The sequence below is a fragment of the Mesoplodon densirostris genome, chromosome X (genome assembly GCF_025265405.1).
Source record: "Mesoplodon densirostris isolate mMesDen1 chromosome X, mMesDen1 primary haplotype, whole genome shotgun sequence".
Classification (NCBI taxonomy): Eukaryota; Metazoa; Chordata; class Mammalia; order Artiodactyla; family Ziphiidae; genus Mesoplodon; species Mesoplodon densirostris.
In genome coordinates, this window is record NC_082681.1 from 5098127 (window position 1) to 5242305 (window position 144179).

The window sequence follows — 144179 nt, forward strand, 5'->3', positions numbered from 1 at the left end:
TTCCTCCCTTTGGTGCTTGAGATTGGTTTTTCCATAAATGTGTTAGGAGTTCATGATTTCCTGGTCACCCTCACCATGTCAGTGCTTCCCAGTGGTCTACCCCAGGCCTCCTGTCCTGCCTATATATACCCCTCTCCAGGACAATGAAGGGCCAGACCCTTAGCCTTTGTTTGGTCAGCAAGGCTTTCCCCCAGCCAATGGTAGCACTGGAAGGCTTAGATATCACAAACCACCATCCTAACACATCCATGCAGAAGGGGAGATGCTGGCAAGGTCAAAACGCTCTGGTGGGAGAAGGGTCATTTTTAGCACCCCTAAATTGCCCTCCAAACTGACCTGTCACCCTCCTCATCTTCTCATGCCAAGTCTGGTGGGTCACATGGAAGGGAGAGGGTGTCTACTCCAAACCTCACCCCAGAACTACCCTATTCAGTGGTACACTCTGTTTCCTCTTACCCTTCACCATTACCAAGTTTTTTTTTTTTTTTTTTATGTCTTACCTTCAATCCATCCATGGCAATGTGGCCATATTTAAGTCTGTGGAGATGTGAATAATCTCATTTCCTTCCTACAAAGACCATTCACTTCTTGGCTACTACCAAAGAACTTTTTCATCCTACCTCCTTTTTCCAGTGTCCACATAACTCAGTTTTCTGTTTTCCAGTCTGAAATCACTACCTTCAGTCTACCAAGTCTTCAGTGAATAAACTTTCTCTGCTGGGTATTCTGGTTTTGTTTCAAATGCGGGGGTTCTTGCTCATCTCAGTAGGTGTACTACCCAGGCTTAGAACAGTGTAGGGAGGACGACACTGATACATACACTCTGCAAGTTGTGCTGGGTGTTTGCATGCAAAAAACTACAACTTAAAAGTGATGAATGCACGCAGGAAGGGGCTTGGCTTAACCAGAGGAATGTGTTACTTACGTTAAAAAGGTCTTCTCAACATGTATCATCACACACACAAGACACTTTTATTATTTTATTTTACTGCTGGCACTGATAGCATTGTAACTCTTTTCCTTCTCCTGAGGCCTTCTGGAGAAATAGACCTTACCTTCCTGGAGGGACACTGGTGGAATTATTTTTTTATGAACAGCTGTAACAAGCTTCCAGCTTCTTGGTGGAGACACTTTGTGATCAATTTCAGTCCATTTACTTCCCTAGGTAGAGGGTCTCTCATTTGAGTTTTGCCCTATAGGAAAGGAATGATGGAGTTAGCCATAGGTCAGAGTGGCTATATTAATATCAGAAAAAGGAGATTTCAGAGGAAAGAATATTATCAAAGCTAAAGATGCCATTTCATAACAATAAAGCTGTCAATTAATCAAGAGAAGAAAAAAAATCCTTAACATTTTACTCCTAGTAGCAGAGCTTCAAACTACATGAAAGAGAAACTGATAGAAGTGCAAGGAGAAACAGACAAGTCCACAATCATAGAGATTTCAATACCCTTCTTTTAATAAGTGAAAAAACAAGTAGACAGAAAATCAGTAAATAAATAGAAAATATGAACTACACTATCAATTAAATTAATCTAATTGACATTTACAGAATAATCCCAATACCATGAGAATTCACATTCCTTTCAAGTGCACATGGGATATTTACCAAGATAGATATAATATTCTGGTCATAAAGCAACTCTCAATAAATTTAGAAGGATTCAAGTCATGCAAAGTTTATTCTCTGACCACAGTGGAATTAAATTTGAAGTCAATAAGAAAAACAAGTCTGGAAAATCCCCAAATATTTGGAAACTAAATAATGCACTCCTAAAACAACTCCTGGGTCAAAGAAGAAATTAAAGGGAAATTAGAATATAATTTAAACAGAACAAAAATGAAAACACAACATAATAGAAGTTATGTGATGCCACTGAAGCAGTACGTACAGGGAAATTTATATTGCTAAATGCCTATATTTGAAAAGAAGAAATGCCTCAAATCAATGACCTTAGCTTCTCTCTTAATAACCTATAAAAAGGCAAACACATTAAACCCAAAAAAGTAGATGAAAGAAAATAATAAAGGCCAAATAATATCAATAAAATAGAAAATAAAAAATAGAAAAACAATAGAAAAAATCAATGAGACCAAAAGGGGATTCCTTGAGAACACTGATAAAATTTATAAGCCTAGCCAGACGAATGAGAACAAAAGCAGAAAAGAGACAAAAAAACTGATATCAGTAACAAGAAAGGTGACATGACAACAGATTCTACAGATAAAACTTTTTAAAAAATATCAATAGTATGAACAATGTATGCCGATAAATGTGACAACTTAAATGAAACAGACAAATTTTCTGAAAGACACAAACTACCAAAGCTCACTCAAGAAGAAATACTTTTCAACCACACCTGAGTTTATGTTAAGGAGGTGACTCTTAGTGGGCCCTTAGATAGTTTTAGGAAGGAGGCTGGTTGCCAGAGGAACCAGCTATGTGGTTAGGGGGTTGGAACTTTTATCCCCACCCTCTACCTTTGGAGAGGGGTGAGTGGGCTAAAGACTGAGTAAATGAGTAAATCACCAATGACCAATGATTTAATCAATCATGTCTATGTAATGGAACCTCCATAAAAACCCCTAAACAAAGCAGTTTGGGGAGCTTCCAGGTTGGCAAACACATCAAGGTTCTCGGAGGGTGGCACACCTGGAAAGGGCATGGAGGCTCCATGCCCCTTCCCCCATACCTTGCCCTATGCATCTCTTCCTTTTGGCCCTTTCTTTGGCTCTCTTTGATGTACCCTTTATAATAAACCAGTAATACTAAGTAAAAGAAAGAGGAGGAGGAAGAGGGGAAGAACGAAAAGAGGAGGAAAAGGAGAAGAAATACATAACCAAAATAGCCCTTTATATATTAATAAAATTTGAACTTGTAGTTAAAAAATATACAAGGGTGAAAATTTCAGGCCCAGATGGATTCACTGGTGAATTAAACCAAATATTTAAAGAAGAATTAGCACCAATTCTTCACAAATGCTTGCAAAAAGTAGAAGAGGAGAGAACACTTCCAAACTCATTCTCTGAGGCCAATATTACCCTGAAACCAAAGCCAAAGACATCACAGGAAAATAAAACTACATACCAACAGCCCTTTTGAATATAGGCACAAAAATCCACAACAAAATACAAGCAAACCCAGTCCAGTAGCTATAAAAAGGATTATACCCCATGACCATGTGCAATTTATCCCAGGAATTCAACACTGGTTTAACATCCAAAAATCAATCAATGTAATGTACCATATTAATTGATTAAAATTTTTAAAATGCATGATCATCTCAACAGACACAGAAAAAGCATTTGACAAAATCCAAAACTCTTTCATTATAAAAACACTCAACAAACTAGGAATAGAAGGAAAGTTCCTCAACCTGATAAAAGCAATGTACAATAAAACAACACAGCTAACATCATAATTAAGTGGAAAAGACTGAATGCTTTTTCCCTAAGATCAGGAACAAGATAAGAATACCCATTCTCACCACTTATGTTCAACATGGAAATTAGGCAAGAAAAAATAATGAAAGGCATCCATATTGGAAAGGAAAAAGTAAAATTACTTTTATTAACAGATGACATGCTACTAAAACTAATAAATTAGTTTAGCAACATTGTAGATTACAAGATCAATATACAAAAATCAATTTTATTTCCATATGGTATCAATGATCAATCAGATATTGAAATAAAAATGTTTACAATAGCAACTAAAAATAAGATAAACTAAGAGAAAATTTTAGCAAAATACGTGAAGGACCTGTGCACTGAAAATTATAAAATGTTATCGAGATGATTAAAGAAGGCTTAAATAAATGAAAACATAGAGCTCCTGTTCATTGGTCAGAAGACTCAATTTGTTAAGATGTCAGGTTTTTCCAAATTGGTCTACAGATTCACAACAATCCTAATCAATAACCCATCAGGTTTTTTGTAGAAGTTGACAATATAATTTTTAAATTCCAATGAAAAGATAAAAGACTAAATCAACTTTAGAAAAAAACAGGGCAAATAGTGACTGATTTTGACATTGTAAAGCTACAATAATCAAAGCAATGTGGTTTTGGCATAAAAGTAGAAAAATGGATCAATGGAACAGAAGTGGAGAGTCCAGAAATAAACCCACACATATATAAACAACTGATTTTTGACAAAAGTGCAAAGGCAATTCAGTAGAGCAAGTACAGTCTTATCAACTAGTGGTGCTGGAAAAATTGAATATCAATATGTAAAAATAAACCATCTGATCATCCATACTTCCCATCATACTCAGACATTAACTTAAAATGGATTATAGACCTAAATGTAAAAGCTAAAACTATAAAACTTCTGTAAGAAACTATAGGAGAAAACAGTTGTGACCTCAGGTTGGGCAAAGATTTTTTTAGATATGACACTGAAGTACGATCCATAAAAGAATGTATTGATAAACTGGATTTTATCAAAGTTAAATAAAAACTTCTACTCTTTGAAAGTGATAAGGGAATTAAAAGACAAGCAGCAGACAGGAAGAGAATATTTGAAAACCATATATGTGATAGAGAACTTGTATCCAAATATATAAAGAATCCTCACAACTCAATAACAAGAAAGCAAACAGCCCAATTTTTAAAATTGGGCAAAAGTTTTCAACAGACACTTCATCATAGAAGATATATGAATGGTTAATAAGCACACATATAAAGATGCTAAAAATAATTGGTCATTGGGGAAATGCATATGAAAACCAAAATGACATACAACTACATAGTCATTAGAATGGCTAAAATCAAAAGGCTGATCATACTATGTGTTGGCCAGGATGTGGAGGAACAGGAACGCTCATACAAAACTGTTGGAAATGTAAAGGGCAGAACATTGGAGAACAGTTTGGCAATTTCTTAGAAAGTTAAAAACATGCATCTACAATATGATTTAGCCACTTCATTCCTAGGTATTTATCAAAGAGAAATGAAGCAAATGTTCAGGTAAGGACTTGTACACAAACATTCATAGCAACTTTATTTGTAATAGCCCTAAACTGAAAACTGTACAGATGTCCATCAACAGATGATTGGATAAACAAATTGTAGTAGAGTCAGAGAATCAGCATATAATACTATTGAGCAATAAAAAGAATAAACTATTGATATACTCCATGTGGATGAATCTCAAAATAATTATGCTAAGTGACAGAAGCCAGACCAAAAATTGTACATATTCAATGGTTCCATTTACATAGTACTCCTGAAAATGCAAACTAATCTATAGAGAGAGAAATCAGGTAATGGTTACCTGGGAACTGGGGGTGGGTAAGGGTAGGAGTGAGGGATTACCAAGGGGCACAAGGAAGATGTGGGGGTCTTGGGTAGATTCACTATCTTTCTTTGTTTTTTGGGGTTTTTTTGCGGCACGCGGGCCTCTCGCTGTCGTGGCCTCTCCCGTTGCGGAGCACAGGCTCTGGACGTGCAGGCTAAGCAGCCATGGCTCACGGGCCCAGCCGCTCCGTGGCACGTGGGATCTTCCCAGAGCCGGGCACGAACCCGTGTCCCCTGCATTGGCAGGCGGATTCTCAACCACTGCGCCACCAGGGAAGCTCCACTATCTTTCTTTTGATCGTGGTTTCTTGGATGTATACACATGTCAAAACTAATTAAATCGCACACTTTAAACATGTGTAGTTTACTGTATGTGAATTGTACCTCAACAAAACTATTAATGATATAATCACCATGATAATAATAAATGGTAACACTTACTCAAAATAGATCCCTCCTTCTGAGTCTGACCCTAAACTTAGGGCTGTGGATCCAGGTGGGATTTGTCTTACTGGCCAGCCTGATAGTGGTGATAAGAAAAAAAAGTTCCCTTTACTGAGTACTTTTTTTCCAGCACAGTGCTAGGTGCTTTCCATAGGTATTATCTCACTTAAGTCTCACAGCAAACTTATGAGGGGATTTAGGAAGGTAAGTGGCTCGCCTAAGATCAGATTTGAAGGAGTGAAGAGCATCAGTGTAACTCCAAAGCCCATGTTCTTTACCACGCCACAAAGGGCCTCCAGCTCTAGCCAATGCTAACAGTGTCCTCAGCATATAAACATTAGCTAAAGAGGTCTCATAGGCCAATGACTCACTTGGCAGGGCCTAGAGCAGAAAATTCAATAAAGGGACAAGTTTGGGGCATCATTTTAACTAGTGTTCACTTCATAATCACACTGGAAAAATGAAGCCACTTTTGGGACTTCCCTGGTGGTCCAGTGGTTAAAAGTCCATGCTTCCACTGCAGGGGGCATGGGTTTAATCCCTGGTCAGGGAACTAACATCCTGGATGCTGTGTGGCATGGCCAAAAATTTAAAAATTAAAAAAAAAACTTTTTAAAGGATAACTTTAAAAAAAGAAGAAAAATGAAGGCACTTTTGCTTTAGAGTGTCATAATTTTGAGAATCTCACCAATTACACTGACGTACAGAAACATCTAAAATAAAGCTATTTGGGTTCTGAATTAGATGCATTATTTTTTCACTAGTGGCTGATGAATATTTCTAAAAATATTTCCTTCCTCCAAATCCTGCCTTAATTCCCTAAAACTCACAAAAGAAATTCCAAAGCTCAACATTCATGATAAACCCAGGCTATGAACCCAGAGTTATTTCTTACTAATATTTCATACTTCATGAACACTTTATAGTTTTCTAAACTCTTCCTTATAATTATATATTTATAATTCTCACAAAAGAATAGGAATTAGAATCACCATTTAGCCTCTTCATACGGACTAGAAAGTCTACGGTCAAAAAAGACTTATAATAAAAAGTGTTGAGGAGGATGTGGAGAATGTGAACCTCCATACATTAGGGGTGGGAATGTAAAACGGTGCAGCCACTTTGGAAAACAGCTCGTCAGTTCCTCAAAAAGTTAAACATCTCATCATTCTCAATGGTGAAAACCTGAAACCATTTCCGCTAAGGTCAGAAACAAGACAAGGTTGCCCACTCTCACCACTATTATTCAACATAGTTTTGGAAGTTTTAGCCACAGCAGTCAAAGAAAAAGAAATAAAAGGAATCCAAATCAGAAAAGAAGAAATAAAGCTGTCACTGTTTGCAGATGACATGATACTATACATAGAGAATCCTAAAGATGTTACCAGAAGACTACTAGAGCTAATCAATGAATTTGGTAAAGTAGCAGGATACAAAATTAATGCACAGAAATCTCTTGCATTCCTATACACTAATGATGAAAAATCTGAAAGAGAAATTAAGGAAACACTCCCATTTACCAGTGCAACAAAAAGAATAAAATACCTAGGAATAAACCTACCCAAGGAGACAAAAGACCTGTATGCAGAAAACTCTAAGACACTGATGAAAGAAATTAAAGGAGTGAACTACTTATACATGTTACAACCTCAAAAACATTATGCTAAGTAAAAGAAGCTAGACACAGAAAGTCACATACTGAATGATTTCATTTGTATGAAATGTTCAGAATGGGCAAATCCATAAAGACAGAAAATAGGTGAGTGATTGCCAAGGGCTGCAGGGAGTTGGGGAATGGGCAGTAACAGCTAATAGGTATGGGTTTCCTTTTGGGTTCATGAAAATATCCTAAAATTGATTGTATTGATGGTTTCAAAACTGTGACTATACTATCAATACTGAATCACACATTTCAAAAGGGTAGATTTTATGGTATGTGAATTATGTCTCAATTTTTAAAATGAATCTCCATTTAGCAGATGAGGAAACTGGGGTTAAGAGAAGTTAACTGTCTCGGGCTTCCCTGGTGGCACAGTGGTTAAGAATCCACCTGCCAGTGCAGGGGACACAGGTTCGATCCCTGGTCCAGGAAGATCCCACATGCCATGGAGCAACTAAGCCCGTGCACCATAACTACTGAGCCTGCACTCTAGAGCCCACGAGCCACAACTACTGAGCCCGTGTGCCACAGCTACTGAGCCTGCGTGCCACAACAACCAAAGCCCGCGTGCCTAGAGCCCGTGCTCCGCAACAAGAGAAGCCACTGCAATGAGAAGCCCGCGCACCACAACGAAGAGTAGCCCCCGTTTGCTGCAACTAGAGAAAGCCCACGCACAGCAATGAAGACCCAACACAGCCAAAAATAAATAAATAAATAAATAAATAAAAAGTTTTTTAAAAAGGAGAGGTTAACTGTCTTGCCCAGATTTCCTGCCTCCAGCTTTGTGAACTATTCTGAACCTCAAAGTGTTCAGAGAAAACTTGGGTTAAATTCTCCTTTCCACCTATTATTTAATATATATTTAAATATATATATATATGTATAACTGAATCATTGTGCTGTACACCTGAAACTAATACAACATTGTAAATCAACTATAGTTCAATAAAAAAAAGAAATGCATTTACCAAGGAGTGCTTAAACATGAACTGATCAAGGCGAGAACAGGTGCATACATTTAAGAAATCATATAAACTCTTCACGTTATAAATCATGTTTTTGTGGCCCATGTGTTATTAATTACTTTTTCTACCTATACATGAAAGATGAATAACTGAAAAACAGCAGCAGATCATCTACCATATCTTAGTGTGAGTTTATTGTTAGACTACCACTGTTTTTGGTGAGAATATTTAATAAAAAAGGTTACATTTATGTAACCATCATTATGAAAACACTTTAATGTAAATAATATATCATATTGTATAAAATAATGAAAATATGGTATCTTTATCCTTATTCAGATTATACTACTTGAATATAATGTATTTGGATTACATTAATTGCTTCACTGAGCCTTCAAATAGTAATGTCTATCATTTTTAACTAGTTGGTGGAAGAAAATGTGTTTTTTGACCTATATTTATTTATGCCTCCCTCTTATCTTTCATCTTTATGTAAACTTTTTTTTTGGCCTTGCCGCGTGGTTTGCAGGATCTTAGTTCCCCGACCAGGGATGGAACCTGGGCCCTTGTCAGTGAAAGCAGCGTCCTAACCACTGGACCACCAGGGAATTCCCAAGAAAATGTTTTATGAAGAATGCTTTTGCAATTTGTTTAAAACTTCTAATAAGATAGCACCCCGAATGTTATTTCTGTCATTTATATGATAGTTTATACAAAGAATTTATAGAAGTGTAGTATTTGATATTGGGAGGAGCTTAGTAGAAATAAAATATCTCAACTGGTCTGTTTCCTTTCATTAGACAATATTATGTAATCTTTTATATTGTTCATTTTCCTTTGGCAGCCAGGAACCAAAAAGTCACATGCATGGAATGATTAATGGTAATAATTATTTTATCTTGGCTCTAAGACAATTACTGTATTTGGTTTTCTAAAATTTAAATTCTCTTAATTATCCAAGCAGTACATGTACAAAATACCCTGTTAATATTTTTTAAATCATAGATAGAAGTAAAGATTCTCCTTAAAGCTTACACTAATCCCAGATGGTGACCAAAGTTATCTCTTTAGTTATTGTTCCAGAATTTACCTCTTGGTGCATTTGTACTATACTTTAGATTCTGAAATATGAAATCAAATATTTTAAATGCCAACGAGTGCTTCCAAATTGCCTTCAGAGTGACTACAATTTATCCATCTATTCATTAATTCATCAAAAATTTCTATAAATAATTTTTTTAAAAAAGAAATTGAGGCTCAGAAAACTTAAGAGACTTGTTCAAGGTCACACATTAGTAAGAGGTAAAGAACCTAGATTTGAGTCTAGGTCTGAGTCTAGGCTCACTGCCAATGTCATTGCATTACGCCTCTTCTTCTCCTCATCTCTCTGCTGCCTCCACACATAAAATGCCGTTCCCTCTCTTATATGCATCCAGAGCATATGCACCCTTTCCCTAAGAACTGTTTCTGTTTCCCAACTGTAACTGGAGGACCAGATACCAGTGGCATGGTAGAGGCACGAGATAATTAGATGTTCTAATTTTTCTAAGAAATCAGCTGGATTTATTTTGACATTCCAATTCATATCTTGAAAGAAAAGGGAGAAAACAGTTTTGCTAGTATAGGATGCACTTCCGAAATGAGAACTCTTAAAACATACTGTTTTTCTGAAGAGCAAATTGCTGCCCCCATTTAAAGGACTGCCCTGGCTCCCCACCTGTTTCACAGCAGCCCTAAGGAGAGTCTGATGCAGGAAGTCCGCAGTTTTTCAAAAGCTGCCCAGCAGATTCTAAGCTGTGGTTTGGGTCACATTTCACTAAGACCCCTAGTGCAAGGGAGCAGGGTGACGCCTTTCCTGAACCCGACTTGTAGAAGTTAGCTCGTCACTCCTTTGAATCCCCTTCCATGCCTCCCCAAATGATGCAGTTCTACTACCATATGTAGGACACAGCTGAGTATTTTTCCACATCGTGCTCACCTTTCTCCACAAGGCCCTCGAGGGCAGAGCCTGTACCTCGCTTGACTTTGTATCCCTTCCTGTGGCTGACCCAATGCCCAGCACATAGTAGGTCTTTATCACATTTGTGATTGCACACTGAATTTTAGATCAAACAAAAAAGAAATCAGATCTTTTTCAGCTTAAAATTCTTATCACTTTAAAATGATCAATTTTACTTTGCAAAGTTCATGGAGACAATGGTATTGGAACAGGGAGGGAAAGGAGGAACTTTGCTCTGACATTGCCTACCTGAGGGTTGACTGCCTTAGAATGGGAGGTGGTTGGCAGCAGAGTCACCATGTGGGGCTCATGAATCTGTGGGTATCTGGGGAGCTGGTGAGGCATTTTGCCCCTGACACCTGAAGGCCAGCACAAGAGGAAAAGGCAGGCAGACAAAGGCTGGTCCTGAAAGGTGAGGGAGAGACCAGCAGCCAGACCAACTAGCAGCTGAGCATGCTGAGATCCTGACCTGACGTTGCTCCTTTTCCTGAGTAACAGGTTGGGTCCCAGCATCTGGGAAGCAGTATCTTCAACTGGGAGTAGAGGAAGACTGTTCTCCAGGCAGAATAGAATTCAGCACTGTCACTGAGACCCCTGACTCTTCACCCATATACCACTGCATTTAATCGTCATGGCAACACTGGAACTGAGGTGTTATTATCCCTATTTTACTGGCACTCAAACAGGTGAAACAACCTGTCCATGGTTCACCCAAAGGTCTGTCTGGCTGCAAAGCACAGGCCCATTTGTTCCCCTACACCTCAGTAGAGGCTGCCTGAACATTTGCTGGGGATGTTGGAGAAAAGATTCAGTCATCACATGGAAGGTGGCTGTAGATAATCTCCCAGGTAATCCAAACCAGAGTGTCTGTGTCTTTAAAAGGGCAAAAAGGTGAGAAGATCAGCTGATGGAGATGCTCAAATGCCAAGGATGGTGAGAGTTAGAAATCAAAGTGATGAACACCAAGGACTTACAGCAGCTCTTGACTAAAACAGAGACCTATGTAACCTCTTCATTCCAAGAATGGTTTTGAGTAGTCATATATTTTATTTTAAAATTTTCTATTGAAATATAATTGATTTATAACATGTTAGTTTCCAGTGTACAGCCGTGATTCATTTATATATATATATACACACATATATGTATATATATACACACACATATATGTATATATATACATATATACACACATATATATGTATATATATACATATATACATTCTTTTTCAGATTCTTTTCCCTTATAGGTTATTACAAAATATTAAGTATAGTTCCCCATGGTATACAGTAGGTCCTTGTTGGCTATCTATTTTATATATAGTAATGTGTATATGACTATACTACCCAAGGCAATCTACAGATTTAATGCAATCCCTATCAAACTACCAATGGCATTCTTCACAGGATTAGAACAAAAAATTTTACAATTTGTATGGAAACACAAAAGACCCCGAATAGCCAAAGCAATCTTGAGAAAGAAAAATGGAGCTGGAGGAATCAGGCTCCCTGATTTCAGACTATACTACACAGCTACAGTAATCAAGACAGTATGGTACTGGCACAAAAACAGAAATAGAGATCAATGGAACAGGATAGAAAGCCCAGAAATAAACCCACACACCTATGGTCATATATTTTAAATGCACGTCTTTTTTACCTGAGACATGTTTCTGAAGACGAGGGTTTAGTGTGCATTTCTGTTAAATTGGATTCGATTTTAAATGTTATGGGAGACTATATTATTGAAAAGAGCTTACAGCAACTCATTGTGAGAAGGCTCTTTCCATAACTGATACACACAAGAAATATTAATTGTGCACCTACTAAGCACCAGGTACTACCCTAGGCACTGGAGGACACAGAAGTGAAGAGGACAGACATGAATGGATCTGGCGTTCCTTACAGAATCAAACCACGTGCATGTTCCTTCAGTGGGTAGGTTCTCTCAGAGTGTATCGTACAAGCCCTCTTGAGGGGTTTCTTGGGACTTGCCATTTCATAGGTGTGTTCCACTTTCCAGAATCTTGCCCTTTGCTCAGTATACCTGGGGTTCACAGAGCCAGCCTGCCTTTTAAGGCTGACATAGTGGCAGACCACTGAAAACACACAAGGTGCCTGGTATCTGGCTAATGATACAAATATTTGTTGAATTCAAGGAAAAAAGCAATAACACCAATAGTAGTATCGCTTTGCATTCACATTTTTCAAAGTCAAAATAAGTCAAGATGGTTTGAGCCTCAGATTGTACCAAGAACAGAAGAAAAGTAATTCTTTTTTTTTTTTTTTTTTTTGGTCACACCGCACGGCTTGAGGATCTTAGTTCCCTGACCAGAGATCAAACCCAGGCCCCTGGCAGTAGAAGCCCAGAATCCTAACCACTGGACCACTAGGGAATTCCCAAATTTGTAAAGTAGGTTTTAAAGTTCAAAACAGAATGATGCTCAAATAAGGTTCTGACATAAAAGTAGATAATATTTTGGATTTTGTTTAATAAAAAGAATAATCAGACCACTACTTCACTAAGTAATTTCAGTTGTACTGACAAAAATAACTATCACTGATTTCTGAAGTGGCTGGTATCAACTTTCTGAGTGTTTCTGTATCAGACACTAAGTTTCCTTATCATGAATATCTCTTTTAAAATGGAGAAGGTGGAAAATATTCCTTCATTTTCTTTAATAATTTTATTAACTGTTCTTCAAAGAATAGCATTGATTAAAAAAAAGATATTAGGGGGAAGCCCAGCTAAAAGTTCAAACTGCAAAATTGTAACTCCAAAGAAAATATTCATCATCACCAGTGTCGATATAATTCCAGGAAATAAAAAAAATTTCATTGCTTATTTTTGCAGTCAAAATTTCTCATATTGTCAGTGTAAACTTGACTACTTTACAGAGCAGTGACCAGGTTTAAAAAAAAAATCATTTCATCTCCACCTCCCTTCTTGAAGCAGATGAGAATGCCCCTGATATTCTATAAATATAGTAGTGCAAATGGTTAGGGAGAGAGATGGAGAAGTACGTCTTTGAACAGCAAGGCTAACTCATCAGACATGAGATTTCTGTTTCTGCAGGCCATGTATACTGAGATTCCCGCTCAACACCCTCAGTCCCTCTGAAGGAAACTGTCTCTAGACAGGCAATCAGTGAAGAGAAACAAAATGGGCCCTTCCAGTTGAATACACCCAGTAGGCCCAGTACGTGAAGTCAAAATATCTGGATAAAAGATAGATAATTTCCTCTGACAGCTGGATGATTTGTCCATGGGCCCAAACCAGGATCTTGTTCCTAGTCCCACTGAGCAGGCCACTCTTGGCTGGGTCCCAACACATGAGAGTGTCACATGTTATGTCAAGGCCCACAAATGGATCTCTGTAGGCATCCATGGCTGGGGTAGTGCACACATATTGGTGTAATGGCCAGGTGCTGAGTGCTAGCAACCCAATTTCCCAGTATGCTTTGATGCCTGCAGTTTCTGGACCCTTCCCTGCCACAAATGAAGAAGTTAAGCTAAGGGACTGTGCTTTAAATACAATACTTTCAGTGAGGTTTCTCCACAGTAACAAATGCAAGGGAGGAAATTGACAGAAGTTTGACATTTTCTTGATTGACTTTAACACTCATCACAATGATGAGAAGGTTAATGCATCCAGAGAGATGAAACGCCAAAGACATTTAAAATATATTGACACCATGTCAGTCTTTTAAGTTGTTACCATACTTAAAAACTATAGGGTGTGGTTGCAAATGGACTAAATAATGAACAGTAGCATAAAACAGCAGGAGAACTGCAACTTAACGAACTCTGCTTCATTGCCTAAGGTTCATTGATAGAAAATACCAGCATAATTCAATTATCTGTAGACGTGGAAACCAAGGCCCCGGGAGGAGAAGGGACTTGCCCAAGTTGGTAGCAGAGACAAGACTGGAACCCAGACATTCCTGGGTGTTAAGCCAGTGCCTTGTAAGCCCTGTTGCATCCATAAGTCAGCAAGGTACACCTTTTCTTATTAAGGGTGCACGAATTCTAGCACATGGCTCATCAGAATTTATAGAGCCATCAATGTCTGCACTAAAAAGCTCAGCTAGATTTCCTTTTTAATGAAAGGATTAAAGATACCATTTGAGAGAACATGGTTTATTTGCAATATCTCCTCCTGTTAAGCTTGACTTAGTGTTTAAACAGAGAGATCTAATCTCATACAAATCTCAACAGTAAATATTCAGGTTTCAAATCAGACAAGGTATGAATTCTACCTCCATATTTGTGTTCCTCTCTCTAACTGACAACGCAGCCGTTTGCTGCCATTTATACAGGGAATTGTGTGTCTCACCTGTAATCAGATGAACTCTTTGAATTAAATACAGCTCAGTTCCCTTCTGCTTTGAAGTTTTCTTTAAACAATCAGAATCTACAAGTTTCTTAAATTCAAGCAGACATTCATTTTTGTTTGCCGAAGTGTTATTTTTTTCTGATTTCTATGTGGAGGTAGAAGAAATCTATAGAGTTTTGAAGTCTTAATTATAACTGAGTTTATATATTGCAATTCTAAACACTTAAAGACAATGCTAGATATTTGCATGTTGAGTGGCATACACTCAAAACTTGTCTGATTTCCCAGGGGCTAATGCAGAGGGCAGAATTTCAATCATTTGCTCATCCTGACTTCTGGCTTTTCACGTCAGCAAACACTTCCTGATTGTGCATTCTGAACAGGGCTCTGTGGCATACCCAGAGATGAGATGGAGAGGAGAGGGTGGAGGAAGGAGAAAGGTGAAGAGGTACAGGGATGACTAAGCCCTGTATTTATCCTCCCATCACTTGTAGTGTAGAAGGAGTATTAAGACAGGGACATATGTATCACTCAGGAGGGTCAATGGAGGGAGGAAATGTTCCAGGGCAGAGTTTCAGGAAGGCCTCCAAGAGGAGAGGGGATGGAAACTTGGCTTTAAAGAATGGGAGAATTTCAACAGGCATACCTGGGAGGGCTGGGAACAAGAGAGTATTTCAGGTGGAGGGAAGAGCAAGAGCAAAGGTACAGAGGTGGGAAAGGGCAGATGAGACTGGGGACTGAATGGAAACAAGCGCATAAACTTTGATTGACTGTGTTGGTAGAGCTCACGAATGCAGCAAAGCCATATGGCTGGCTAATTAGAGGCAGTCGTTTCAATGCTCTTGTGGCATTAAGATAAGCTACAGGCAGCTCACAGTCCAAGGCTTATTTTTGTGACTGTAATCCATCTAATGGCAATGGCTTATGGACTACTGTCTAGCCAGGCCCCACTGGAAGTTTCTATCAAAGCTAATAATGAGAACTGGGAGCTCCAAGGACCTGGGACAGATGTAGAGCCTTCCTCTGTGTCTGACAAGGTACCATAATTCTTGTGTTTGCTTGGAACTTTGTAAATTCAAGACAGAGCAGGGGAGTGGAGGCCAAGGCAGGCTGTTTCTTTTTGGTGGGTCCTATAAGTGCTCTGAGGGAATCCTCAAGCAGCAAGCCTCTGAAATAACATTGACTGATTTCAGAACGTGCAAAGATAGAATCTGTAAGTCTGAGGCTGTGAGCTGTAATTCTCTACAGCTGCTCTCTAAACAAAAACCCACAGATGCAAACTGGAGCAAACAATTTAGAAAAATCAAGAAAAGTCTGTTTGTACAAATAGGCAAATTTTAAAAATACCTTCCAGAAATTTCCATTTTCCATTCGCATTGGGACACAGCTCAAACCTGCCCTCTGAAGCATATGAAACACAGCTACAATCCCTGTAGCAGGAAAGAAAAGACCCAAGAAACATTCATCATACCTATACTGCCAAATGCTTTGCGTGAATGCTTTAATCCACATGCTCTTGCCTTACTAAGACCATCAGAATCTATGATGATCATACATTGTGCATTTTACAGTAGTGGCCACAACTGGTCACCCCTTTCGGGCACTAGCACTTAGAATCAAAATAAAGGGTCTTCACTACTTTATAAGAGACCAAGGCACATAAACTTGATGCACAAAAGGTGATTGCTTTTCCCTACTACAAACACTGTCTCATCACGTTCATTGATTCATTTATTTTCATTCAACTAATATGTGTTCTACCCCAGCAATTTGAAGAATGGGTTACATAATATTTTAACTTAGATTTATTAAAGTATAATTTACATACAATAAAATTCACCCTTTTTAGTATATAGTTCTATGAGATTTGCCAAACACGTAGAGTTAGTATAACTATCACTACAATCAAGATATAGAACATTTCCAGTACCCCTAAAACTTCTCTTGTGCCCCTGAGTAGTCAACTCTTTCTGACATTTCCAGTTCTTGACAAATGTTGATCTTTTTTCTGTGCCTTTAGTTTTGCTTCTTGCACAATGTTATATAAATATAATTTTAGAGTACGTAGCCATTTGAGTCTGGCTTCTTTCACTTAGGTTAATGCATCTGAGATTCATCAATGTGGTTGTGTGTATCCCTAATTTATTCCTTTTCATTGCTGTATAGTATGCCATTGCATGGATGTACCACAGTGTGTTTATCCTTTCATCTGTTGAAGGCCATCTGAGTTGTCTGCAGTTTTGAAAGTTATGAATAAAACCTTTACAAACAATCACATACAGGGCTTTGTGTGAACATAAGATATCTCAAACTCAACATTTGAAAAACTAAATTATTGATATTTTTCTCCAACCTGCCCACCCATAGCCTTCCCTGTCTCATTTGATGGCAATTCTATCCTTCCAATTGGTCATGCCAAAAGCATCTGCATCAAACTTGTCACTTCTTTCATGCTACAGCAATCTGGCAGCAAATTCTGATGACTCTACCTTCAGAATATATTCAGAATCCCACCAGTTTTTACTACCTCCACTGCTACCACCCTGGTTCAATCCACCCTTATCTCATATCTAGATTACTGCCTTAGCATTCTAAATGGTCTTCCTGCTTTGCCCCTTGATCCCTACAGTGTATTCTCAATACAACAGCCAAAGAAATCCTTCTAACGTGTTAAGTCATATCACGTCACTCCTTTGCTCCCCATTTCACTCAAAGGGAAAATTCCAAGTCCTTACAAATGTCCGGTAAGGCCCTGTACTATCAGGTCCCTTTTCTTGTTACCTGTTGGATTTTCTTCTGCCACTCACCTTGCTCTCTCTGTTTCAGCCATACTGGTCTCCTTACTGTTCCTCAAACATGTGTCTCATTCCTGCCTCAGGGCCTTTGCATTGACGGTTCCCTTTTCTAGAATGCTGTTTCCCCAGAATTTCATAAGGTTAATTTCCTCACCTTGTTCAAGTCTTTGGTTAAATATCACTTTCTCAATGAGGCCTATTCAAACCACCTTCTAATATAGCATCCTGCCCCAACCTCACCATGCCCCCCCACATATACATTGTACTTTCAATCCACCTTACCCTGTTCTACTTTTTCATTTTCATAAACATTTATTATAACCTTCCAATATACTATCATAAAATTCATATATGGATCATGTTTACCATCTGTCTTTTCCTGCTTACATGTAAGTTCCATGAGGGAAGAAACGTTGCTTTATTCACTGATGTATTTCAATCACCTAGCACACTGCCTGGAATAAAATTGGCACTCAACAAATATTTGCTGAACGCCTGAAAGAACAATACTCTGTGTGCAGTTTCCTAATACTCAGTTCCAAGCTGGTCTTTATAAAGGTCTTCATGAGCTATAGCAGCCTGAGTGTCATGTGAAGAGGAACTGTAAATTTGGAGAGTCGGGGAAATGCACTGCCAAGAATCCACTGCTGCCAAGCCTCTAAGGGAACATCAGAGAGGTCTCTGAGTGTCATAGTGCCAGGCCCTGGGACATTTGGCTGATCTACATCGAAGTCTGGCCTCCATGGACTGCAACATCAAATGTGTTCCAAGTAGTCATTGTAAAAGAGGAAAACCACTCAGTATGTACAGTGCCTCCAAGGGGACAAAGGAAATAGCACACTGAGCCAGTGATCCCAGAACTCAAAAGTAACCAGATAACCATTTGGGTTGGGCTAATCCCTCTGATATCCTAGTTAAGATGGCAAAAATATGAGGGGATTTTCACCATACTGAATGAACCCTCCTGACCATCTGCCAGTTAATATAAAAGTGTTCTTCTCAAGAAAAAATTGACTCGTGCTTTCTGGTAAATTCTAGGATATTCTTGAAATTGTCTGCTGACCCAAAAGCACAGATGAACACATAGTCCATTAGTATTGGTTGAGTGAACAAATGAAACTCTGGGGTCATGGAATTTAGTATATGAAGTAGAAATAGCATTGGATTTAGGGAAACAAAGTCTGAATTTGAGTCCAAATACTCCTATTTATTAGCCTTATGATACCACATCTTTGAGACTCAGTTTCCTCACCTGTAAAATAGCACAATGTTCTTTCCCTGACTACCACACAGAGGAGGAATAAATGAGAAAATGGATATGAGAGTTATTTGTAAATTGTGAAGCATGGAACACGTGTGTTGTTATGCATTATAGAGCTGAAGAGTCATCTAAAGCAATCCTCTTGTTAAATAGAGAGATCCTGAGTTCTCATAGAGGGGGCAGATGCATGATCAAGGTCACACAATGAGGCAACGGTATGGCAGACTCTAGAAACCAGGCCTCTTGACTCACAACCCAGTTCACTTTTCATTACACCACAACTGTTTTGTGTTTCCCTGAAAATAAGGAGGGATGCTGAGAGTCGGAGGAGACCAAAGCACCTACAGTCAGCTAGGACAGAGTATAAAAGAAGAAAAACCTGCACAGAGAGAAAATTAAGGACATTCACAGAGGATCCCTCTCAAGGATTTGGCAGAGTACTAATCAGCACTTGTATATGAGAAAATTGGCCAAGGCTAGAGAAAGAACTTTCCTCCAAATTCAGGGAATCTATGCTTGGACTTCTCATAGAGCTGGGAATAGAGCCAGTTCCCACCAGCCACACTGGAAATCTCATGATTCACAGGGCATAGTATAGAGTATTCGGAAGCCTCTTGCCTCTGTGGTAGGAAATAACTAAGTATAGAACAGATGCTGCTGTTTCCTCCTAAAGCTTTAAAGAAAATAAGAAAAGATAAAACTATTCCAAGTAACCTAATTGCAAAGCAGAAAAAAAAGTTAAAGAAGAATGTAAAAATATCCAACACAAGCAACAAAATACAGGCAAACTGAATCCAGCAACATATACATATACAATGATCAAGTGGGATTTATCCCAGGAATACAAAGTTGGTTCAACATCTGAAAATCAATTAATGTAATGTAATATCAATAGAATAAAAAACAAAAATCACATGATAATCTCTATAGATGTAGAAAAACATTTGACAAGATCCAACACCCTTTCATGATAAAAACTCAACAAACTAGGAATAGAAAGGAAATTCTTCAACCTGATAGAGGGCATCTACAAAAAACCCATAGCTGACAAGACAAGACACAGACTGAGATAAAATCTTTTTTTTTTTTTTTTTTTTTTTTTTTGTGGTACGTGGGCCTCTCACTGTTGTGGCCTCTCCCGTTGCGGAGCACAGGCTCCGGATGCGCAGGCTCAGCAGCCATGGCACACGGGCCCAGCCGCTCCGCAGCACGTGGGATCTTCCCAGACCAGGGCACGAACCCGTGTCCCCTGCATCGGCAGGCGGACTCTCAACCACTGCGCCACCAGGGAAGCCCCTGGGAGAAAATCTTTACAAATGAAATATCTGATAAAGAACTGTTATCCAAGATATACCAAAAACGCTTAAAACTCAGCAATAAGAAAACAAAAGACCCAATTAAAAAATGCACCAAAGACCTTAACAGATACCATACCAAAGATATACAGATGGCAAATAAGCATATGAAAAGATGCTCCACATCATATGTCATTAGGGAGTTACAAATTAAAACAACAATGAGATACTGCTACACACATATTAGAGAGGTCAAGGTTCAAAACGCTGACACCACCAAATGCTGGCAAGGATATGGAGCAACAGGAACTCTCATTTGTTGTTGGTGGGAATGCAAAATGGTACAGTCACTTTGGAAGACAGTTTGGCAGTTTCTTACAAAACTAAACATACTCTTAACATACAATCCAGCAATTGCACTCCTTAATATTTATCTAAAGGAGTTAAAAACTTATGGCCACATAAAAACCTGCACATGGATGTTTATAGCAGCTTTATGCATAATTGCCAAAACATGGAAGCAACCCAGATGCCCTTCAGTTGATGAATGGATAAACAAAGAGTAGTACATTCAAATAGTGGTACAATGGAATATTATTCAGTGCTAAAAAGAAATGAGCTATCAAGCTATGAAAAGACATGGAGGAAACTTCAATGTATATTGCTAAGTGAAAGAAGCCAATTTGAAAAAACCCACATATTGGAAAAGGCAAAACAGTGGAGACAGTTAAAGGGTTAGAGGTTGCCAGAGATTCATGGGGGAGGGAGGAAGGAATTAATAGGTGGAGCACAGGGGGGTTTTAGGGCAGTGAAACTATTCTGTGTGATACTGTAATGGTGAATACAAATCATTACACATTTCCCAAAACTCATAGAATGTACAACACAAAGAGTGAACCTTAATGTAAACTCTGGCCTTTAACTAATAATAATGTTTCAATATTGTCTCATCAATCCTAACAAATGTACCATACTAATGCAAGATGCTAATAATAGACAAAACTTTATGGAGTGGGTGTTAGGGCACATATGGGAACTCTCTGTACTTTCCACTCAGTTTTTCAATAAACCTAAATCTCCCTAAAAAATAAAGTCTATTAAGTTAAAAATATAATTTATAGTGTCAAAAAATAAGAAAACTCTTAGCAATAAACCTAACAAATTATGTGCAAGCCCTTTATGGAGAAAACTGTTAAATTTTTTTGAAAATTCTTTTAAAATACATAAATAAATGGAGAAACATATAGTGATCTTGGATAGGAAGATTCAATATTTTTAAAATATCAATTATCTCCCAAATGGATCTATATATTACATGCAGTACCAATATAATTCCCAAGGTTGTGTGTGTGTGTAATTCAAAAAGCTAACTCTAAAATTTATGCTGAAAAACAAAGGCCCAAACATAGAGTCGAGAAATAAATGCACATGCACACAGTATCCTAATAGATGACAGAAAGAATTGCAAATCATTGAGGAGGATGGACTACAAATACAAATGGCTCTGAGAGAACAGTTTAACTATACACAAAAAAAAAGAAAAGAAAAGAAAAGAAAAGAAACGTCAGCATCACACCATATGAAAATCACTTAGAATTCTATTAAAGACTTAAATGTAAAATACAAAACTATAAAATATTCAGAAGATCGTACAAGCGTACAACTTTAGGATCTTGGGTTAGAGAAACAAGCACAAACCAATAAGGAAAATGATCAACTCAACTACATTAAAATTAAGAACTTCTGTTCATTAAAAGAACCCCTAAGGAAAGTAACAAAGACAAGCTACATGCTGGAATAACATATTTAAGTATATAAAGCTGATAAAGAATTAATATCTAGAAGTTGTAAAGAACTTCTAAAAATCAATAAGAAAATTATAACCTAATAGAAAAACTAGACAAAAGACACATTTTGAAGGAAATGAACTGCATGGGATCCATAAACATACAAACATGTGCTTAAGACCATTTTAATCAAGAAAATGAAAACTAAAACAAAAATGATATATTTCATACCTACCAAATTGACAAAGGTAAAACAGAGTATTCATAGACAAGATGTGAGGCAACAGGAACTTGCACCCACTGCTGGTAGTAATATAACAACTACTTTGGAAAAGTTTGGCATTACCTGCTGAAATTGGCATCCCCTTACCCTATAACCCAGCAATTATATTCCTTGGTTTGGAGAAATTGTTTCATATGTGCATCTGGAGGCATATAAAAGAATAGTCATTGTAGTGTTGTTTGAAATGTGCATAAGCCTGAAACAATTACCCAAGTGTCTACTAATAGTAGAATACATAGTGATACATTCACACAATGGCATACTATGCAGCAGTAAAAATGAATAAACTATAGTTACATGCACCTCACAAAGCTGAATCTTAGGAACATAATGAGGGAAGGGAGCAAGTCACAAGACAAAACAAGGAGAAAATACATGATATGGTTCCATTTATATTAGGAACAGGCAACACTAAACAATATGTAGTAGGGGTACATACAGTAAAACTATAAAAAAAGCAGGTGAATGATTATTAACCCAACACTAATGACAGCGTTTACCTGTAGTCTTTGGGGGATAAAGAATGATGTGATTGGGTAGAGGTTTAAAGGGACTTCCAACGTGCTAGTTAGTTCATTTTATAATTTAAGCTCTACATGAACAATTTATATATTCGTTTGTATGTACAGTTGACCCTTGAACAACATGGGTTCGAACTGTTTGGGTCCACTTATACGTGGATATTTCTCAATAGTAAATACTGCAGCACTACACAATCTGCAATGGGTTGAAATCTGTGGATGTGGAATCATGGATACAGAGGAACTGTGGATATGGAGGGCCGACTATAAATTATACTCGGATTTTAGACTGTGTGGAGGGCCAGCGCCCCTAACCCCCACCTTGTTCAAGGGTCAACTGTATTATGTATCTCATTAAAAGCTTTTAATAGTAAATGATTAACAAAATAACAAAGGAATAACAAAATAACAAGGAATAACAAAAATATTTTGCAGAAGAAAAACGTAGTGAGGGAACTCAAACTAACAGAACAAAATAGAGAATCTGGAAACAGTTCACCACATATAAGGAAATAAGTGGGGGAAATGATGGTGCATTTACTATATAATCCTAGGACAACTGGCTATCTTTATATAAAAGATGAAAATAAAAAAGTATATCTTGGGAGTTCCCTGGCGGTCCAGTTGTTAGGATTCTGCACTTTCATTGCCGAGGGCTCAGGTTCAATCCCTGGTCAGGGAACTAAGGTCCTGCAATCCGTGTGGCATGGCAAAAAAAAAAAAAAAAAAAAAAAAGTATACCTTTACTTAACATCATACCAAAAACCTGTCAACCTTTAGGCAGATTAAATATCTAAATGTGAAAATAAGGTCTTTAAAATTCTTAGAAGAAAAAAATTAAGAAGATTTTTATATCTTCTGGGTAAGGAAGAATTAAATAAGTAAGACTCCAAAAGTATAGCCTGTGGGAAAAAAGTATAGCATGTGATTTTGATTACATTGAAATAAAAAATTCTGTGCATCAAAAATAAATGTCAAGCAATAGCATGGAAGTATTTAGAACACTTATTCCTGACAAAGGAGTAGACTATATAAAGAATATACTAAAAACTCTTATTAATCAAAGCTGAATAAACAAATGCATTAAAAATTGAACAAAAAATAGAATCAGGGAATTCACAGAAGAGAGCACCTGAATAAACTCATGAAAATATGTTCAACCTCACTGGTAATCAGGGAAATGAAAATTTAAAACATACCCCTCATGACTGGTAAAATTTTTAAATTCTGATAATACCAAATTTTGACTCAGATGTGAGAAACTGGAACTCCCAAACACTGCTTCTGGTGGTATAAACTGTCATAACCACTTTGGAGAGAAATTTGGAAATATTTACTAAGGTTAAAAATGTGCATAACCTATTGCCCAGAAATTGCCTTGGTAGATATATACCATAGAGCAGTGGTTCCCCAGACTGCTTGGGGTTCCTGAGAGCCTTTCAGGGGATCTACTAGATCAATAATCTTTTCATAATAATACTAAGGCATTACTTGTTTATTTTTTTTCCTCATGAGTATACAGGGGAGTCTTCAAGAGGCTACATGACGTATAATATCACAATATATTGGAGGTAGGAAAATCCAGCTCTCTTCTATTAAACCAGATGTTAAAGAGATTTGCAAAGAACAAACAATGCCACTCTTCTAATTTTTCTTGTTTTGGAAAACAGGGTTTTTTTTTCCATTAAAATGTTATTTCTAAATGAACAAAGAAAATATTTACATTTTTCGCCTTTAATTTCTATTATGTTGACATAAACAAAAGCTCTTCAAGGTCCTCAATTATCCATGAGTCTCCAATTGGACCCATTCACCAAATGTTTGCTAAGCACATTCTCGGTGCTAGGCCTTGGACTGGGTTCTTTATGGCACAAGGGAGCACTCACTTCATAAGTGACACAACACACCCCAGCTCCTCTGCTCTGAGACGCTGGACCTGGTTGATTCCTCCATAGGCAGGTGACTGCACAGAAGACTCAGGCTATTTTGTTTATAGCACTGAAAGTCTTGGCTACTTTCCTCCCTCCCAACCATGAGATGTTGGAATTCCCTAGTTGTTCCACCATCATGTTACCACTGTGGTCATCTACCAACCTCAGGGCACAGAGCCTGGGAAGATTCCAATTAGTTCCAGTGGCATCTGTGTTCCTAGCTTCAGTCCGATAAGTTGCCAAGTAATAGGAGAAAAGTGGAAACAGACCACATCTCTGTCCATATTTAATTTCCAGCCAAGTTCAACTAGTTACCACTGTAGAACCTTTGATTTGAATGCTGTTTCCTCTTAGCCATATTCCCAACTCATTTGAGGTCTTTAAATGTGCCCCTAGAGAGCTGTAGTTATTAAGATTATGGGACTCTTCACAAACACTAATATAATACCACTATTCAACTCATCTGAGCACATGGGCATTACTAGCCACTGAGAGGACTGCTTGATGCACTTATGGCTTTTTAAAAATTCATTCCACAAATGTTTGGTTCACCACACTTTTCTGCAGGTCTCCTGTGTGCCAGACACTGGGAGATGTACTCTACCCAAACATACGCAAATACATCAGTGGTATTTTCTTCACCTAATCCTTGTAATAGCCCTAACAGTTAACAACGTCATCTTTGTACAGACCCAGGACATAGATGGATTTCAGTGCTAATGCTAATGCTAATGCTAATGCTGCTTGCTTGTTGGTTCCATTTGAAAAATGGAGGATGGGGGTAACAATGACAAGAGGGGCCTGATCTCATGGACTTTGTGGGCTGCCCATTAATAGAGAGGGATCTCTCTCCATGGGTTCCCCACTTGTCCATCACCTCTCTATCTCTCTATCATCTATCTACATACTTAATAATCTATAAATGTTTTGATGGAACACACATATATGTATATATACACGTACGTATATGCATGTTGTTCCGTCATTTGATAATCCCAAGAATGGATATTACACACATCTTATAGATAAGAGGGGGCTCAAAAGTCACACTTCAAATTTCCCCTGTGTTTTGATAAAAGCCAAACAATGGAATCTTCCTAGAAGAACACAAAGAGAGGAGATAATAATTGAGGCCGACACTTGATTTAAGGGTAGGATTCAATTTCGTCACAATCACAAATGATGCACTTACCTTGTGTGCCCAGAACCAGAGGAGGCTGCCCACAACCCCAACCAGCCTTGATGGCTCCTGGAAGGGCCAGGTCTCTCCACTGTTGACTGCTCAGTGGCAAATGGTGGAAACATGCTTGGTGGATAGAAAACAACACAGTCTCCCACGGAGAGGAGGGTGGCACCATCCAGCCTGGTCCTCCTCCTTCTGAGCCAGGTTTCCTCATTTCTTGCCCCATGTAGTCTCTGCAGAATCCCCGGGGAAACAGGCTGTCAGTCCCTGGCTCAAGCAGCTGGGTGATTCCTAAAATGTCATCTCTTCTCACTAAAGCCTAGGGACTACAAAGAGCAGAATTGGCTAGGTTAACAAGATTGTCTTTGCTGTATGACTCATTCCTTTCACCGGGAGACTTGCAAGTAAATCACCACAGGAGGAATCTTTTTATGGCTGTTCCTCTAGGCCCACGCAGCCAAAGCCAGCTGGAACTGAAAGAGTTTGAGGGACTTTGAGAGCCCCGGCAGCCAGTTGGCCAGGTGGATGGGGAGATATACAGGCAGGTGGGTACCTGGGCCAGAAGGTGAGGGCTCTGGCTTGGTACCCAGGGACCTGCTGGGAATGGGAAGGAGACATAATCTTCCTGAACTCAATCATTTGTTCACAATGAGATTGGAGGCCAGTCTAGATATTTGCAGTTGCTGAAGATCTTCAGAAATTTCAAAGAGTAAACGGAGTACTAGGTGTCATGCTTCTCTTCCTTCTCATGTCTTAAGAGCTAGAAGAGGTAGAACTTTGGTCTGCTGAGCCTGGACCATGGGTAAGCCTACTCAGTAGACCTCTTCCCAATGACACTGACCAGTCAGACTCCACATCATTCCCTGTTTTCCAAGATCTAGCCAAAAAACGTCTCAGGCTTTTCAAAATATCAGCAAGAGCCGCCTCTCCTGACCATAAGCTCCTGAGGACCACACTCCCCCATGCCCAAATCACATCCAAGCCTTCAGGATGATAGTGGCTCTTACATTTTTTCCATTGTTTGGGCCCTGGTTGTGTTATGTAAAGCTGCTACTGATAGTACCTAAGTTGTCTCCAGTGCCTCCCAGATCATCATTGCCAAAAATCTCATGACAGTCCCTCAAAACTCAATGTCTCTAATGAAGTTCATTATCTTCACTTACAGACTTACTCCCCCCAACAGCTTCTTTCTATCTCAGTGGACTAATGATGAGTGCTGAGCACAATGTTTCTAGAACCCCAAGCCAGAAACTTTAGGAGCCTAGATTTCATCATTGATAAAAAGCCAATAACAGCTACCATTTATTGAACGTTTACCTTGTGCTTGAGCCAGTGCTAAGTAGTTTATGTACATTCTGACTACCTGGTCCTATTGGTCTGATCCCCTTAGTACCACATGAAACCTGTCACTGAATAGTTCAGTCTTGCACCATCTCTTGTCTGGACACTTGCAGTAAATTCATTCATTCATTTATTCAACGAATTTTTATTGCGGGTCTGCCATGAGCTACGTACTGTGCTGAGGATTCAGTGGTAAACAAAACATATCCAGTCCCTCCTCCCATGGAGCTTACATTCTAGAAGAGACAAGGGTTAAGCCAGTTGTCGAACCAATTCTCACACCATAGCCAGCTTGCTCTTTCTAAAACACAGATCTGACCTTTCAGAGCACTACCATTCAACCATCAGGATAAGGTCCAAACTTCGTAACGTGGCATTCAAGTCTTCACAAGCCTTTCCCAATTTACCTTTCCAAACTCAGTATCCAGCCCCCTCCCTAAGAGAGATGGGGACACACATATATACACTCACATCCCTCCTTTTTGCTCCTAACATCCCATCAGTCAGACTAGACTGAATCCGTGTTCTCCTAACATTTCATGCAGCAACGCACCTGCACAGCTTTAGAGTTCCTCTCTGAAAACTAGTCCCTGAGGGCTCTCCACACTCCAAAGGCTGGTGTCCCATGAAACCAGAGTGCCCATAATGCAGCTGAATGTTGGAAGAAAGCCTTGGCACACCCTACTTCCTCTGCCTGTAATACCCTTCCCCCTTTCACCTGCCTAACTCCTACCTATCCTTCGGATCCCAGCTTGGATGGCTCTTCCTGGTGGAGGCCTTCAATGCCCCCCTCATTGCCTTCCCCTACAGCCCCTACAGGATGATGTACCAATGCTTTGTGTGTCCCTCCTGATCACACTGTCCTTGTTTACTGTCTGTCTCCCCCTAAGGGCCAAGGTCTCATCAGCCTTATTCACTGCTCTGACCCCAGTGTGTCACAGGGTTGACACTGAACAAATGAATTGTAGAATGGATAAATTAATGAATGACTACATCTTTGAAAAAAGAAAGAAATGAAAGAAGTCCAAACTGAATGGATTGAGATACCATGTCCGCAGCTTGAAAGTCAATTTTGTTAAGAAGTCAAATCTCACCAAATTGATCTATAGATTCAAAGCAATCACAATAAAAATCCCAGAAAACTTTTTAGTAGATATAGATGACAAAAAATTCTAAAATTTATGTAGATTGATAAAAGAACAAAGAATAGCAAAAAAAAAGAAAAAAAGTTTGAGAAAGAAAACAAAGTCAGAGGACTAATATTATCTGATTTCAAGGGCCCAAGGATCATATACCAGATAGACTACACCCTATCTTTTGCCAGAAAACAAACTTCAACACATTTCAAATAATTGAAATTTACAGTGTATTCTCTGACCAAAATGGAATCAAAATGGAATCAAAATCAAAAGATAATGGAGAAATCTATGAACACACAGAAGCTAAGCAACATACTTCTAAATAATCCATGGGTCAAAGAGGACATCTCAGGGAATTTTAAAAAATACAATGAACTGAATGAGAATGAAAATACAACATACCAACATTTGTAGGACACAGCTGAATCAGTGCTGAGAGGGAAATTTATAGCACTAAATGCATACAAAAAAAAAGTCTCAAATAAATAATCTAGGTTCCAACCTCAAGAACCTAGAAAAATAAGAGTGAAATAACCCCCCAAGCAAGCAGAAGGAAGGAAATAATAAAGATCAGAGAAGATACTGATGAAATTGAAAACAGAAAAAAATAGATAAATCAATGAAAAAAACTGGTTTTTTGCAAAGATGAATAAAATTGACAGACTTCTAGCAAGACTGACCACAAAAAAGGACACAAAACACAAATAACCACTATCAAGAATGAAACAGGAGATATCATAACAGACGCTGCAGATATCAAAATGACAATAAGGGCATACAGTGAACAACTTTACACACATACATTTGATAATTCAGACAAAATAGACTGGTTCTCTGAAAAACACACACAAAAAAACAACAATCCAAACACAATCCATTCAATATGAAATATATAATTTGAATGGTCCTATAACTATTAAATAAATTAAATTTATAATTTTTAATGTCCCAAAAAAGAAATGTCCAGGCCCAGATAGTTTCACTGGAAAATTTTACCAACATTTAAAGAAGGATTAACATGAATTCTATACAATGCTTCCAGAAAATGGTAGAGGAAGAACACTTTTTGATTAACTTTATGAAGCTAGAGATACCATGATTAAAAAAAAAAGACATTTCAGGAAAAGTACAGACCAATATCCTTCATGAGCAGAAATGCAAAAGTCCTCCACAACATAATAGCAGATTGAATCCAGCAAACATATTAGAAGAATAATACAAAGTGACTAAGTGGGAAGACAGTGAACCTGCAAAAGAGGCAGGGGAGGAGAGAAAGAGATAGGAAAAAAAAGACAGAAGAACACCATGTCTTGTAAGCCAAGGGAAAAGCCTCAGGAGAAGAGGTATTAATCAAACTCATTGACTGTTGCAGAGAAGTCAAGCAAGATGAGAAAGGAAACATTGCTTAGTGAAAAGGATGTTGTTGATAACTTTGGTAAGCACAGTATATGAGGAGTGTTGGGGACAGAAGGCAGATGGCAGTAGGAGGCAGGTGAGTGAGAGGTGAGGAAGTAGAGACATTGAGTGTAGACAGCTCCTTACAGAAGGATGGCTAAGAGAGCAGGAGAGAGATAGCTCATGAGCTTGAGAGGTAGCTGAGATGAAGACAGGAGGGGGGATTTTTAATGCAGAAAGATTTGGGGATATATTTATATTTAATTGCTGGGGCAAAAGAGACAGCCCAGAATAAGAAGTTATTTTCATCGATGACAGGGAATAACTGATGAAGAGCCAGTTCCCCAAGAAGAAGAAAGAGATGGGATCCATAGGACAAGTGGAGAGGTTGGCCTTATCCTGGAAAAGGAGCCCTGATTCCCTTATAAGTACAACATGAGTTAAAGTACTGGAAAACATTGTAACTTTGGGCAAGTTATATAACTTCTTTAAACTTCAGCTTCCCCATCTGTAAAGTGCTAACAAATATATCTAACTTCTGTTTCTCCTTCTGCTTGTCAAAATTCTACCCTCAGTCCTGCTGGATTACGACCCTACCTCACATATGAAGCCCAGACCAAAGAGAGCTCCTCTGACCACCTGAATTCTGCCCTCTGACATCCACTGATGTGATGTGGTCATTAAAGAGCCACCAAGAATGTGACCTTAGGGCTTTCCTGGTGGCAGAGTGGTTAAGATCTGTCTGCCAATACAGGGGACACGGATTCGAGCCCTGGTCCAGGAAGATCCCACATGCCATGGAAAAACTAAGCCCGTGCACCACAACTATTGAGCCTGTGCTCTAAAGCCAACGAGCCACAACTACTGAGCCTGCATGCCATAACTACTGAAGCCCGCGCACCTAGAGCCCATGCTCTGCAACAAGAGAAGCAACCGCAATGAGAAGCCTGCGCACCACAACGAAGAGTAGCCCCTGCTCACCACAACTAGAGAAAGCCTGAGCGCAGCAACGAAGACACAACACAGCCAAAAATAAATTAATTAATTTAATTAAATTAAAAAAGAAAAAGAATGTGACCTTGGACAAGCTACTTAACTTCTCAAAGCCTTAGTTTCAACATCTGTAAAATGGGGATGATATTAGCTCACCTCACAAGGTTACTGTGAGGATTAAAGGAGTCAAACATGTAAAGTGCTCAGCATAGCAGCTGAGCCATTGTAAGTGCTTGATAAAGTGCAGTTTTTCATGTCCAAAGAGCTAAGTGATTGTCTAAGGTCACACAGTGGGTTCGAGACAGAGCTGGGACTAGATGCCTGGACTACTGTCTTCCAGTCTAGAGAGGGCTCTTTTCTAGTACATTACACTGTGCAGGTGACACACACTCAAAATTTCTAAGAACACAACTACTGCATAGGGCAACATGACTATATATAAGTGAAGGCCCACTTATTAGATAGAATAAAAGGAGACATTTAGTTTCATTAGCTGGCAGAACCTCTGAGCCAGTCCACTCCCATCTGCTGTTTTCTCTTCTAACATTTCTATGATCTAATAGCTTTGAAGTTTCCCCACTTAGTCTCTTAAAGTAAAAAAGAAAAGTGTATTTTTATACTTTTAAGTTCTGATTCACCTCACGATTCTCTGTGGCTTCAGGCTAATTTAATTGTTAAAATTAGGCCCTTGAAGAGTTGAGACTAACAATAATCAAGTTAAATTCATGCTGTATGATCAGTGCTTAATTAGATATTGTTGCAAAATCTTTTTTAATTACAATATGGGTATCATTATAAAATGATGACTCACTTTTTATATATCTCAGAGGAAATTAAGGCAACGCATGATGCGACATGGAACCAGTTAAAGCCCTGAAAAGATCAGAAAACCAAGGAGGTGCACACAAATATGACCAATTGATTTTGGCAAACGTGCAAAATAAATCCAAGAGAGGACATATAGCCTTTTGAACAAATGGTGTTGCAGCAATTGGACATCTATAGGCAAAAAATGAACATAGACCAAAATCTCATACCTTATATAAAAATTAACTCAAAATGGATCATAATATAAAACATAAAACAGTAAAACTTTCAGAAAAACAGGACAAAATCTTTAATATTTAGGATTGGGCAAAGAGTTCTTAGACTTGACACGAGAAGGATACTCTGTAAAATGAAAAATCAACAAATTGGACCCGATGAAAATGTAAAACTTTTGCTCTGCAAAAGCCCATGTGAAGAGGATTAAAAGATAGGCTGCAGGGCTTCCCTGGTGGCGCAGTGGTTGAGAGTCCGCCTGCCAATGCAGGGGACACTGGTTTGTGGCCCGGTCCAGGAGGATACCACATGCCGCGGAGCGGCTGGGCCCGTGAGCCATGGCCGCTGAGCCTGCGCGTCTGGAGCCTGTGCTCCACAGTGGGAGGGGCCACAGCAGTGGGAGGCCCGTGTACCGCAAAAAAAAAAAAAGGCTGCAGACTGGAAGAAAATATTTTCAAAGCACATATCCAACAAAGGACTTGCATCTAGCATATATGAAGGCTCTCAAATTCAACAATAAAAAATAACAAGCCAATTAGAAAATGGGCAAGAGACATGAAGATAAGTTCACCAAAGAGGGCATACAGATTACAAAAATCACATGAAAATATGCTCAACATCATTAGCTATCAAGGAATGCAAATTATAACCACAACGAGGTATCACTACACACCTATCACTCATAAATTTCTGGTAGGAATGTAAAATGGTACAGCCACTATAGAAAGCTTTTTAGCAGTTTCTTATAAAACTAAATACGCAATTTCTATACAACCCAGCAAATACACTCTTGGACCTTTATTCCAGAGACATTAAAATTTGTGTTCATACAAAACCCCATACATGAATGTTTATAAAAGGTTTATGTGTAATCGTTCCAAACTGGAAACAACCCAGATGTCCTTCAACAGGTGAATGGATAAACAAACTGAGGTACCAGCCATAACATGGGATCCTACTACCAATAATAAAGAGTCATGTACCACAATGTTCATTGCAGCTCTATTTACAATAGCCAGGACATGGAAGCAACCTAAGTGTCCATCGACAGATGAATGGATAAAGAAAATGTGGCACATATATACAGTGGAATATTAGTCAGCCATAAAAAGAAACAAAATTGAGTTATTTCTAGTGAGGTGGTTGGACCTAGAGTCTGTCATACAGAGTGAAGTAAGTCAGAAAGAGAAAAACAAATACTGTATGCTAACACATATATATGGAGTCTAAAAAAAAGGTCATGAAGAACCTAGGGGCAAGACGGGAATAAAGACGCAGAGCTACTAGAGAATGGACTTGAGGATATGGGGAGGGGGAAGGGTAAGGTGGGACAAAGTGAGAGAGAGGCATGTACATATATACACTGCCAAACGTAAAATAGCTAGCTAGTGGGAAGCAGCTGCATAGCACAGGGAGATCAGCTCGGTGCTTTGTGACCACCTGGAGGGGTGGGATAGGGAGGTTGGGAGGCAGGGAGACGCAGAAGGGAGGAGACATGGGGATGTATGTATATTTGTGGCTGATTCACTTTGTTGTAAAGCGGAAACTAGCACACCATTGTAGAGAAATTATATTCCAATAAAGATGTTAAAAAAATTTGGTGAAAAAAAAACAAAGAATAGAGAAAGGCATAGGAATGAAAACCACTAAATATAGAAGAGCAATTACCTTGGGCAGGAGGCAGGAGAATGAAATCAGGGTGGGGTAGACAAGGGACTTCAGTTGCATTTTGTACTGTTTAATTACTTAAGCTGAATGGTGGGCATATAAGCACTGGTTGTATTACTCTGTTGTTGTTTTTTTTGCTTATTTGTATGTCTGATACATTTTACACTAAAAAAATAATCCAAAGGACTGGTTAATCATCATGTGGAATAAAAAGATAAGAGCTGTACAGAAGCCCTGAGTTTAGGAGCAAGTGAGTGGGAGCAACACACCATCCTTGCTCTCTACCCAAGTGGAGCAACTGCCAATGTGCTTGACCTTCAGCATGTATAGAAAATGACTATACCAGATGAATGCTGAGCTCTTGGGGCTGGCGTTTCATTAGCGACTTGAACAGGAGTAAGCTCAGATGACAGCCCAGATCCTTTGATCACACTCTAGAGACAAACTCCTCCTTGTTGGTATTCTCTTGGGGTAGAACTGAGACTAAAACACAGAGCCCTGGCAATAAGGTCAATCTATGTGAATACCATCATCATTAACCACAAACATTTCTGTAGTACAACCAAAGTCTGGGATAGGAGTAAGAAAAAGAAAAGTGGCATCTCTTATCCTTTGAATAAGAACCAGCCCCTGCTAGAGCAGTGAGTCATCAGACTTTTGCCATGACCGTCCTTGAGTGTAATCAGACTGCTGACTTCCATTGTCTAGCTGATGCGACTTACCATCCCACGAAGGTACTGGGTGCCCAGGGTACTTCAGAAGAGACTAAAGAAAGGAAGGTGGGAGGCACTAAAGACAAACCCATCTACTTCCTAATTTAGGCTCAGGCTCAATCCTGGCTCCCACCCTTTCCCCCAGATAGCATGGAAAATGCCTCTCAAGGAAGAAGGGTGTACTTTGGCCCCTTCTCCATCCTCCCCTCATGGAGTTTCAGGGTCTGGGGGTGGAGAGGTACAGTGTGCCAATACCATCCATCCTGCTTCCATGCCACATAGCAGAGCTTCTCCCCTTCCCCTTGCTACAGACCTCCCCTCGAGAAAGGGAAACCCATTCTTGATCTGCTGCCAGCACAGGCTTCATGGGGACACTCACAGAAACTTGAGGAGACCCATGCATGAATGGGGCCATGATGGGAATCCTCCACAGCAAATCTGAATCACAGATGGGTATCTCCTTGTTCAGAGAACAACACTAAATTATTGGAGAGACAGTGAGGATGGAGAGGATAGAAGAGGTTTAGAAGACTGAGTTAACAAGGTTTGGCTACTGATATGGGGGTGAAAAGGGAAAGTCATTGAGGATGGCAGTTGAAGAAGGAGTTGCAGAGCTTTGGCAAATCAGTAGTTGCCATCCCCTGAGATGCTGGGTATTGAAGGGGAAACAAATTTGGGTGGGATGAGATGATGGTGATTTTCATTTTTCACTTGCTGTACAGGATGAGTTTAAGGAGTTTAGGGTGTAACTGAGTGGAGGTGTCCAAGGTGCAGGTGGTTCTCCAGGTCTGGAGTTCAGAGGAGAGGTCTGGGTTAGAGGAATGTGCTGCTTCCCTGTAAGTTCTTTGCGGGGAAAAGGTAGAAACCTCTGTGGAAAAATGCCAGGATCCCCGTAGAAAATCAACACATTTGATTTAATATCTAATACGACAATATCGCTACCACAACTGCTGCACGTTTTGCACCAATTCAGGCAGTGAAACTTACTGGAGAGAAATTAAACCAGAAAGGATTTGTGAGGAAGACACTGTACTTTGATGAAATGAAGTTTGTTCTCTAAACCACTTTGAACAGCTCTTCATCTCATTTTTCAAAACCAATCTTTTTAGACAACCTATTTTGGCTGAGTCTTTAGACACTGGATTGGAAAAGGGCCCTTAACTAATGGGGCTGGACAGAATAATCAGACAGCAATTTGCTCAGTCCTGGTTTAAAAATCGTGATGAGCTGAGTGGAAGTGCTTTGACCAACTATGCACAGAGCATAATTTTATGTCTAAGCTGCAGATGACAGTACATATTTCCCATAATAGGCACTCTAACTGCACTAAATAATGAACTGAGAAGAGGTGAGAGGCTGTTAATGGACTTACTAAATAAAACCTTAGCAATATCCCAGTGATACTGATTAGGGAGCATTGAGAGTCCGTATGACTAAGTCTTTAGCATTCTAAATTCCTTAGAATAACCCCTCCATCTCAGCATGGAATTTTACTTCCTTTTGTAAGTGACAAGACTATATTAAGAGGGGGGCTGTGTAAATCAGAAAAGTGACCCTCTCCCAGGTAGGCTCTAGTGATGAGTCATTGAGCTGAGAACACTTGAGGCGGCCCCTGTTCCAAGTAAGTGCTGAAAGCCCTTTGATCAAGAAATCCTTCATCATCAGCCTTCTTTCGCTCTCCTTCCACTTCTAGAACCTGCTCATTAGGAAGAGACAGGAATGATCAGTGGGATGAAGGCCTCTTCTGCAGAGTGACTTACTCTCCCTGGAGTCCAATAACACAACATGCCTCTAATGCCTGCTGGTGGGGGCACCCTGAGAGGTGAGGTGAAAGGAATTCTCAGGGGGACTACAGTAACTATGAACAGCCATATGTCACATTGTCAGCATCCAATGAAGGGAATGTGGGGAAAATATGCTTTACCTGCTGTATTAGTTTTCTAGGGCTATTGTTAAAAAAAAATACCACAAACTAGAACTTAGAAGGTTTAAACATTGGAAAATTTTTGTCTCGGTTCTGCAGGCTGGAAGTCTGAGATCAAGGTATGTGCAGAGTTGGTTCTTTCTGAGGGCTATGAGGGCAGGATGTGTTCCAGGCCTTACTCCTGGGCTTGTCGATGGCTGTCTGCTCCCTGTGTCTCCTTGTATGCTTGTCTGTGTCTCTGTCCAATTTTCCCCTTTTATTAGATTAGGGTGCACACTAATGAATTCATTTTAACTTCATTATGTCTATAAAAATACTATCTCCAAATAAGGTCACATTCTGAGGTACTAGGGGCTTGGATTTCAACATATCATTTTGGGGGGTTGGGGGAGACACAATTCAACCCATAAAACCTGTCAAGCCTGTAATCTGGTCCCTGAGGGAAAGGACTGTTCCCACACTGCGGAGTCTATTGCTGGTAAGAGACTTTGAGGCTTGGACCCACGGACAGGGCTACAGGGTATCCCTAGAAACCATACCAAATTCATAAGTTAGTGGCTCAGTTGAGGTCACAACTCAGTTTTTAGAAAGCGCCAGAAGCCTTGGGAAGAGGCCCTGGGAAGACAGCAAAAGGAGTGTCCTTTCCCAAGGACTAACCCACAGGGTGGAAGGCTGCCCAAAGTCTTGCTGTGATGGCAGGTGAATGGCACTCCCGGCCACTTCTCTCAGTGATTTTCTGCCTCCTCCCAGCCCTCATCCCTTCCTGGTGTCCATGAGGCCGGACAGTGAGCTCAACTGAAATGGGTTCTTTCACTGACCCAAGTACAATTTAAATCCATTTCCAGACTATAAGAGAGAAGACAGAAGGAGGAAATAGAGGTGACTCAGCTCATTACAAAATGGGATTGAAAATTACAGTAACTTGGACATATGCTAAGCTTTCTCTTTTAATAATAAAATGAAGAATCAAATTGATTGTTCAACCTTCATGCAGTTTTCTCTTTCTGAGGTCTACAGACCATCTGTTACCCTTGTGCTTTTTTTTTCTTTTTTTAAAAAATTGTGGTAACATACATGTAACATAAAATTTACCATTGTTAAGTGTGAAGTTCAGTGGCATTAACTGCATTCACATTGTTGGGCAGCCATCTCCATAAATTTTTTCATCTTTCCAAACTGAAAATCCATACCAGTTGAACAACTCCCCATTTCCCTTCCCTACATCCCCTGGCACCCACCATCCTACTTTCTGTGTCTGTGAATATACTACTCCATGTCCCTCACGTTAAGAGGAATCATCCAATACTTGCCCTTTTTGACTGGCTTATTTCACTGAGCATAGCATCCTCAAGGTTCATCTATGTTTTAGCAGGTGTCAGAATCTCCTTCCTTTTACTTCTTTTAGGAGAGGTCTACCTTTGGAAACTTAGTCACTGGATCGTTTTCAATTGAGAGAGGCCACTAGGACCAAGTGTACTGCAACTAGTGATTATGGATGGATAACAAACAAGGTCCTACTGTATAGCACAGGGAACTATATTCAATATCTTGTGATAAACCACAATGGAAAAGAATATGAAAAATAATATATATATGTATAACTGAGTCACTTTGCTGTACAGCAGAAATTAAACACAACACTGTAAATGAACTATACTTCAAAAATTAAAAAAAAAAGAAAGTGATTATGTTTGGAGGTAAATCCTGAGCTCAGTGAGCAAGATTTGGAGAAACAGATAAAGGAGAACAGAGAAATGCTGAGCTCAGTGCACAAGCTCAAACCTGCAGGGCAGGGCCTTTTGCCAGTAGCTTTATCTATTCAATCCAACTCAACACATATTTATTGAGTACTGACACACAAAGCATTATGGGCCACGCAGAGAGAACTTCAGTGGCTTAGAGCAGCCAAGTGCAAAGAGCTCACCTACAGAAGGCAGGAAAGTGAGGGGAGGGCACCGAACACATCCCTCCACTTGGCCTTTGCTCCTTGTGTACAAGCGACCCCCTCTCCCCCGTCCCTGGCACTATACCTCAGGAACCAGTGCCACCAGCTATCTTTGGCCACTGCAAAGCCAAGCATAGGGAATTCACTGCTTGAAGTCTTATTTGTTCACCCCCTGCCTCACTCCAGAAAGGACTTAAGGGGGCTAGTGCAGTGAACTTTTAAGTTCTCTATACCAGAACTTCCCAACCAGTGGGCTACAAACTAGTCACAGGCTCACATGGTTGACCCCCTCAGTCTTTCTGTTGGCTGACAGAGGCTGGGGCAGGGGCTCCACCTGTGGGAAGGACATCTCGAGCTGTGAATAGCCTCATTTGTCTAATTCCAGTGTGCCATACAATAGTATCATTTTCTAAGTGGGACTTTATGTGCAAAGTCATTGGGAAGCCACGGACTATGTGCTGTCCTTGCTTCCTCTAACCATGTCAACTTCATCTGTTCCCACCTCCTCTGTGCATTTCTCCTCTGTCATTTCCAGCCCAGCACTCAGGCCACATGAGTGCTGGATTTCCCCCTTCTCGGGGTTCAGGTGAAAAGATACCCGTGAATTGCCTTATTCTGAATGTTGGTACTATACCATGTACAGAGGTGAACAGAAGAAGGGAAATAAGTGACACTTAGTGCATGCTAAGTGCACAGACTTTACATACAGATTCTTACATCATGCTCACCATAGTGGCCACCATTATTAACCCCAACTGAGAAAACCCCAAGATGAGAAAACCAAGGCTCAGAAAAGTTAGACTAAATTACCCAGGTTTATGGCTATGACATGGTAGCAGCAGGATTTGAATTCAGGGAGCTCTTGCTCCAAAGCCCACGCTCTCTTCAACTCACACTTGATCGCAGATCTAGTCAAGTCTTCTGGTTCATCTCCTCCTTCCAGACTGAGCATCACTCCCACATTGTCTGATAGCACCAGGGCACATAGCAGGCATTTCCAGAGTGCTTCTTGACTGACCTCCTTCCTTGGGTCTGAAGGGTGCCGTATTGTTTGCCACATGACACCATCAAGATTCAACAGTAGCCCAAGTTCATCACTAACATCAGTGGATCAATGTGACCCAGTTCAGTCAAGTCTGTACTTTTCTCATTGGCTTTGATGTCTTCCAAGTGCAAACAAACAGTTTCAAAGACTAACAACTGAAAAACTAACCTACTTGAAAAGCTGAAAGTTAGTACATCATAATTAGATGTGTACAAGCAATTTTAGCCCATTTACTCTTGTGCATCAGTAATCACTTTCAAGTTACTATAATGACTTTCTTTTCTAATCCATTTTTTGCATACTTTTAAATGGTTTCTACTTTGCTGAAAACCTGTTGATCCATTAGGAGCTTTTAAACTTCCCATGACAGCGCAGCACATGAGTGCAGCCCTATGTTCTACCGGCACTGGAAATAATACACTGATTTCAAAATACCAACTTGGCAGAAATCGACTGACAAGGCTTAAATCAAAACCTCTCACGAAGCATATTGTAGATGATTAGAGCACTTATCCTCTAAAATAAATACTTCAACTCCGTGTGAAATTAGAAAACAGTGAAGCCGTTTTGGAGATCATTGATATTTGAAAAATCCTTCTCTGAGTCCTTCACTAATTCCCCTGAACAAACTATTGCCGGGAGTCTTCATCATAATAGTCTTACTGACACTGTTCAAGAGAAGGCAGCATGGGGCTGTGGGTAGGACTCCCTGGGTGACACAGCATAAGGCTACCTCCCAATCTACAAAATGAGAGGGCAGTGGACAAGTCAATCCCAGATTCTATTAGACTCCAAAAATTGCTCTTTTTAAATTATTATTAGGTTCAAGAATATTGTAATCAAGACAAGTGGTCCTCTAACTTTTGTGTTCATAGCCTACATTTGATTATTACAGTTTTTTGTGACACATCCTAGGGGATTAAGAGGCTCAACACAATACCAAACAAGCAAGCAGAAATTACAACACACCAAACCTCAGTGTAGGAATGCCTCTCTCTGTCTATAAAAGAATCCCCAGTCAATCACTCTAGACAGTGGGTGGCCCTTCATCCCTGAGTCACGGCGAGAACTGTTGGGTACCTTGCCCAGAGTCCATATTTAGAAAGCAAAGTTCTTGTAAACAGAAAAGACTCTGTTTTCCTTTGGGTCATGTGTGCTCTTACGCTACACATGCCTGACCTTTCCTTTGAAGCAAATTGTATCCCCTCACCCTATACTGCTCATTGAGTGCAAGGGGGAGAGAGTAGAAGAGGGAATCAGAGAGGTAGCAGGAGGGGGAGGTAGGGTGACTGAGAGGAAGATTATATAGGACCTTTGGGTTTACTCTAAGTGAGAGTTTTGAGCAGAAGAGGGACATGATTTATTTTTTTTAAATTTTATTATAGTTGATTTACAATGTTGTGTTAGTTTTAGATGTACAGCAAAGTGATCCAGTTATACATATACATGTATGTATTCTTTTCCAGATTCTTTTCCCATATAGGTTAGTACAGAATATTGAGTTCCCTGTGCTATACAGTAGGTCCTTGCTGTTTACCTATTTTATATATAGTACTGTGTGCATGTTAATCCCAAACTCCTAATTTATCCCACCCCCACTGTTTCCACTTTGGTGACCATAAGTTTATTTTCTATGTCTGTCAGTCTGTTTCTGTTTCATAGGTAAGTTCATTTGCGTCATTTTTTAGATTCCACATATAAGTTATATCATGTGATATTTGTCTTTCTCTGTTTGACTTACTTCACTCAGTATGATAATCTCTAGGTCCATGATGCTGCAAATGGCAATATTTCGTTCTTTTTTATGGCTGAGTAGTATTCCATTGTAGATATACCACATCTTCTTTATCCATTCCTCTGTTGATGGACACTTATGTTGCTTCCATGAGGGACATGATTCAGATTTTACTTTTAGAACGTCAGTCTGGCAGTGGGGCAGAGAACAGATCAAATGGGATGAGGGTACGGGCAGGAAGAGCAGACAGGAGGCTACTGTAGTGATGCTGGCAAGAGATGCTGCTGCTGAGTGGGACTGGGGTGGAAGCAGTGGCGAGAGTGAGAAATGGCTATGCTTAGAAGGAAAAAGGGACAGAATTTGTTGATGGATGAGGCATGGGGTAGGAGAAAGTGATAACAAGTTAAACTCCAAGGTTTTGGCCTGAGCAACTGCTCTTTACTGAGATGCAGAAGTTGGCAAGAGGAGTGAGTTGAGGGAAGAAGACTAGGGGTTTGATTTGAGGTATCTATTGCACACCCCAGTGGCTATGCAAAGTTCACAGTCCAGTGTACAAGTCTGGGGGTCAAGGGAGAGGTCTGGACTGGAAAGGTCAATTTGGGAGGAGCACTTGTATGGTTTTTAAAGCCATGATTTTGAATAAGATCAGAAAGGCAATGAGTGTTGGGGAGGGAAGTGAGGATGCCTGCGGAGTGAGTCTTATGGCCCTCTGACCTTCAGATTAGATGAGGAGGAGCTGTCAAAAGAGAGGGAGAAGTAGCAGTCGGTGTAGTAAGATGAAACAGGCTCAGACTACTGAGCCCTCAAAGCGGAGGAAGAAAATAGAGCCTGATTATTTCACGGTGTAGTAAGATGAAACAGGCTCAGACTACTGAGCCCTCGAAGCGGAGGAAGAAAATACAGCCTGATTATTTCAAAGATCTGCCTGATATATGCTGCCATAACAGAAGACATGACTCCACTGTAGGAAAAAGTCTTTCACAGTGAATGAACTTTGGTGGCACTACCAGTGATCCATGCGTTCTAAGATCAGCTGTCCTGCCCAACCACAACCCTGCCTGCCACGATCCCAGCTAGAGAGGCTGCCACCCCGGCTCTTTCTCACCTCTGAGTGCCCACGGAAGCACCAAGAAAGTGGGCAGGGATTTTAGAGTCAGCCATACCTTGACCCAAACCTCAGCTCAGCCACAAACTGGCTGTGTGGCCTTGGACAAGCAGCTTGACTTCTTCTCTGACCTTGAATTTCTTCATTTTTAAAATAGGGTATTCCTCCCAAAGTCTTGAGAGAGTATCTATGCACATATTGCTGGGCACAGAGTGAAACCACAGAGTGTAACCTCAGAGTGTCTTATCTTATTAGGTGCTCTCTCACGAGAAAGAATAAAATTTAGTCTATTATCTGAGAAATCAGTCAGGCCACCTTGATATTACCGAAACTCAGAGAAAAATAAACGTTAAGCTACCTCCTTGGATTCTAAGATACATGGAAACACCCACTCCCATCAGCCAGCCCCACCTGCTTCTCTGCCAACCCTCCCCCACCTCTACAACCTAGGCACACGCTGTGCATGCTGGTCTCTCTCCCATTCGGCCCTCTAACCCTAACCCCCGCTGAATGCAGAGGAATGGCGAATTTCTACCCCACATCCTAAGCAATCTCTCTAAATCTTTGCTATTCAAGATGTGTTGCCCAGATCAGCAGCAGCAGCATCACCTGGGAACTTCTGGCCTGATGCCAGACGTACTGAATTGGCATTTGGAGCAGATTTTCAGGCAACTCTTATGAACACACAGTGTGAGAAGCACTGGTCTAGTTTCCCGGCACTCCTCCCTCCCTCGTATTCTCCTCTATCTCCTGTGACTTCTCCACATGTCCCTGCAATCTCCTGTCCTCTCCCTATCATCCAATCTCGCCTGGTGCCTTTACACCTCATCTCAGGAAAATAAACACTGAGGGAAAAGAAGATCTTAAAATCAATGGAAAAAAACAAGACCAACACCCTCAAAATATGGCATAAACTAGAGAAGGAAAATAAATTGGTCAATAGACATTTGAAAAAGATGTAAACTTTACTAAAACTCAAAGAAAAAGTACAGCAAAAGTGATATATTGCATTATTTATCTATTGTTTTATAACATATTACTCCCAAACTGACTGGCTTACAGAAACAATAAATATTGGTTATCTCACAGTTTCCGTGGGTCAGGAATTTGACAGTGGATCACCTGGGTGGTTCTGGCTCAGGGTCTCTGGGGCTGCAGTGACCTTAAAGCTTAAATGGAACTGGAGGACCTGCTTCCAAGGTGATTCGCTCACATGGCAGGCAAGTCGGGCTGGTGATTGGTAGGAGACCTCAGTTCCATACCATATGGACCTCGCATTGGGCTGCTTGAGTGTCCTCATGATGTGGTGTTGGCTTCCCTGGAACAATTAACTCAAGAGAGCAAGGCAGAAGTGGCAATGCTATTTATGACCTAGTCTCAGAAGTACCTATCTTATATATCCAAAGGAATATTATGCAGCCTGGAAAAAGGAAATCCTGCCATTTGTGAGAACATGAATGAAACTGGAGGGCATTATGCTAAGTGAAATAAGCCAAACAGAGAAAGACAAATACTGCACAATCTCACTTAAATGCAGAGTCTGAAATAGCTTAATTTTTTTTTATAATCTCATCTTTTTTTTTTCCATATCCCCTCCCTTTTGTGTCTCCCTCCCACCCTCCCTATCCCACCCCTCCAGGCGGTCACAAAGCACCGAGCTGATCTCCCTGTGTAAATAGCTTAATTTACAGAAGCAGAAAGTAGAATGGTGGTTGCCAGGGACTGGGGGTTTGTGGAAATGAGGAGACGGTCAAAGTGTACAAGGTTTCATTTATACAGGATAAACAAGTTCTACAGATCTAATGTACAGCAATGTGACTATAGTTAACAATACTATTGATATATTGTATATTTGAAGTTTGCTAAGAGGGTAGATCTTAAGTGATCTCATCACACACACATACATACATACACACACAAGGTAACTATGTGAGGCAACAGAGGTGTTAATTAGCTTGATGGTGATGATCATACAACAATACACACAGTGTAAACACATATCAAAACATCAAATTGCACACCTTAAGTATATGCAATTTTTATGCATTAATTATACCTGAATACAGCTAGGAAAAAAAAGAAAACAATATTCAAAAACTAATTTAATTAAATTAAATCAAAATAAAGAAGTACTACATACCTGTCATTTCTGCAATATCCCATTGGTCTTACAGGACAACCCTATTTATGAGAGGGGACCACACAAAGGTGTGAATATCAGGCAGTTGAGGATCATTGAGGCTGTCTTGGAAGCTGGCTACCAGAGATACTTTTACCTGGTTAATACTTTGAACTGACTTGGCATCAGCAAGAGTGGGAGAAAATGGAAACTCTCACACACTGCTGGTTGGTATTTAGCCTTAAAATGTGCAGAACCTCTGACCCAACGCTTTACATTCTAGGAATCTGTCCTAAGGAAATAATTATAGACATGCAAAAAGACTTAAGTGTAAGGATATTCATCTGAGTTAATAATAGTGAGAATGTTGCAATAATTTAAATTTCCATAATAGAGAATTGGTTAAGTCAATTAGGGTACCTCATACAACGAAGTATTATGTGGAAGAATATTTAATGACATGAAAAAATATTCGTTGTGTATTGTTAGGTTTTTTTAGAGGAAGCAACAAATCAGTCACTCTATGAGCACATTGTTAAAGCATTTGTGTAACATACATAGGTAGATGATAGAAAGATTAAACTTCAGTTATGTTTTAAATGTAAGCGGTGGTTATCTCTGGTGGTGGTTTTGCTCTAGATATGTATATATATTGCTTTTTGGAAATAGTAACTTTCTGCAATGAATATATATCCTCTGATAATAAGAAACAAGTGATATATTTTAAATTTTACAAAAGACTCAGTGCAGGCATCACTGCCTCCCAGATGCTCCCCTTAATCCCTGGTTTTGTTGCCCTTGCCCTCCAGCCTGAGTTAGCCACTTCCTTCTCATGGGCCCAAAGCACCCTGTCCATGCCTCCTTTGGTGCACTTTCCACGTGGTACAGGCCTACTTGTCACTACATTCAGATGGTACCATGTCTTATCCATCTCAATACTGACGTTGCCATGTACAGGGCCTGGTAAACCACAGGCACTCGGTGTGGTTGGCCCAGTGGAAGTGCATGGCATTGCTCGCCTACAGCCAAGCCAGCTGGTGTGTATGGGCTGGGTTCCATTACTCCTGGGAGGAATAAGGGTGTCGTGGATGGTGTGGGCTGAGTCAGCTGTGCTTCTGGCCCAGACCCTGGCACCTTTCTTTGGAATGGCTCCAGAATCGAGGAGCAGCTGTGGCACAGTACCTATTTTGTGGTTCTCTAGTGAGAGAACTGAACTGGTGAGATGTTATTAATCATGCTGTTTGGTTTCAAGACAGTAGACTGACCAACAAATTGAACTTGAACTTTGTTTTGCTAGCCTTTAGTTCTGTCCCAGGTTTCTGCAATTAAACGATGGCAGGCCAAGCTGAAGCAGAGATGAACTGAATTCAATTAATAACGTCTCAGAAATGCACCAAAAATAGCACATTATCCAGTTTCTAAGTTGGCTCCTTTACCATCACCCATTCAAACAGATCAGATAATGCTATATATACAGGCTCTGAAATATGACTGCCCAAGTCCACCAAGGCTTCTACATTTCAAACAGTTATGAACAATTTAATCGAGATGACGAGCATTTGGGACAAGAACATATGGCAAAGTTGAGTTATAAATGTTCTTTCCTTACTGAAAACATTGGGGACATTTTAAGTGGGTCTTGAATGATGTTTATATTACCAAAAGGGAAAATGTATTATTTTTTAAATTAATTAATTATTTATTTATTTATTGGCTGCATTCGGTCTTCACTGCTGCACGTGGGCTTTCTCTAGTTGTGGCGAGGGGGGCGCTATTCTTCACTGCGGTGCGCGGGCTTCTCATTGCAGTGGCTTCTCTTGTTGCGGAGCACGGGCTCTAGGCACGCGGGCTCAGTAGTTGTGGCACGCGGGCTCAGTAGTTGTGATTCACGGGCTCTAGAGTGCAGGCTCAGTAGTTGTGGTGCATGGGCTTAGTTGCTCTGCGGCATGTGAGATCTTCCCGGACCAGGGCTTGAACCCGTATCCCCTGCATTGGCAGGCAGATTCTTAACCACTGCGCCACCAGGGAAGTCCCCAAAATTTATTATTAATGAGGAAAGGCTGTTTCAAGCTTCTAAGCTTCCTTTCTAGAATAAATGTCACGAAATTAATCAAGGACAAAAGGACCACAGATGACTCGTGCATAAGACTCAATTCCGACTGGATCCACATTAATGGCAGAGCTGGGAAGATTCTTAACATCTGAAATGTGGAGCTGGCTAATGATAGCAGTACCCTTTTGTGGCAAACTTTCCTCAGAGGGGCCAAGTAAAAAGGTGAGTGTGGGGAGAGATGCACAGCTCAGCTCAGGAGCCCTGCCTGGGGTGCGTGCGCCTGGCTAGAAGGGTTGGCTCTGCTGTGGCTCTGGTTTGCCTGGGTGATCTCAGGCCTGTCCTGAGCCAGCTCTGAGACTCTGAGCCTTCCATCACCAGAGGACTTTGGAACGGATTGAGTTTTTTTCCCAAGCTCTTCAAGGCCATGAGCTTCCTGGAAAGGTGCTCAGGGGCTGCAGATGGGTGTAGCGGGTATGGGTGGAGAGAACATCCCTCAGCCCCCCAATATACACACACACACATACATACACGTGTGTGCACTTCAGCCATGGTAGTTGTGCTCACAAAACTTCCCCATAATGACATTAAATTTTGGTAGGAAAAGATGTTCTGTTAAAAAAAAAAAAGGAAGACTGTTAAGAAACTTCTGGATTCATCAAGCTCTAAGATTCTAAGATCTCTACGGCAGCTTTGTTGGTTCCATACTTAGATAAGAAGTCAGTGAAAATATGGCCAGCTAATAAGAATTTGGGTGGCAATTGTTTTTTGTTTTTTATTTTGATTTTTGGTCTTGTTTGTTTATCTTCATGTTTCTATTCCCAATTGTCAATTGCCTTCCAGGCTCCCTTGTACAGAACCAAAACAAACTGCTCAGGTAAATGACAGCCTGACATTTTCGGATTTCTGATTCATTTGATGTTAGTCACATTTTTCCCCGCTGGGAAGATCCATATTTTCATGACAAGCGCTTCGTATTAATTTTAAAAGTGAATTCAGTGATGTCATAATTCCTCATTTTGTTCAGTCCTGAAGCAAATAAGTCATTCCCTGTAGAGAAGGGGGGGATGCATTCCACCAGAAAATTACTGTTGTTTATTATGGAAGCAGAAAGAGCAATAATATCTTCTTTTTTAGCATATTCCCCTAATTCATAATAAGGAGATTAATAAAAGATTAAGGAATAATGAGGGGATCGTTATTCTATGACGAATTATTCTTTTATTTACTGTTCATAGGTACTTGGTAAGAAAAAATGTTGGACTTTGAAAAATAACAAAGTCTTTCTGAAACTTTTGTAGCTAATTCCTAATATTCGGTGGCAGTTATGGAACCTGACTTGGTCCGAGGTGGCAGTGAGGTTCACTCAGTTGGGAAAAAATGTTTTCTGTAGATACACAAAATGTTAGGTTTCTTTTAGAGCTCGCTTGAGCAGTGACCATTGGAAATGATAATAGCAAGGTTGCTGCTCACCATCTGAGTGTCAGCCTGGTAAAGCATTCTGACTTGGATGTGTCTGTCTGTCCCCAGGCCTGCAGTTAATTAATGTTGTTAGCAAACAGCTCAGGAGGTCATTGTGCTGTGGCTGGAAGGGTAATGAAATAGGTGCAGACTCCAAGGTGGTTCTATTAGAGGCTCATATTTTTAAATTGCAGTTATTTTCTGCAGAATGTAGCCTTTGAGTGACATTTGTGAGTTCACAGAGTGGACCATGCTAGCCACAGGAGTGGATTTTCATTTTGTTTGGGTACATTTTCCAAAATCAGTTTCAAAATAAGCACCATTAATCAGCAAATAGGAGGAATACTCTCAATAAGTGCACATTGAATTCACCACCCCACCCCCTGCAGCATGCAGAACAACCTACAGGGGAACAACAGGCCGGCCTTGTCTCCGCTCACCCATGAGGGCATTAAGGCACACAGTGATTATGGGAATTAGCCAAAAGTGTCCCCTGAAACTTGTGATACACTTTCCCTAATGTTATTGCTTGTCCATGAGACATGCCTCTTAAAAATGGAAAAAATAAACGTGGGCCCAAATCATCTCCATCAAGTCTCATTTCCTGGGTGCTACCCACCCTTGTATTTCTGAAAATCAAGGAAAAATAGTCTCTAAGTAGAAGGTTGGACAGTCTCCTGATGCCCACTGCCACCAGAAGAAGCACCAGGTTAAATGCCCACTTGGCCCGTCACTGAAAGAACACAGGCTTGTAGCGAAGCCACAATGTTCATATAGAATGCAGGCTCCAAGTTCCCCTTAGTTCAAAGCCAGCCTTCAAAAGTCCACATAAAAGCATCCAGTATCCCTCCCACTGCTCTGTCATCCACCATACTCTATTAAGCGCTAGCTCATTCATTCTGTCATTCCTCCTCCCTAATCCCTGTGGGGGGGCATTCAACAAACATTCATTACATGTCTGTTGTGTGCTAGGTGCTATGTTTCCAAATGCTGAAAAGTTTCTAAATAAAATAAAAAGTGATTGTCAAAACAAGCATTTTCTTCTTCAGGATACTGTTTCAACTCAAGATACCCCATCATCCTGCCACACCTTCCTACCCAGACTTACCTTGCCCTCGTCTCCCACGGTTCAGATTGGCTGGGCTCCCTCCTATTCCTTCAATATGCCACGTCCATGCACTGTTAACTAAAAAATCCTATACCCACCCCACCACCACCGCCACCAAGCAGCCATGATTACATCCATGTTTCAAGAAGCTCACTGGCACCCAAGCCAAAGGGTACCAACACTGGGCATCTCAGTGGATCAGAAAATGTCTCCTCATATTGGGCCAAAATCTACCTTCCCTGACCCATTTACACAACCCAGGACACGGAGATGCTGGTTATCAATACTGTTAGCAGGAAAACTTGTCAAAGAGGTAAGCAAGGGAAAGTTTTCTTTGTTTGTGTGTTTGTTTTCCTTGTTCTTTCTTTTCCTTTCTATATAACTCACATTTAAATTACTTGCTGGAGGAGGAATATAAATGAGACTCAGTCGGACCTCATGAGTCATCGTTTCAGTGGGAAACAAAGCAGCCTTGCTTCAAAAAGCAATTTAATTAATTTTGTTATGTGCTGTGGAAATAAGCTTTTAGAGATGATTCAAAACACGTGAAATTGTCTAAAAATAAGTGAACAACGCAATTACTGTCTGCTTTTTTGGTGTGGGAATATTAAAATAATAGGAAGATATTTTAAAGTGTAAAATAACAAAGTTTTCATGTAATATTAAAAGAGGAAAAAACCAAAGTGGATTCGCAGGTCCTCCAACTGGCAGGTAGCCTAAACAATAAAATGTTTGCTCAAGTTGTTTTCCAGGAACTTGGAGTCAACTGTGTCTAGTTGGAGCTGAGCGGGTTAAGACTGGGCAGGACCACTGACCCTCCAGCTGGGACCTTTTGTCGTCAGAGGGCTGAAAATTCTACCCTTAGACCCTAGTAAGTGCCTCCATTTTTGAACATGCAGAGGCAGAGCTTAGTTACATCTGCCCAGAAGGACAATTTCCACACTTTTTTCCAATCACCTTTCCCCTTGCTCCCCATGCGTCAGACCACCCTGCTTCTTTATTCTGCATCCCAGAAATACCCCAAGCCCCTTGCCTTCAGGGAGGTGGATCTGAGACTTGCTCTCCCATCTCCTCACTTGGCTTCTTTGCGAATAAACCCTGTCTTCGCTGCAAACCTCGGTGTCAGCGTTTTGGCTTGCTGCGTGCCTGGGCAAAATGAACCTGTTTTGGTAACAGCTCTATTTCTTCCAAGTAGAAAAATATCACTCTGAGTTATAGCTCTTTTAAGCAAAAACACTGCCTCTGCTTTATTTTCTCACCTCTATTACTTGAAAATATGACATTATGACATTGAATATGACATTGAATATGTCATGAATATGACAAAATATGACATTGAAAATATGACAATAAAACAAGACATTGAGACTTGCTCCTCACCTCTACATCAAAACTGCATCTGCCGCATCTCCTGGAATGACACCCAGTTGTCCCAGCCAGAAACCTGGGGGTCCTGCTTAATTCAATTATTTCCCCCAATATCCAGTCCATTGGCTTGTCCTTCAAAATATATCCAGAATCCAACCACCTTCATTCTGTGAAAGGTCCCTGGGTCCAAGGCCCCATCATTTTATCATTTCTCTCCTGGACGATGGCACTGGCCACTGGCCTCCTAAGTGGTCTCCCCACATCCCCTCTTGCCCCTTCTAATCCAATCTTTTCATTTTTAACTTTATACTTGGAGCAGGTACTATTGTCTGTTTGCTGCTCTATCCCTTCCCCCTTCCTAACTGAAGCCTTCTCTACACTCAGAAGATCTGACTACTTCTTCCCTCAGCCCCAGGATAGCCATGTGACCCACTTCTGACCAGTGGGATTTAAGGTGGAATCTGCTAGAAAGTTTCTGGGAAAGAATATTCTCCCTGTTAAAAAAGTGAGGGCTTCCATGGTGGCGCAGTGGTTGAGAGTCCGCCTGCCGATGCAGGGGACACGGGTTCGTGCCCCGATCCCGGAAGATCCCACATGCCGCGGAGCGGCTGGGCCCGCGAGCCATGGCCGCGGAGCCTGTGTGTCCGGAGCCTGTGCTCCGCAACGGGAGAGGCCACAGCAGTGAGAGGCCCGCGTACAGCAAAAAAAAAAAAAAAAAAAAAAAAAAAGTGAGAGACACATGAGGCAATACCGCCACCCCTCCCAACCAACCCACCTCAACCTTTGGACATTGTCATGTGATACGTGATGTTTGGACCATTTCATTAAAAGGCAGGGGTCAGCAAACTCTTAAAGGGCCAGACAGTAGATAGTTTAGGCTTTGCAGTCTATCTCTGTCTCAACTCAGCTCTGCCCTTGGTATGCAAGAGCAGCCATAACCAACACGTAAACGAATGGGCATGGCTGTGTGCCAATAAAACTTTATTAATAGACATTGAAGTTGGAATTTCTTACAATTTTCACAAACCCAGAAATTCTTCTTTTGAATTTTTTCAACCACTTAAAAAAGTAAAAAATATTCTCAGCTCATGGGTCATATAAAAACAAGAGCAGGGACTTCCCTGGTGGCGCAGCTGTTAAGAATCTGTCTACTGGGCTTCCCTGGTGGCGCAGTGGTTGAGAGTCCGCCTGCCGATGCAGGGGACGCGGGTTCGTGCCCCAGTCCAGGAAGATCCCACATGCCCCAGAGCGGCCGGGCCCGTGAGCCATGGCCGCTGAGCCTGCGCGTCCAGAGCCTGTGCTCCGCAACGGGAGAGGCCACAACAGTGAGAGGCCTGCATACCGCAAAAAAAAAAAAAAAGTATCTGTCTGCGAATGCAGGGGACACAGGTTCGAGCCCTGGTCCGGGAAGATCCCACATGCCGCAGAGCAACTAAGCCTGTGAGCCACAACTACTGACCCCGCACGCCACAACTACTGAAGCCTGCATGCCTAGAGCCCGTGCTCTGCAACAAGAGAAGCCACCGCAATGAGAAACCCCCGCACCGCAACAAAGAGTAGCCCCCGCTCGCCGCAACTAGAGAAAGCCCGCACGCAGCAATGAAGACCCAATGCAGTCAAAAATTAATTAATTAATTTTTTTAAAGTGATGATATCATTAGATGTTTAAAAAAAAAAAAAAAGGGCAGGCCAGATTTGGCCCACAGCAGGCTGTAGTTTGTCAGTGCTTAATGGGATAATTAAAAATCTATTCTTAGGTCTCTTTCTTATTCTCTTACTTGCAGCCAAGAGTACAATAGTTGATACAATAGTATTTTTCTTTTCTTTGTTCTACTATAAATTTGAATTTTGAAATATTTCAAGCACAGAAAATAATACAACAGACACCTGTGTCCCCATTATCCAGATTTCACTGATGTTAACATTTTACTTTTTATTTTTATTTATTTGTTTTTATAATTTTTGTTATTATCTAACTTTAACAAAAATTTTATTGGAGTATAGTTGATTTACAATGTTGTGTTAGTTTCTGCTGTACAGCAAAGTGAATCAGTTATACATATACATATATCCACACGTTTTTTAGATTCTTTTCCCATATAGGTCATTACAGAGTATTGAGTAGAGTTCCCTGTGCTATATAGCAGGTCCTTACTAGTTATCTATTTTATATATAGTAGTGTGTATATGACAAATATCATATGATATCGCTTATATGTGGGATCTAAAAAATGGTATAAATGAACTTATTTACAAGATGTATAGAGTCACAGACATAGAAAACAAACTTATGGTTGCCAAGAGGGAAGGGGGGGAGGAGTAAATTGGGAAATTGGGGTTGACATATACTTTTTTCAAATAAATAAATAAAGCCTTACCAAACAGCAGAAGGCCAAACCCTGCTCCCTTCCCCTCCCACTACAGAGGCACCCAATAGCTGAGGTAGGTGTGTGCTCTTCTATTCACCCTATGCACTTGCTTATCCACAAACAATATGCCTTATTGTGTGTTTTTAAACTTCACATAAGTGGTATTGCCCTCTACGTAGCCTATTTTCAACTTCCCTTCTCCCCCTCAATATTAGCCATGTTGATACATGTGAAGTTGGTTCATTCACTTTTGCCATTCTATGAATAAGTCACAATTCATCCCGCAGTTCCCCAGCTTGGGGGGAAGTTGGTCATTAGTCTATGATTTTCCTTGCACTCAAGGAGACTTATATGGGGGTGTTCACTGCAGCAGAGTTGTATCAGCAAAATAATGGAAACTAGCAAAGTATCCCGACACTTCTCCCCACTGTTGGTAAGGGAGCTTTCTAACAGCATGTGTTTGATCATGTCCTTCTCCTGCTAAAAAACCTTTCGCTGGTTCCCTGTTGCCCAATCTCATGACCCTTAGACCTGTGCTTCTGCCCCTACTCTCTGTCCTTGAAGATCTGCAGCTCTGTTCCAGCCATATTGAACTCCCTTCCACCCCTGGGCCTTGGCACATGATTTTCCTTTGGGCAAGCATGGCGCTCAAAAGGCCCTCTGTGTCCTGAGCCTGCCACCTCCCCAAACCCCACACCCTCTTCCCCTTTCCCACCCTGATACACCACCTCCTGCTCTGCACTGTCCCTGACATGCCCTCCTCCCAGCACCTCTAAACATGGAGTATCCCTACTTCCTTGCCACTTCCCCTCTCCAATCTGGGAGCTACTTGCATTCAGGAACCATGTCTTTCATGCCTCTCTGGACCTCACCCCTGATCTGGCAAATGGAGGTTACTCACTAAATATATTTGATGAATTAATATCTGAATAAATGAATAAAAAGTCTGATCTCTATGGCATTAGCCCCCAGAAAAATGAATTCAAGAATTACACAGACTAGGATGTGTATGACAGAAAGCAATCTAACTGACTCTCCCCCATGGATATTTGAAACCAGTAAATACTGCTATTTATAGCCTTTGAAGCTTCACTTTGCTTGATGATTCAACCAATTACTGAATTGCCCTAAGTTTTCTTAAAATTCATTTAAAACGATTTGGAAACATAAACAATCGACTCAGTTATCTACTTTCAGTTCAGGCAGGCTTCTTGTGAAAGTATGTAAATTTTTAGGAAGAAGAAAATCCGTATCTACTAGGAAGTGAATTTACAAAAAGGATGACCAGAGACTAACTAGTAACCTAACCCAGGGATAAAAGAGTTAATATAGCCTCCAAAAGGTGAAAATCGGCCCCTTATTCACCAGAAGGATCTGTTCCAATGATTACACATTAGTGATTTTATTTCCACTACTTTGAGGAAAAGATTTTCTTAGTACCTTATGCCAAAGCAGAAGTCTATACATGGTGTTCCGTGAAGTTATGACGCTAAATTTCTTGTGTCTCTTGTGGAAGTCAATCTTACTGACTTACAAGCACATCATGAATCTAAAAGCATCTTGCTTACTAGAGACCAAGAGGCACCATAGAAAGGACTTTTTAAAATATCTTAATTTACCCTCTTTGAATTCCAGACCTTATATGCTGGGACCACTTGGAAAAGCAATGTTTCTAAATATACTATAGACTTCTCAAGCAGATGGCACAGAATATCATTTAACACTCTCCTGAACACTCAACATTATCCCCAGGGGCTCCAATTCAGAGGGGCTACTGAGAAACCAAGGGGCTGGCCTGGGAGCTGGAGAATTAAAGTGTTGCCTCAGCTTTTCCATGGCTTGCTGTGTGACCTTCAGCAAGCTACTTCCCCTTTCTGGGCCTCAAATGCACATGAAGAGTGAGACTGGATGATCGATCGTGAGATGGTTGCTTCCAGTTGTGTGAGGTATTTATCAAATTTTCAAGTACGTGCAATTCTCTGTTAGTATTTTACAAGATGAATATAAGCAGCTACGCCCAATGCCTTCCAGAATTTGGTAGGCTAGAGAAGTGTGGATTAAATTAAGTGCAAATGATAATCTACAGATTCAATGCAATCCCTATCAAACTACCACTGGCATTTTTCACAGAACTAGAAGAAAAAATTTCACAATTTGTATGGAAACACAAAAGACCCCGAATAGCCAAAGCAATCTTGAGAACGAAAAATGGAGCTGGAGGAATCAGGCTCCCTGACTTCAGACTATACTACAAAGCTACAGTAATCAAGACAGTATGGTACTGGCACAAAAACAGAAAGATAGATCAATGGAACAGGATAGAAAGCCCAGAGATAAACCCACGCACATATGGTCAACTTATCTTTGATCAAGGAGGCAGGAATGTACAGTGGAGAAAGGACAGTCTCTTCAATAAGTGGTGCTGGGAAAACTGGATAGGGACATGTAAAAGTATGAGATTAGATCACTCCCTAACACCATACACAAAAATAAGCTCAAAATGGATTAAAGACCTAAATGTAAGGCCAGACACTATCAAACTCTTAGAGGAAAACATAGGCAGAACACTCTATGACATAAATCAGAGCAAGATCCTTTTTGACCCACCTCCTAGAGAAATGGAAATAAAGACAAAAATAAACACATGGGACCTAATGAAACTTAAAAGCTTTTGCACAGCAAAGGAAACCATAAACAAGACCAAAAGACAACCCTCAGAATGGGAGAAAATATTTGCAAATGAAGCAACTGACAAAGGATTAATCTCCAAAATTTATAAGCAGCTCATGCAGCTCAATAACAAAAAAACAAACAACCCAATCCAAAAATGGGCAGAAGACCTAAATAGACATTTCTCCACAGAAGATATACAGACTGCCAACAAACACATGAAAGAATGCTCATCATTAATCATTAGAGAAATGCAAGTCAAAACTACAATGAGATATCATCTCACACCAGTCAGAATGGCCATCATCAAGAAATCTAGAAACAATAAATGCTGGAGAGGGTGTGGAGAAAAGGGAACACTCTTGCACTGCTGGTGGGAATGTGAATTGGTACAGCCACTATGGAGAACGGTATGGAGGTTCCTTAAAAAACTACAAATAGAACTACCATATGACCCAGCAATCCCACTACTGGGCATATACCCTGAGAAAACCATAATTCAAAAAGAGACATGTACCAAAATGTTCATAGCAGCCCTATTTACAATAGCCTGGATATGGAAACAACCTAAGTGTCCATCATCGGATGAATGGATAAAGAAGATGTGGCACATATATACAATGGAATATTACTCAGCCATAAAAAGAAATGAAATTGAGCTATTTGTAATGAGGTGGATAGACCTAGAGTCTGTCATACAGAGTGAAGTAAGTCAGAAAGAGAAAGACAAGTACTGTATGCTAACACATATATATGGAATTTAAGAAAAAAAAATGTCATGAAGAACATAGGGGTAAGACAGGAATAAAGACACAGACCTACTAGAGCATGGACTTGAGGATATGGGGAGGGGGAAGGGTAAGCTGTGACAAAGTGAAAGAGCAGCATGGACATATATACACTACCAAACGTAAGGTAGATAGCTAGTGGGAAGCAGCCGCATAGCACAGGGAGATCAGCTCGGTGCTTTGTGACCGCCTGGAGAGGTGGGATAGGGAGGGTGGGAGGGAGATGCAAAAGGGAGGGGATATGGAAACATATGTATATGTATAACTGATTAAATGTGTTATAAAGCAAAAAAATTTTTTTTTAAAATAAATAAATAAATAAATAAAGTGCAAATGATAATTATTATACTTATTAAATATTGCCTTGACATATAATTGAATAAGACCAGGGTATGTTGAAGTAATAAGCAAACTGTGTCTAATGACAAGGCCTTACTTTTAATACCCAAACTCCTGATGTGCTCCCTTCGTAAGTGGAAGACAATAATTTCAACACTTTTGCCATCGAGTATCCAATTCTACAAGTGCAGACACACAATTAACATACATGCATAAAGGGCTCTGCATCCACAAACTATGTATGAAAACTAGTCCAGAGTGCAAAACAAGCCCCCTAAGCCCCTTCAAATTACAGAGGCAATGACAATTAACAACTGATTTGGTGAAAAATTATTTCGTGCATTCAAAGCCTAAATTACAGACAGAAGGGGAGAGCATCAACAAAATAATATGGTTGGGCTAGACTGAATCCACAGGACATATTATACAAGAGGCCCTTAACCAGCTGGGCAAAGGATGGGCTTTCTCACCTGGTGAAGTTAATAAAAGACCCTTTGACCAAGATTTCCAGGACAAAGCTCTGCTAATTTTCTCTAGAAGAATCTGCTCCAGTGGTGAGTCACTGCCCTTTTACTGGCATTATTCTAATGATATGAAGTAGAAGAAAAGGTCACAATTTAGATCAATGCCATCTTTGGATGACAAAGTGGGTGAGTCACCAAATGAAATTAATGCTGAAGCGTGGTTACCATTTTTGCTGTATATACTCTCCCCTGATACACTCTATGTACAACGCATTCAATGAGGTATTTCAGAAGAGCTGGTTGCTAGGTTTCAGCCTCATTCAAAACTCTTCACTTCAGCACAGAACAGAAATATGGAAAAATTTCAAGATGATAATATAAAATTTACCATGAGGCAATCAAGGGGCTCAGATGTCTCTATATTGACAGGGGCCATTATAGTGACTGACTTAAAATACAAAAGAAAAAGAAAGCCGTAGTTGAATCTTAGACACCACCCTTACTTTATAGAAGACACTGAGATTCAGAAAGGGAAGTGACTTGCCTAAATTGAAACATTTGGTGGCAAGATGGAACCAGAACTCAGATCTTCTGTCTCCTTGACCAATGCACCCCTCCCCAAATCGGGCATTCTTAATTTACACAGTTGAGCCTTGAACGACGCATGTTTGAACTGCACAGGTCCACTTACACACAAATATTCTTCAATAGTGGATATTACATTACTGCATGGTCCATGGGTTAACCCTCATGTTGTTCAAGAGTCAGCTGTATATATTTAGTTAGTAGACTTTAGATTTTACAAACCATTTCTTACTACTGGTAATGTGAAGCAACAGCGAAATGAACAAGATGACTTTAAAAAAAAGGGTTTGAAAAGTTTGTCAGGTTATTTATCTTTATTAAAGCATTTGTTATAAAGATGTGCGTTAACACCTCACTAAAGAAGATATATACAAGCAGAAAACAAACACATGGAAAGCTCAATATCGTATGTCATTAGGGAACTGCAAACTAAAACAACAATGAGATACCACTGCACACTTATTAGAAGGGCCAAAATCTAAAACACGGACAACACCAAATGCTAGGGAGGCGGTGGAGGAACAGGAATTCTCATTCATTGCTAGTGGAAGTGCAAAATGGTACATCCACTCTGGAAGACAGTTTCTTACAAAACTAAACATACTCTTACCATACAAGCCAGCAATCACACACCTTTGTATTTACCCAAAGGCGCTGAAAACTGAACTCCACACAAAACATGCACACAGGTTTATAGCAGCCTTATTCATAATTGGCGAAACTTGGAAGCAACCAAGATGTCCTTCAATGGGTGAATGCACAAACTGTGGTCCATCCAGATAATGGAATATTATTTAGCATTAAAAAAATGAGTTTTCAAGCCATGAGAAGACATGCAGTACTCTTCAATGCATATTGCTAAGTGAAAGAAGCCAATTTGAAAAGGCTACATAATGTATCATTCCAACAATATAACATTCTGGAAAAGGCAAAACTATGCAGATAGTTAAAAGACCAGTGGTTGCCAGGGGTTGGGGTGGGGGGGGCAGAGGGAGGAAGGATGAATAGGTAGAGTACAGGGGCGGTTTTAAAGCAGTGAAACTATTCTGTATGATAATAGTGGATCCTCGTCATTATACGTTTGTCCAAAATGATAGAAGGTACAACACCAAGAGTGAACCCTAATGTAAACTACGGACTTTGGGTGTGGGTTCATTGCTTATACCGAGTGTACCATTGGGCCAGTTTACAGGGACAGTCAGATGGATTCTCAGAAAATTCACTAAACATTCTTTGGAACATGAAAGATCATGACTTTACCCCAAAGAAGTTGATATTTAGTACAGAGAGAAGATCTCTTTAAGCATCAACAACCACATGGCATATTCATAATGAAAATAATTAAAGATTCAACATACCAATGCTTATTTTGTTAAAACAATTAAATACATTTTAACGTGTGATCAGGATTCAGGAAGTTTAATTTTTAAACCCACTGTGCTAACAGAAAGAACACACACCTTCTAGAATGAAAACTACATCTCTCTGACATACGAAGAACCATGTGTTCAAACGATATCAAATACGAATAATGTGCATTCTGTAGCAAACACTGTGTTGAGGGCAGATATGAGGCCTAATTCTTCACAGGGCTGCACCTGCCCCCAGGACTCCCCCTCCATGGCAGATCCAGCTGCCTCAGGGACTCAAGGAAATGGGAAGCATATATAAATGTCAAACTCACTGGAAAGAATTCTTACAAGGCACATAATATGGAATGACATTCATTCACCCAACATACGCACTGGACAACTACTCTGTGTCAGGCACAGGGCAGGGCACTGGGCAGAGTGTGAGCAAAATTGGTTGCTGTGGTTTCTGCCTGCGTGGAAATGCACGGAACACTAGAGCTCACCCAAGCAGACACTGGGGGTGGGAGTCAGGCCCGTTGAGAAGGAAAGAGTGCAGCTCCCCTTGAACTCTCTTAAGCTCGCCACTGGGAGGTTGGTGTTTTGAGAAGCCTCTTCCAGCTTCTGGTGGCTGCAGACTTCCTTGGCTTGTGGCCACATCACTCCAGTCTCTGCCTCTGTCTTCACATGGCTTTCTCCCTTGTGTGGGTCTGTTTTAAACTCCCTCTGCCTCCCTCTTATAAGGATACATGAGATTGCATTTAGGTTATCAGGGATTAGCAAAGATTATCCCACCAGGATAATCCAGATAAACTCCCCCTCTCAAGATCCTAAATTTAATCACATCTTTCCTCATACAAGGTAAGATCCACTCTTTCACCATTCACAGATTCTAGGAATTAGTAAGTGAATATATCTTTGGGGTGCCTGTGTGATAACGTTGGGCCCACCCAGATAATCCACGATACTCTCCCCCTCTTAAGGTCAGCTAAATAGCAACCTTCATTTCATCTTTACCTTTAACTCCCCACTGCCAGGTCTGGTAACATACTCACAGGTTCCAGGGATTAACACGTGAACATTTTTGGGGAGTCATTATTCTGCCCACCACAGATACAGCATAATTGTTACGGGCTGAAATGTGTTCCCCCAAAATTCGAATGTTGAAGTCTTAACCCCCAGTACCTCAGAATGTGACTGGATTTGGAGATAGGGTTTTTAAATAGATAATTAAGCTAAAATGAGGTCAATAGGACAGGCTCTAATCCAATATGGCTGGTGTCCTTGTAAGAAGAGACCGGGACACAGACACCCACCGAGGGAAGACCATGTGAAGACAGCCATCTATAAGTCAAGGAGAGAGATCTCAAAAGGAACCAACCCTCTTAACACCTGGATCTCTGCCTTCTAGCTTCCAGAACTTTGAAAAGATACATTTCCAATTGTTTAAGCTGCCCAGTCTGTGGTACCTTGTTATGGTAGCCTGAGCAAACTAATACAGTAATCAAATCAAGGGAGCTCCTCTCCCATCATATTCACAGGTTTCATCCATATTCAAGGGGAAGGGACTGTACAAGCATGTATATAGGGAATGGGGTTCTTGGGGGTATCTTACAATCCTGCCTTCCACAGGGGGCCTTACCCACCAGCCCTTTTTGCCAAGTCAGTCAGAAGAACTCATTTAACTTCTCTTGCTCATTCCATTTTACCGAGCTTTCTATTCCTTTCCCACTCACCTGTTTTTTTAAAATTTATTTTCTTGATCACTCAACTTTGGATTAATCTTAAATTCTAGTTGGTTCAAGGTGGGCTGGGATAGAAGAGTGAGCAAAGAGTGGAGGATGAGAACTGTGTCTCTAGCTAAGAGCAGCAGAAATACTAGGAAAAAAGGCACAGCGCTCTCAATCTGTCCTGCATCCAATATTTTTCGGAAAGAAATGGAATATAGAAATGTGAACAGACTTCATTTTTCACAGCCCCAAAACATTTTCATTTTCTATTGTGAGTCTTTTTAAAATAACAAAGTCTGGCTATGCCACATACGTTTTTCTTTAAAATACATATTTGTATAGTTTGCACATAGCTGAGAAAATCAGATTCTGTTTCTACTCTCATTCTTTCTGCTTTTGTGCATGTTAACTGGCCAGAGCTGAACTTGATGATGTTACCGATAATTGCAGAATCACATAGTAGAGCACTGGAGAGTATTCCTAGACCAGGATGTCTGGCCGCCTCTCGCCACTGTTGTCTTTGGGACATGTCTTCAGCGGGATCCCAGCTGAACAATTGCAATTGCTACCTTCCATGAGAATTCGTTGAACAGGAAAATCCTGGTGCTACAGCCATGAAGAGCACATCCAGCACACCCACACACTTTGCTCGTTTGCAGGCATAAAGCATGCCCCCTATGTGTACCTGTGTTTCCGAAGAAACACAGATGCAGTGCTGAAGGGTGGGAGTGGGGAGTGATTGAGAAAGAGGGTGTGTTTTAGGGCTTCAGAGCAGAGTGCAGACCCTGGGAACAGAGAGCCACAGATACCAATGGGAGAAAGAATTTGATGACCTTCCAACTGTTTCAGGCTTCTTCCCGAGGCAGTGCTGACCAAATTTCGTAGCGTGACTGTATTGGTATCTTGCCACCTACTAGGGCCAAGCCCTCATGCAGCTGTAAAGTCCTCTGGAAGATGGTCCCGCCCCAGGCCCTGCCCTGTCCTGACCCCCAAGTGCATGCCTCTCACACCTCCATTCATAGCTATGTGTATGTCCATATCCACAGCCATATCCATATGCACGCCCTCAGCCATATCCGAATCTATTGTACATATACGTGTATATACTGCACATTGCCTCATCCAGTTAACAAATCAGTTGAGCCCTGCAGCAAACATTGCTGGGAGCCTTACCAGCATCTAACCCCTCCCCCAGGGGTGGGCACTGAGTGGCCTGAGTTAACCAGTATAACCCCCAAGTGATTGGCTTGGGACTGGGCACTTGTCCAGGCATAAACCCACCAATGCTTGGCACTGCGTGGCCAAAGTGATTGTTTCACCGGTGGGCACATAAACTGAGTTACTCCAGAGTAAAACCTCAGGGGGGTTGTTCGGTGGTTGGATGACTGTCTGTGGTGTGCTGATGAAGCCCAGGAATAGCTGCAGTCATTTTGTCCTCGTGAGGGAAGGAAGCCTGAGGATGTTACCAACACACTGAGAAGGACATGCAGGGAGAATCGCAGAGAGATGGAGCAGGCACCCTAATTAACTGTGCCAATGGACTAACCCCAACTCTGGCCTTTTGCATCGTTTGAACAGCATTTTCTGTTACTTGCAGTTAACCAAGAACGTCCTTATAAAAACCAGTGCTAGGCCCTGGGGATTCAGTGGTGAATAAGCCAGTGCCTACTCTCCGGAGCTTATGCTTTCATGGAGGAAGGCAGATAATAAACAAATAAGATCATTTCAATCAATGTTCTGTGTTATGAGAGTGATGTGGGACTTGCGACTTTCGCTTAGGAGGCCTCTCTGGGGAGGTGACTCAAGAGTTGAGACCTGAAGGGTGAGAAGGAGCCAGGGGAGAGGGAAGATCTAAGAGAGAGGGAAGAGCCCATGCAAAGCTGTGCGGTGGGAGTGGTCATGGGAGATCTGGGGAAGGGAAAGCAGGCTGCCCAATGCTGAGCAAGGGGGAGCGAATGAAACAAAGGGAGGGGGCCTTGCTTGTAGGCTGTGTACGCGGGCCTCTCACTGCTGTGGCCTCTCCCGTTGTGGAGCACAGGCTCCGGACGCGCAGGCTCAGCAGCCATGGCTCACGGGCCCAGCCGCTCCGTGGCATGTGGGATCTTCCCGGACCAGGGCACGAACCCGTGTCCCCTGCATCGGCAGGCGGACTCTCAACCACTGCGCCACCAGGGAAGCCCTAGATCGAAGATTTTTTAAAGGAAGAAACCTTCTAGCTGCTTTGTGGCGAAATGACTAGTTAGAGGAGTGAAGCTGGTCCAGACCCAGGCAGTAGCAGGGAAGATGGTGAGAAGCAGAAAGATACAGGGACTTTCATCTCTAGCATGCATTCCCTCAGGGTAGCTGGATGCTCCTTTGAAGGGACGCATCAGCATCAGCGTGAGTCGCCAGGATGTGAGCTGCTCTCCACCCAAATCCTGTATTTTCTAAGAGGATTAACCTAAATGCATCTTTAATGGGCAAAACAGCAGGGTGTGCGTGAAATGAAGTGGAAAGATGTCAGCAATGCGAGGAAAAATATTTCAGGGAAGGGGAGTCATACTATTAATGGAGTAGATATGCCTAGGAAACCCTTCTGGTTTTCTCCACTACTTCCTTTACTGTTCAGACCAAATTCACTTGAACTCCTGGGTTAGGTTTTGCCTCTCTCCGAAGACCACAGTGGTGAGGATTCCAAATAAGATGAAGGCATCAGAGGAGCAGCAGTGGCCATTTCTTGGCACAACTAAGCTGTCTCCAAGTGGGCTGTTTCCTGTACTACAGTTTTCAGTTAACATAATTCATTAATAGTGAAGCAAAGTCAATATGGATGGTCAAGGAGCCCGTAAATTCTGATTTTAAACTAAACCTTCAATATAGCATTACACAGGACTCTACCTTTGCCTAATAAAGTGCCTGCCATTTCAGGCCTGCTTTATACAAACATCTTCAAGTCCAGCATTAAAAATATCCATGTATAATTCTCCATCTCTAGCAGTGGTTCTCAAACCGGCTGCATCAGAGCACACCCTGTTATAAATATGTATTTCCAGGCCCCACCGCCCCAAGGTTCTGACTCAGGTTTGGGTTACTTCTGGGCACTAAATCCCACAAGGTGACTCCAGTGGTTTCTGCATTGTCATTACCTGTCTCCTGAGTTCCCTGGACATTTTACAATCTGTACTTTTGTATATAAATACAATCGTACGTAACCTGTACATTTTGTTACTAAGATGCCTCAAATCTTTTTTTTGGGAGTGGATATTATTTATTAATGAGAACTAGCTGGAACCCTCCAAAGTGCAGCAAGGAGCTGGAATGAGTACAGCTGACCCTTGAACCAGCGGGGATTAGGGACACCGACCCTCCCCACAGTGGGAAATCCTCTAACTCCACACTCCCCATCTGCGGTTCCCCATCTGCAGCTTCAACTGACCAGACTGTGTAGCACTGTAGTATTCACTACTGAGAAAATCTGTGAATAAGTGGACCCATGCAGTTCAAACCCGTGTTGTTCAAGGGTCAACTGTACAATCCACAAGTGGCCTAGAGGACAGAGGAAACAGGGCACTGGCATGAGGGAGCGGTATGCTGGACATTGCCAGGAACTGACTATCCCTGTCTAATTAGCCACAGGTATTTCCCACCCTCACTCCTTCAGTGGTATTTGAAGCCCATTCGCCCCCAAATGATTTTTTTTAAGGTACAAGGCAAGGAACTGCGTTCTTTTCCCCACTGCTACCTACACCAATTCTAAGGGGCCCAGCACAGCCCTTCCAGTCTCAGCATCCCTCACAGCCCCCACCCATTTGAGCATCTCTGGCCTGCACTTACTGCATAAAAGCTTACCCTTGACAGCACTATTTATATTCTATACAGTATAAACAGAGAGGCAAACAAATGTAAAAAAAAAATGAAGAGGTTAATAAACTTAACTATTAATTTAATCAGGAGACATCGAAGTGTAATTACGAACACTTTTTTAATGACAACAGACGGTAAATTTATACAAGTTACAGGTTAGAATATAATGAATACAAAATCCATCCAGATAACAGTTAGAAAAACATCACTCACAAAAGTAAATCTGATTCAAGTGGGCAAAGAACTCAAGCCCCCCATTTTGATAATTACACGCAGCTTTCAAGGTAGCGCATCTAAAATCTGTCCCTTGTCAGGGCACTATTCAAGACTGCAAGCATATTCAGTGACTCTAGCAACTTCAAAGATTCTAACACTTTTAGCATCAAGGTCAAAAGAAATCTCATAACAGGTTCACTATGCAAAAAAAACCGAGAAAATGTGAACGTTTTCTGCAAACTGTAAGGTGCTGTGCAGATGTTAGCTATTGCTATTATTACTGTTCAGTGAGATTTCACTGAACTTGAGAAAAAGGAAGACTAGTCTGTAACTGACAAATATGACCTATAGAACATCTTCAAAGGAACGCAGATATTACTTTCAAGCACACGTAGCAACAAAACAGGCAAGGAAAGTGTGGCCAGGAGTGATGGTAAGTTGAGGAATTCCAGAGTACTTTAATGAATATATAAAGGCTTAATCTGTTCACAGGTTACATGTAATATTTATCGTTAGGTTCCCACAGTCCCTGAAAATAATTTATTTTCTCAGGTGACCCTTCCCCCTACAAAAAGGAAAGAGAAATCTTGTCAAGTTGTGAGTGTGCTGCTTCAGGCCAGCTCTTGCAAACACTATCTTAAATGGAAGAGCAGAGGCTGCATGAATCAACTTGTACCATAGGCAAACCATTTATAAAATGGCCTACCAACAATGTACAACTTCACTTGAGCATAAATAAAACAATAAACATAAACTTGTCTGGAGACAAGAAATATACACTAGATGCATTTAAAACAGGATATAAATTCTTTGTCTCGTACCTTCAGCTTTCATCTTTCCTTGGGTACACCCTATCTGTTTAACTGTTTTTACTGGTCTCCTTGGGTCCTCTAGCTGTATATACAAAATTTATATGAAAACAGAAAATAAACACCAAACAAGTCAAGCAGTTGCTTTTTGGGCAAAGCTGATGAGATTTTTATGATAAAAATAATCTTAAAGTATATTTCTGTTAGATTCCCATGAAACGCAGGTTGGGTTTTTTTTTTTCTTTTTTATGGAGGGTTTAAATTTCTTCAGCAATTCAAAACTGAATTCTGCTGTCACATGTAAAATGGTATCCACTTGAAGAGCTAATGACATCAGATGCATTCTACAGCAGACTTTTCATTTTTTAGCACAATGAGAATAAAGATTATATTCTGGGGACAAAATGGGAGGTGAGGTGAAGAAGGTCATGTGTTAAATCAGTAGCCTGTACTGACACTTCAAGTTACACTCCCTAATTGAGGTTATTCTTACAATCAGTTTTCAAACAAGAGTGAACATATTCCTACCTTATAACATTTATATAAGGGCTCAATTGTAGCTTTCCTTTTTATACATCCTGAAGTATATACATTGTACAAGAGGAAATCACTGAGACATCTTGAAAAATAAATCTATTTGTCAAATACCATGTTATTTCAACAGCAGCAAACTACTCAGTTAACAGTTAAAACCCTAAGAAAATATTAACTGGTGTGAAAACAAGTCTATACTGTAATAACCCCAAACCTCAACCTTAGCATCCGATTCTAACTTTCAAATGCTGGGTACCTTTTCCAAGAGGAAATTACATCTGCTTTTGCATGAATCCCCGGTTTAAATACTTGCAGAAACACACCCATGTTATCTACTCAGCAAATGTCTGAAATCAAACAAAACAATCCAACACTGGACATTAACGTTTTACAAATAGCATAAGATCCCAGAAGTACAAGAAAAACCTTGACATTATAAAAAAAGAAATTAGGTGGACAAATTTTAGTACAACAAGGCATCTAAAGAGGGGACCATCTAGAAATCTACCATACAGTACACTAGACTCAATCTGGAGTATCCTACAGTTTCATATTAAATTTGTAGAACTTTATACCAAAACTGCAGTCTCTTTAAGAAAACATTTTACATTTAGAATAACTACTTAAGACATTTAAACTGTAGATAACATTTAACTATAAGCAAGAATAAAAAATAGTCCTACAATAATCTTTTATTTCTTCCCAACAATTAAATAAACACAAATGCCTTCTTTGCTTTTATGCCTAACTACCTCTCTACTCCTTTAGTCCAGTTCCACAACATCAAAAGTAGGGGTGAACAAACAAAATCAGTGATGGCAAACACTCACAGCAAGGGCCATTGTATTAGGGATTATCAATGACAGGAAATTTGTACAATGAGATATCTGGTTAAAAGAGTAACCTACTAGAGAATGGACTTGAGGATATGGGGAGGGGGAAGGGTAAGCTGTGACAAAGTGACAGTGGCATGGACATATATACACTACCAAATGTAAAATAGATAGCTAGGGGCTTCCCTGGTGGCGCAGTGGTTGAGAATCTGCCTGCCAATGCAGGGGACATGGGTTCGAGCCCTGGTCTGGGAAGATCCCACATGGCGCAGAGCAAGTAGGCCCATGAGTCACAACTACTGAGCCTGCACATCTGGAGCCTGTGCTCCGCAACAGGAGAGGCCACGACAGTGAGAGGCTCACGCACCGCGATGAAGAGTAGCCCCCGCTCACCACAACTAGAGAAAGCCCTCGCACAGAAACAAAGACCCAACACACCCAAAAATAAATAAATAAATTTATAAAAAAAAAATAGCTAGCTAGTAGGAAGCAGCCACATAGCACAGGGAGATCAGCTCGGTGCTTTGTGACCACCTGGAGGGGTGGGATAGGGAGGGTGGGAGGGAGGGAGATGCAAGAGGGAAGAGATATGGGAACATATGTATATGTATAACTGATTCACTTTGTTGTAAAGCAGAAACTAACACACCATTGTAAAGCAATTATACTCCAATAAAGATGTTAAAAAAAGACTCAATAAATGAAAGCTATTACTATTTTTTTAAAAAAGAGTAAAGGTAGAATGTGCTTTTTAAGAAAACGGCTAATAATCACTCATCTGAAAAAATGCAAATAGCCGCCAGGTAAAATTGGCAGAATCTGAACTTAAACCAAACTTCTGGTGTGTAACAAACTAGCATTAAGAAATGCACACAGGATGTAAACCAAAATACTGGTTATCTCCAGGTGGCAACATTACAGGGAATTTAAATTTTCCTGTTTTAATATGCACTTTTTTGGGGTGTGTTTTTAGATTGCACACAAGTAGTACCAAGTGGCTAGAAAGAACACAGACCAAGGATACGAAAGTAAAACCACAGGGTCTTTTTCTATCAGAAAGGACCTCAAGGATTATCTAACTTAGATACATTATCTATTTTTTTTCTAGTTATATTAAAGACTTTTTTCTTTATTAGTCTCTGCTTTACAACAAAGTGAATCAGTCATACATATACATCTGTTCCCACATCCCCTCCCTCCTGCGTCTCCCTCCCTCCCACCCTCCCCATCCCACCCCTCCAGGCGGCCACAAAGCACGGAGCCGATCCCCCCACCATCCATCCACCCCACGCCTGGCAGTGTATACATGTCCATGCCTCTCCCCCGCCCCGTCTATTATCTATTGATGTATCTGGGATATAACGGCACTGATTTAAAAGACTAGACTAGAAATTCCAAGAATACTTCCTGGATGATAAAAATAATCTATTTTCAGGATTGTTTACACTCCCTAAGTATGCAAAAATGAACACATTTAAATGTAAATTCATTCATATACATTATTAAAAAGTAGGAAAAACAAATTTAAAGGGAGTTTACACAACCTTGTAATTAAAGCATAAGTTCATTGTTGAATGACCAGAGCAAATCAGATCGTTACAGGGTTTGTCTGAAAGCAGGAGGCTGGCCTGCAAGGGGCCTTTAGGGAGTAGGCTGGGTGCCTAGGCAGGTAGCTCTCTTTGCTTTGCTGTCTGCATTCTTCAATAAACCCAGTCCTTTTACATGAATGGGTGTGATTCAGCCTAGTTTCCCCATGAAATAATGTAATGAAAGATTTCTATTGACGAGGGATTACACTTTATGCAAAATTTCTCAGTGACATTCAGATTAATTCCAGTGTCCACAATTTAAGCAATTTCCAATACGAATTTACAACCCAAAATCCAATGACCTGTTATTTTCATGATAGTTAGGAAAAGAGTTCCAGCGAAAAATAAAGTTTAGATTTGCTCCACTATGTACATATGAATATATCCAGAGGAGTAAAACTCAAAGCCAACCAAAAGAGAAAATGCTATAAAATATTGTTTTGTTGTAAGATAATCAAATTCTTCCCAGAATAATGTGTAACTAATTTCACATACTTATCTGTAACCAATTTAACTTTTCCAAATTCTCATTTACAAATGAGAGGCTCATACAGTTAAAACTGACGATACAAACCATTGTTTTAGAAGGATCAAAATTTACACTAGTCAAACGTGATTCCATAAGGTTGATTTTAACATGTTCAACTTTATTAAAATCATCAATACCCCAGACGCATTTACCATTAAAAAAAATCAATTTAATGCTATCAAAAGGTGATGTTCACTTTAATCCTGTTTGCCTTCACGCCACTGCCTTGAGCCTTCATTCCAGGCCACATAAACAAAGAGGGCGAGCACCACGTGGACGGCGACCACTGCAACAATAGCAGCATAAAAACAGCTGTCCCTATTGGACATCCCAAAGGCGCCTAGCGAGAGAAAAAAAGTTTCCATTTTATTCCAAAATGTATCAAAATACAAAAAACAAAGCATACTAATTTTTATTAGCTATATATTTAACTAGTCAGACAATTAAAAAGGAATGATTTGCATGGTGATAAATCAAGTATTCACTTAAAGATTTGAATACCTTCTACACAAGAAGAACATTATTTTGCATGAAAACCACAACTGATCACTTCATCTAAGGACTCTGACATTAAAAAAGGGAGCTTTATGGGCTTCCCTGGTGGCGCAGCGGTTGAGAATCTGCCCGCTAACGCAAGGGACTCGGGTTCGAGCCCTGGTCTGGGAAGATCCCACATGCCGCAGAGCAACTAGGCCCGTGAGCCACAACTACTGAGCCTGCGCGTCTGGAGCCTGTGCTCCGCAGCAAGAGAGGCCGCGATAGTGAGAGGCCCACGCACCGCGATGAAGAGTGGCCCCCACTTGCCACAATTAGAGAAAGCCCTTGCACAGAAACGAAGACCCAACACAGCAAAAATAAATTAATTAATTAATAAACTCCTACCCCCAACATCTTCTTTAAAAAAAAAAAAGGGGGGGGGGAGCTTTATTTTCTCTTCCTTCCAATGTCTTCCACCAAAGGTACCTTCCCCCAAATTCCTCCTCCCATGTCAGGCAACTCTTGCTCTCAAAGGGCTGTTAAAAGAAAGGATCTGCAAGCTATTCCACAGAAAACCATAAGCAAATATGATGTCAAACTGAAATAACCAAGTGATGAAAAAGCTCATTTCATGCAACGTGATTTTTGAAAAGCAAAACAGAAGCAAAATTAAGAATACCCAGTTTAAAGATATAAAGAAGTCATAAAAGCACAGAATCTCAAATATAGTTAAGGGGGAAATGTCTTGTTTTATGGTCTATGATTACCTTCAAAAACATAAGATTTAGTCGTGAAATATAACCCAATAGGTACAGTGATCATTAAAGCTGTGAAGAACAGGAGTGTCTTCAGAGTGGATGCTAATGAACGTTCATTTCTGGAATAAAGTAAACAAAGAGAAAATCAGAGCCTGCACAGCCATTTCCAACTATTCTTGTGTCCATAAATGTTATAAATACCCACAGAAAAGATGCTGGGAACACTGCCCCTGCCTTGAAAGCAGTGGCGAGAGGAAGAAGGGGCAGTGCCAGGGACTCAAAATTAGAAGATCCTAGAAATACAGCAGCAGATCCAGTGTGAAAGGAAGTATAAAGTGCAAAAAAGTGGTTTGTAATCTCCCAAGTGCTATGCAAATGTACACGATTTGCAGAATTCACAACGGAGGTAGCAAGGGAGAAGATACACTGAAAACAACTAATGCACGTCCCTTCACAAAGCATCCTATCAGTGGCTATAGCTGAATACAGTACAGACAAAGTTTGAGAATCTCCAAAGAAATAGGAGCCTAGAACAATCTGAATGCAGCTGAAGGAAACTTACTCAAATTTCTCTGTAATTAAGTAGCTAGAGTACAACTTAGACGGCCTTCACACATGGATGCATTAAAAGTTTGATATCAAAACTTTTTGTTCAGTGAATTCTACTCTTCCAGACTATTTTAAAATCAATGGAAATATTGCAATGGGAAAAGTTTTGTTCCAGAATAAAATGATGCTGAAGAATGCAATTAAGCTTTTAAAATTATATGCTTAAAGAAAAACAAGTCAGATAAACTGTTACTTAAAACATTAGCAATGTAAAGATTATAGCCACACCCGCTTGTCTATGCATCACCTAAGACTTCATGGAGCTAAAGAGGCAGAGCTTAGTGGTGGCGCCAGACCACATGGCCCTCAAAACCTAAAATATTTACTATCTGGCCATTTCCAGAAAAACTTTGCCAACCCCTGATGTATACTATTCCAATTATGTTAAAAATGTGTGCACATGAAAAAGGACTCCAGATTAATACACAGTAATAAAGTTATTTCCCCACTTTCAAATATTCCTTAATGTTGTTTTAGTGATAAGTAGATATACGTCAGCATTTGTCCTAATGCACTGTCACAAATGAGCAACACTACTGACAGTGAAGCTGTAGTAAGCTTCCAGCAACCCTGGACACACACATACCTCATACATACCACCTCATACATTACGTTTAAAAGCAGTAGACCCTACAGCTTTTAACCTTTAGATGAAGTCTTTTTTTCTTAAATCTAACCATCCTCACACTACCTTGTCAGGGAGGAAGAAATTTTCCTCTACCCTCTTGGGTTCTTCCAGCTGTTCTAAGAATTAAATTGACATGAGACATATTAACAGGAGAAAAATCAAACAAAGTTGAGTAACATGTATACGTGGAAGAGACCCAGGAGAACTGAGTAACTCGCCAAAATGGCCGAAACCCTTGCCTTAAATACCATCTTCAGCTAAAGACAAAAGAGGATGTTGCGGGTAGGGGTTGGGGATTTCAAAGGGGAAGAAGGCAATTCACATGAAGATGACAAAGCAAATGTTTGGTAAACAAGTGTTTGCTAGGCCATGCAGAGTCTATGGGACACAAAGTGGACACCAGTCTCTATACCCCATTTCCCCCACACTTGGCCCATATTCTTTGCAGGTATCTCTGGTGATAGCTCTTTTCCAGGAGCAGGCCCTCTATCTAAATTTTTTTAGGCAATTAAGGGGAAGGTCGAAGTTTCTTCCTGAGTCTTTTGGGCCTTGACTGTTTTCAGTCTGAAAGAATCTGCATACCAAAGAGACATTTCGGGGTGGCAAGTGTTGCTCCCCTACAACCTTAACACACGTCTAACTTTATGCTCAGAGTCAACCCTTGAACTTAATTCTTTCTGGTAATACTCAGCAAGAGGTTCAGTTTTTATCTGTATCTCTAGGAAGAATACAGCCCAGCCTTCAAGGTCCCCCCAGCATAACCTCTCTTCTAGGCACCTTTCCTGATTATGCCAGCTGGAACGATTCATCACTCTGGGATCCAACCACACTTAGTTCATGCCTGTTGTTACAGCACTTAACATGATAGCCTGTGTCCTAGACAGTCCTGCACATTCCTCTGTACCCCTAGACAATCCAGGCAAAGGAGTTTTTATAACTGTGTATACCATTACAGGAGAGGCTTCTGGCAGGCCACAAAGGAAGGGAATATTTCACGTTTATACCAGTGGTCTACACACTTTTTTGACTGTGCAATCCATCATTAAATAAAAGTTTTGAGCACACACCCCCATACAGGCATAATGCTTTTTAAAATAAATTATCTATACACATATTACTCATGCATTCTTTAAAATGTAAAACGCATGCAAAAACAGACACTAAAAAGGATAAGGTTAAATTTTTTAAATTTATGTAGAAATTCTACTATTTTCTTTCCATACTTCAATGAATCATCTTTTAATACATACCACTTTGGTGATCACTGAGCTATACATTCTCATCTAACATACATAAGCTCCCTTACACTGCTTCCTAACAGAAAAATTTTAGAAAAATTTATTATGTAACCTTTATGAATAATATGAGTGTCTGCAGGAGTTCTATATAAAAAATACAAAAAGTCATATCCAAAGAAAACAAAAACACCAATTTGAAAAGATACATGCACCCCAATGTTCGCAGCAGCATTATTTACAATTACCAAGATACAGAAGCAACCTAAGTATCCATCAACAGATGAACGGACAAAGGAGATACGATATATATATGTATACACACAGACACAAACATATCAATACATACGTATAATGGAACACTATTCAGCCACAAAGAACGAAATTTTGCCATTTGCAGCAACGTGGATGGACTTGGAAGGCATTATGCTAAGTGAAATAAGTCAGAGACTGTATCATATCACTTATACGTGGACTCTAAAAACTACAACACACTAGTGAAAATAACAAAAAAGAAGCAGATTCACAGATATACAGAACAAACTAGTGCTTACCAGTGGGGAGGGTGGGAGGCGCAATACAGGAGAAGGGGAGTGGGAGGTACAAATTATTGTGTAGATAGGCTACAAGGATGTATTGTATAACACGGGGAATGTAGCCAATATTTTGTAATAACTATGTATGGAGTGTAACCCTTTAAAAATTGTATAAAAAATAATACATACATAAAGTCGGTATTTGACCAATTCTTTTGTGGACCCCAACAAAAAACTTGACCTTCATGGTGTTTCTTCGGGGAGTTAAAAGTATGTGTTTTTCGTATGGACACCAAGGGGGGAAAACCACGGTGGGGTGGGGATGGTGGTGTGCTGAATTGTGCGATTGGGATTGACATAAATACACTGACGTGTATAAAATTGATGACTAATAAGAACGTGCAGTATAAAAAAAAACAAAAAAAAACAAAAAAACAACTAATACTAAACTTTCTTTGGGTTATTTGTATGGAAATATGTTAATATAAATGTTTCAGACATTACATGCAATTTCTAAAAATCTTGTATGTTCTTGTATAATGTTGTAAGTCATAATTCTAGTTATTACTTTAAAATGTATATCTCAGAGGTAACTAAATTTCCTTGTCAATTGCATTATTATGAACTTTCATCAAATCTTTAACCGTGGTCATTTTTAAGTCTTTTGTCATTACAGACAGTTCTGGGTGTACTCTGATGCTTTTGCAAAAATGTTCCTATAAAAGGGTTTCATCTTCAAGGAATTCATGGAAAAGACTCTGACAAGTACAGGTTTCTGGTAACTGACTATACTGCTGAACTGAATGAATAAGCATTTTCAGAACTCTAATGGAAAACTGATGAATTCATAAAAGTGCTAACAAAAGATCAAGATGAAAAAAATTAATTATATGGGACTGAGTTAACTGATGAGGATGATTATAATTTTTGTGACTTTCTGTTTGAATAAAAAAAAATCCCACAAGGACTCAGAGGCAAAAAATATACAAATCAATTTTCACTGCAAAGTAAAGGAGCTGTTACAGTGGAGGATTCCTGGACTGAATGTCAATATTATGACATAGTATGAGTGTGTTTCGTGTTTGGTAATTGCAATCATTGTTGCTTTTGTTGTGGTCATCCATTTACAATGCTTGGTGTCAGTTTATTTATCTCTTGTAAAAATAAAATACTGTGTGTGTGTGTGTGTGTGTGAAAAATAAATAAATACTTTTAAAAATAAATAAATAAAATAAAGTATGTGTTTTTGGTGTGCAAAATTCAGATCATCTAACCTGATAAAGAAACAAAGCTTGAGAATCTAGAGAAAGGGAAGGTTAACCAGTTCTCCTGTTCTTTAGATCATCTCTTGAATATCTATTATCTGGCCTGGCTTTGAGAAAAGTGTACTATTGAAAAGATGATATAATACCATAAAAATGTTTTATAGCACACAAAATCACTTATGATCCCACCACACGAACAGAATCTTTTCTGCATGTTAATTTCTAGCCCCACGCACTCTACACATAGCATATCTTAACAATTTGTAGCTTATCTCCAACTCCTTCTCACCTCTCTTTACCTTAAGCTCCAAAAATTTGACTTTCAGTCTCACAAATATAGGACTAAGTACAAAGTTAAGCATACAAACTTCTGAAAACTAGTTTTCAAACTTCCTCTAGTGTTTATAGGACATTTTCTCCTTGCCAGCTTGGGTATAACCGGTGATTTATTCTAAAACAAAGCTACTGGTGTCATTCAACTGATTTCTCCTATGTGTCTCTGATCGGGTGTTACTGAGACTTGTGAGAAATGAAGAATGAAAACATTCAGAATTAGAACTGGCCTCACACAAAACAAATAATTCAGGATGAACCTTACTGTGTCCCCACTCTTAAAACCATCTAGAGTTTACCCACTTCATATAAACTTCTGCAGCAAACACTAAGCAGATAGAGCTTACCGTGTTCCCTTTTATGGCAAGCAAGACTTCCACTGCAAGTAGATTTCACTGCAAATTCCATTAGGAAACACTAGAATCAGTCTAGGAGGGCTATACTGTATTCTAAGTGTACTTAATAAAAATACCTGTTGGTAGCGTCACTACTAAACAATAATAAAAAAATAAACAAACACCTACATTGCCATTGTGAGAGTGAAAAAGATCACGGGGCTCCAAAAATCACGGGCTTTGGAGTCAGTGGGCTTGGACAACTGCCAGCTTTCAACACTTATTAATTGTGTGACCTAACCGTGTGATCTTGGGCAAGTCACTTATTCTGAGTCAACTTCATCGTTTTTAAAAATCAGGAAACTAAGCACTTTCTTAATTCTGATAATGTATGTAACAAAGCACCTAAGCTGAGCCTGGCACACACTGAATGGCGGCTAAACCCCTCCCCATCCTCTTGCCTCCTGAGGTATCAAGAACCACCCGCTCTCTCCTCAGGTTCCCTCTACTCGGCCACCAGCCTCCATCCTACTGACTCTCCAAGTGAAGCAGACTCAAATCAGGGAGAGCCCTTTCTCCCTTCCATTCGTTCATGCGTACAGCAAACATTTATTAAGCCCCGACGATGCAGGCCCTGTGGGGGACACGAAGACGGAGAAGGCCAGGCTCCTGTTCTCAGGGAGCTCACCCTGCAGTGGGGAAAAAGACTGCAGACAGCAAGATCGCAATATAGACAACAGCGAGAAGTGGTGCTAGGCCAGAAACAGGAGCTGAAAGCGCCCCAACCTATCCCCCAAGACCCCGGGTCCCTTGCTCCCGAACGAAGGGTAGGGGCCGGGCGTGCAGACGCTGCAGGTCCCAACCCACTTCCCCTCTCTCTAGCCCGCAGCTCCGGCCTCGAGGGTCCAGACCTCACGCCCACCCACCTCAGGTCAGCCCGGTCGGCCCGGGCCTTCCCTCCTGCCCCGCTCCCGGCCAGGGCCGGTCCGCCTCTTGCTCGAGGCCCCCGCCCGACCCCGACCCTGCTCCGGACTACCTGAAGTCACACGGCTGCAGCGCATTCAGAGCCGCTTTATCAAAACGCTCCATGGCGTCGCCACGCCCGCAGCAGGCGCTCAGAGGCGGGCTGGGCTTGGCGTCCGCGCTTACTCGGCTCCGCGGGAGACCGGTCGAAGCAGACCGCACCGGAAGTGCCGGGCGCTGGGCCGCAGCGCGCAGGCGCGGCGCGCCGTGTTGACGCCAGGCGCAGGCGCGGGCACGGGCACAGGCGCGGGCGCAAGCGTTCACGTGACTTACCGGCCGGGGCTGCGGGGCGTGCGCGCCAAGAGAGGCCTGCGCTCCAGGAGCAGGCCGGGCGAGTGCCCCAGCCACAGCACGTTGAGCCGGGACTTGCCTCGCAGCATGGTCCTCCGGGGAGGGCGGTGCTGCGGCCGCCCCCTGAGCGCGCGCGAGCACTTCTCGTCCCCGTTCCGGCCTTTGTTGAGGAGCTGTGGTTGTGAGACAGCTGGAACAGATGATCTGCGGGGAAGGAAGACCAGGCAGAAGACTGGGGTGCTAGGCAACCAAGCAGTTTCCGACGACAACAACACAAAAAAGTAGTGCACATTATTCCCCAGTCCTTGAGTAAATGCCTCATTAATTATTGCCCCCAGTGAAAGTCCAGCCGTGGGAAGCTGGGAGGAGTTAGTTTAACACTCACCGAGTCCGTAAAGCTAGGGAATGTCAGAGCTGAAAGAGCCCTTGCTGAGAGAGACTGTTCCAGGCCAGACGCTGGTGATCCCAGCTTCCACTTAAAGTTAAAAACATTTTGCAGCTGCTCAGAAAGCTGCCAATGAGACAACAGGGACTCAAATAGTAAGGGACAGATGGGCCTCCCGGGCTACGCAACCCGAGAGGTACATAAACGAAAACGGTGCATAAGCCTAGGGTCAGGCTTGACAAAATTAGGTTGCCACTGGCTGCTAATAAGAGGACAGCCCTTACATGGTCAACGCCTGGAAAGGGCCGCTGACCGCACATCTATTTTCTGCACCACATGGATACAAAGACCACATCTGAAATCATGACTAAACCAGCAGCTTAGAGTGGTATTAGGGGCCTTGGACCGGAGAGCAGGAAGCCCGGGTCTGAGTTCAAATTACTAAATTTGTAATCCCTCACCGGTCCTCACCTAGACCCTTGGTATAAGAACCACCTAATGCCAGAACTAGAGCAGAATTACAATCTAAGCTCCTGGGTCAGCAAACTGTGGCCAGATGGCCAAATATCTACAGCCTGCCTGCCACTTGTTTTTCTACAGCATGTGAGTTAAGAAAGGTTTTTCCGTTTTCAAATGGTTAAAAAAATCAAAAAAAGAATAACATTTCGTCACACGAGAAAACTACATGAAATTCAGATTTCAGTGTCCATAAATAAAATTTTATTGGAACTCAGCCATGCTCATTCTTTTGTATGGCCTATGGCTGCTTTCATGCTACAATGGCAGCATTGTGTAGTTGTTTGTGACAGAGACTGTATGGGCCACAAAGCCTAAAGTATTTACTATCTGGCCCTTCCCAAGAAATTTTGAGGACCCCTGCTCTAGCTAATCACCTTGTGATGAGGCCCTTGAACCACTAGGGATCCATAAATGTAGTAAAGGGGGTTCTGACAATTTTTAATATTTTTAGAAACCTAATGAATTGAATGTATTTACTTGCCATAAGGGATCTACTTAAAAACATAACCTTCGTTTGATTTTTGGCACTAATTATATCACGCTGATGAGGTAATCCTGGTTATCTCATGAGAAAATACCCAAATTATTACTAAACTAAAATAAACTCTACTATACTTGGCCAACTAAATGTTTTAAAACATAGAATGAACACAAGAGGGAGAGATCTTTGCTTTTTGACTTTGTGTATCTCCAATGACTAGAGAAGGGCCTGGCATATAGTAGGTGCTCAATAAATATCTGTTAAATAAATGGAGTCCACAAAAGGACAAAGAGCAAAGGGATTCTTGGTAGTGAAAAGATGGGGAACCACTGATGTAGTTGTATTACCTTGCTAGGGCTGCCATAACAACATACCACAAAGTGAGTGGCTTAAACAACAGACAATTATTGTCACATAGTTCTGGAGTATAGAAGTCTGAGATCAAGGTGGCAGCAAGTGTGGTTCTTTCTGAGGGTGATGAAGGCGAATCTGTTCTGTGCCTCTCCCCTAGCTTCTGGTGGTTTGCTGGCAATGTTTGGTGAGCCTTGTTTTGTAGGTGCATCCCCCTGATGTCTGTATTTCTCTTCACATGGCGTTCTCCCTGTGTCTGTATCTGTATCCAAAGTTTTCCTTTTTATAAGGACACCAGCCATATTGGATTAGGGACCCCCCCAACCTACTCCAGTATGACCTTATCTTAACCAATTACAACTACAATGACCCTATTTCCAAGTAAGGTCACATTCTGAGATACTGGGGGTTAGGAATTTGACATATGAACTTGGGATGGAGGGGGGCACACAGTTCAGCCCATAACAGTATTCTAAACTCTTCCTTGTACAGATGAGGAAACTGGTCTGGAAGGGACTTATCAGGAGTCATACATATATCTAGTAGCTCAATTCTTGCCTCCTAGGATGGCACTTTAGCAGCCTCTGGGGCAGTTGTGTGATAACTCAATCAAGAACCATTCATAAATGAGATTTGAGGGGGGACAAAATGCCTGGCTAATCTTATTTGCATATCAGTGCTTCATATAAACTAAACCTCTGTATCTCTTTTTCTTGCTGAGTTCTACACTCTACCAGGATTTACTGTGAGCTCACCTCACAGTAAATGGAGACAGAACTTTCAGCATAAACTCAGAAACTGTAAGAAAAAGACAAATTAGCCAGCCCTGTGGCCCCTGAACAAAGTCCTGAAACCTCCGACCTGCAGCAGCTGCTAAAGAGCTAGAGGCCAGTGGAGCCCAGACAGAGCTGTTGCCATGGGAATGAAATGGCATGTCAAGGAGCGTGGTCATTACGGAGGCATCCAGAACTAGCACCTCTGGTCTTCCCCCTGTGAATCAGAAAATGATTCTCAAACTGAAAGAGCCCCAGTCAGGCCCTTTCATTTTAGTTGAGAAAAGTGAGAGCTAAAGTTGGGAAATGACTTGCTTCAAATCTACTGGATCAGAGATGGGGTTAGAGAATTCATAATTCCTAATTCTTCTAATAATTTTTTTCCACTGTATCGTTTTATACTCTGTAGTATAAACCCAGTGACATGGAAAGTGTACACCCAAAGTACAATTTTTTTGTTTGTTTTATTTTGGTTTTGGCCACACTGCGCGGCTTTGGGGATCTTAGTTCCCCCACCAGAGATGGAACCCCCATCTGGCAGTGAAAGCACGGAGTCCTAACCACTGGACCGCCAGGGAATTCCCTGGCAAAGTTCAATTTGACAACAATCCCCAATTTGCTTTACTGACTCAAAACCATAACACCCTCCCCCGCCTCAAGTCCCCCTTTGGGTGGCCCGCAATAGGGTTGCAGAGGAACAGTCATACTTGAAACACCAACCCATACTTTCTGAAGGGATCTTTGCACAGCGTGGCATCTTAAGAACTAAGCCGTGAAGAAAACAGAAATAAGCTCCATCCTACAGTTAACAAAACTCATTAAAAGCATTTATATATAATACATTTGCTGGCTCCTTCAGCTCCCAGGTCAGGGCCGGCCCCAAGTGGCCCCAAGATACCCACCTCTCTAGTGTTCTCTCCCCTCACCCCAGCACAAATACCTTGGACCACTTTGTAGGGTATCCAAAACAGGCCAGTCATGGATCAGAACCTTCCATGTCCCCACCGGAAGTGACACTGCCCCCATTTCTGCCACCTTCCAAGTGCCATCTCTCCTTTCAGTATCCCCTGTGGCACTTCAGGCCTACGTGATAGTTTGTGATCTTGCTGTGGACAAGAAAATGCTGCCGGCTATCAAGCCATCAGCTGCTGTAGCCACCTCCACCTGTGAGCCCTGAGGGGCATTCAGGATGGAGAAAAATAGGATACTGGTCCTAGATAGTTAAGATGCATATCAAGGGAATGATTTCAATGAGCCTAGACTCTTGCATCTTCCCATACACAGAAAAGCACTAAATTCATTAACTTGAGATGTCTGGTTTTTGTGATTAACAGTAATCTTTTGATGTTCAACTACACTATTTTTTTTTAGCAAAAATTCCTACATATCCTGGCTTCTCCCTTACCTCTTTGGAAAGTTCCTCTGAGCTGAGAGGCTGTTTCCCTGGTTATAATCCTCAGTAAGGTCTCCAAATAACACATAATTTTGCAACTTTTAGGTTGCACTTTTTTTTTTCAGTTGACATCTTCTGTCACCTATTAGTGTCCTTGGGCTTCTAGTCATCCCCACTAGACTGTACGCTAGTGGGGGAGAGGAGAGCATGGCTGGTGACCTTTTCAGCTCTCTGCCTTGACCATGTGCCCTCAGTCAGAGCTGCACTGAGAATCCTGCTAGGCCCACCTCTCTGGCTTCCCCCCTCCCACCCTCTATCTGCTTCCCTGCTCCCTAAACTCTGCTCTGAGAATATTAAAGCCAGAAGGATAAGAATTTACAAGATCTGTTCCCAAAACAATTCCCCTAAGAGTCCTTAGAGTACAGAGCTGACCCAGAGCACTTAAAATATTTAAGGGCCAAGCTTCGTACCTCCCCACGTGGCCTCCCACCCTCCAGGCTCTGAGCAACCCGTTGTGTAAAACCCCAGGGAATCTAGGTTTTTTTGCAAGGAATTATGTCCAGAACCCCCCTGTGGGGGACAAGTTGGTACTTCAGGCCTGAGGAAGCCAGAGTGGGTGAGAGAGGAACCAGCTTCCTGGAGAGGCCTGTCCAGGCGGGTCCATCCCTGGCCCTGTCAACCAAGAAGGCCAAAATTTGCACCACAAAACTGCGGCTCTTTTGGAAATCCTGATTTGGAGAAGTTGTATGCTCAGTCCTCTGATTCCAGGTCAGGCTGAGATCTGACTGCAGGAGAATGATAGTTAAAATAACTTTCGCCTGGAAAGTTCTGCACTGAGAAGGCAGCCTGGCAGCAACCCACCACCCGATTTCCTTTAGGAGTGCCACATTGACATTGGTGTCACATACTTTATCTGGGCACATGGCACTGGCATCTGGCTTTCCATCTTCCCTAGAGCCTGGCCAAGACAGCCACCATCCCTATCTTTCCTCTCAAAAAGGCCCTGAGCCCCATGAGACAAGTTAGAGCAAATATTGCCTCTGGAAATATGTGAGGCAATGGAGGCTCACACCACCACAGAAGAAATCCTTCCTAGAACTGCAAGCTGCCAAGTGGTCATTCAGCCTCTATTTTCCCTTCCAGAAACGAGGTGCTCAGTGCCTCCCAAGACGGCCAAAATTTTGTTCTTGCCTCCATAAGTAGCCTGTGGATGGTGGCCTCCTATTAACCTTGCCAACACGTTGGTGACCACATTTCACTGCTGAAACACATTCATCTCACTGTCAACAAGGGCCTCAAATCACCTCTCTGCAGGTCTTCTCTGTCCTGTCCCAGGTGGATTTTTAGAGCCAAATGTGTGTCCTCACATTGGTCACTGTGGCATCTCACCTCTGTGTCCACAAGGCCAACACACAAGAGCCAGTGGGGGAAACATCTGGGTTACAGTGGCAAGAACTAGACTTGACACCAAGGACCTGGACTTGAATCTGGGTTCCTCTGTCACTTCCTTGCTGTGGGACTACACACAAGTCAATATCCCTTTCTGGGCATTCGTTTACTTCATCTGGAGATGGTTTGTTATGAGGATCTGATGACCAAGCAGGGGTAGTAGTCACTGGATTAACTGCAAAGCCCTGATGTAGCACAGGAGACAGAGAACTGGGCTGGGGACAAAAAGATCTGGGGGCCACGCGTGACTCTGTCTGCAACTCCTGTGTGCCCTTGAGCAAGTCTCCTCGCTTCCCCATCAGTCAGTGTCTGAACTAGATATGGGTGGGACTAAAGGCATGTCCAGGTAGCTTTCCAGGATACGTGAAGAAAGGTGGCAGTTGGAGATTCATCTGTTTTTTGAGAGCATAAGTTCTTTTCTAAGAGCCAAGGCAGCTCTTTGTTCCACGGACAGTTTTGTGATCTGCCGCAAGAGAAGGATTCCCAGGATGAAAGCCCCGAAGCTGCTTCAAAGGAATGAGAGCAGAGAGTCAGTACAGTGGGTGGTAAGCCTGTCGCACACTGGTGTCACCTGAGGAATGGCTGCAGGAACAGGCCGTGCAGCTTGAGGAAGAAAAGGACGGGAAGAGCTCTGTCTTCAGGTGTTTGAAGGGCTTTCACAGGGAAGGGAGATGAAATGAGTAGGGAGTACAGAGCGGAGCAGGTAGAGAACTAGGATCCAAGGGCAGAAGCCATGGGGAGTTTGCTTCCTCTCATTCTCAAGAATCGCTTTCTACCTGTCAGACTATTAGAGCTTCTGCACGCAAGCATCTGCCCCCTTGGTGGGCTCTTCCCCTGCGGTGGAGGTGGAAGCGGGGGGTGGATGCTCTTAGATGACTAGTCCCTTCCTCCCCAGATCGGATGATGTTGTGTTGTCTGAGCCCTTGGTGAGATCAGGCCTATTTTTTATAGCACCTACTACAGATTTGTGTACACAGTTGGGCTTAGCTGAATGAGTGAGTGAATCTTTCTTTCTTCATATAACAGGGAAGGCCTGTAATGGGGTGCTATCCTTGGCCCCTGACATTGGGGTAAGGATAGCATCCCACAGTAAAACATTTTTGTGTGTAAATATCACTTAAGTCTGCACAGTGGTTGTCAAACAGTGAGGCCCTGACAGAAGCCAGTGCACCAACCTGGAAACATTTTTATGGTAATCATTTCCCTACAGAACTCGGAGCTTCAAAAGGAGGGCATTCAAATACTCCCCTAGAAGCTTGCAGCTGGAAGGAACTTTCAAGATCACAGAATCCAACCCTTTCATTTCCCAGATGGTGAAGCCAAGGCACTGGCCACGGGGCTGAGTGGAGGGAAATGGCTTCCCTGGCCCAAGTCCTGGCACATAGTTGGAACCTACCAGAGCCTTGCTGCTTGCCTGCTTGACCACAAACCCAGCAAGGCGAGGGCAGAGTGGGTCCAGAGATCAGTCTTCGCCACCACACAGGCAAGGTGGTGGGGCCCAAATGAGATGCAGAGGTGGCTGCAGGTAAGATGGTGATATACACAGGAACTGGAAATGAGATTGCGTGGACAGATGGGAGAGAGCAGGAAAGGAGCCATGAAAGAAAGGAGGAGGGAGGCCCTGTTGGGGAAGATCACCCTATGGATGTGACAGGACCAAGAACACCAGCCCGTACCTCCCTCAGGTGTGACTTGGAAGCTCAAGGAAAGATGTCATCCGGGTAGAGGAGGGGTGTCAGCCAACACTGAACAGGTCCCTGTGTTCCTCAACTCGGGGCAGACCCTGGGCACCCCTTCCCTCGCTGACAAGCACGGCTCACAAAGCCTAGTCTCTCTCTCTTCCACCCCACCACCCTCGGTGGAAGGTGGAACCCTCTGTCCCCAATTTACAATTCCAACAGCCTTGGGGGCTCGGAATGCACTTCTCACTGATAATCTTGAAATCCCACTCATCTTTAATAGTTCAGCCAAAATGCCACCTCTTCAGTAAAGCAGTTTTCAATGTCAACACCTGGTTCTTCATCCCCACCATCCGAGATGTCCCCTGCTTTGGCACTCATCTCGATCTGCTTTGCATCAGTCTGCTCCTGGATCAGCACTGGTGTACTGGGTTTCGCATCTCTCTCCCTCGCTCAGACTTCCCTTCCCATTGTCCATTTATGGAGCACAGAGGAAAGGAGGGGAGGAGGGGATGCTGAGATGGAGGGATGGAGGGAGGGCTGTTGAGAAAACACATAGGCTTTCATTGTCCTGAGAGCTTCCTGGGGAGAGACATGCGTGATGGTGGCGGTGGTGGAATGGAAGACCAGATTTTCCACATGAGGGGGAACACTTCACAGTTCCATTCATTGATTCAATCATTCATTCACTTATGGAGTGCCTGCTTCGTACAAGGCGCTGTTTGGTTTTGTTCTTTGGTGGTGCACCCTAGTGGCTATGGGTAAGCCTGGGTTCAAATGCCAATTCTGTCACTTACTAGCTATGTGACCTTGGACAAGTTACTTAACTTCTCTGTTCCTCAGTTGCTTAAACAGTAAAATGGGGAACATAATAGCACCTTCCTCATAGGTTCTTACGAGGATTATAAATGATTTAATTGATACTGAGTGCTTAAAACCTGGCTGGGCGCATAGTAAGGTCTATTTAAGCAGTGGCAATTATTTTAGGCACTGTGCGTATATACATCAGTGAACAAAACTGATGAAAATCTTTGCCCTTATTGAACTTAAATCCTAGTAGAGGGAGATGAACAATTAACAGCAACAATGACAAAAGAAATTGCATTAGGAAGTGATAAATGATGTACAATAAATAATGATAAATAATAAACATCAGGTAAGGGAAGTTGGGAGTAGGCAGGTAGGGATTGCAAATTTAGAGATGATGGTCATTATGGGCCTCATGGAGAGACTTGTGTAGTAACTGCATCACCTTGAACCTGCAGCTTGGGGCTGGCCATCTCACAGTTTTTCTAACCCTCACTAAGGGCCCCAGGGTTGCTTGCGCCCAGAAGCATCTTTGGGGGAGGCGATCCTTCGAGAGAGAACTCTTAGAGACCAAGTGCCTTGAGTTGCTGCTGAGTTAGAGAAGGCACAGAAGCAGGCAAGGAACCGGGGCCATGGCCAGCACAGCAGGGTAAACACTTGTAGCCAAGTCTGGCAGCTGCTGGGCCTCTGTGGAGCAAACATGACCCTGGCAGCTGGCACAGAGGTGGCTGGGGGAGCCAAAGCCCTTCAGCATCTTAGCTAATGAGGGCCTGCAGTAGGAAGCTTGGCTCCAGCCTTGCCACTCCCATGGGACCGCATCACTTTTTTCTTGAGCTGGGCTTCCTCTTACCTGAGAAGGCTGGTGGAACAGACTGGGCGTGTCCAGAATTTTTAGTGATGCATGAACTACAGAAGTTTGGGCTGTGGAGGATTCAGAGAGTGTTTTCTGTTTCTTGGAGGAATGACTCCTGAAAGAGCTGTAAGATCAAGGCATATTCTAAGGGCAGGATTTATCACAAGAGTCCTCCTTGTTGGCATCCTCACACCCCAGACACACAAAAGCTCTCCTCAAAAGTCACTTTGCCAATTCCAAGTCCCCTCTTTGCTTCTTGACTCAACTCTTCCCCCTCCTTCTGTTTCAGTCCTGCTCATGGTGACTCAGGTGGTAGCCGTGTCACTTTTGGATTGTGTCCCTGCAATTGGATTGTAAGCTCCTTAAGGGCGTGAACATTTTGGAGGAGGTGACAGATTTTAGAAGGATCCCTCGGAAGATGTAGTCAGCCAACTATTCAATAAGTATTTATTGAGCACCTACTACATGCCTGCATTGTCCTCGGTGCTTGGGAAACAGCAGTGAAGAAAACAAACAAGTTCTTTCTTCACAGAGCTCATATTCTAGCACAGCGGTCCCCAACTTTTTGTCACCAGGGACTGGTTTCCTGGAAGACAGTTTTTCCACAGACGGGGGGTGGGGGGGGATGGTTTGGGGATGAGTCAAGCACATTACATTTATTGTGCACTTTCTTTTATTATCACATTGTAATAGATAATGAAATAATTATATAACTCACTGTAATGCAGAATCAGTAGGAGCCCTGAGCTTATTTTCACTTGCCACTCACTGACAGGGTTTTGATATGAGTCTGCAAGCAATTGATTTATGATGGTCTCTGTGCAGTCAAGCCTCTCTGCTAATGATGATTTGTATTTTCAGCTGCTCCCCAGCACTAGCATCACCACCTCAGCTCCACCTCGGATCATCAGGCATTAGATTCTCATGAGGAGAGTGCAACATAGATCCCTCACATGCGCAGTTCACAGTAGGGTTCGGGCTCCTAAGAGAATCTAATGCGGCAGCTGATCTGACTTGAGGCGGAGCTCAGGCAGTAATGCGAATGATGGGGAGCGGCTGTAAATACAGATGAAACTTCACTCTCTCACCCACCACTCACCTCTTGCTGTGTGGCCAGGTTCCTAACAGATCACGGACTGCAAAGACCCCCATCACTCTCAGTGTCCTGTTGGCAAGTGTGATTTTATATCTTCTTCATGGCAGTTATCACTGCCCAACATTGTCTTATATACGTATTATGCCTATTGTCTGTTTGTCCCGCTAGAACAAGGGTCCCCAACCCCCAGGCCATGGACCTGTACCAGCTGTAAATACAGATGAAGCTTCACTTGCTCGCTCGCTCGCTTGCCCACTGCTCGTCTCCTGCTGTGTGGCTATGAGCCAAGCCATGTCCCAGGCAAAGGGAACAGTGAGGGGAGAATAGCAAACACAAAGGCCCTGAGACAGAAATATGTTAGTACAGTTCTGTCACCTTGCTAATGAAAAAATAAAGGTCAAAAGAGGGAAAATGTCTTTTGCAAGGCCACATATCACAGAGGGGGTGAATGAATGAGAGATCCTAACACCCATGGATGACCACGATGAATATTTTTATGTATTTTCTTCCAGATATATAAATATATGCACATGTGTATGTATGGATGGATGGGTGTATGTAACCACACACGTCGTTTTTTCATTAATTGCTATTTTGCAAACTTTTTTCCCACTTAAACATATTCAAGGACAATGTCCAATGTCCATAACCATTGACCTACATTGTGATTTTTTTCAACATAGTGCTTGTACCAATTTTCAAATTGTCTTTTTGTTTACTGAAATATAATTTACTTACAGTAAAATTCATCCTTTTAAAGTGTACATTTCTATGCATTTTTATAAATGTATACAGTCATGTAATTATCACCATAATCAAGAGAGTGAATTTTTCCATTATTCCAAATAGTCCTCTCATGCCCCTTTGTAGTTAAATTGCCTTCTCCCACCTCCGAATCAGATCCCTGGCAACCAATGATGTGGTTTCTATCCCAGCAGTTTTAATTTTTACAGAATATCATCTAAACGGAATAACAGAGTACATAGACTTTTGGTCTAGCTTAGTTCACTTAGAACAATGTTCTCTGCAATTCATTCACATTGTTATATATCAATAATTATTTTTATTGCTAATTAGTATTCCACTGTATGGATGTACCTCAATTTGTTTATCCATTCACTGGTTGAGGGACACTTGGGTTGCTTCCAGCTTTTAGTAATCATGAATAAAGCTATTATGAATATTCACATACAGCTTTCTTTAATGGGCATGTCTTTATTTCTCTTGATTATATACTTAAGAGTGGGATTGCTGGGTTTATGGTAAAGGTATGTTTTTTTTTTTTTTTTTTTTTTTTTTTTTTTTTTGCTGTACGCGGGCCTCTCACTGCTGTGGCCTCTCCCGTTGCGGAGCACAGGCTCCGGACACACAGGCTCCGCGGCCATGGCTCGCGGGCCCAGCCGCTCCGCGGCATGTGGGATCTTCCGGGATCGGGGCACGAACCCGTGTCCCCTGCATCGGCAGGCGGACTCTCAACCACTGCGCCACCAGGGAAGCCCAAGGTATGTTTAACTTTATAAGAAACTGTTGTCTAAAATGTCTGTACCGTTTTGTATTCCCACCACCAAACTATGAGAAGTCTAGTTGCCCCACATGGTCATTTCATTTTTAAATTTTAGCCACTCTGTTAGGTATGTAATGATAACTCATTGTTGTTTAAATTTGCTTTTTCTCTAATGACTAATGATGTCGAGCATGTTTTCATGTGCGTATTTGCCATTCTTTGGTGAAGTGTCAGTTCAAGATTTGCCCATTTTCTAATTAGGCTGTCTGCTCACTGCTGAGCTATATTAATTTCTTAGGGCTGCTGTAGCAAATTACTACACACTTAATGGCTCAAAACAACAGAAATAAATTCTTTAAAAATTTTTAAAATTTTATCAATATTTTTTATTGGAGTCTAGTTGATTTACAATGTTGTGTTAATTTCTGCTGTACAGCAAAGTGATTCAGTTATACATATATATACATTCTTTTTTAAAAATATTCTTTTCGGGCTTCCCTGGTGGCGCAGTGGTTGAGAGTCCGCCTGCCGATGCAGGGGACGCGGGTTCGTGCCCCGGTCCGGGAGGATCCCGCATGCCGTGGAGCGGCTGGGCCTGTGAGCCATGGCTGCTGAGCCTGCAAGTCCGGAGCCTGTGCTCCCCAACGGGAGAGGCCACAGCGGTGAGAGGCCTGCGTATCGCAAAAAAAAAAAAAAAATATTCTTTTCCATTATGGTTTTATCATAGGGTATTGGGTATAGTTCTCTGTGCTATACAGTAGGACCTTGTTGTTTATCCATCCTATATATAAAAGCTTACAACAACAGAAAAAAATTTTCATATAGTTCTGGAAGTCAGAAGTTCAAACTGAGTCTTCTGGAGTGTCAATCAAGGTGTCAATCAAAGTATCAGCAGGGTGAGTTCCTTCTGAAGGCTCTGGAGGAGAATCCATTCCTTGCCTCTCCCAGCTTCTGGTAGCTGCCTGTATTCAATGGCTTGTGGCTACAACACTCCATTCTCTACCTCCCCGGACACATTGTATTCTCCTTTTCTGTAGTCAAACTTCCTCCTGCCTCTCTCTTACTAGGTCACTTGTGATTACATTTAGGGCCCATCCAGATAATCCAGGGAAATCTCTCCATCTCAAGATCCTTAATTTAATCACATCTGCAAAGTTCTTTTTTGTCATATAAGGTGACATTCATAGGTTCCAGGAGTTAGGCTCTGGATAACTTTGGGGGACATTGTTCAGCCTACCACATGAGCTTGGAGAGTTCTTCATGATTTTGATTCACTGTCCTTTATCAGATATGTGCTTTGCAAATATTTTCTCCCTATCTGTGGCTTATCTTTTCACCTTCTCAACATTATCTCTCGAAGAGCACAATTTTTAAAATTTTATTTTGATGAAGCCCAATTTATAAATTATATCAGTTTTTTTCTATTGTGGTTTGTATTTTGTGTGTCCTATCTAAATGGTCTTTGCATAAGCCAAGGTTACAAAGATTTTCTCCTATATTTACTTCCAGATATTTTATAGTTTTGGGTTTTACATTTAAGACTATAAGAATTTGGGGTTAATTTTTGTAAGTGGTGCAAGATATGGGTCCAAGTTCATTACTTTGCATGTGGATGGCCAATTATTGTTCCAGCACCATTTGTGCTGGTTTTTACCTTTGTACCTTGTCAAAAACCAGTTGACTATATCTAGTTATTTCTGAACTCTGTTGCATTCAGTTGATTTGTGTCAGTCCTCTCACCAATACTACATTGTCTTGATTACCATTGCTTTATAGTAAGTCTTAAAATTTGATGGTGTGAACACTCCAATTTGGTTCTTCTTTTTTAAAATTGATACTTCTGTTATTGTTTATTGTATTTGTCTTCTATTTTACAGAAATATAATTGACTTTTTGTATATTGGCTTTATATCCTGTTCTAGAAGCTTTTTTGTAGATTCCTTGGGATTTTCTACGTAGACAGTCATGTTGCCTGTGAATATAGACAGCTTTATTTTTTCCATTCCAATCTGAAGGCTTCTATACATTTTCCTTGACTTACTGCATTGACTAAGACCTCAGGTATGATGTTGAATAGGAGTGATGAGAGTGAACATCCTTATTGTGCTCCCAAAATCTTAGAGGGGAAGCATTCAGTCTTTTATAATTAATTATAATGTTAGGAGCATCTTGTTGTTCTTATTGTTTGTTTGTTTGTTTGTTTTGTAAATGCCCTTTTCAAGAAGAGAAAGTTCCCTTTCATTCCTGATTTGCTGAGAGTTTTATTATGAATGAATGTGTGATCATGTGATTTTGCTTCTTTAGACTCTTAATATGATGTATAACACTGATTTGTTTTGGATGTTGAGACAACTTTGCATCGCCAGAATAAACATCACTTGGTTTCTTTACATATTACTTGATCAATTTGCTAATATTTTGTTGAACATTTTTTGCACTGTGTTCATGAGGAATATTGGGTTTTAGTTCAGGGTTTTTTTTTTTTAATATACTGTTTTGTCTGGATTTGGTGTCAGGGTAATGCTGGCTGGCATTATAAAATAATTTAAGAACTATCCCCTCATTTTCTATTTTCTCAAAGAGTTCTTGCAGAATTGGTATTACATATCCCTTAAACTTTTGGTAAAAGTTGAAAATGAATTCATGTGGCTTTAATTTGTGGGAAGATTTTCAAGTCAGAATTCCATTCAATTCGTTTTAATAGATGTAGGACTTCTGGTTATCTGTTTCTTTTTGAGTAAATGTTGGTAGTTTGTGTCTTTCAAGGAATATGTCTATTTCATCTAAGTAGTGAAATTTATGGGCATAGTGTGTTACTTATAGTCCTTATTATGCTGTTAATGTCTGTAGTATATTGTCATTTTTCTAGTTGCCTGATATTACATTATATAAAGTATGAAAATATATTTAACCATTCTGCTATGGTTGAACTTTTAGGTTACTTTTGTTTTTTCACCGTTATGAATATGATCAACACATATGTATATACAGCTTTGTAGGGATGTCTGACTTCTTTAGGTAAGTCCTAGAAAGGACTTTAGGTAAGTCCAGAGTTTATATTTGTATCTATTGCTCCATAAAAATTACCCCCAAACTCAGCAGTCTAAAGCAACAAACATTCTGTCTCCTCATTTCACTTCACAGCGAAGCAAAGGAGTGAGAGATCAGGAGAGGGCCAGCAAGGCAGAAGCTGCAGGCTTTTTGTAACTTAATCTTGGAGGCGGCATCCCATCACTCTTGCTGTATTCTATTTATTAGAAATGAGTCTCTAGGTCTGGCCCACACTCAAGGAGAGGGGATTACACAAGGACACAAATACAAGGAGGTGAGGATGCTTAGAGAGCATTTTAGAGGCTGCCTAGCAAGGATGTTGGCTGAGAAGGTATGCAGGATCCTTTCATTGTTTGTTTGTTTGTAAAGAATTGCCATTATGGGTTCAATTCCAGCTCATTTTTTCCTTAAATTTCTTCAAATGCCTAGTTCTTGAAGATATTTTTAAAATAAAATAATGAGTAAATAGAAAATATTTATAAAATATGTACAAGATTTTAAAAAATAATGTCTCAACATTATTTTTTAATAATTATTTTTTAAATAATAGCCACATAATTACCACTCAGTTTATTTTTAATACATGTATCCTTTTCCTTTCCCTCTCAGGGCCAACCACTATTCTGTTTTGTTGTTGTTGTTTATTCCCTTGATTTTCTTTTTTTTTTTTAATTTATTTATTTATTTATTTATTTTTGGCTGCGTTGGGTCTTTGTTGCTGCATGCGGGCTTTCTTTAGCTGCGGGGCTGCTCTTCATTGCCATGTGTGGGCTTCTCATTGCGGTGGCTTCTCTTGTTGTGGAGCACAGGCTCTAGGTGTGCAGGCCTCAGTAGTCGGGGTGCGAGGGCTCAGTAGTTATGGCTCTTGGGCTCTAGAGCACAGGCTCAGTAGCTGTGGCACACAGGCTTAGTTGCTCCGCGGCATGTGGGATCTTACTGGACCAGGGATTGAACCTGTGTCCCCTGCACTGGCAGATGGATTCTTAACCACTGCGCCACCAGGGAAGCCCTCCCTTGATTTTCTTTAAATTTAACACCTGTATTTATATCTAAACAACATATTGCTTACTTTCATTTGCTTTTGAACTTTGTACTGTACTGCATACTTTACTGTGATTGGTTTTTTTGCCAAAAGGATGCTCCTGAGATTAATCTATATTGTTGCATATAACTGCATTTCATTTATTTTCTCTGCTATATATGATCTGATTGTATGCATCTACTGTAATTTATTAATGATTTCTACTGGTGGTGAACATTTGTAACAAGCAAAATGTGGTTATGAGTATTCCTATACACCTATATGTCTCCAGGTGCACATGTGCACAGGTTCTCCTCGGAAATAGACGTTGCCATCTTTATGGGTGTTTGGCATGGACTGAACTGTGTCTCCCCAAAATTCATATATTGAAGTCTTAACCTCTCGTACCTCAGAATGTGACTATATTTGGAGATAGAGTCTTGAAGAGATGATTATGACAAAATGAGATCCCTAGGGTGGGCCCTAATCCAATATGACTAGAGTCCTTATAAGAGAAGGAGATTAGGACACAGACAACAGACAGACTGAGAACACAGGGAGAAGACGGCCATCTGCAACCCAAGGAGAGAGGCCTCAGGAGAAACCGAACCTGCCAGTGCCTTGATCTTGAACTTCCAGCCTCCAGAACTGTGAAACAAGAGCTTTTTGTTGCTGAAACCACTCAGTCTGTGGTATTCTGTTATGGCAACCCTAGGCAACTAGTAGAGTGTCGGTGTTTTGCTGTAACTGAAATTTGCATTTATTGAGTTTGAGCATCTTTTCATATGTGGATGGGCTATTTGGTTTCCTCACCCATGGAAAATGGCTAGTAATACCATTTGCCCATTTGTTGTTGTTATTATTATTGTTGGGTTGTCTTTTTCTTGTTAGTTTGTTGACTACCTCTCTATATATTCCAGACTTTAATCATTTGGCCATGTACGTATTGCAGCCTATATCTTTTCAGTGTGTCGCTTCTCTTTTCACTCAATTTTATACCATCCTCACTGGTCTATGCTGGCATATCATGTGTTTTTTTTTTAATTTTAATAATATAATGAATATTTGTGAACTTGCTGCCAACTCAAAGACTAGAACATTAATAATAACATAAGTTCTCCTATGGCCTCATCACCTATTCCATCCCTCTGCCATTCATTTCCTCAAAATAATAATAGTAGCTAACCCTTATATGGTTCTCACTACATGCCAGGTATTGTTTTACACACTTTATATGCATTAGCTCATTTAAACCTTACCATAACCCTGTGAGTTAACCACGTTTTATACGCAAGACCACTGAAGCACAGAGAGGTTAAGTTACTTGCCAAGGTCATGGCAGCATTTGGTGACAAAGTCAGAATTTGAACCCAGGCAGTCTTCTCCTTAACCATTTTGCTATACTGCTGATTGTTAATCACTATATAAAATTTTGTGTTTCTAATTTAATTGACTTAAAGTTTTTATTACATATTTATGTATGTCTAAATAATATACTCTTTAGTTTTGCTTGCTTTATTAGCTATATTTAAAAGGTGCCATACCGTATGCTTTCTCAGGAGACAGCATATGGGGTTATTTTGATGAACAGAAGCTCTTACTAGTAGCATATTTTAAATTATTAGTCTTTTCCCTTATGGTTTGTACTTTTGTATCTTGTTTAAGAAATATTTCCCTACTCCAAGGTTATAAAGATTTCATCTTGTATTACCTTCTAAAATGTCTATAGCTTTGCCTTTCATTTTAGTGTTCTTTAAAGCTTTTACTTTGAGGTAATTTTAGAACCATAAAAATTGAAAAAAATAGTACAGAGAGTTCCTGTACTCTTCACTCAGCTTCCTCAAATGTTAATAGTTGTCTAACCATAGCACAATTATGAAAACTGGGAAATTGACAGTGGTATGATATTATTAACTGAACTACAGACCTTATTAAATTTCACTACTTTTCACATGCAGGCTTTTTCATTTTGGTGTATATAGTTCTATGAAATTTGACCCCATGTATAGATGTGTTTAACCACCATCACAGTCAGTGTACTACCTCCAACTACCCTCCCCTCACCCCAACCCCCAGCAACCATTGACATGATCTCCATCACTCTAGTTTTGTCCTTTTAAAAATGTTATATAAGCAGAATCATACAGTATGTAATCTTTTAAGACTAGCTTCTTTTTCACTCAGCGTAATGCTCTTGAGCTCCATCCAAGTTGTTGTGTGTATCAATAGTTTGTTTCTTTTTATTGCTGAGTAGTGTCCCATTGTATGGATGTACCACATTTTCTTTTTCCATTCACCTACTGAGTGACATTTATGTTGTTTCCAACTTTTCACTATGACAAAAAAAAAGCTACTATGAACATTCATGTCCAGGTTTATGTGTGAACATGAAGCTTCATTTCTCTGGGATGAATAAACAGGAGTGGCATTGCTGGTCATATGGTAAATGTACATTTAACTTTATAAGAAACTGCCAGAATGTTTTCCAAAAAGTGGCTGTACCATTTTACATTCCCACTAGCAATGAGCGAGTGATCCAGTTTCTTCATATTCTTACCAGCATTTAGTGTTATCACAAAATTTTATTTACTTTTTATTTATGATTTTTATTTTAGCCACCTGATGAGTATGTACTGATGTTTCATTGTGGTTTTGATTTGTGTTTTCCTAATGACTAATGATGTTGAACAACGTTTCATGGGCTTATTTACCAGCTATATTTCCTCTGCAGTGAAGTGTCAGTTTAACTCTCTTTGCCCAATTGATTGTTCACATTGTTTTGTTGTGTTTTGTTTTTTAACTGCCAAGTTCAGAGAGTGTTTTATATTTTCTGGATACAAGTACTTTGTCACATTTGTGATTTGCAAATATTTTCGCCTAGTCTATAGCTTGTCTTTTTATTCTCTTAAGTGTCTTTCACAGAGCAAACATTTAAATTTTTTTTAAATATTCAAGTAACGCATGCAGTTATTTTATTTTATTTTATTTATTTATTTATTTTTTTTTGCGGTATGCGGGCCTCTCACCACCATGGCCTCTCCCGTTGCGGAGCACAGGCTCTGGGCACACAGGCTCAGCGGCCATGGCTCAAGGGTCCAGCTGTTCCGCGGCACGTGGGATCCTCCCAGACCAGGGCACGAACCCGTGTCCCCTGCATTGGCAGGCGGACTCTCAACCACTGCACCACCAGGGAAGCCCAAACATTTTAAATTTTGAAGTCCAATTTATCAACTCTTTAATGGTTACGTTTTTGGTGAAGTAGAGCAGGTTTTATCAGAAGGGTTCTGTCCTGCAGAGCTGCCCTCTTCCCATTCCTGAAGAGGACTGGCCAGAAGGAATAGGCTTTTCTTAGGACTGCTTTTGTCTGCATTTCTGGGTTGTGGCCTGTTCTAGCACCTAAGCTATGAGGCGAAAAAAACAAACAAACATCTAGAGAACTCACTGCTCGGCCATCCCTTGAATCCCGAGACCCCTAGTCAGTCCTCCCTCTGTTCTTCACCTCTCAGTCTTCTGATACTTATCCCTAATTTCCATGGCAATTAGTGGGAGGAGTAGGGTGGACTGCATTTAATCCATCTTTTCTGGACCTGGAGACCCACATTTAAGTCTTTAATTCCCAGGGAATTTATTTTTGTGTGTGGTGAATGGTAGGGATCCAATTTCATTTTTTCAGAATCAGTTGTTCTGTGACCATTTTGCAAATAGTCCACTTTCTTCACCCCAATGATCTATAAAGATGGCTCTGATATCTGGTAAGATCATGTTCCTCACTTTGTTCCCTTCTTCAGAAATGCCTCACTTTTTTCAATTTTTATATAAATATAGTTGATTTACAATGTTGTTTTAGTTTAAGGTATATAGCAAAGTGATTCAGTTATACATATATATATATATATATATATATATATATATATATATAATTTTTCAGATTCTTTTCCATTATAGGTTATTACAAGATACTGAGTATAGTTGCCTGTGCTATTCAGTAGGTCCCTGTTGATTATCTATTTTATATATAGTAGTGTGTATATCTATTAATCCCAAACTCCTAATTTATCCCTCCCCTACTTTCCCCTTTGGCAACCATATGTTTGTTTCCTATGTCTGTGAGTCTAGTTCTTTTTTGTAAATAAGTTCATTTGTATCATGTTTTTAGATTCTACATATAAGTGATATCATGTGATATTTGTCTTTCTCTATCTGACTTACTTCACTTAGTATGATCATCTCTAAGTCCACCCATGTTGCTGCAAATGGCAATTATTTCATCCTTTCTTATGGCAGAGTAATATTCCATTATATATATAGATAGATATAGATATAGACATATATGAGAAACACCCTATTTATATATATATATATAAAACATCTTTATCCATTTATCTGTCAATGGACGTTTAGGTTGCTTCCATGTCCTGGCTATTGTAAATAGTGCTGCTATGAACATTGGGGTGCATGTATCTTTTTGAATTATGGTTTTCTCCAGATATATGCCCAGGAGTGGGATTGCTGGATCATATGGAAGTTCTATTTTTAGTTTTTTGAGGAACCTCCATACTGTTCTCCATAGTGGCTGTACCAGTTTACATTCCCACTGACAGTGTAGAAGGGTTCCCCTTTCTCCACACCCTCTCCAGCAAGAAATGCCTTGGTTTTTCTTGGTCTTCTGTTCTCTCATCTAAAGTTTTGAACCTGCTTGTCAAATACCACGAGAAAAATACTTTGAAATGTTTATTAGAAATGCATTGAATCTGCAGGTTAATTTGGAAGAGAATGGTCATCTTTGCATTGTTGAGATTTCCAAACCATGGACACAGTATATTTCTTAATGTATTTAGGCCTTCTTTAATACCCTTGCATATCTCTTGTCAAATTTATTCTTATTTACCTTAAATTTTTGATGCTAGGAAACTCTGAATAGTTTGGAAAATTGGAAGATTATTGGCACCAATGAAAGACTTCACCAAAGTGACTGGGCACAGACTAAATACGCAAAAAGCCAAAGCTTGCTTATAACCTGGCAATAATTCATTTGAACGCATAATAGAAAAAAGCTCCTATTCACAAATGTAATATAAAATATATAAAATATCCAGGAACAAACCTAACCTGAGAGATATATTTGTCAGTAAACATTTGCAGCAAACATTTTGGACCAAGGGATAATCCCCTTAACCTAAAACATTATCACTAGTCAACAAGAAAAATACTGATTCTTCCAGGAGGAAAGTGGGTAAAAGATTTCAATAGGATGTGCCCACAAGAAATTACATAAATGAATAGCAAACATAAAAAAATCCAATCTCACTTGCAAAGAAAGAGATTAAAAACAATGATATATTTTTTCACCCATAAGTCTGGTAAACATTTCATTGGGTCTTCACAGTGTGAGGAGGGAAGGAAAACATCTGTTTCCTATGCTGCTGATGGGAGTATAAATGTGCATGTTTCTGTAGGACACTTGGCCACATACATCGAACAGTTCTACTTCTAGACATTACTTCTAAGGAAGTCATCAGATTGGCACGCCTCACTTTCTTTATCTGCAAAACGGGGGTAATAGTGCCTTCGTCGTAGACTTGCTCTGAGCATTAATGAGACCATGCCCTTAGGGCTGCTAACCTGTATGATTCTTTGGGGAAATTCATAAAAGGTGTCTGCACTCTGGGCATGAACTGTGTCTTTTCCAGGCAGATGTCCAGGATTCTTTGCCTGCAGAGTAGAGAGTGGGCTTGATGTAAGCACGTACTTTGTCCCCTGGCTGGCACCTTTGTTCTGTACACCTATATGATGGCCCTAATGTCGTTTTTAGCAAAATGCCTAGCATTTAATGATCACGACATACCATCTATCACTATGTTCGAGGACGTTCAACTCAGTGATATTACAATGGTGAAAAATTGAAAACAAAATAAATGTCCAACAACATGGGAATAGTTACATTAATTTGGCTCATTCATATAATGGAGCTGTTTACATTCACATTTTGGAAGAATGTTGAATAATATTGGGAAATTCTCAATAAATATTAAAATATCAAGATCCAAGCTGGGTAATGAGTGATCCAAATTTGTAAAAATCCCAGTAAATTTATTTTTTATTTATTTACTTATTTATTTATACCAAAATGTTTACAATGGTTCACATTGGTTAGGAGGGTTAGGGCTGACTTTTGTTTCATATTTCACCCTTTCTCATGGTTTTACAGCTTGTCTGGGATGTGTGGGAAAAGTCAGTTAAGAGACCTCTTCCCTGCCCGACCTGCCTTCCCTGTCCGGGCGGATGCTCCGCGAGGGCCCCGTCAGGTCTGGGGGAGCGGGGCGGGGGCTGCTTTGTTGCCTGGCTGCGAACCCTCCCTAACCTCACCCAGTCTAAGGCCGACCGGGCCGCTCCGCACATTCCCACATCAGGAAGAGCGCTGTGGTTTTCGACAAGTCCCGGGACTACCAACTCCTAGAGAAGCAAAAGTGAAGCGTCGGAGTCCGCCTGGCGTGGGAACCGGCTCCTGAAGGCGGCGAGGGGCGGGGCCACTCTGCAGGGCCCCTCCTCCCCTCTGGGTTCTGCCGAGGCCATAAAAAGGAAGAAAAACTAAATCGTAACCCAACTCTGCGAAGTGTACCGAGGAAAACGTGGACAGAATCCGTTCATGCAACAACAATCCCGTCCCAAGTCTCTATGAACAAAAGCAGGATACGCTTACTAGGATATAAGGGGAGACAGGTTTGGGGAAAATCAGATGAATGGACTGGGGCAGCTGCCCAGGAATGGTGGACCGAATCAAGGAGCAATTTCCCAACCATCCGTGCGTGGGCAGGAATCATGGCCCACCTCCAATAAGAGGATTGAAGACAGAAGCAGCTTCTTTATGGATTCGTCAGAATAAAAAAGGTCTAGCCAGCAGGCAGAAGAACAAGGAGACTTGGAGAGGACATTTTGGAATCAGACCAGGTGGGTTCAGATCACCTCAAACTTGCTAGCTGTGTTCCTTGAGCAAGATACTTGACCCCTTTGTGCCTCTGCATTCTCATCTGTGAAATGAGCAGAATAATAGAGCCTACCAACCCCTGGAGTTGATATGAGAGTGATCCGCACTCCTGCTCATGGTAAAGTGCTCGCACCGGGTCTGTCCTGGGGTATGGGGGCCCATCAATGGGGTTTGCTTGCACTGGGGCAAAGCGCCCTCTTCCCCTGCTCTACCACCACCCATGGCCAGTTCCCAGGTCCTTGATCCCCGTGCTTCCCACTGGAAACCAAGCCCGGCTTTCTCATCTCACCTCTGAATCTGCTCAGAGGCAGACTCCTGGGTGAGATAGAAAACCCAATGGTCTGGAGATCCAAGCCCTGGGTTCCAGGTCCAGCCCTGCCACACTCTTCTCTTGATGTTGCTTTGGCAGTAATAGCTGCAATCTGCTTATCTCCCAAATGAGGATAATCATCCTGCCCTTCATCACTCATAGGGCTGCTGTAAGGATCAAATGACATAATGGAAGGGAAATAATTTTGTAAAGGAGGGATGATTAGTCTACGAAACGCCCAGGGAATATTTTCGCATAATAATGGCCTCAATTTTGTATTCAAAGGGTGTTCTTTTCTGTATAATCTTTCCCAGAGTACTTATCTGGTTCTGAAGCACTGTAATACCTAGTCACACGGATTTGCAATCATTTGCAATTGGTTACCTCTCTTTTTTAATTGTAAAAAGCTGGTGTTTTTTTTTTCTTCCAGAACCAGAGCTTTGTTGCATTCAGCCTGTACTTCTACCCTAAATCTTTCTGTCCTTGAAATTATCCTGGGTAGGGGACTTCATTTCTTGCCCTATCTCGTCTTCCACCAGAAACCCATTCAGTAAAACAAATGGAGGAACTAATCCACATCTGCAGCAGGACACTAATCCCCACCCGTTGGGGACACTAGTCCCCAGTGGACCCCACAGGTGAAGCTGATGCTCCTGCCTAGGTTGCCATAGGGATGAAGCAAGGTAATGGGCACAGGAGTGCCAGGCAGTGAGTGGAAAGTCAAGAACAACAGAATGCGGTCAGTGCAGCTACTCAACCTGGGTGCAGCGCTCTGTACAGTTTCTCTAATTTGATCAAGTTGTCTTTGGGCCAGTATTTCAGTTTTGTCCTTTATGTTATGAAGTTTAATGGCCATCTCCTTTAAACAAATTACTATGGACAGCTTCCTTTGAAGACATATTTCTTTAGTGAAATCCTGGGGCCAACAGTGTAAGCTTTCTTTGTGGGTCCCCTACTTTTCCCAAAGGGTCCCTTACTTTTTTTTTTTTTACTGGGAATTATGTCTGGCGTCTTTCCCGTGTAAGTAAAGTGGATTTGCTATTATGAAACAGGAAGGGGGGCCACTCCCAGGGACCACCTGAGTGACCACCTGAGTGGCACAGATTCGTTGGGTTGGACTTTTCCAATAATCTGCACTTCCTGAGACAAACATACAGCTCCGAGCTATTTGGGCCTCTCTCCACAACAGAAGTGATGGCACGTGTTGGGACAGGAACTGCTTCTGGGCTGTTCATTTTCTGGGCGGGGTTGTCATGAGCACAGAGCCTGTCCCCAAGCCGTCACATTTGGCTGCTAGGAATCGTCTTGCAACTGTTTCAACAAGCTTTCTAGTGTTTTAAATGAAAACGACTGTGTAGGATTCTGGCTTGACAGTAAGCAAACAAATAGAACACTGCTCGTTTTTTACAGAACTTGGTGTCTCAAATCTCAGGCATGTTGCATGGTGACACCTGTTTGATGTAGCGACTTAGATACTGAGTTTAAGAAACAGAGTGCTTAATCTGAGCAGGAACTGTTCAGGGTGTTGTACAGTCATGAGGCACCCACTGTAACCTTCACTGATGAGAGGGGAGTGCCTGCCCCACCCACCAGGGAGCCCAGCCATACGTGGGCAATAATGACAACCTGATGAAGAAGCCTGAGGATCAGAGTGGGGAAGTCATCAGTGCTAGAGCATCTGACTCCAGACTCCACGCTCTTAACCACCATCAAAGGACAGATCAGGCCCCAAGAGCAGCCACAGGGAAGCTTCACCTTGACATCTACCAAGCCCCGCAGATGGTGCACATGTCTGCGTCCCACAGAGCTTGCCTATGGGAGGTGGCCAGTAAATGCCCGTGGCATGCAGGAGGGCCTTTGTTATTTCCCTAGGCATGGAGGAATTTCGCAGCATAGAAGGTCCAAGCCGGAAGGGCCCATGGAGATCAGTTAATCCACTCTTGTCATTTACAGATGGGAAGAGTGATGGGGGGACCTGCCTGTGGACACACTGCAACTCAGGGGCAGAACTCAGGCTGTCTTCACCCGTGCTTAATCCAGGACTCGTGGAGGGTACACGTGGCCTCGGTCCTGGGACTGAACAAAGACAGAGGACAGCAGTGGTGGACGAGAAACGTTGGCGGCAGTTCAAGAGCCAGCCTGCTTTTTGTAATTACAGTGAACATATGCCATTTATCATCCAAACTGGGATACTTCTGAGCGTGGATGGGGAAGCTGTTTAATAATTACGCTGGGACAGCAGCACACGTGGGCCTGTCCCTAGCAGCCAGGACATATGCTCAGCCTTATTAAAATGAATAAGAATGACGGCGATGATAAGAAGATCAACTGCTGCAAAAATGCTAACTTCCAGCTCTGGGCTGAGCCCTTTGCATCCACCCGCAGATGCTCTTCACGCTTGAGGAAACTGAGGCTCCAAGACGTTGAGTCACCTGCTCAAGGTCACACAGGGAATGAGGGCTGAGCCTCGACGGGAATCCAGGTCTTGCCTGAGTCCAAAACTGATACTCGTCTCACACCCTTGGGTCACCTCCCTCTTTGTTCATCCTTTCTGCACATAAAACGTTTCCACACTGGCTCAATGTGATGGGAAGGGGATCTGGAGACCTGCTGGGTGGTGGAAAACCACTAACGTGCGAGGCCGGTGGGCCCGGCTCCGACTGGTGTCTTCCACTACCTCTCTTTACAAGCTTGGGCAAGTCCCCGTGTCACTATGCCACACAGTCCCACTCCCAGGCCTCAGCTTCCTTTTCTAGGCCTCTCATCCAAGGCCTTCTACAGGCAGGACCCTGGGGATCTTTCCAGCTTTATTTCTATCTACTTTCAGGCTCCCTGCTCCTCAGCTAAACTGGCTCCCGTGATGTTCCCCATGTACACTTTGGGCTCCCCCAACACTGTGCCTGGCCTCTTGTTGCTGCCATGCCCTCCCCCACCTAACGCGCTGCAAAGCCATCCCCCTCCTCCGTGAAGACTTCCCTGATTCCTCCAAGAAGACGGCACCTCTCCCTTCTCTGAATTCTCATGGCTGCTCATGCACGTGTCCTTTGTACCTCGTCTCAGAGTCAGCTGTTTGCTTTCGCCTGTCTACATACTCCTGGAGTACAGGGTCAGTATCTGACTGATTTTTGTGTCCCCCCATCCCCCGCCGCCAAAACCGCCCATCCCACCCTGCCCGCACCCCACACATTGTCTGATCCATCGTGGCATTCATCAATGTGCCTTGAATGGATCAATCAACAAATGAATGCTGTTGCCCCTCCGCGCCCCGCCCCCCCCCCCCCCGCCATGGCCCATGGGTTCTAGAGACAGTGGCATTTCCAGTAGCTGTCCCCACCTGTAAAATGGCATGCACTTTACAGTGTCACTGGGAGAAATGACTTAGTGCATGTAATAGCCTTAGAACAGTACCTTGCACGCAGTAAGGGCCTGTTCTTACAATCTTATTTCTTTTTTTTTTTAATTTCTCACTCTTATAATCCTAGTCTCTCCACATGCCCACGGCCCATTCTTGATTTGCTTGACTTGATCTGACCCGCCTACCCATGCTTTCCCCCAGTAAAGAGAAGCAGCTCTCAGAGACCCCAGAGGGACTCTCACAGGGGTGGGGAGCTCTTCCTTTACTGCAGATAAATGCTGTGTGGCTGCAGCTGTGACTCCTTCGCTTGGGGTCTTTTCTCTTCTGGAACTCAAAGCTACAGAACTCAGTCCAAGCACGAAGCAAGACTTGAGTGATACAGCAAACATGCCCAATGCTTCCATATTGCACCTGGGGCCAGAGTTGAGCCACAAACCTCTTGATAATTGTGTGCCATTCCTGAGATGAAATCTGGCCCTGGGGCTGCCATGGAAATGATGCCAGACAAACACTGGCTGATAGATGACAACTCGACATACCGCAAGGCACCCCTGAGTGGAAGCACAGGCGTGCATGGACAGAGAGAAGGATGCCCACACCCAGACAGAGGCCTGCTTGGAAATAAGAAGAGCAGCTCTCAATGCACCCCAGATGGAAAGATGGCCAAAAGACAGATGACAGACAAGAGCCACAGAGAGACCCAGGAACGTTCTGCCACAGATAGGTGGTGGAATTGGGTCTTTTCCTTACTTCTGCTTTTATGTTTACTGTCCACATTTTACATAATTAGTATGTATACATTTTATGATGGAAATAGTCTCAGTAAATAGAAAAAGAAAAGGAAGAAAAAAGAGGGAAAGGTAAGGTATCAGTGAGTCAGGATCAGATTTGCTGGGTCTTAGGCTCATGTCTGCCACCAGCTCCCTGCTGGCCTTGGCCTTGGCCCTTCTCTTCTCTGGGCCTCCTTTCCTACCTCTGTAAAAGAAACCAGGTGAACTGGGCCACCGTACAACAAGCTTATGGTCATCATACCCAGAGGACAGATCACTGGGGTGTAGGTGGACGGAGAGCTTTGTCCTGCGTCTTGGCAAGTGATCACAAGGCAGTTTGTTTGCTGCCGTAACAGTTGTTATGATTGATTTCGTTTCTAGTTTGATTGTGGTCTTCTCTAAATGTCACTGGAGTCCCAGCTAGACCTTCTGCCCTGATGCTGGCCTCCTCTCCAAGCCCACCAGAAATCCCAAAGTCCCTGGATCTCTTTTCTTTACTCATGGAGTAAGTGCATCTTTTCTTCCGGACCTCATCAAGCCCCGACAGCTCTGTAGAATCAAAGGTATCTCCCTAGTAGTAGAGAGCCCAAATGCATATGAAAGTGAAAGTGAATAAACAAAATTGTCTCCCTCTCTCCCTTCCTTTCTTGATATTTTTTTTCCTATTTTTTTCAAGAAAACATTTTATCGTATTTCCATTACATGTGTAATACATACTCGTTGCAGAGCAATCAGAAAACAAAGATTTGGGTATATCTGTACATGATAATAATATGCAGCTGTTGAAAGGCATGCATGTTTTTTTTTAAGCCTAAGGTAGGTCTATATGTCTTGACATGGAATGATGTTCATGACATATAGTTTAGTGAAGAAAACAAGTTACAGCACAGTGTATATATTATGATCCCATTTGTATTAAAATACACATTTATCTGTTTATACGTACATACATAATGTCTGGAAGAATATATACCAACATGTCCACAGCAGTCCTGTCTGGGGAGTGTAGAGGTGAGAGGGAAAGCCTCTGTATACTTCTGTCTGGTTTGAATTTTTTACAACAAGCCTGTATTACTACTCTTGTAATTCAAAAGAAAATCTAAGAAAGTAAAAGAAAAATAAAGGCCAGAGAAGAGCTAGTATGGATATTTCTACATTGAAATAGAAAGAAAATTATATCAAAAGCCAAAAGGAAGAAAGTCATGTATAATTCTTACTTCTCCACCTGGAGGCAATCACTATTAATATTTTCTCGCATAGCTTAATCTATTCTTCATTCATATTATACACACAGTACTTTTATTTACATAAAAGAGATTATATTATGCATACTATTCCCTTTTAACCTGCTTTTCTCACCTAATAATATAGCATGGACATCTTTCTACGTTGAAAAAAATGCATCTCTTTTCATTTTCAATGGTTGTTATACTTAGGTTGTACCCTTTTTATGCCTCTATTTTTAAAAAGGCTACTGTCAGCACCCCTGGGCAGTTAAATTTTTGCATGCATCTAGTATTATGTCCTTAGGATAAATTCCTAAAAATGAAACTGCTGGGTGCAAGGATGTGTAATGCGTGTCAAGGATTTTAATCTATGACAACAAATTGCTTTCCAGAAAAGCCTTGCCGTTGCTCCATCCCCCAGCAGCATGTGGGCCAGCCTGGTCTCCACATAATCTATCCCCTCCATGGGTTAGTTCCACTCTTTGAAATTTTTGTTCATTTGGTAGTTGAAAAAAAATCTCTGTGTCGTTTTAATGATCATTCCCTTGATTACTCCTAGGGCTTGCCATTTCTTAATGTTTCTCAGTCATCTGTTTGTCTTTTGATGAGTTGCTTATCATGTATTTTTCCAATTTTCCCACTGGGCTGTTTGTCTTTTTTCCTTGATTTATAAAAGCTCCTTATATATTAAGAATATTCATCACTGTTTTTCATATATGTCATTATTTCCAAGTACATTTTTATGGTTTTTAACTTTATCTATGATTTTTTTAATACACAGAAGTTTTTAAACTTTGAATTAAATTTATCAGTCTTTGCCTTTATAGTTTCTGTATTTGGTGTCATATTTAGAAAGTCCGCCCACTCCAAGTCTATACAAACATTTACCAATAATTTCTTCTACAGTGACATTAAACTCTTCAATCCGTTTGGATGTTATTTGAAAGCATGGTGTGTGGTGGAGGTGCAAATGGCCTTTTGTAAAATGGCTGCCTAACTGTCCCAACACCCAAACTGGCAGTCCCTCCACTTCGGTCCCTCGCAATGCTATCTTTATCTCATCTTCTGAACAACTCCTGCATGGGGGTGACTTGCAGGACGTGTTTTCCTGTTTCTACTATTTGGTGAAGACGAGAGGTTTGGGGGTGGCTCCTGGCTGTCTCCTGAGCTTTCTATGTCATGGTGGCCGTAAGAGGATGCATTGGAGGTGGGGTGACAGCTACAGGAGACAGGCTCCGAGGGGACTGAATGTACAGCCACACACCCAGAAATGACCTTCTCCAAATATAGTTCAGCCAGGCACACTTCCAAACCTCCAAAGTACCAGCCACTGCCTGGCAATCCCCCAGAGTCCCCCATTCAGAGACAAAATCTCTCTCCACCGACTGGCACTGGCGGCCTCTGGGTGGCACTATGGAGCTGTTCTGTGTCGCCTGGCGGGTGCCGGCTGGAGGAGGATGCTCCCAGGCTCTCTGGGCACCCTGGCCCCTGTGAGGCTCCAGGAGCCTGGGCAATAGGATGCAGTGAAAGGCCGCTGCTCCCCAAGGCTACCAGCTTGGCTTCGCTGCTGTCCTTGGCACGAGACCCCGTGCTGCTTCTTTAAAAGGGCAGGCACGACTGAGGCTCCAGAGGCAAGGCCATTACAAGGCATAGCAGCCAGTGCCCTTTATAAATCACCCCAGCAGCAGCAGCAGTAGGGTCAGCTCACTGCCTAGTGTACTGCCTCGAGGACCAGGCCAGATGGGGGAAGGGCAGGGACCAGAAAGGGGTGGGATTGGTAGGGATACCAACAGATGCTCAGTGAGATGCTCATGGCAACACCTACATCTTCACAGTTCTGCGTTACCTTACAGGGTCTTTCACAGCCAAGATCTCCTTTAGGGAAGGCAGCTCTAGGCTAAAGCATCTCTGCTTTCTAAATATCTAAGGATAGGAGTTGGTATACAGCTCAAGAAAAAGTATTAGAAGAACAAGTGGAAAAACCCCTTTATGGGAACCTGAGCAAGTTCCTTTTCCTCTCTGATGGATTTAAAAACATTACGGTGCTGCCAGTTCATCAAGCTGAGATCCTGGGAAGAGCTTTCTAGATGGGAAGATCTGGCATGTTCTCGGGAGTGTTGGGAGAACGTATGTGTATCTAGGCACAGGTTACAACGTGGCTAGCAGTCTAGGGAGGAGAAGGCTGGAACGAGACCGTGCTGGATGTGGGAGGGTTCCCAGAAGGCAATGAGCAGATTAGTGCTGCTTTTGAAAAGTGCCTTGGAAAGTTCTGTCTGGCTGCAGCAGGGTGCCAGGTTTGGGAGGCAGAGGAATAGATGAGTTGAGGGCTGCTGAGGGCTGTTGCAATTGTCCAGGCAGGAGAAAAGGCAGATCCGCTGGGATTTGAGATATACTTTGGAAGTAGCCCTAGGACTTACTGATGGATGGAATTTGTAGAGTGAGGAAAAGAGAAGACTCGAGGATGGTATCTAGGTTTTCTCTTGAATATGGCCTCCCCAGCAATACCTGGGGAGGAGTGGATTTGGGAGTGTTATTGGAAAAAAATTACAGTACTTTCTCTGTACCAGGCATTGTTTACGTGCTTTATGTACAGTAATGGATTTAATACTCCTAACAACCTGATGAACTAGGGACCACTGTTATCATGCCCATTATACAGATGAGACATTAAGGCACAGAGAATAATTTGCCAAAGTCATACAGTAAGTTAGCAGAGACGCGATATGAAACCAACTGATTTACTACAGGTTCAGTGTTCTTGACTACCATGCTATACTATCTCTCCATACTAAGGTGCTTGGGAATGAGGACTTGGGTTTTGGTCAGGTTAAATTTCAGATGTCTGTTAGACGTCCAAGTGGAGAGGTCCAGAACGCAGATAGATAACAGGATTACCTGAAAAGGTGGCTGTGATGGGTATGTATGTCTCCTGGAACTAAAAGAGGCCTCAGTAAATGTTTATTTTTCCTTTTTTATTGGATTTACAGTTGATTTGCAATGTCATATTAGTTTCAGGTGTACAGCAAAGGGATTCAGTTATACACACACACACATGCACACACACACACACACATATATATATATATATATATATATATATATATATATATATATATTCTTTTTCACATTCGATTCCCTTATAGGTTATTGCAAGATATTGAGTATAGTTCCCTGTGCTATACAGTAGGACCTTGGTGCTTCCATGTCTTGCCTATTGTAGATAGTACTGCAATGAACATTGGGGTACACATATCTTTTCGAATTATGGAGAAAAAGGAACCCTCCTACACTGTTGGTGGGAATGTAGATTGGTGCAGCCACTATGGAGAACAGTATGGAGGTTCCTTAAAAAGCTAAAAATAGAGGTACTGGAAGGTCACAGTCCTCTGGGGAGGATGGACTTTTGAATAGCCACTTTCCATGCCTGCAGATGATGAGTTCTGTGATCAGGGAAGTCCAGGGAGTTGTGGGAGCAGAGAGGAGCAGAGTGGTTAAGGAAGACCTTCTGGCACAAGTGACAGATAAACTGAGTCTTGAATGGTCAGTGGGAGGCCAGCAAAGAAAGAGAAGAAAGGAATTCCAGCATGTGAAAAGGCACAATGGAGAGAGAGAACAAGGTAAGATCAGGGGGTATGTTGCACAAAGGATCAGTGGTGTGAGGCTGAGGAGGCCCACAGGGCCAGGTTGTGCCCATCCTTGTTGCCCTTGGTGATGAATTTGGATCTTATCCTCAGGACCACAGAAAGCCCACCAGAGAGTTTCAGACAGAGGGCAGATATGGTCACATTTGTATTTCTAAAAGGTTCATTCTAAAATAGGTTAACCCCTATGGAAAAGAATTTGGCAATATTTAGCAAAATTGCATATTCCTTTACCCTTTGAGCCAACGATCTTACATCTATGATTCCATCACAAAAGTACACTGACAAAAATATGAAATTATATGTGTACAGGCTCTTTATTGCAGCACTGTTGGTAATATCAAATGTTTGGCAACAACCTAATGTCCGTTAGTGGGGGATTAGTTGAATAAACTGAAGTCCATCTACATAAAGCTGTACTGAAAAAGAATAAGGAAGATCTTGATAGACTGCTACAGGGATATCTATAGAGGATATGTAGCTGAGTAAAGAAAGCAAGGTGAAGAAGAATGTCCATGGTATGAAACCTTTCATGTAAAGAAAATGAGGATTTGCAGATATATCTATATATCTTCAAAATATATCTCTCTATATCTCCAAGTCCCTGTTATATATATACATATATATATATATGTATATATGTATATATATATACACACACACACATATACATATATATTTATATAGATAGTGACGTATAGTATATAGTAATATATATACACACACACAGTAGTGAAAGAATAAATGAAAAAGTAGAAGTGGTTGCCTGTACATGAAGAGAGAAAATGGGGAGAGGAGACAGTGATGAAAGTTACACCTCTCAAAATCTAACTTGCTTTATAGTGTTAGATTGAGAATCGTTTAATATTTCATATAATTTAAAAAAAATTAAATCAAAGAGAAAAAATCAATCCCTTAAAATTGAAAACAAATTCAAATAAATAAACCTATCTGTATATCAAGTTGATGACATAATCATACAAAACAGAATAATTTGAAGATTCTGAAACGCAGTATGCTGACTGCATATCCCTGGTGGAATACATACTGAAGACAAATAAACGGAAAGAGGTATTAAATTGCATTCAGTCTTTTGTTAGTGGTTATGATGGTATTGTTATTTTAACACAGACATACATACTAAAATAAAACACATTATGTATATTTAAACAAATTATATATATGTATATATATATATAAAGCAAATAAGTAAAAATATTCATGTTATTAGGAACAATGATTTTCAGCATAAGAGAAAAGAGATCTTATAAAATCAAAGAATTTAAGTAAAATTCACTATAACCTTTCTCAGGAATTGAAATTATCAGTATGAACTCTTTAGTTTTGCTTTCGAAAAGGTGCATATTTCCTTACTCTATCCACTGAAAAGGCAAAGAAACAATGCAATCCAGTAGTAAATAACATTCTTATTGTCCAGCTTATGGTCTTTAAATATTATTTCCCACTGAAACATGCCAGGGATCATTGGAAAAATGGTTGATTTCAGGGCTGTGGCAGAAAATATGCAAGATGAGCTGAAAACGTCTTGTGGTGCCTAAAATTATCAAAGATTACTTAGAGTCAAGTCAAAAGGTCATAGGAAGAAATTCACTTCTGCTAATGCCAGATTAGCTTCTTGCAGACCAAGCTTTCTGCAGAGAACAACTAGAATAGTTGAACAAAATATGGAAAACAATTTCTTTGAAGACACTGGGGAACTACCATGCAGTGAGGATTTGAAAAACCAAGATACCATAGAGAAGGGACACACACAGGCGTGAGCCCAACATTGGGCACCACTTTTCCCCTCAAGGCATTTGCCTGTTCCAAGCAGTGGCTAATAGACTGGGGGGCTGAGCAGGATTCCCATAGTCTTCAGGGCTGGAAGAAAAATCATTGTCAGTCAGGGCCCCCAAGGAGGAGAGGTCTGGTAAACAGGCTCTAAGTTGGGATCCCCAAAGGGCTAAAATTAGGATTAGGAGTGAACAAGAAAGTTACCAATCCTCACAAATATTGAAGGCCAGCTTTGAGTTGGCTCAGTACCTCTCTAGACTTAACTGATCTGCTCCTACACACACTACCTGCAGGAAGTCAAAGTAAACCTCTCTCCAGGAAGATGACATAATCCAGTTCCTCAGATTTTCTCTTTATATATTCATATATAATGTCTAGCATTCAATACAAAATTATCAAGTATACAAGGAGATAAAAATCGCCTGGCCAAGAGGCAAAAAATAAACAATAGATATTGATCCACAGAAGATACAGATTTCAGAGCTACCAGACGTGGATTTTAAAATAACTGTGATTAATAGGTCCAAGAAATCACATGGCTAAATGTCATCACATGACTAAAGATTATCAACAGAGAACTGAGGATCATATAGAAGAATTAAATGGAAATTCTATTACTAAAAAATACAATAATAAAAAATTAACTGTGCAGTCTACAGGTGTAGCAGCAGATTAGATATAGCTGAAGGAAGGTCAGTAAAATGGAAGAGAAATTAGAAGAAAAAAATTCATACTGAAGCATACAGAAAAAATGAAAGGGTGAAGAATACAGAAAAGTGTGTAAGAGATATACAGGGCATGGTTAAAAGGCTCTATGCATTATTTTCCAGAAGGAGAGAGACAATGGAACATAAAAAGTATTTGTAGAAATAGTATCTAAGAATTTTCCAAAGCTGACAAAAATCATCAAGCTACAGATTCAAGAAGCACCACGGACCCCAGGAAAAATACAAAGAAAACCACACCTAAGCACATCATAATAAAACTTGAAACCAAGTTTTCTTTCTGTTGATTTTCTTTTTGTTGAAAGCCAAGGACAAACTGAAATATTAAAAATGATAAAAAAAGATGCATTGCCTCAAAGAAACAATCATAAGCCTCATAGCAGACTTCTCAACAGAAGTACTGAAAGCCAGCAGAAAAGGGAATGACATCTTCAAAGCCTTGAAAGAAAAAACTGTCAACCTCAATTTTTTTTTTTTTTTTTTGCGGTAAGGTACGCGCGATCCTCTCACTGTTGTGGCCTCTCCCGTTGCGGAGTACAGGCTCAGCGGCCATGGCTCACGGGCCCAGCCACTGCGCGGCATGTGGGATCTTCCCAGACGGGGGCACGAACCCGTGTCCCCTGCATCGGCAGGCGGACTCTCAACCACTGCGCCACCAGAGAAGCCCCAACCTCAAATTTGATATAAAACAAAGTTTCCTTCAAAAATGAAGGTGAAAAGGAGACTTAAAAAAAACTGAGAACATTTATCACAAACAAAAATACACTAAAGGAAAAATCTAAAGGAAATACTTTAGGCAGAAAAAAACTGAACACAGATGGAAACACGGAGATGCAGAGCAACAGGAAAGGTAAATGTATGGGTAAATCAAAATTAAGATGGACTTTATAAAACAGTAATAGCAAAATCCTACAACATTTAAAACATGTACATAGTTGAAATGTAAGACAGCAGTAGCACAAAAGGTGGGACAAGAGTAAATAAAATTAGTGTGTTCTAAGGTCATTATTTTGTCCAGAATGTAGTACAAGTAGGCAATAATGCTAGTCTTTGATGTCTCAAAGTGATAGCTCCAGGGCAACCACTAAAAGAGTAGTGAGTCGTACAACAATGTGAATGTACTTAATGCCACTTAGCCATACACTTTAAAACGGTGAAAATGGTAAAATTTTGTGATATATACTTTACCACAATAAAAAAAGAGTAGTGAATGAACATCTACAAACTTCAGAGGGGGAAATGAACTAATAAAAATACACAGGGAGGGGGAGAGATGGGGAGGGAGAGAGAGAACAAGAGTGATAAAATAAATGTGATGGAATGTTAACAATTAGTTACTTTGGCTGAAAGGTATACAGGAAGTCTTTGAACTATTCTTGTAATTTTTCTGTAAGTTTGAAATAACATAAAAATAAAAAGTTAAGGGGGAAAAAGTCTTCCTATATCAAGAATGCATAGATCAGTGTTTCCAAGACTTCAGAATTTCACAGATAAGGAAAATTTCAAAAACGTATTGATATATACAGCAATGAAAATGAATAAACTGTGGCTACACAGAACCACATCACTGAACTCACAAAAATTTAACAAAAGAAGCTAGGCTGAGTGGTTATTAATTAATATATGTAAGGTTCGAATGTAGGCAAAACTGATCTATGATATTAGAAAATAGGATAGTGGTTACTTTGGGGAAGAAAGGAGGAGGTATGGTGATTAGGAAGGGTCATGAGAGCAGCTTCTGGTTTGCTGGTAAGTTTCTTTGGTCCTGGATGATAGCTACAAGGGTATGGAATAATAATTCATTAAGCTTATGGGCTGTAATCTTTTCTGTATGTAGGCTATGTTTTAATTAAAAACCTTTTTTATAAAAGGACAACACAAGAGAGTAAAAAGCAGAACAAATAAAAATAAATAGTAATAGCAAGATTTAAACCTCAAAATATCAGCAATTACTTTAAATATAATTTAGTTGGTCTACATACCCCAATTAAAATATGAAAGTTGTCAGAATGGGAGAAAAAAAAACTTGCTCATAAACGACACTTTAAAATGAAAGATATAGGGCCTCCCTGGTGGCACAAGTGGTTGAGAGTCCGCCTGCCGATGCAGGGGATACGGGTTCGTGCCCCGGTCTGGGAGGATCCCATATGCCGCGGAGCGGCTGGGCCCGTGAGCCGTGGCCGCTGAGCCTGCGCATCCGGAGCCTGCGCGTCCGGAGCCTGTGCTCCGCAACGGGGGAGGCCACAACAGTGAGAGGCCCGCATACCGCAAAAAAAAAAAAATAATAAAAAAATAAAATGAAAGATATAGAAAGATTGAAAATAAAAGGGTGGAAAAAGAGACACTATGCAGAGCATAACCAAAAGAAAGCTGGTATAGCTATGCTAATATCATTTAAAGTAGACTTCAAGGTAAGAAAAATACCTGGAAATAAAATAGAACATTACATAAAGTTTTATGTAGCAGAAACACATAATTCTAAACTTGCATGTACCTATTAACATAGCCTCAAATATATACAAAGCAAAAACTATAGAACTATAAGGAGATATAGACAAATCCACAGTAATAGCGGGAGAATTTAATACATTCCTCAGCAACTAATGGAATAACAAAACAAAATAAAATCAGTAAAAGTATACTAGATTTGAACGACAGGGTTAAAAAACTGACATAATTGGCATAGGTGGAACAATTTACACAACAACTGCAGAATGCACATTCTTTTCAGGTGCACATGAAATATTTGCCAAAATATACCATGTGTAGAACCATAAAGCAAATCTCAAAAAATTTCAAAAGCTTGAAATAATATTGAATATGGTCTCTTACTGTGATGGAATTAAGCCAGATATGAAAAAAAAAGAAGTCCCCATATGGTTAAAGATTAAGAAACACAATTCTAAATAACCTGAATTTTAAAAAGAAATAATGAGGGAAATTAGAAAACATTTAAGTGAGTGACTATTAAAACTTGGCATATTAAAACTTGTGGGATGCACCTAAAGCCATGCTTACAAGAAAATTGTAGCCTTTAATGCACATACTACAAAAGAAGTCTAGAAATTAAACATGCATCAAGGCCAGAAAATAAAGAGAAAATCAAGTACAAAGAAAATAGAAGGAAGTAATAATAAAGTTAAGAAGAAATTAATGAAGCAGAAAACAAACATAGAGTGGACAGAATGAATAAAGACTGATCAAGAAAAAAAGAGAGAAGGCACAAATAACCTATATCAGGAATGAAAAAGTGAACATTATAAATTCTACAGACATCCAACTTGAAGAGGCTCCCACTGGCCAAAAATAGGATGATTTTAACATAAAAAAGAATAATTACTTGCAATGGATTGAAACATAACCAATAAATAAAATCTCACAATTTTTTTTTTTTTTTTTTTTTTTTTTTTTTTTTTTTGCGGTATGCAGGCCTCTCACTGTTGTGGCCTCTCCCATTGCGGAGCACAGGCTCCGGACGCGCAGGCTCAGCGGCCATGGCTCATGGGCCCAGCCGCTCCGCGGCATGTGGGATCTTCCCGGACCGGGGCACGAACCCATGTCTCCTGCATCGGCAGGTGGACTCTCAACCACTGCACCACCAGGGAAGCCCTCACAAATTTATGATAAAATCTCTTAAATACTCTTGAAAAAATAATGAATCCCAATTCTAATCATGCCTCTGGCTTTATCACTAATTTACAGGAAATAAGAAGAATAAATACCTTAAAATGCATGATCTACTCAATCCAGAAAGCAGGAAATTCTATAAGATAAATGACCCAGTTTCTTAAATAAGTGAATAACATGAAAAAAGGACAGATAGCTATTATAGATTAAAAGAGACTTAAGAAGAATACCAGCTAAATGTAGTATAGTAGGATCCTGATTTGAACAAACCAACTGTAAAAAAGACATTTAGGGAATCGAGGAAAAATGAATATGAATGGAGTATTAGATAATAAGGAATTATTGTTAATTTTATTGGTTGTGATCACAGGATTGTGGTTATGATTTTCAAAAAAGTTCTTATCTATTAGAGATACATCCTGAAGTACTTACAAGTGAAATGATATAATGTCTGAGATTTGCTTTAAAATACTGCAGCCAAGCAACAACAACAATAACAACAAAACCGTGTGTATGTGTGTGTGTGAGAGAGAGAGAGACAGAGAGAGAGACTCAAACACCAAAAGCGACAGACAGACAGACACAGACACACATAGAAACACAAAGAGAGAAAGGTGTCTGCAAACAAGAACAACAAGAAGTTAATAAATCTTGAAGCTGGGTAATGGATATATGAGGGTTCATTATGTGTTTGAAAACGTTCATCACAAAAAGTAAAATAAATAGGTAAGTAAGTAGGTAAGTTGCTCTGGCTGCTGTGTTGTGAAGAGACTGATGGGGGCAAGGATGGAAGCAGGGAGACCAGTTAGGAGACCACTGTAATAATCAAGCTATAAAACACTGGCTAAAAGTCATGTTCATTATAACGATTTATTTAGGTCACTTACTATTTGTGTTTATAGTAAGTGGCCTCAGTAAGTGCTCATTAATCACCAAATACATGCCACATTAACTTTGTAAGTATCATGTAATTACAACAGGAAAACCTACAAATGAATGGTCAGTCTTCAGGGTTTGTTGATAATTACAGATTTCTGCATAAAGTAGGTGTTTGGACAGTCAGGTTCTCAAACTTTTTTGACCCCAATTTTGGTAGCCACCTCCAAGATGGCCCCTAATAAGCCTCATCTGTTGGTATTCACACCCCTATATAATTGCTTCCAACATTGTATCAATGTTGGTCTGTATTACCAGCCAAATATGGCAAAAATGATGGTATGTGATTTCTGAAGCTAAGTCATAAGACACATTGCCATTTCTTCCTTGCTGTCTTGGGTTGCTTCTTCTGGGGGAAGCCAGCACCATATTGCAAGGGCACTAAAGCCACTCTATAGTAAGGACCACCCAGCAAAGAATGAGGCCGTCAGCCAATTAACCATCACCAACTTTCTAGCCATGTGAGTGTGCCATCTTGGAAGCAAATCCTCCAGTCCCAATCAAGCTTTCAGGTGATCACAGCCCTGGCTGACAACTTGACTGCAACCTCATGAGCCATCCTGAAAGAGAACCATCTAAGCTCAGTTACCCCTAAATTTCTGACCCTCAGAAATGGGGAGATAACAAATGCTTGTTGAAATTTTATGCAGCAATAATAACTGATACACCACTCACTGTAAGAAATAAATTGTACATCATGACCCAATACACACATACATATATGTATGTAAAAATATAATAAATTCCATGAAACTGAATAAGATCAATATGATATTTTCATTATATTTTACTTTTTAAAAATTGCCCACTGGGCTTCCCTGGTGGCACAGTGGTTGAGAGTCCGCCTGCCGATGCAGGGAACACGGGTTCGTGCCCTGGTCTGGGAAGACCCCACATGCCGCGGAGCGGCTGGGCCCGGGAGCCATGGCCGCTGAGCCTGCGCATCCGGAGCCTGTGCTCCGCAACGGGAGGGGCCACAACAGTGAGAGGCCCGCGTATCGCAAAAAAAAAAAAAAAAATTGCCCACTAAATTAATTTTACGATCCTTTAGTGAGTCATCATGCAAAGTTTGAAAAACGCTGGAGTAGAGGACATTATCCCTATAGTTCTGAAATTCTATGGCTTCATGTAGCAGGAGTATATGCTCATAACATGAACAAAATAGAACATTGGCTTCAAGGAGTAAAACATATGGGCATTTCAATAAGAGTCAGTGGAACAGGTGGCTGGGAAGAGAGAGGTACTTACCACTCACAGAGGCTGTTCTATTCTCTCTCTAGTGTGTTTCCCATTGCCTCAATCTTTTGGACCTAAATCCCTCCATGTTAGTTTTAGATCCTTTCTTATGGAATAACTTGGACTTCTCATACAGGTGTGTCTTTCCTGCTTGGATGTATAATTCCTCATCTGCACCACTGGAGAGATGTCAGTCATCTACTGGGTTTTTTGTCTTGTCCTTGGCTTTTTATTGGCATATGTCAGGCAGTGACAGCCTGCATTCACCGACCCCTCAGTCAATTAGGGGGAATTCCTTGAAGGATGCAAAACTCTCTTTCCCATGCACTATCTGAAAGGAAAACATGAAATTAAAATTGTAAACCAATTGTTGACATCCAAAGGAAATACTGATCTTCAGAGAAAGAAAGGGAGAGAGAATGTAAAGGAGAGAGAGCAAGAGATGGGGTGGGAGGAGAGGAAGGGAAGAAACAAGCAAACCAATTTGCTACAGTATAGCAACTATCACCTGGAACATAGGAACAGAGGTATTTTAAGATTTGTACTATAACCATGCAGAATCATATGGCTGCTGGGAGCTTGAAACCCTGAAAATTAAAAAAAAATATATAGAACCACAAAGTGACAAAGCTGGAGGGGATATACCCAGTTTACAGATGGAAAACTTGTGGCACAGCTCTCCAATTTTCACTATCAGACAGATTTTTCCTCTGGAAGAACTCCTGGGCAGGAGGCCAGCAGCATGGCCAAGAGATAGATGAGTGGCTGGGGAATCTGGGCCTCAAGAGACAGTTAATCCTAAAGCCAGCACCCAATTTTCTAATTTCCTGCTCCTGGGGGATGAACTGGCCCCCACTTGCTCCTATCTTCAGCCAAATAAAAAGACACAAACAAGCACACAATATTAAAAAGAAAAGGCCCAAGAAGTGAGATCCCAAAGGATTTAAGGCCTAAGCCACACAAGAATTCCCCCATTTGTCTAATTGCTCCCAGAAGCCCTGTTTCAATCTGTGTCTGGACCTGAAAAAAACAGCTAATAACCATTTTACAGATGCTCTTCTTTAGAGGAGGAGATTTTCACAAGTGTGCAATTGATTGTTAGAAACGAATGCAGTCACATAATTGTACAGTCTTAGGTAAACAAAAGGTCATACCCTTCAGATGCTTGAGTCCCCTCCTAAGATTCCTACCGTGTGGTTCACCAGCCTGGGCTTGAACTCTTCAATGGCAGGGAGCTCACCACCCCCTGGAGTTAGCTAGCCAGATAACTCTAGCCTTTGGGGATCATTGATATGGAAAGAACTGTAGTCATTTGTTGTGTATTCATCCAACAGTGAAAGGACTATTCTCTTCCTCTTGGAATGAATGCCGTGGACTTCCTTGGCCTCTGTAGCTCATCTGTATGTGTAACAGCAATGTACCTCCAAAGCATTGTCAGGCGGTCTCATCAACCAACTGAACAGCAATCAGTTCCAGGCTGGTCCCAAGTCAGTTCTTTGCAAAATAGTAGATGGCTTAATGGAACTCAAACAATTAAAAAATATTTGCACCTGGCTTATGCCTTACCATTGTGCCTGAGACCATACCCATCCCTGTAAAAGATAGGGCAGATTTGGTACTTATTAGGTACATGGTAAACAACGGTAGTTATCACTCAAGCAGTTTGTCCTTCACTTTATACATGAGGTTCATAGAACTACAGCCCAATTTCCATGTTTATTTCTTTTAAAATGAGGTCCTCACTTCAGCAAGGATTATTAAGTGCTATTCATGGATGCTATTGCACAGTCATTCAGATACTCTGTGCTCCCTGATGAAGATCAGCAGCATGCAGGGGTTCTCAATGGGGACAAGGTCTTTCTATTAACCTCAATGTCATTAGACCAGGGAAGGGGGATGACAGTATGGCCCATGAGGTCCTTAGACGATGAATCATAGTTGGGGAAGAACTGGTTCATTCCAGTCTGGTCCCAGCCATCTCAGCATCAGTCTATGATTTTATGCAGCTTTCAAACATCTAGAGGTGGAGACAGTTATCATGAGCTAGGTATTTGCTAAAGAGTGAAATAGAATATTAAGAAGGAAGATTTGGAGATACATAGCCAAACCTGGCTCCTTACTGTACACCATGAAGCTTTCTTTCTTCTGTGCACTTGTCTTTCACTTGAATGATTTCCCTTTCCTCTCACCAAGTCTAAATCAAATCACATCCTTATCTGAAGTCTCAATTCATAAGCCACTTCCTCTTTGAACTCTCACTTAATTGCCTCAGTAAAAAGCGAGGATTTAAAACAAAAAGACAACCTATGGGCTGAGGGGAAATATTCGCAAATGATGTGATTGACAAGGGCTTAATTTCCAAAATATACAAACAGCTCATACAACTCAATATAAAAAAAAACAACCCAATCATAAAAGGGGCAGAAGACCTAAATAGATATTGCCCCAAAGAAAAATATACAGATGGCCAAGAGACACATGAAAAGATGCCCAATATCGCTAATTATCAGAGAAATGCAAATCAAAACTACAATGAGGTATCACCTCACACTAGTCAGAATGGCCATCATCAAAAAGTCAAAACCAATAAACGCTGGAGAGGGTGTGGACAAAAGGGAACCCTCCTACACTGTTGGTGGCAATGTAAATTGGTGCAGCCACTATGGAGGACAGTATGGAGGTTCCTTTAAAAACTGGAAATAGACCTACCATAAGATCCTGCAATCCCACTCCTGCGCATATATCCAGAAAAGACAAGAACTCTAATTTTAAAAGGTATATGCACCACAGTGTTCATAGCAGCACTCTTTACAGTAGCCAAGACATGGAAGCAACCTAAGTGTCCATTGACAGATAAGTAGATAAATAAGATGTGGTATATACATACAATGGAATATTACTCAGCCATAAAAAGATGAAATAATGCCATTTGCAGCAACATGGAAGGACCTAGAGAATATCATACTAAGTGAGGTAAGTCGGAGAAAGGCAAATATCACATGATATCACTTATATCTGGAATCTAAAAAAATGATACAAGGGAACTTACTTACAAAACAGAAACAGAACCACAGACATAGAAAACAATCTTATGGTAACCAAAGAGAAAAGTAGGGGAGGGATAAATTAGGAGTTTGGGATCAACAGATACACAGTACTAAATATAAGATAGATAAACAACAAGGACCTACTGTATAACACAGGGAACTATATTCAATATCTTGTAATAACCTATAATGGAAAAATAACATATATGTATAATTGAATCACTTTCCTGTATACCTGAAACATTGTAAATCAACTATACTTCAATGAAAAAAAAATTTTAAGTGAGGTTTCCCCTAGTGACTGAAAAGTCCTTAAGTAGGGCTCAGCTTTGAGCACAAGAGCTTGAGGTGCTTAAGGGACACATGAGTTAAGATGACCAGAAGACAGCTGAGTATATGGATCTGGGTTCTCAGAAGAGAGGTCTGGACTGAAAATACAGATCTAAGAATCACTAGCATGAAGATGGTTGTTGAAACCATGAGAGTAGATGAGAGAGATTGCCCAGGGAGAGTATGTAGACCAAGAAGAGGAGTGTGTGTCGTGAAAAAGTTGTATTCCAGTGCAAGAAAGGTCTGTTGGCTAGCTCTGAGCAATGTGAGAATTGAATAAGTAAAAACTCAGGCAGCTGCACCCTGGATTGTGAATAGTTCTAATAATGGTAACATTAGCTTGTGTACACTATGTATTAAGCACTCTGCTAAAGATTTTGCATGTGTATCTCAGAGAATTTTCCAGTTACTGCCTAAGGTAGACACTAATATCCCCTCTTGATGGATGAGGAAACTGAGGCACAGAGAGGTCAAGTAACTTACCCAAGGTCACACAGCCAGCCAGGGATGAAGCTGGGATGTGAGCCCAGGTCTGTGGGAGTCAGAAGTCTGGTGCCTTGACAGCTGCACCATACTGCTTCTCACCATGCCAGTTGCCTGTTGCCATGTTAATTATGTTACTATTGCATCTGATGGAGGCAGGCATCTGTCACTGAGATCCAATTCAGGGATAAGACAATGACAAGAAAGCAAGAAATGCTATCTGACAGATGAGTAACAGAAAGAGAAGTTCCATTCTCAAGATGATCCCTGTAACAAGGCTTCAACTACCCTGAGAGTCACTTCCAGGCTCCCCCAATCCCCACACATGGACCACTATGAAAATGTGGCTCTCAGGCTCCCTCAATTCTCACAGCTTAGCTGACCCCCGTGTGTAGGCTGGAATGAGTAGATGACAGCAGGAGAGAAAGTGAAGAATAGTGTTCCACGAAAGCGACCCACAAAGGCTTTCTCAAATCAGGTACACTTTTGTCATTTCTTCAAGACTTTGCTGAATTTTGAAATAAAAAGTATGTCAACATCAAAAGAGAAAGCGGAAATGTGTTATGGGCTACAGACTTCCCATTTCCCCCTGGTAGGAATGAACCATTGCTTTCCCTGGGTTCCACGGCACACTGTTTGTCTGTGTCCCTATTAACGGCCCTTCTCACAGTCTGCCAGGGATCCCAGGTATCTGTGTCCCTGGTGGTCTCCCTCAATAGCTTATGAGCCCCAAGAAGGAAGAACTCTGCCTTCTTCACCTTGACAGCTCCCACAGAAGCTATCACTGCGCCCTTTACGTGGTGGGCAGGGGGAGGCACTAATCAATGCTTGTCAAAGCAGGGAAAAATGTGGTTGATGGCTGTAGTGCTTGTTCTTCTTGAAAGAAGTCAATGGAAAACCTATCCTGACTCATGGGGACCCCAACCCCCATGTCTCCTTGACCCTTCCTCTACTCTTCAGCAGCTTCCTCTGCTTTCCCCAGTCACAGCATTACCATATCACATCCTCACTGTCTACTTACTTGTTTGTCTATCCTATAGACTAAAAGCAAATTAAGGGCAGGGACCCTGTCTGATCCACCTCTGCACCTCTAATACCTCGAACATGGTGCCTAATGAGTGTGTGGTGAATGAATGAATCACAGGAAGAAAGGAAGGAAGGAGGGATGGGAGGACAGAGGGAGAGAGGGAAGAAAAAAAAGAAAGGTGAAAGGAGGGAAAATAAGATTACCTGAGGATTCTGTCATTTGGATTGGGACAAGGGTAGTGCCCATCCTTCCCCAAAACAGGGGAGCTAAAAAAAGAAAGTAGTTTAGGTGGGAGGAGGAAGAAGTGACCGATTTTTCTGCAAGAAGAAATACTCCTGAACTTTGTAAGAAAATGAAAGAGTGCCAGTTTACAAGTAGAAGTGACTGTGAATCCTTGATTATACAGCGGGAAAATCGTACAGAATGGTTTGCTGCTCCATTAATGTAACACCTGGGATCCAACTTTATCCAGTTTAGGGTCCCCAACTTGAGGAGAGATTTTTACCCACTCAGAGTACCTGGAATTGATCTAGAGTATGTGGTGACATGTCTGTTACCACTTGTCTAATACTTCCTGCCACTTAACAATAAGTCAATTTCTTCTTTTAGGAATGTGGAGTGTTAAGCATAGCACGAGTATTTAGAGATATTTAATGATTGATTGATTGATGTGCAGAAATTGCTCCAAGAAAGAACATGTCAAATCCTAAACGTAGAGAAAGATGACAAGGGGGAAGAGTGCCTTGGAAGTCAGTTTAAAAAGAAAGTGCAGATATAAAGGGAAGAAAGTCAATGAGATAGCAAGAGAAACTGTCCGCTTGAGAGCATCGATGCTTCATTTTTCCTGCAATTGGATAGAAGGAGGATCCTGACCAAGGTGTTCCCTTTGTTAATGAAAAACCAAATAAGAGGAAATGAGATTTCACTGAAGCAGTCCTCATTTTGATTAGACATAAAGGAGAACTTTCTCCAAGAACTCTAAAAAGTTCCCCTAAAGAGATCATGAATTCTTCAGCTATGAACATCTTCAAAACAGAAACAGTCCTTCACACATTCTTGCTGGTTCAGCCTGTCACTTGAAGTACGTGTTGTTCGGGAGGGGGCATCTTAGTATAGGGACAGTGCAAAACTGTCCCCCACTGACTGGGGGAATCTAAAATGCCAGAGTCTAGGACAAAATCACCTACTTATAAATTCCATGTCCTTGACCAAATCCTATAATTTTGCTGAAATTCTGTTTATTCACCACAAAAATGAGGACTCTATACCTCACAGTGTTGCTGTGAGATCAAGTAAGAGACTGTGTATATAGCGTTTTGTAAACTCTAAAGCAATGTGTGTGTTCATTATTATTTTGAATTCTAGAGGTCAAAATAATAATCACCACCCTTATCTCAAATTCACAAAAGCAGAGAGCCAAGACAATCTTTCAGACTAAAGATTAAAGGGCAACTCCCTTGCCTTGACACAGAAAACACCCCATGATATGGCCTCTTACTTTCTGTGCAGCCTTATCTCTTCTCCTGACCCCACTATCATCAAACCTGATGTTCCAGCTGTATCTAAATAACTTGTAGTTCCCTAAGTGTACTGAAGCATCAACTTCTTCATGAAGCCCTCCCTGAATGTGCCTTTCTAGGTGCACAGACCCTCTTCTCCTATGGGCTCTCTATGTGTATGTAGAGATCTACCAGGGCACCTCCAATGGACTTCTCTGTTTACCTGTTTATTTCCTCTACTGGACCAGAATCCCTTTTTGGCCTTCCATCCTTGAATCTTCCCAATTTATTTCTGGACCTACCCAATGTAGGATCCAATGTATGAGTGCAACACAATTCATTTTCATTTGCTATTACTCTGCGTAGTCTGTACTTTTATACCAAAATATTTACCAGTTTCTTAGCTTATCATTGTTTCTTGAACTCCACCTTTTCTTCCAAAGTTTAATTTTCTTACTGAGTTCATATTTTAGTAGGTCTTTGAGCAAAGATCTATGTCTTTGCCTTAATGTTTTGTGTCCACTGTGTAGAATACCCTGTCATGTAGTATGTTCTCAATAAGTAAAGAATGAACAGTAAACTCTCTCAGTCTTTAATTGTATGACTGTTCCAGGTACTTTACATTTCCATATATATTTTAGAATAAATTTGTTAAATTTTACCCAAAAAGCCTGTCAAGATTTTGATTAGGATGGTGTTGGATCTATAGATCAATTTGAGGAGAAATAATATCTTAATAATATTAAGTGCTCCAATCCATGGACATAGTATATCTCTACATTTATTTAGATCTCTTTAATTTTTTTCTGTAATGCTTTATAGTTGCAACATGGAGGACTGGCATAGTTCTTTGTTAAATTTATTACTAAGTATTTTATGGTTTTTGATACTGTTATAAAAGTTATTTTAAAAGTTGTAGTTTTCCAATTGTTTGTTGCTAGTTTATTATGTATTGTCTGCTGCTACAATTTTGTATTTTGGTCTTGTATCTGTGAGTTTGCTAAATTCATTTATTAGTTCTAATAAGGTTTTTTAGATGCCTTAGAAATTTTTGTGTACACAATCTTCCTGCCTGCGGATAAAAACAGTTTTACTACTTTTCTGTTCTTTTTGTTTTTTATTTTTCTCACCATTTTGCACTGCCTAAGACCTCCAGTGCAATATCAAGTGGAAATGGTTAGAATGGACATATTGGCCTTGTTCCTGATCTTAGGGGGAAAGCACTCAGTATTTTACCATTAAATGTAGTGTTTGTTGTTGGTTCTGAATATATAGGCTTTATCAGATTCTATGTTATCCTGGTTTGCTGAGTTGTTGTTGTTTTAAATAATGAATATATGTTGGATTTTCCAAATGCTTTTCTAAAACGTTATTTAGGTGATAATATCATTTTCCCTTTTATTTGGTTAATGTGGTGAATTATACTGATGGATTTTTGAATATTGAATCAGACTTTCATTCCTGGAATAAACCCCACTTGGGATGATATATTACCCTTTTGTATATTGCTAGAATTAATTTGCTAATTCTATTGAGGCTTGATTTGCTAATTAATGTTTTCATTTTTCTTTACTTCTGAATGATAATTTAGTTGAGTATGGAATTGAGTATGAAATAAGTTTGATATTTTTTCCCTGAAGATATTGAAGATATTCACCTGCCTTTTGACATGTATTTGTGCTAATGAGAAGTGTATATTCAGTCTAATTGTCATTTCCTTGAGGGCAAGGTTTATTTTTTTCTCTCTGGAAGCTTTTAAGATTTTTTCTTTCTCTTCGATGTCCTAAATTTTCATCATAATGTGTCTTGGGGCAAATTTGTTTTTGTTTATTCTGCTCATGACTCAGTGTGATTCTTCCATCTGATGACTTGCATCTTATTTCAATTATTGGCCTTTATCACATCAAATTTTCTCAATAGATAGATAGATAGATGATAGGTAATAGATAGATGGATGGATAGGTAGATAGATAGATAGATAGATAGATAGATAGATAGATAGATAGATCTCCTTGTCTATGTCTTCTCCTCCTAGATCGCCCATTAGATATGTTGACCCTGTTTATTCTATTCTTTAAAGTTCTTAATGACATTTTCATATTTCCTATTTCTTTATATCTCTGTCTGGCATTCTGGGCGATTAGTTAAGTTTTTCTTTCTTCATCAGTGTCCCATCTGCTATCTCATACACTAAGTTTTTTAATTTAGTAATTATATTCTTCATTTCAAGAAGTTCTACCTGGTTCTTCTTCAACTTTTCTTTTACTGCATTGCCGTGTTCTTTCACTATGGCTTTTTTTTTTCATCTCTGCAATTATTATTATTATTATTATTATTTTTGCAGTACGCGGGCCTCTCACTGTTGTGGCCTCTCCCGTTGCGGAGCACAGGCTCCGGACGCGCAGGCTCAGCAGCCATGGCGCACGGGCCCAGCCGCTCCACGGCATGTGGGATTCTCCCAGACCGGGGCACGAACCCGCGCCCCCTGCATCGGCAGGCGGACTCTCAACCACTGCGCCACCAGGGAAGCCCCTCTGCAATTATTTTAAACACACTTACTTTACCATTTCTTTCAGATTGTTCTAATATTTCAAGATTTTAGAGTGATACTTTTATCTGTTATGTCTGCTGATTCTCCCTTACGAAGGTTTATTTTCTGGTGTAGTTTGTAATTTTCATTTTAGGGTGAAGCCATTATTTATAATGTTGGAGGATAATGTGCCCTGGTTTGTAAAAGAGTCACTGCAGACTGGCTTGGTGATTTCTTTTGCCCAGGGCCCCAGGGGTTTCAATGGTTCCAGACCAAGTTTTATAATAATGTCTTGACTTGTGGTCCCTGTCCCATTCAAATAGTATAAATTCTGACTCCCATATCTATGAAAAGTGTGGAATTTGGAGTTTTGATTTTTCATGGGGAACCATTTTCCCCATCCAAAGCTTGCATGGACTTTAAGCTTCCTCACTTCTTCTCTGGAATGGTCATGTATTTTCTAGTCTGTGAAGAATAAGGTTACTTCAAGGCTCGGGGCTTTATGTAAAGGGCTCTGTTCTAACTCCCCTACCTAACATGGATGTGTCTTCTTCGCCATGTCTCTTCTCTATGCCTGGGACCCAATACTGAGCCCCTGGGACCTATATCATGTTCAAATTCTCTGAGGGCTACTTACTGCTCTGGGTTTAATATTTCTCTATATTTGGGGCGCCTGGAGATTTCCATGTATATTTTTTAGTTTGGCATATATTTCATTTGTTATTTTTTTAGAAAAGTAGAGAGAATAGTATAATAAATACCCAAAGACCTACACCGTAGATTTAGTGTGTTTTTTTGGCCACATTTACTTCATCTATTAGATTTCTGAACCTGTGCAAAATAAGGTGCAGTCATCATGGTGTCTTCCTCTGAATTACTTCAGTTTGCATCTCCTAAAAATAAAGATGTTCTCCTACATAACCATAATACCATCATCATACTTAAGAAAATCAACCTATTATCAAATAATATTTAAATTTCACAAATTGTTTCCAAACGACATTTTATACCTGGTTTAAAAAAAGTCAAGATCCTCTTATGCAGTCCAGGTATATCTTCCCCAGATGTGTAAATAAATTTGAGATTTGTAAAAAAAAAATCAAGATCCTGTCAAGAATCACATATTATATTTTTGTTAAGTCTTTTTATTCTGTTTTAATCTGGAAGAAACCCTATAACACTGATTTTTGGAAGAAATCAGACTAGTTGTGTTGTAGATTGTCTAATATTCTGGCTTTGTCTGATTATTTCCTTGTGATTGTTTACCTTAATCCTCTGCTTCCTTATTTTCTATAAACTGAAAGCCACGTTTAATGGCTTGATTTTTGGCAAGAATATTTCATAAGGGATGCTGTATTCTTCCTGTTGCATCACATTAGAAGGAACATAAGGTCTGGTTGTCCCATTATTAGTGATCTACGTTAAGGTAATGAGAACCTGATACCTCTGTTGTAAAGTTACATTTTTCCTCTTGTGACAAGCAAGTAATCTGTGAGGTGCTGACTATGTATTAAAAGCAGAATTTGGTTTTGCTTTATCCATGTTTCTCTGAATTTGTGGGAAGAGGAGGGATCCCATTAGCTTGGAAGTCCATGCTGGTGAGCTCCTGACCTGGGCAGGCACAAGGATGGGCACTTAGGGAATTTAGAAACAAGAGGGCACAATCCTCGTTAAAGGAGTTGACAGTCCAGTTGGGGAGATGGCCCAAGGGCACACACAGATATTTCTATCCTCTGCTTCTCTTCCTGGAACGAATCACCTCCTTGCTTATGGAGAAAATCAAAGTGCTGCTCTTTCAGCAAAGCTTTCCTGAGACCCTTCTGTATGCAGAGACTGTCTGGCCCTGGGAATGGGGATTTGAACAAAGCGTGCCCCTTGCCCTCTCAGGGCTCGAGGTCTAATTGAAGAGACAGACACATAAACAGACAATTGCAGTCCAGCTTGCTGAGCGCTCGAGCAGAGGAATAAATGATGGGCTGTGTGAGGTCAGAGGAGAGAGCAATTAGCAAAGTCCCTTCTCCACGCAGCTGGCCGGGCCCCCAGCCCCACGACCCCAGGTGGAAGTGAGCACCCCTCCCTGAGTGCACCCAGCACTTTCTCTGGGTCTCCCTTGTATTATTCAGTATCGCTATGCTGAATTCCTGTAACTCATGCACAAATTATGAGCTCCTTAGAGAGAAAGAAGGGTGGAAATCAACTTGGGGTTTCCCACAGAATCTTTCACCCTTTTTGACATGTTCAGAAACACTTTCTTGGACCTTGCTGCATCTGGCTGCTCCCCACCCCAGAAGGGTGGCTCATAGCACACCCCACAATATTCCAAATGGCTTTTGGCCAGTGCAGAGGGTGCAGCCTTACCCTGACTGGATAGTCCGCATCATCAATACCAAGACAGCCAAAAAGTGCATCCACTCCAGGGTGACCACCTGGCCTTCTTGCTTCAGGTTAAACTGGCTGTGAACTGAGCCCCTTCAGTTGTGTTACTGTTGTTGTTTGCATTTCAGACTGTGAATACCCCTCATTGTAGCGACTCCACCCTTTACCCCCGAACCTCTCAAGTGATTCAATCCATTTCTGATTAGGAATTAAACATTTTCTACTCTGGCCAAGCTCTGCTAATCCAGGGCAGTGTTTAGTTTATTGCCTTTCAGGCTTCATGTTTTTTTGAGTGACTGAGTGGGCAGACATGTCCATTCACTGTGGGGAATTTCCTGGAATTAGCAGTACAGTAAAGAAAAACCTTGGCATAAAAGCATTAAGGCAACTACAGCTAAAAAATAAATTTCAACCATGGTATAAAAGCAAATGGTTAATCCCAGTTTGCAACTAATTTCAGCTTCTAATCAATTCCTCCTGTGAGTAAAGCACATGAGAAATATGATCTCCAAACGATTAATTCATAGCAAAAGGTCAGTGCTTTGAGGTATGAGCAGTGTCTGGAATCTTTCCCTCCTTACGGGTCTCGACAGCGCTAAGTTGAGCACGTCCTCCTCCTGCTACTTGCCCTGCTTTCCTGCTTATCTCTCAACTTTAGCCAGGGAATCACAATCTATTATTTATGCTTCACACAGAAGAAAAAGGAGTATACACATATGAACCTGGTGTCACCCGTAGATCAATTAAGAAAATAAAAAAACCTAATAGATTCCTTCAAGCTGAGTCGTCGTCCTACAGTTTGTGCCAACTTCAACAGAGCCCAAATGTTGACTTAATAATAAAACGGGCACTTCTAGGAGGACCTCCTTGGCTAACTAGAAAGGTAGCACTTGAGTTATCATGTTCTGTACTAATTTCAGAATAAAACAGATGAAGCAAATGCTCTGATAACACCTCTGTGCTACCCATCTTCCCGGGGCATCTAATCCCAGGCACAGAGAGGGCAGAGAGAGGGAAAAGTGGAAAGGAAGAGTGGCCTCTGACACAGAGAGGTGCAGAAGCTGTGTGGCTCAGAGTACCCCCTTTCCACTTGGATGCCTTCCCGTCTAAGAGGGGGCAATCTCTGGGCCATTTTCAGGACTCCATCTGGGGATAATGGCTGCACTTTTGAAGGTGGCCCTCACTGTGCTTGCTGTGAGGGATGATGCTGAGGTACTGCTGGGTGCCACGTTGCCATTGGAAACCAAGAAGTTTGAGGTGGTTCCTGCACATGAGTCAGGCCCAGGTATTCTGGAATGAATGGCTGGCCTCAACTCTCAAGTCGCATTGTCCAGCCCTCCAGGCTGCTCACATTTGGAACCATCACTGCCCATCACGGAAGAGTATTTGGGGAATGTCCCACCCTCCCCTCCTGCCCCCAGCCTCCACCACCAAACAGAAAAATGGAAAAATCTTCCCTCTAGTAGAAGTCCCTTTTAGGATAGCTTCTGTTTTGAGGGTTGATGTGTGGATGGTTTTTGTTTGTTTCGTTTCATTCTGCAGAGTTAGGGTTAAGGTTAAGGTTAGGGTTAGGGTTAGGGAACGGGAGACAGGTGCTCTCCGTCTGTGCTTTAGTGTGTCTGAGCAACGTTCTTTTTGTTGATAGGCAATTTAGGGGGCACCCATGAGTTCCCATTTTGCTGTTTGCCTGCTGTACCTCATAAGCTTTCAAGAAGCCTCCAGTTGAGGACAGAGAGGAGCTGTTTCTGAAATGAGAATGAGCACTGTCCCCATGAAATTGGAGGCCTGCCGAGGGGATAAGTGCACATGACAGATCACAGACTGTTCTGCCGGAAATGGTGTTTGCCCTTAGACTTCATGCAGGAGAGACTTACAGATGGGCCCATCAAAGGCTGAAAAAGCCAAAGAACATGCCCAGGGCCTTACAACAAGCTGTGGAGCTAGAATTGGAGCTCAGCCCTGCAGACTCCTGGTTTTGTGCTCCCTCATGCCCAGGGTTGCCAACGTCACCTCTCTCTTCTTGAGCATTCCAAAATCCTCTTCACGCAAATTCTTCCTACTGCCCCCTCTCCCACCCACCAAAGAAAACATCCATCTTAGACATCCTGAAGGTGGTACATTTCTCATAAACAGCTCTTTAAAAAAACCTTCCCATTAATTTCCGGTGCAGACATCTCCATGGGCTGTAGCAGGAGACAATGTCTTTGTTGGGAAACTTTAATTAAACTTTGCACAGGGATGTAGTGAAAACTCAGCCCTCTGCAACCCGAGACCACCAGCATGAAGACCAAAGCTGTTATATGATACACAGTGTGACATTCATGACTAACCCAAGTTTCTTTTACCTGGTTCCCCGAAGGGTGGCTGGGCCTCCTCTCTGAGTACACTACACGGTTGCCATGTCTTGGCAAGAGTGAACTCTGAGGGGGTGGCATGGGAGAGAAGGGAAGACTCTATTCTACCCTGTTCTAGAACAACCGGGGTGGAAAAGCTTTCATTATGAATGTTATACAGATCTCTGTTCATATCACCAGGACGTTGGATTCGGTGGAGGCTGGGGTTTGCTTAGCTTTGTGTATTTTTGTGCATGTGTTCTTAGCGATTCTGACATGCAGTCACTGACTGGTCTGTCAGCCTCCCCCAGCTCAGCCGCTTGGGTCAGAGGTCAGGGAAGAAGAATGGATTTTGGGTAGGAGATGCCCTGAGCCCATGGAGTCGATGTGTCCAGGGGGTTGGGAGCTGCTGTCAAGTGATAGAACTCCAAGAAAGGAGTCAGTTTCTCTCTAGAAGAGTAAGAGCAGAGACATGGCCACCTCAGAAGAGAGTGCCAGTCTCCTCCAGATGACACTCCGTGTGCATACAAAGGGCTTTCCAGGCCACTGGAAGAGTAGACATGGATTTGTATCACACATAGAAGAGTTATTATAGAAGCATCCCTAGGGTCATAGGATGCCAGAAGTGGGGAAACTGAGCCCCAGAGTGGGAGACAGCCTCGGCTCAAAGTCACACGGACAACAAGCACCAGCATCAGCTAAACTTGCTGCTCCCGGCCGGGGAATCCTGCACTGTGGTGCAGTTTAGGCTTGTGCAGTACACCCTCCTCTTAGCTCTTTCAGGCATTATGCCACAGATGTTTATCAAGTACTTAGGAGAAGGTGAAGGCACAGAGAGGAATCAGAGTAGCCCTTATTGTCAGGGGACTCCCGGGTGACTAGAGGAGATGGCTGGGACACACACAGACACAGGGATGGGGGGCGGTCCACTGAAGTGAGTCATCACTCCGGCCTTACAGGAGATTGGAGTGAGTCTGGATGAGAGACGCCTTCCTCCCAAAAGCGAACTGAACGGCCCCATCACCACTTTCCCCAACATCAGAGCTAAGCGTAAACTCTAAGCTCTACTTAAGGTGGGGCACAGAGGTGCAGAGAGTGGAGACAATTGGCTCAAGGTTACACAGTACTGTAACCAGGACTCAATCTCAAATCGTCTCACTCGTGGGCAGTCTACTTCTCTCACTTCATTTCCACAGCCATGGTGGATTCAAGAAGAAGAAATCATGCTGATAACTCAGCTGGGACTTAAAAGCCTGGATGAAAGAAAAGAGCTGTACTTCCTTGTATTAATTAAGTTTGTGTCCTTGACCAAGGGAACATTCATGACCCAATATGTATGTCTCCGATGGGCAGGAGCAGGGCCGGCAAGGTGTCTCCCTAGGCACGAGGGTTACAGGTGTAGTCCTCCTGCTGAGTTGATCTATTCCTCTCTGCACTTCATGTGTCCAAAGCAGCCCCTTCTGATTGTTTCCTTTCAAAAAAGGAAAACAATCAATGGGTGGGTTTCATCTTCAATGACTGAAGAATGAAAAGCAAGACAGATAGAAGACATCTGTGTTTCTATGGGATCTGTTCCTGCAGTGGAACAGTATCCTACAGTGGAGGTTGGGATATTTGCAGATACTTTAATAAGCTGTCTGATTATATCTAATTACACCAGGTTGCTCCATTTCCCACTTGCCCTGAGTTTTTCCTGAGAATTTCCACATTTCTTTCCCACCTTCTCATCCCAAGGACAATAATGGTAATAATGGTACATACTTATATAGCACTTACCATGGGCCAGACATTGTTCTAAGCACCTTGCCAATACTAACTCATTTAATTCTCCTCACAACCTTATGGGGTGGGTACTGATATAAACCCCATTTTACACGTGAGAAAACAGAGGCACAGAGAGGGTAAGTAACCTGCCTAAGGTCACACAGCTAGGAAGTGGTGGAGTTGAGATTTGAGCCCAGACTATTTGAGTCCAGAGTCTGTTCTCTTAATCACAATTAGGAGAGCCTCTGAGAGAGAAAAGAAGACAGGATGAAAAATTGGAAGAGAATCCTTTCCTTGCAAACAGATGTTGATGTTATCTTAAAACAAAGTCCTGAAACTGACGGCAAGGTCGAAGGAAAAAAAAAGGGCAAACCTGACATCTTATTTGATTGACCCCCATTTTACATGAAGAATACGAAGAGTTCAGTGCTGCACCTGGCACAGCAGAAGCCTCCAGTTAATATTTACTAAATATATATTAGACGAATAAATAAATGAACGAACATATGGGTAAAGTTTCCTCTCAGTTTCCATGTGAAAAACTGCATCGTCCACACATTCGTTCTTGCCAGCCCCAAGTCAAAGCTTATTTGGATCATGAGAAGAGCTTTCAGAAGCCTGAACACTTGGCCGTAAGCTCCCACACTTGTCACTTATAAGCTGTACACTTTGGATAAGTCATTCAGCCTCTTTGATCCTTACTTTATTCTTCTAGAAAGTGGAGATAATAATGAAAATAATCTCTTCCCTGTAGGATGACTGGATAGATAAAATAATTGGTTTGAAACCACTTTACAGAGAGCCAAAGGCTATCCAAGAGTCAGGTCCCAGAAGCAGCTCTGTCCACATCAAATTGTGATACAGGCCAGGCCTCCTCCCAGTGGCACAGCTCCAGGGGTCACTGTTCATACTATATTTGATGTGAATGGTGTCCCTGAGCCATGTACCTCAGAGGCCCTGCCGAGCGCCCTCCCTTTGAGGGTCATAGGACAGACTGCTAGTGGTGGACCATTGACACAGTGATTCCCTATTGGTGGCCTTACCCTCTAATGATCCTGGTGGCCCTGTGAGTTGGGCAGGTAGCCAGGCCAGTTATGCCATAACCCTGACTTCAGAGAAGAGAACTAAAGCTCACAGATGGGAAATGACTTGCCCAAGGTCCTGAAGCAGGTAAGTGGTGGGAGTTGATATGGAACCCTGGTACCACTTTCTACTCATCCCAGAGCCCTCTGGATTTGTGGAAGAGAATGCACCCTCCACGTGCAAAGGCCAAGGAGACTGTCAAGACAGCTTTAAAGAAAGATATTTTATGGTTTTCTTATATAGAAAATATTGACAGAATCTTGGTTCTCTCTCATCGATATTAATTGATGTAATTTGTAGGAGTTTGTAAAAGATAAATTTTGTTTCCCTCTTTGGTGAACATATATTAGTTACTTCAATTTGGAAAGAATACTCACAAAAATAAGCCATGAGAAAACATCTATTTATTTTAAAAGAGATGAATGAAGCTCAGGTAAGCGGACATATCATTATAAACCATCTCTAGGAATTGGCTCCAGAAAGGTGCATGCATGTGGTATGTGTATGGGTGTGTGTGACAGTTTGGAGTGTGGCGAGGGCCACTGGATTCATGCACATGTCTCTTCTGTCCTCAGTCTCTCCTCTTTCCCTCCCAGAGGAAAGGTCTGATCATTGGCCCCAGGTCTCAGGAAGCAAGGCTATTGGAGGCCTGGGGCTGAGGCGTAAGGCAGCCCACTGTGGAGGCTGGTTTTTCATCCCAAATGAGTGTCACTTCGTCTGGGGGGCTGGAGTGGGGAAGTGGAGTGAGGTCAACAATTCCTGGTGTGGGAGATGTTGAAATTCACATCTTTGTTTAAATTCAGCTTGGTTTGGACCTGTGCAAAGCATTTTCTGCGGAGGCATCCACAATGGAGAAGAGCCTCAGCTGTGGAAAGGGCTTCAATTTGTCTAATTCTATTTTACCTTCAAAGAAACCGGACCAATATGTATATGTATACCTGATTCACTTCGTTATAAAGCAGAAACTAACACACCATTGTAAAGCAATTATACTCCAATAAAAATGTTTTTTTAAAAAGATGTGAATTAAAAACACTAATTAGAGTATACCTTTGCCACCTACTTCTAGTAAGTTTCTGGATCAGGGGTTGGAGGAAGAGATTTAAGTTTAGAGGCTGAAATTTGTCAATCCCAGAATAGTGAACAAATGGACTAGTAGTCGTCAAGAATATCAGACCTTCAGCACTCACAGATTCAACATTTGAAATTTCATATATACTGCATGTAAGCCAAAGGTCCAGAGCATGTGATCATCTGTAATTTTGCCGCAGCACCATATGAATCACTCACACTGGGAAGTTCATGTGCAGGAATGACTTAGCTTGTCAAGGAGGCTTCAGAAAAGATCACAGCATTTGCTGACAGATTTTGAAGGGATGTTTGTACTGCACCTCTCCCCTCCCTGGAGGATCTCAGGAAAGTAGGTGAGCAGTGTGGTCAGTGAGATACGCCCCCCATCCACTCAGGCTTTTTATCTGTAGCAGCCACCTCCTGCCCTATTCAGATGTTCTCCCTTGTAGCAATCACTGCTTAAGGATATGTCTGTGAAAACATTTTTATCATTTCTGTAGTAGAAATCTCTTATGATTCCATCAGAGGTATGGGCTTGCATTAACAGCTAAATATCAGTTCTTAACCTTGAGATCATAGTCAACACTGAGGAGTTTGGAAAGCCTGAAATTTTGTGCAGAATTCTGTGTGTATATGCATATGTATACCTGTATTGGGAAGGGAACCATTACTGTCATTAGTTTTGTAGGTGAGACTGTGATCAAAAAAAAAAAAAATTAAAAGCACTGCTTTAGATGGGAAAAAAAAAGAAACTGGAGCCAGAGAGGGAAAGGGTTTTGGTCAAGTTCACATACCTTGATAGTGACCCAGCTGGGACTAGAACCTAGATCTTCTGACTCCCAAGCCACGGCTCTTTGTATCGTATGTATTTGGTACAAGAAAATGAGAAAACACTCATTTAGTCATGAGTCAATGAATGATTCTTCTTCCACAAGAAGATTGTAAAGCCATCTGAAAAGCATTCAACATGATTCACAGCAGTTACAGCAAACATGCCAGCTGCAGCATGATGAGACTGTCAGAGCTGTGGTCCGGGAGAGACCTGGACTAGGAGGGAGCTTGAAGGGTTGAAGGTTGGAGGGGCAAATGGAGACTGCCTGTCTTCCTGTCTATCTTCCTTCTTCCCTTACTTCAGTTCTTCATTCCATCTTCCACAAACGCTTCTTGATGCTTGCTCTGTGCCAGGCTCTGTGAGCACAGCTGAAGGACCAGGGGACCACTCTTAAAAGAGATGCAGTGATTCATGGCGGCTGGTCTCCTTCAACTGATTCCCCAGGACAAAGTCTGCTGAATCTTGGAAAGGTGGCTAAAGGAGGGCAAACTCTAAGCAGCTCCTCTGTAGAAACTCAGAGATAAAGACAAATGGAAGGAAGACAAATTCACTGATCTGCACCTAAAGGCTAATTGTCTTGCAAGGTCTGGGCCCTTGGCCTCTTTTCACATCATGGCCACTGAGCAGTGCTCTTGGTTCTCCACAAGGCTTTTGAACACTCTACAAGGGTCTGTGCAGCCGTACCACACTGCACCCATTCATCCTTCGCACAGAGGAATGTGTGAAGATTGGGGGATTCAAAATCAAGGGTGGAGTGGATGAAATGGTGGCCCTCCAAAAGATAAATCCACCCAAACCTGTGAAGATGAAAGTGAAGAGTGGAGTGATGCAGCCACAAGCCAAGGGATGCCTGGGGTCACCAGAAGCTGGAAGAAGCCAGGAAAGATTATACCCTCAAGCCCTCGAGGAAACATGGCTCTGCTGACACCTTGATTTCAGACTTCTGGCCTCCAGAACTGAGACAATAAAATTCCATTGTTTTAAACCACAAGTGGGACTTTGTTATGGCAGTCACAGGAAACTAACTCACAGGAGCAGGTGCCTGTCTGGAAGCCTCAGAAGCTGTGCTCTGCCCAGAGCTGTGCCCCCTTGGGTGCACACTTGGTAGTGGGTCACCGATGTCCCAAGGCAGGGAGACAGCAGCAGCTAGACTACAGCATCAAGCCCTCCCTGCTCCGACTCCAGCTCCCTCCCACCTTATTGCCAAGCCTCCAGCCTTGTGCCAGTGGAGAGCAAGCCCCACTTCCTGTCCTAGTTGTTACAACTGAATCTGTGTCCAGGGCTGAGGCCCTGACTTAGAATGCAGCCCAGTTCCTCTAAAGGAGGAACCATACCATGTCCTTGCCAGACCCCACCCCGTGGTCTGAGTCCTTCTTTCAAAGTCAACATGATGACTGGGCCCCTTCTACCTGCTGACAAATTGACCAGGTGCATTTTATTTGGCTAGTCCAGAATAAATTATACTTTGATTTGGGCAAACTGTTTAATTCCATTTACCAACTAGAAGATTGGAACACCCTCTCTACTTTACCAGCTACCTGGCTATTTAGTTTTGTTTTTGACATCCTCTAAAACATCAGGGTAGATGTTTCAGGCAAAAAAAATCTCAAATCCTGATCTGCTTTTTCTCTCCCAACTAACCCTTTCCCCAGATCTTAGCTTCAAACATCACTGTTAAGGAAAATCTGTCAGTTTGTCCTGGGACCCTGAATTTACTTGTTCCTAAATTTCTTGTTGCCAGGCCATGCTTTTTTTTTGCAGTATTTCAACCACTTGGGATCTGCCTCCCTAGTATACATGGCTTGATGTTCTCCTGGTATGATGTTCCATCCTTCTGTTTCTGGGTTGTTCCCCAAGCCTCGCCCACACATGGATGAGGCTTGTCCTCATCCCTCTTCTCTGGGGACTGAAACTCCAGTGAGCCCCATTGGCCCTGGCTGGGAGCCATCAGAAGGCATGACAATGCCTGATACCGCTGTACCCAGTTTGCAGTTAGAGTCTTATTCTGAGGGAGGACAAAGACATAAATGAGATGATTGGGGGGGGGGCTGCCAACAACTCACTTGGTAGGTTTTCTTCTGCTTGTGTATTTTAATCACATGCTGTGTTTCCACAGTGCCTAGCCAACCCTGCTCATTAGACAAATTGCTTTTTATAAAAAGCGCTCATTTATTTAGCAGACTACAATGGCACTAAGGAAGTCATTGGAGCTGATAAAGCAATTGTGTGCCTTCTGAAAAGGATGTATGTCCATCACTGCAAATATTATCAGCCACATTTTAAAGACATCTCCAGATGTCTTAGGAGACTCATCAGCTCTTTCGTGTATAGGATGCACCAATGCCCCCAACCTCAAGTATGCTGCTGTTCTCACAGCAGGAGATGTAAAAATCCTCTATTTAACTCTAGCCCCAAAGCCTTGTGTTGGCACAATATGGGTTAATGAAAATTGAGCCGTATGGAGTTGAAAGTAGGTTTTTATTGCTAGAACCATACTTTCAAGAGGCCAATCTCTTTAGAAAATAATCAAATACCATAAATACAAAAATGTTGACATAGAGACGGGATTTCACCTGAGTCTTAAGCTAGTTGGTGCCAAAAAGCTAGGTGGGGACACATCTCTATATACGCACTTACTACTCAAATTGTCCCATTTGTCTATCTCTCAGGTTGGATTTAATATGTATGTCATAATTCAATTAGGCTTTGATCTCTGTATTTAATGGTTTGGAAGTCCGAATTTTAATTTCAGCTAGGACTTGGCTATAACAAAGGAAGAAAGAAAGATTGATGGATATTAAAAGTACCATATGCAGGCAAGAGTCATAATCCAATACTCCGCTCATTTAGCTGTTTCTGAGGGGGGATTAATTTGTGCCTTTGAATTACACGTTAGGGAAAGCCCATGGTTTGAACTAAGGAGAGCCCGTGTCTATAGACCCTCTTCTATAATCACGATCCTGTGGCTCACAGTAAGGAATGGAAGCCTTTGGAGGAGAACAGCTCCCGGTTAGGTTCAACCAAACAGGACCAGGACTAAGGTGAGGTAAGTGAGGCACTTACTTGAGGTGCAAAATTTAAAGGTGCACCAAAAACTCAGTAATCAAGGTAAATAATACTTTAATGCAATGTGCTAAAAATCAAAATGAATGCAAAAAAGCCATCATGAACAAAACATCGAACTTAAGATAAAGACCAGATCCAATCCTGCACTTGATTCACCCTAATCCTGGCCCTGTGTCCAGTAAAATCTCATTTACAAAAACAAGCAGCTGGCTCACAGGTATAGTTTGGTTTGCTGCTTCAAATTTTTAAAAATAATGCATTATAAATCAAAACTACAATGAGGTATCACCTCACACTGGTCAGAATGGCCATCATCAAAAATCTACAAACAATAAATGCTGGCGAGGGTGCGGAGAAAAGGGAATCCTCCTACACTGTTGGTGGGAATGTAAATTGATGCAGGCACTATGGAAAACAGTATGAAGGTTCCTCAAAAAACTAAAGATAGAGCTACCATATGATCCAGCAATCCCATTCCTGGACATATATCAGACCAAGCTATAATTCAAGAAGATGATGTACCCCTATGTTCATAGCAGCACTATTCACAATAGCCAAGACATGGAAGCAACCTAAATGTCCATCCACAGATGAATGGATAAAGAAGATGTGGCACATATATACAATGGAACATTACTCAGCCATAAAAAAGAATGAAGTAATGCCATTTGCAGCAACATGGATGGACCTAAAGATTATCATACTAAGTGAAATAAGCCAGATAAAGACAAATACCATATTATATCACTTATATGTGGAATATTTAAAAAATTATACAAATGAACTTAAATACAAAACAGAGATAGACCCACAGACATAGAAAACAAGCCTATGGTTACCAAAGAGGAATGGGGTGGGGGAGGGATAAATTAGGAGTTTGGGATGAACATATACACACTTCTATATATAAAATAGATAACAAACAAGGAGCTACTGTATAACACAAGGAACTATACTCAATATTTTTAATAACTTATAAGGTAAAAGAATCTGAAAAAGAATATATATGTACACATATATGTATATGCATAACTGAATCACTGTGCTGTACACCTGAAACTGACAACATTGTAAATCAACTATACTCCAGTATAAAATTAAAATTAAATTCAAAAATTTATGTTGGTCACATCTGAAATGCTGTGTCATGTTATGTTAGGTTAGGTTTAAGCCACAAGACTCAGAAATTTAAAAAGAACTGAAAGGGCCTTTTCAGATTACCACTGCTGACAGCTAAAATTCTCACTTTATACTTTTCTTTATGGCAAAGAGCAGCAGGAGTGGTGAAGGAAACATACAACATAGGCATCCTTCCTGCTGCCTTTTAAACCATTTCTATAATTTCATGGCTACCTGTTCAGCAAAGCAATCCTAAATTGAGACATTATTAGAAAAAAAAAAGTTTTCCATGTCAAATTTCAAGTAAGTGAAGGAATCAGCTCGTGGCTTTTTGAATCTCCAGGTGGTTCAAAGCAGGCCCATCAAAGCAGACAGAATCCCCTGTTCCAGGAACTGATGGTCCAGCTAGTGCTGTTCTGGCTGCAGCTCAAGTCGTGTCAGCCACAAAGGACTCCTGGCCACTGAGATGGCGGTGGGTGCATGTGCTGCAAAGCACAGTACAGATCTGGTCCCCACCAGCCATCATCCCAACATCCCAAGCCCCTCATGACCAACTTTGAGGCTGTCAAAAGCAAGTCACCATAGGGGACTAGTAGAGGACGGGGCCTCCACAATCTAGGTTTTCTGCACACACCACCCTTTTTCATAGCTTGCAGATCTGACTTATGCTGCTCCCTCTGTCTGAAATGCTTTCCTCCTTGGCTGGTTTCTATTAGCCATTTCCTACTCAGCTCAGGCTTCAGGTAAAGATGGAGGAATGGTCATGGACATCTCATTTCACTCTCTTCTTTCAACAATAAACTTACAATGGCAGGAAGAATAAAAAGGGAGACCACCATAGCAACATTTTTGACACTGAGAGATGTACCAGGGGTAGCAGACTTAGCAGAGCCAAGGAAGCTGAATCCAGGTCAGCAGTGGGGACACTGAGAACCAATCTAACCCACGTCACAGAATCCTCAATTGGCTCAAGAATAGGCATCCCCAGGTACCTCTGGAACTGGGGCATGGAGACATTGTGCTCTGGAGAGGAGTAAACAGGATTTCTGGGTGGAAGGATACCAGAAACAGATGAGGACAGTAGTCGATACCCAAAACAGAGGATTCTATGAATGTACGCAATGCCAAAGCTGAGAGCAGGGGCTTCAGCTCCACAGCACTGTCACCCAAACCCTCACCTTCCCAGGCAGGGGGCTGGAAAAGGCAGATGGGCTGGATGCACAAAAGGGAAAAGAGGTGGGTAAGTCTGCAGACTGAGCTCAGAGGTGTGGCCTTTATTCTCTGTCGAGTGAGTTGGCACTGAAAGTTTCGAACAGGGCATGATGTAGTGAGAGGAAGAAAGAGATGTGGACACTCAATGTGTAGTTTACGTTCAGTGGCATTAAGTACATTCACATCGTTGTGCAACCAATCTCCAGAACTCTTCATCTTGCTAAACTGAAATCTGTACTCGTTAAACACTAACTGCCAGTCCCTCCTCCCCACGTCTCCTGGTGCCCCCCATTCTGCTTTCTGTCGCTATGAATTTGACTACTCTAGGGACCTCATGTTAGTGGAACCACATAGTATTTGTCTTTTTGCATCTGCCTTATTTCACTTAGCATAATGTTTTCAAGGTTCACCCATGTTGTAGCATAGTCATAATTCCCTTCCTTTTCAAGGTCGAATAATATTCCATTGTATGGATAGACCACATTCTGTTTACCCATTCATCTGTTAATGGACACTTGAGTTGCTTCCACTTTCTGGCTATTGTGAATCATGCTGCTATGAACACGGGTGTGAAAATATCAAGGTATTCTTTTATCATGTAACACTGGCACACTGTGTTTCCAAGGAAGCCTTGATCACAGCAACAACAACAAAAGACAAGTCCTTTGGAATCTCCAGGTGGTTCCAGCATTCCCACTCTGCCACTGCCCCCAGGCTGTTGAGAGGTCACATGACCTAATATGTGCAAGAACCTTGTAAATTCAAAGTGTGGCACTCATGGGGACACAGCTGCTGCCGCTGCCTAAGGAAGATCACAAGATAGCCCAGGTAGAAGGGTAGTGGAGCTGGGAGCAGCTATGGGCAGGGTACACCAGCCTAATAAGGAGCTGTGGAAATCTTTCTGGAAGCCGGCCCCTAAGGCACAGGGAACTTTGAGGTTAGGGGGACAAATCAAGGAAGTTGTGCAGATAGAAATGCCAAAAGCAATTGATTATCTTAATTGCTCCATAGCTCATTTGTTCCTTTACTTCTTAAATAAAATAACCCGATAAATATGCACTTATGATAATTGAGACCAAAATCCTATACTCTCCAGTGGACAAATGGAATTCTGGGCCTCACAGAAGGGGGCTCTACATGACATGGTGACATTCCTCACTTAGAGCAGAGACTCAAGAAATAAGGGCTTTGCAGCTGAGGTGCCTTTGTCTGTGGTCTGCCAGAGGATGCTGTCATCCTGATGTCCTCTCCCCTCAATTAAGGATGTGGGGTCAAGGCTATGTGTCCTGAAGTCTCTTTTTTTCCCCTTCAATAAAAAAGAAATTATCTGCTCCTTTACTGCCTAAACACCATTGAATGTTTTGGAACCTGAAATAGGCAAATGAAGCCCAGTTCTCGCATTTCCTTCCCTGGCAGGGAAAGGAAAGGTGTTGGCAGAAGTTCTTTATTTCTTGTGAGCAGCTGCCCCGGCAACACCCCAGCTGTCCAGCCCCACCTTGGCTCGACACTCTCAGGGCTGTTCAGAGGCCTTCAGAGCCCAGGGCCCTGCTGGCAGCCTCACCAGGTACTGGACACCCAGCCTGGGCTCATGTGCCTGTGTCCAGCCTCTGACTTCCTTGGTGAGTTTAGGCAAGTGCTTCCCTCTTTGGACCTCACTTTACCCACCTCCCTGGAGCCAGGGAGCTCTAAGGCCCCTGCCTGCTCACCTGCCCCAGCAAACTTTCAGCCCAAAGGAACCCTAACACATTTTCTCCTGTCCTTATAATAACGCTAAATGGTAGGCATGACTGTCCCATCTGAAGATGAGGAAAGGGAAGCTTGGAGGTGTTAGGTCATAATGTCTACTAGAGGCTCAGTGGCTGGACTGGCATTGGACTGCAGGGCTCTGGGCCTCCTCTCCTGGCTTGGGTCCCTCTCGCCCCACTCTGCTGTTTCCCTAGGAAAGAACATGGCAGGGAAGAGCTGTTGAGGCAGGGTTATTGTACAAATGGTTTTCAAGCAAAAATAAGAAAATAACTTACTTTCTTCTCCCCAAAGCCTTTTGTCCAATATGTTCAGATTCTTCATAGTCTCAGAACATGAATGCCCACTGGATGGAACCTGGCCCTGTGGTCTTGCCCCTCTCCTTGAATTTACCTTGGATGCGACATGTCTATGACCTGCATCTCTGAACAAGGCTTTTCCTTTCTCTACAAATTGGTAAAAGGTTCAGGCTTGCAGTCAGTGCTTCCCTCCCCTAAATAAAAACAGAGGAGACACTTAGAAGCCCTGCCCCAGGCCTCTTTGCTCAGACTAACTTCTCAGGTCCCCAGATGTTCAGTGTTGTCCTGTGCACACAGTTATCCCCAAGGTGGGGAGCTCAGAGCAGTCCTGTTGCTTCTTCAAGAGGTGCTTCCTGGGCTCCTTCAGTCCCTGGGGACTTGTGCCTTCTGTCTGAGGGACACACCCCGGAACCTTAGTTCCATCCTGGGCCTAGGAGAGCTCAAGGTTGGATCTGAGTCAGTTCTCCCTTTGTGTACATGTGTACGTGTGTGTGTGTGTGTGTGTGTGTGTGTGTGTAGTTATGGTAGGATAGGCTTGGAGTGAGGGAACTTGAGCAAGTCTCCTCACTGTGCTGTGCTGTGGTGAGTGGTTAATTATCTGGGTGCAGGTGCAGCTCCTCTCAGGGTCAATTCATTTTGAGATAAATGAGTGCGCAGGGGTAGAGCTAACATTAAAAGGAACGAAACTGGGTCATTTGTAGAGACGTGGATGGGCCTAGACAGTGTCATATTGACTGAAGTAAGTCAGAAAGAGAAAAATAAATGTATATTAACATATATATGTGGAATCTAGAAAAATAGTATAGATGATCTTATTTGCAAAGCAGAATAGAGACACAGACATAGAAAACAAATGTTTGGACACCAAGGCGGGGAAGGGGGGGTGGGATGAATTGTGAGATTGGGATTGACATGTATACACTATTGATACTATGTATAAAATAGATAACTAATGAGAACCTACTGTATAGCTCAGGGAACTCTACTGAATGTTCTGCAGTGACCTAAATGGGAAGGAAATGCAAAAAAGAGGGGATATATGTATACGTATAGCTGATTCACTTTGCTGTACAGTAGAAACTAACACAACATTGTAAAGCAACTATACTCCAATAAAAATTCATTAAAAAAAAAGAATGCATAGGACTTTGTAACCAATTGGATGAATAAAGAGGAGGGAATCAAGGATCAATTCTGGGTCTTTGACCTAGGTAACTGGGTGTCATTAACCCTGATAGGATTTCCAAGAGAATTGGATATGGGCTGAAAGGAGACTGGAAAGATAGGCAACGGCCTAGTTGGGGAAGGCCGTGTTAACATGAGCAAGACTGAAACATGAAAGACCTTGAAAGGTTGTAGGGAACGTGGAAGAGTTTTAATCAGGAAAGTATTATCATATTGCCTTTTGGAATGTTCACTCTGACTGCTGTATTAAAGTTCAGTGTGCTGAAATGAGGGCGATGGAGGAGTCAAGGATGACTTCCAAGTTTCTGGTTTGAACACCCGAGTGGCTGATGGAATTATTCACTGATATTGGGAACACAAGAAGAAAAGTAGATTGAGAGGGGCAAGTGTGGAGTTCAGTTTGTGATATGTTGAGTGATTCCAGTAGGTGATTGAATCTATGGGTCTGGATCTCAAGATAGAGGTTTGATGTCATTCTTTTTTGCGGAGCACAGGCTCCGGACGCGCAGGCTCAGCGGCCATGGCTCATAGGCCCAGCCGCTCTGCAGCATATGGGATCTTCCCGGACCGGGGCACGAACCCGCGTCCCCTGCATCGGCAGGCGGACTCTCAACCACTGCGCCACCAGGGAAGCCCAAGATAGAGGTTTGAGATGAAGTTTTATATAGGCTCAGTTCATAGAGTCGTTGATGCCATGGGAGATGATCAGATCTCTCATGATCAGGGAAAAGAGTCAGCAGAACCCTAGGAGACAAATATTCAGAAAGAAGTAGAATGAACTCATAAGTAGGATAAAGAACTCATAATATCAATAAGACAAAGACAAATGACTCAAAAAAATAGGCAATGAATATTAACAGGTAATTACCAATAGTAGAAACTTAATGGCCACGGAATTTATGAAAATATGTTCAACCCACTAGTAAAAAGTAAAATCAGCAATAAAATGCCACTTCACACTGTATAATTGACACATATTTAAAAGTTTGATGATACTAATGTCAAGGAAGTAGAAGAACAGGAACTCTCATAAACCGCTGGTAAGAGCATAAAATGGTACAACCTAGGAGAGCAGTATGGCAATATCTGGTAAAGCTGAAAAGGTACACATAGCAATTCCAGATCTAAGAAATCAATACTCTAGAAAAACACTTTTCCATAGTGCA

General features: G+C 41.4%; 1 protein-coding gene across 3 annotated transcripts; it reads right to left on the minus strand.

Moving 5' to 3' along the window:
- Positions 1-997: 997 nt before the first annotated feature.
- On the minus strand, positions 998-75923 carry VMA21 (vacuolar ATPase assembly factor VMA21). Of its 3 annotated transcripts, XM_060087284.1 has the most exons (4): positions 75770-75923; positions 25770-25993; positions 16052-16134; positions 998-1193 (listed from the first exon to the last, which is right to left on the minus strand). In XM_060087284.1, the coding sequence occupies exons 1-4, from the start codon at positions 75820-75822 to the stop codon at positions 1080-1082; spliced, it is 474 nt and encodes a 157-aa protein (XP_059943267.1). In that variant the 5' UTR covers positions 75823-75923; the 3' UTR covers positions 998-1079. The 3 variants fall into 3 exon arrangements, with proteins under 3 accessions (XP_059943267.1, XP_059943268.1, XP_059943269.1); XM_060087285.1 differs by lacking the exon at positions 16052-16134; XM_060087286.1 differs by lacking the exons at positions 998-1193; positions 16052-16134; positions 25770-25993 and adding exons at positions 67714-68897; positions 69802-69911.
- Positions 75924-144179: the final 68256 nt, after the last annotated feature.

Bases quoted from the DNA above. Each gene is read 5' to 3' on its own strand.
- VMA21 (XM_060087284.1), bottom strand. From the start codon at position 75,822: ATGGAGCGTTTTGATAAAGCGGCTCTGAATGCGCTGCAGCCGTGTGAC. The intron at 25,994-75,769 runs GTAGTCCGGAGC...GGGATTCTGCAG, and splicing joins CTGCAGCCGTGTGACTTCAG to AGACTACATGGGGCAAGAAA. The intron at 1,194-16,051 runs GTATTTTTAAAA...CCTTTCCTATAG, and splicing joins AAAATGGAAATTTCTGGAAG to GGCAAAACTCAAATGAGAGA.